Source organism: Caloenas nicobarica, chromosome 7 (genome assembly GCF_036013445.1).
Source record: "Caloenas nicobarica isolate bCalNic1 chromosome 7, bCalNic1.hap1, whole genome shotgun sequence".
In the NCBI taxonomy this organism is placed as follows: Eukaryota; Metazoa; Chordata; class Aves; order Columbiformes; family Columbidae; genus Caloenas; species Caloenas nicobarica.
The window spans coordinates 31,226,392-31,348,287 of NC_088251.1; the positions used below are offsets into that span (position 1 = coordinate 31,226,392).

Genomic DNA, 121,896 nt, shown 5'->3' on the forward strand with positions numbered 1-121,896 from the left:
CCCTACATACAAAAGATATGCAAGCTATAAAATCCACTCAGTCCTTAACACACAGAAAATTCAAGCCACACCAAGGATCAACTATAGGACCAATTTTAGGAGACTAAAACACTTCACCAGACACTGCATTCGTTGAACTGTCTGAGAAAGGCCATACCATGTCTGACAGGTGGGTACATCTAGCAACACAGTACATCTCTAGATAGGGATATTCCCTTGAGAGAGACGGCTTTAAATTCCTTTTCACTTCAGTCCTAAAAGTGAAACCTGGGTCTTTGCTGTCCACAGCAGGTACTCTTGTCACCAGGCTTCTAGCTACTCTCTTCCTACTGTGCCTGTCATTTTCATTTGCTTCTGGATCTGCATAATTAACTGGACACTAATGAATTTCCATGAAAGGTTTCGGTTTCAGTGAATCAGCTTTTTCTAATGAAAAATGACACTGACAGAAATTTCTCTGCCAGCTCTCACATTGGGCAACCTTCAAGCAACTCAATTCACCTCTTCTTTTCTCTGTCTTGAAACAGGGTAATAATGATGGCCTCTTTCTTGTAAGCCTCTCTGAGTTCTATGCACAAAAACATTGTCTAAGAGCAAAGTATCATCATTATTTATTATTCTAAGCATCACAGAGATAGTAAAGGAAAAGCTAAACACTAACTAGGATATTCACTGAAGTAACAAAACGAAGCCATGCCTCTGGCAACACTTTTAACTGTTACAGCTCAGGCTTTTTTTTCCTTTGTGTAGCTATCCAAAAGGTTGGTGTCATTTCCCAATATAAAAAAAATACTTCATTCCTTAAAGTTAAATACACAAAACAAAGAAACAAGCGAACCAACAAAAACAAAACACATTTTTTGAACATACAAACAGCCACTGATACTTCTGTCTCACAGCAAGGTTTTTTGTTTCAAGCATTTTCTTGAGCACACAATCAGTCATGAAAAATATCTCCGTATTGCAAACACCATATCTAGAATCTTACACTTTAGAGGTAAAACTCTGTTGTATCTCAGAATAAAAATTAAATTTAGTAACAAAAGCAAATTAAGTGCTCAGTATCTTGCCCCTCATATCATCAGCAAAAAATCCATACACAACAATGTTTTATGGAATATTCCATATCAATAAAGTGTCTATGTATTTAAATACCATTCAGCAGAGATTACCACCCAAAGTTATTTCTCCTTACATTTCAGTGAGATTGTAAAATTTTACAAGGCATAGAAATGTTCAAGACAAAAAAAAAATTAAAAAATCTGCTCCCTTCTACAGAAAGTCCTGAAGGTACAAAAATGCAACTGAGGCTGGTAGTGAGGACACTTTCTAAACACCAGTCCAAGCAGGGTGAAGGGCCTGTAGTCACAGAGAGACCGAGAGCTTCCCTGTAACACCACTCCATTAGAAAGGGTTAGATTTCTCCATTACTTAAACGGAACTATTTTTCCCATAATTGTTCATCTACTGTGTTAAATTCTCTGGAAGATGAGTTCTGGCAAATCTTGTTGCAGTGGTTTAAGCCAGTCCCTCCTCTTGCTGACTGTACCTGTCTTCACAGCCTATGCTGAGACTGTAGTGTGACCCCAGAGCTGCTCCTTGTGTGGGAAACATCAGCGCCAGCCCTGGCTGCTCCGCTTGAAATCCAAACTGTGACCTGAAGTCACCAAGAAGGGCGGATTTCCATTCAACGCATAGACTGTGAAATGGACTGGAGAAGGTAAAAGTGTGAGTCCCATGCTAGCCGACCTGGCGAAAGGAACTGGGACCTCTGGAAGAACAGAAGTAGCAAAGCCACGAGAGTGTGGTGACATCTGAAGCCCCCACGGTTTGCTGACATCAAAACAGATCAACCAGCTAGGACTGAGGCCAAGTACCAACAAGACCATTAGCTTGAGATACCAAAGCAAGCACACACCATCAAAGCTCAAGAGAAAAGGCTGACTTTACTTGATACAATCCTGACTTCCTCTGGAACAGGACAGAGATTCCACCTTATGTTAGTACTTTATGTCCTTGGTGTTTCATAATGATCAGGACCTGAAAGTAGGAACTGCTTCTTGCTGTAAAACCCCTGCCCAGAGATGGTGCCAAAAAGTCCCCGCATCTTTGCAAAAAGAATAGGAAGCTACCTGTATCAAAATACGCTTTATCAGTGCAAAGTTTCAGTTTAAATGTCAATATACATTTAGAAGCAAGAACACCTAGCAAGTAAGGAAAGAACAGTATTATATTCACTGCTGCAAGCAAGACCTGATCTTCCTCTTCCCCACCATCTTTCAATTAGCCAAGTACTAAAGTATAAAAACCTTTCTAGAATCAAGGGAAATTATGTCTCCTTTGCTACCTACATCTTCCTTTGCTACAACTTCCATTTCCAGAGTCTTTTTCAATTAAGAGGCAATATAGCATGACCATAAAAATTATCACAGGCTCCTAAAGGATCCGCTTGGCTTTGGAAAGAGCCTTTAAAAATTTCAATAATTTTTGTCAATGTTCAAAAGTAATATAAAACCTTTGGAAAAGATTCAAACTCTGTGCCTGGGAGAGAGAATTATTTCTGTAATTGAAAGAAGAACAGCAAAACACAAGTTCTGTAATAGCACCTGGACTCTTGAGAGATTAAAGAATCAGCTACTTTGTCAACTCAAAACATAAATTTGTGCTGTGTTTTTCTACATTTGTTGTTTTCAAGGTGATAACTCATTATTTAATGAAATACAATTAGAGCTGTCTGCATAGGAAGTTCCAGATACTTAAAAAACTGTGTTGTGTGTGGAGCTGGTGAATCTTCACAAAGAGATTAATTCATAGAGAGGGGAGATGAAAATAAACCTTCCTGCCAGCCCATAAGTAGTTTCATACTATCTACAAGCCGAATGCTGTGAGTTACTTGCATACCTCAGGCACAGAGCAGTTCATTTAAAGAGATTTATTTCTATCTACCTGTCCTTTCTCCCTAAGATGGTTAAGTGGCTGCTTCATAGAGTAAAATGGCATGCAAGGAAAGGAAGGTATCTGGATGCAATGACCCTCCTTGCAAAAGGCATCAATCACGCTAACAAAACAGGTCTCTGATGAGTCACAGCACTACGATGACATTATTGGGGCATCTATCTGGTCTTTTAGTACCTTCAGATACTTTATAGAATCTCACTTGTCAGAAAAGCCCTTTGCCTTCCAGTTCTCGAACACAAATACAACTATTTCCTTCTCTCAAAGGGGTTTGTCTGTTTCATCACTTCCACTCCAGTCTGGGCAGACAGCTAAATAAATGTTGAATGAAACACGGAACTTTTCCAAAGTCTAGAAGTAATTCGTGGTCAGTTTCTATCCATTTTAGGCATCTGGGAGGTTGTCTCTTTCCTTGATTTGTTGGGGTTTTTGTGGTGTTTGTTATTGGGCTTTTTTTAGTTGCTGTTTTTCTGTTTGGGTGGTTGGTGGCATGTTTTAAAAACTTGTTTGAGTTGGTTTATCCAGCCCTAAACAAATCACAAAGTTCAGCCTGTCTTTTCTGGGTGTCTCTCTAGTGAATATTCTCACTTTCTTTGGTAACTTGCTGCAGCCTTCAGTCTTTAATTAGGCATGCAATCCGTTTTTTGCATATATAAACAATTTCCACTGACATTAACTGGGCACTTATTTGCAGAAGCAAAGATGAAATGCAACCATTAGTGGCTTGTCTGGTTTTGCTGGTTATGCTCATTCACTGTTCATTGTCTGCAAAGCTGCTCTTGCATGATAGTGCTGATTCAGGGGATCAAAGCACTGCATCTTTCTTTTTTTTTTTTTTTTTAATTCAAAGATTGTCTAGTGCTATTGCACTCTACAGCTTTTTATCCTGCAATATATCCCTGCAAGACAGAGACACAAGTATTAGGAAGGCTTACAGGGCTGTATATGGTTGTTCTTGTATAACCAAATTCATTGGGCTGTGAAGTTTGATGCCTTTTCTTCATTAACCAGAGAAACTGGGGAGACATTAGTTAGTACAAAGAAACAAGCACAGCGGAAGTAATAAATACAAAGTGCCTCATGCTGAATCAAAGCTTATAGCACAGTAAGGATAAACTACCTCAAAGCTGTGAAAATCAGATAGAGGGACGGGGAGAAGAAGAAAAAAAAATACATGGATATGTATCTGAGGTAGCTCTTTAAGAGTGCTGTTGTCAACTACAGAGACTATGACTTGGCTATATGTCTTTTATCGTCACTTTTCACATTGTGTTCTGATTTTTCTCTCTTTCAAACCGGCAAGAAGAACTATTCAAAGCTATCCACTATTTTTTTGTGGGGGGGGAGAGGGGAGTTCCTCCGTGGTTATGCTTTTGAGCATGTACAAATAGCTTCTGCTCAACAAGTCTGAAGGCTGCAGTGACAGAGTATTCTCGGCCTTCGCTTACTTCACTTTAAATCACAGTCAGAGAATATTTAAAGTACTACTCCATGGCCACTGATGCGGTCAAGTACAAGATGCATCTGATTTGTAACAGGAATTTGTTTATCCAGCAGGATTTCTAATCTTTAAGAAAACAGCATCAGCAGGAAGAGTTTCAAGTCTCACAATTTCAATCCCAATGCAGAAGAACCTCAGACTCAACGAAACATTCTGTCAACAATTAGTTAAATTTGAAGAGGCAAGTATACTTAATGCATAAACTCTAATAATATTTTTCTGCCTCTTAATAGCACAGAAGACTTTTCAAAGAGTTTTTTTTCATGGTACTAAATTCAATCAAGTAATTTAATAGCTTAAATTTGACAGGCCCCATAAATGTAGCCTCATGAATGTCCCCTTTCCTTTGCCATTCAAAGCAGCACCAGATTTCACCGGAGAGCTTTACGAAGCATTGAAATGCACAGGCAAAAATATACTCAGCTTAAAAAGATAAATGCTTGTCGAAAGCAATGGCATTTGCTGTCCATTGTTTCCTCCCATTTATTAATCTTATTGCTCTCATTTTATCAAAATAGAAATTCTGCCACTGCAAACATAGTCCTAAAGTCTACAGTTGCCAGACCTGAAAATGTGGCTTGTAAATATATTAAACACCTGTGTACACAACAAGTTAAGAACCTTCAGTCAAGCCACCAGGCTTTGTATGTCTTTACTCATTCCTTCTCCATAAAAAATGTGCTCTAGAAAATTGAAGTGTAAATAAGGATGTGCAACCATCAACACTGGTTGTGATTTACAATAAATAGCAAAAATGAGAGGTTCTCTCCACATTTGCATGCAGCAGACTTAACCATATAAGAAGAAATCCGTGGTACTCCTAACAGATCAGGTGCAATCACAGGGAGGTCTGCTTACAGGTTCTTGCATCATAAAACGATTTTTAAAAGTAACTGGGTTTGGGAGTTTGATTAAAATGTAATGGAAAGTATATTTTTAAACACCTTCTTATTTTTAAATTAAGTCCCATACTTCTGCACTAAAGATGGGGGAATTTTCCAGAAGTCTGTATTGCCTTTCAGGTAATTGCTTATTTACCAGCACAAGAAGCAAAGAAAAAATTGCATACATCTCCATGAAACCAATCATGGAAGTCTCTCCATTGACTTCAGTTAACTTGGGCTTAAAACTTGAACAATGTTAGATGCATTTCTATGTAGAGCACAGGATTCTCTGCCTGGCTTGAAGCCCTGAAGATGGTCATTTCAGCATCAGCTTTGCGTGCTTTGCAATTCAGGACTGCTGAAGCAAGCTAATACACTCACATGGAAATTTTCAAAACCATTTTTAGCTTCAGATTGAAATGTCTTGGTCCCATTTTTTTCTGCTGGAACATAAAAATCAAAAGGTATCTACACAAGTGGCTACCTTTGTTCAAGGGAACAGAAATGAGAAATTATCTGCGCAGCAATTTAAGAGGTGGTAGTGTTACCACAGTTAGGCGGAGGCCTGTGATTTGGCCAGGTTTCAGGCAAGGCTGTAAGTCAGGAAAGGCTACACGGCACCTGTCCCTTACAACAGAGTTGTCAACAGCAGCAGATGTGGTATCACGCTCTTCCAAGTTATAACTTCACCCACGCATTTTTCAAAGTGAGTAAAATCAAGTATAATACTTTCCTGACGTAATACATGAGATAATGGTTTGAGAAATCCAATACCCTATTGAAAAAAGACTATTATTGAAGATCCCAACAGTTCAACTAGACACTTTTCAGAAATGAATCTTGAAACTGCTCATCCCTTGCCCCTTTATTCTGTAAGTGCCCATTGATTGAGAGTCTGATGTGCATCCTCAAGCACAAAGGGTTAATTACTGTGTACCACTATCACTTAAAATAATTCCAGTAGAAAAAGCAGCTGTAATAGCCTATTGTGTACTTACTTTCAAAAAGTCTGAACACATTTTCTTTAGCAATCATAGCAATTTTAATGTTCCTGGCAAACAAAGGAATAATTACCCTTGCAGTTATTGGAATCAATTATATGCACATGATGAAAAAGAAACAAACTAGAAAGTATCCATTTCAACCTACTTCGACAGTAACAAATTCCCCAAAGTTAAGTTATAGTCAGCTTTAGCAACAAAAATTGATTATCCTTTCTCTTGCTCCCTGTCTTTAATTTATAATTCTTTGGTAAAATATAGCTAAAATTTCTGTGGAAAAGCAAGGCCTTATAAGTACATATGGGCACTTTAAAAGCTACCTCTCCGTATACTGTAGGAGTTGGAGGGAGGTAAAGGAAAACACAAAGGGAAGTTATAAAAACAGAGAAAATGGAGCAAAACGTAAAGAGTGAAATCTTCTGAAATAAGTCTCTCCACAGCACTTTCTATATAGCTGTTCATTGCTGGGTAGCTTGGAAAGCATTCCTGCTTGTTCACAGAAACAAGAAACCCCCTTAAACATGGGATTAATGCTAAGGAAATTCAGAAATCTCACTAAGTAGTTCAGAGGAGACAGGGTCAGGCTGTCCCTGTGGTAGGACACATGTTTGCACAGTCTGGATAGCAACGGTAATAACAGCAGTAATAAATAATAATCATTCACAGGGCTTTTTGGTTTTATTCTTTTGCTCTGCAAACTTAGAAATGCTACAGAAAACAAATGTTTAGCTCTTCATTAAGTCATTTGAAGTGATTCTTCCAGCCAAATCACAAAATACAAAGTGAGGAGATACAGAATATAGTTGAAATGCCAACAGCACAGAGTTATGAGCTCAGCAGAGAGAACTTGGCGTGTACTACTGAAATTTAATGGAAAACCAGGTTTCTCTTACCACTGCAAATCTTCTGTTCAGTCAGTGCCTCTCCCTGACTAGTATTTTCCCCAGTTTTACCTCAGATGAACTTTTTGCTGCGGATGAAGAGCAACCATTCTGCCATGTTAGCAAAAAGTGCCCTGCTTAATAATGATACGCAATAAGAAATTGCTCCTTGGTCCCACCAGGACCAGATGGCAGTGAAGGTCAAACATGCTTTGTTCATATACAAGGTCAGTGGTCAAGCGGACTGTTACATGTGAAGCCACTGGTAAGTTCAAATCCAACACATACACCGAGCTTTTAACACAAAGGAGAAATGGACTTGAAGAAGTGTACACCAGCAAGAACAGAAATAATTTCTTTTTGTGGGGAAAGCAATTGTATGTAAATGATCTTCCCTGTACAATTAAAGTTTTTTTTTTTCTTATCATGCTAATGTAAAAGGATGGACAGCCTTACAAAATGGTTAGCAGAGGGAATGGGAAATAATGCAGCTTATTGTATTTCAGACTAGCTGTGCTTTCACAGAAAGAATGCTCTGGCATGCTGAACAAAACACCATTCCCTTGTGGGTTAGAAAGCAGAAATTTCTTTTTCAGGTTTTAATTTTAAACTTAAATTTATGAAACACTAATCCATGCTCCATTAAAGATAGCATTTGCCAGTATAGCCAGCAAAGCAGGAATGCTTATGAGCTTTCAGGAGTGTAGTTTTTAAAAGAGAAAAATCATTGGAGTCAGCCTTTCCCATTGTTCACGCAGTTCTCCATTTGACAACACTCCAAAAAGGAACTGGCATAAGAAACTGTACAATCTGTTATCCTTAAATCAGCCAGAAATTTTACTTTTTTTTCTTATTTTTTGGAATATAGGGATGTTTTGCCAGGGGAAGGGACAAAGTAGAAGTCAGAATGTTTTGCTCCTTTATATATATATATATATATATATATATAAAAATATATACATTCAGAAATAACCATAGATCAGATCAAAGACCTACCATGTCCGGTAGCCCAGCCCAGCTTGTTGGATAGTAGAGTATGTCACAGAAAGACAACTACATGGGCAGGAGAAATGCAGTGTTATTTCCCAAAAATACCCTTTCAGTCTCCAGCAAATTGCAGTTCAGAGATTTCTTGAGCCAGATACATTGTCTTGATACTTACAACTCCTCACTGGAATTATCCCATTGCTTTTCTGAACTCATGTAAACTTTCAGCATTCAGAACATTCTTCATGTCGTGTGATCAACTTCAGCTTTTTATCAGTGCTGAACTGACCGCCTGCTGATTTAATTTGCTCTCTTTCTTCTGTAATAGACCTAACATAATACTTGCTATCCTAAAGGATAGTACTGAGAATTGAGCTAATATTTTTTGCCACACCATCCACTAGGATGCTACAATCTGGTTCCTAATTGGAAACAGACAGCTCAGAAGCCATCCTTTTATATGTACAGATAGGGTTATTTTTTTCTCTTTTATGCATCACTTTACATTTATCTACACAGAGTTTCATGTGCAATTTCTTTCACTCAATGACTTCAGCTCATAAGATTTCTCTGCAATTCTTTGCAGCTGGTCTTTGTCTTTAGTATCTTGACATTCTTTGGGCTGCCAATAAACTGTGACCTGTTTATTCACTCCATTTCAAGATTATTTTGACCATGACCATTTTTCAAGATTATATATTGATCAGCACTGACTCAAATACAAACTTCTCTCTAATGACATCAACACATTTCCACACTTTGAAAACTGATTGTCCATTTCTATGTTCTTTCCACTTTTTAACAGATTACTTTTCCATACAAACACAAGGATATGTAGCTTATGGCGACTCAGTGGTTATGTTCATTCCTTGAAGTCCCTTTAGTGAAGGATGACTGTCAAGTACCTTTTCAATATTAAGGTAAACTGCATCATTGGGATTGTCCTTATCAACTTGCTTTTTGTCTACTCAAAAAAAAAAAAAAAAAAGACAAATTTGTGAGGCATAACTTCCCTTCACAAAAATTATGCTAATACTTCCTCCTTTTCAGCCCATTTGTGCAGAGTGAACTCCTTTAGAAGCTTGTCAGTGCTTCTCCTGTCATAGAGTCAATAGCTGATGTGCTCTGATACAGGTTCAGTTTGCTCATAAGACCCCAACTAAAGAGCCACAAAATGGAAAGAGAAAACAGTGCAAGCATTTAAAGAAGAACAAACAAACAAGCCAAACAAACAACGACAAAAGCACTTAGAGTCTTCCAAATGAAATACAAGGAAGGAAAAAAAAGGTAAATCAATAATGTTTTATCTTTCTACTATAGCTTAAACCCAGCTCCACTTTTGTGCACCATACATTCATTAGTCATGACAAGTCTTTGATCTTAACTAATAGACAAAGGCATAGAAGAACAGCCTTTAAAGAATTTGTTGGCTTCCCTGTAGCAGTGGTGATGACTTTCGTCCCTCTATTACCATAGAATCTGAGTCAGCAATAATAGTACTTGCAAATAGTGTCTCACTCAAATATACTGTATGCTGTCAACAATCAATATTTGCAAAATATCTGACCATGACCATCATGCTGGACAATTTCACAGGAACAAGAGGTTGGGGAAACTTACTCTTCTGAGACTTACACTTTAATGAGCACTGTCAAATTACCTATTTATCTGCAAATGCATGTTTCTTAAACACATCTAGAAATGATCTCTATATTTTTATTACATGATTAAGTAGCCTCAGTTTGCTAGTACTGGCTCATACGTCTTTGATAACAGCTGTTCAAAAAATGTTTACAGAAGTTATTCTTCTCTTGACTATTGTAGCAGCATGGAAGTGAAACTGTGCACATAGTTAATTCTACTTATTTTGTCATTAGCTTTAAATTATTTAACTAGTTAAGGATAATGCACCTTGTTATCTCCCCCAAGCAATACAACCCCAGTTAAAGATTACATAAAAGGAGAAGTATCTACTTCAAGATGCAACAGAGGATGCACAGAACAGATTGTGTGTGTCTACAATTAATTACTGATTAGATTTTTACCTCAACATATAAAATATTCATGCCTGCATATTAAAATTCAGACAATTAGACAGTCCCAGAAAAGATACATGTGTGGGATTTGTGTGGGTTTTTTGTTTGTTTTTCTCTCTCTTTTTTATTCTGGGGGTACAATAGCAGCCAGATAAGGAAGTCTTTTAAAAATTGATTTTTCTTCTTCCCCCAAATGCCAGAGAGACAGTCTGAAGTCCCAGTAAAGCTTTCCAATTTCATTTAAAAGTTGCCTCTCTTACTTTTTTCCACTTCTGAATGTTTAAATGCTTTTTTCCTATTTCTGAATGTTTAAAATGCATCACTCATCTTTTTAATAGCACCAACTGAAAGATTCATATAAGCTGTTGCAGAAGAGTCTTTGCAAAATAGATGCTGGAAAGGAAGCAAGCCACTGATAATGCTCTTATCTCAATGGCGTGGAGTGCAGGCTGAGGTTTCAGCTCACCTTACCAGGTTAGTCAAATCACCCCATCTTACAGTTTGGGCTGCTGGACTGATACGGCTGCAAGGCACTTATCTTCTCTGTACCAGGACACGAACAGTAGCCTTTGGTAACAGCACAACACAGCTGTTTGCTAAACAAACAAGTCTGAGCTACAGTCTTTAGTAAAACTATAGCTTAGCTTAACTGGCTTTAGAAGTTAATCAAGACAAACTGAATTAAAGTTCAGTTAATTATGTGTGAGAGCCTCCACAAAATAATTAATGTGAAGAAACTATTCCACTCCAGAAGGTAATTCAGATTATTCCCTTTTGCTTGTGTCCTCCCCACATGAAGAAGGCATTTATAAATCAAACACCCTATCCTCCACTCAGATGGACTTCAAGAACATGTGGTTTAGAAACAGAAAATATTCCATCAACTACAATAACCTCACCTACGTGCCTAAAGATGTTCCCCTCTAAATGAACTAAATTATAGCTTATGCTTATTTTGTTTACTTTTCTTCTCCCTTTAGCAACAGGAACTTCTACATTAGTATTCAAAGAAACTACAGTAAGGTAGCTGTGCATTTCAGTGTTCCACCCTAGAGAACACTATTTGCAACTTGTATTATTACCAGCATGCTCAAAAACCTGTTCTTTTAAGATAAATGTTCTAGTCAAAATAGAAATTACGGTTTCACGCAGAGATTACTATGAGATATCCTTTGGTCCATGTTGTGAAGCAGCCTGATCAGACCCTCGTGACGTTCCCTTCCAGCCTGGAATATCCAGGAAATTGCTGGAAAGCAGTTACTGTTTTAATCACAAATTTCAGTTTAAATAACCAGCCAAGCTTTTGGCAGCTGTTGTCCAGTGAGGATATAGCCTTCCTTAAACTCTTCAGTTAACAAAAATCTGTAAAAAAACAGAGGAAGCAAGCACATCCATTTTGTGCAACATTTAATTAGAAGTACCAAAATGTCTCCAGATCCTTTTGGTTTTGCTTTTGCAAAGCTAGAGAGCAAAATTTGACAAATATTCATACCTTTAAAATGTGTCTACTCAATGAAGAGTGCAAACCCAGAAAAAATTTCAAATGCTGAAGATCAGTTTTTAATGAGAGATGAATCCATCCAAACACTACTGGAAGACGCTGTTTTTAACAGTCCTGTGGCACATGTTAGTATTCTAAAGAATCTTGCAGTTGCTCCTATGTCCAATCAGCTCAACTTCCTAAGCTTTTAATCATCAGTCCCTCTGACTGGATTGGAGTTCATCCCACACCAACAGCCCACAGACTGCCCCGGAGCCCGAGTGTCTGAAGGCAGAGGCTGAAGTTGCAGCTGTGTACTGTGAAACCATCTGTGCAGTCTCACAGCAACTGTTCATCTAAATGGCTTCAAAACGCAAGACCGATGAGTCTTTTCACTTCTGCTCAGTAGGTGATAAGAGAGCATATTATCCCAAGCTGGGGCCCAAATGTATGGGACACTAAATGCATTATTTTTATTTTTATTTCATCTTGGAGTGAGAATTAATAAAGACTACTGTTTGTAATGGCCCAGCTCACTCATCTGTTCGCTGCCACGGCATTTGCTGTGTGGCCCCTTCTAGTCACTCCCTGACAATAAGCTACTACATGGTAATTCATAATGCTCCAAGGAATTTTTAGGCCAGAGGTCACTTTGCTTACTTTAAGAGTGAATTTTCTGTCTGCATTAGAAAATGCCTGTATTGTTCCCTGCCACCTCCTCTTCCCTCTTTCCCTCTGTCTCTCCCAGCTTCCAATGCTGAACTTATTAATGTACTATCTGGAAAAAGAAAAAAAGAAAGCTTTCACAGGCTATCACCGTTTTACTGATGTCTCTGTTCTCTCCTTACGTTACCTGAACAATTTTATTCTCATGTACATACTTATCTTCCTATTGCATGTAATTGTGTGTCTATCTAAGTGGTTCATGCAAGTGTAATGATGCCAATTTCCAGCCTGTCAGTTATTCCGGTGATACAGGTCAGCGGCTCTCCTATTCCTCCTCTTCATTGAGCTGATTGTCACAAACTCACCCTAAGGACTGTTAAGCTGGAGGACAGCAAAGGTAAAACCAGGCAGCAACTAAACCAGGAACTATGGAGACCATAAAGAGCTGGGAAGGCTGGCAAAGCAGTTCACACCATCACAAGCAGAAGATAGGTTGCACAGTGGGACTCCATTTTATGAAATACTTTATTCATTAATTTTCACTCCACTTACTGTTCCTCCTATCATTGTGAAGCAGAATTCACCGACCATTGGATTGTTCACCCACTAATAGGGAATGTGAGCTGGGATTAGACTGTCATGAGACAGGTTAGTTTTATCCTACTGATGATGTGGTGTTCCGATTTAAGCCTCAGAGTTTGCTCTGCTGCTTTGGTTTTCCTTATAATTGTGGAAGAGAAGGTGAGAAAGCAGTACATTGTACAACTAGAGATAAATGGGTTATCTACCTGAACACTAGAAATTTGCAGTTTAAGCACTAACAATAGGATGCTATGTCTAGCTTCAGACTTCCTTCTTTATCTAGAAAGGCAGTAGAGGTTCCAGAGGAGCATTCTTCAGGAGCTGGCCAGTAACACCAATTAGGCTACAGGGACATGAGGAATAGCGAGTTTGTAGAGTTCAGTGGCATGTGGAAAACCTCCAGGGAGCATTTACCTCATTTACATTATGTTTACCAACACTTCAAAGAGCTTGGAAACAGCCAGTGTCATGGCTCCAAAAACAGAGGTAATTTTCAGTGCAGAGAGGAATGACTATACACCAGTGCACAGGCTGAAAGGTAGATGTGTAAGGTAAGAGCTCAGATTGAGCACTGGCAGCCATGGACAATTCCAACTACTGTTTAATGTTGGAGCAATTTACTCCAACGTTTCTTTCATGCTCTAAACTTTTTGGTAAGTTAAGTAGTCAAGACAAAAAAAAAGTTATCCTCACTACAGCAAATGAGGGCCAGGTGAAGTGACATAATATATTGCCACCACGTCACGCAGAGTCCACGCCAGAGATGTGGAAACTGATTCCAGTTTTCTGGGGGCCCCATTCCAGTGCCCCACAGCACGGGACCCCTTTTCCGTCACAACAAGCTTTGGCCTGTGAATTACAGCAAGTCATAGCAACCCCACACAAGGGGCAGACTATGTGTAACTGATGTATCACTTGGAACAGAACTCAAGACTATATAAACAATGCAGACTCAGATAATTTCCTTCCGCCTAATAAATCTTTCCCACAACAGAGAGCACAAGTGTGTACAGTAAATCAGAATGTGCCGACTAAATTACATTTGTTTTCCTCAGACTAAGAGAGCAGAGGAATATTTAGAGCTGATTGTAGACCCTGGATTAATCTGATGCCTGAGCGCAGTTTTATTGGTCAAGCCACTTTGGTTCTCCTGGATACCAGAAGACCTTTAAGTCTACTTTATTTCCAGTCAAGAATATCTAGAAAGGCATCATGATGCCATTTCACATTTCATGGAAAGAAATGTATTTTCCTTCTCTTGTAATCTTGTAAAATCCAAACAACCAATTGTACCTGAAATCAGAATTTAACTACGGGTGTGACAAAACCTGCTCATTTCAAAGGCAAGAGCACCTTTAGATGACAATCTGCTTGCAATTCCTGTTCAGATTTAACACGTCTTTCATTTCCCCATGTGAAGTGAGATGCTGCAGGAAAGAAAAAGTCTCTCTCACACCCTGATAGAATTTAGAAACTGGAAGCTTGACACATTTTGATTTGCACAGAGAAAACAGCAAGATAACATCTAGCATGTTTGAGAAGTTTGGGAAGATGCAGTAAATACATAGATCTTTGGACTTTGGTCAGACGTGACAATCTGGAACCATAAGTACTGTTCATGTTTTTGAAGCTGAAGGTTTTGACTTTCATGCTCCATTGTTGGTAAAATACTGCTTTACAACAAACAATGTGTTAGAAAAAACAACACTGAGATACACGTAGGGACTACAGGGACACAGAGAGAAGCATAATCAGGCCAAGTGTGAGAACTTCTCTCTCTTTCTGGAGTGATGAATGGGATCGCAGCACTTGTTGCGGGGTAGGCTCAAGGTTCAATGTCAATGTCCCAAAAGTTATCACAACTCAGCCTGAGAAAAAGTTGAGAGACATCACTCAGGTGCTCCTACCCTGGCCCAACAGACAAAGCAGACCAATGTAGTTTCTTCGTCTGCTGCTACCATTTCTAGCACTTTGCAAGAAAAGAACATGTCCCACTGGTGCTCATTTACAGAAACAACAGAAATCACTACCGATGACAGTGACAGGATGACCTAGACTACCAAAGAACATAAATACATAGATAGGTAGAGGGTATTAGGTTTTAGTTAACGCCCACCTTTTGTCAAAACACACATTGCCATATTTTTTCTGAGCTTGCGGCCTCATCCAAGACACTGACTCAGCAAATACAGAACAACACCTAAACTAATAGTTTCCTTCAAAAATCAAAAATCCTATTAACACTCGTGTAAAATGACCAATAGACAACCAAAATCAAAGCATAGTGCATATCATATGTTTCCTTGGATAAGCCTGTAAGAATGAAGGCAACATTACAGACAAGATCATTAAAAGCAAGATGCTTTTAATGGTGAACAGCGCAACTAAGTGACAGGCTACAGCCAAACAATGAGGTTAAGTTTTACACAGGACTGCCCCAGAGAGAAGCCTTGCCCATCCCAAGAAGAGGGATGGAGAATATACAATGGCTACAATAATTCTGGGAAAGGTGACACTGGGCTAATGAGCTTTGTTGAATTCAAATGAAACGGCAGGATAAATTTGCTGGAAGAAGAGTTATTCTACTCTGCACTGATAAGGACTTGGTGATTTAAATGCTTATCAGAAGGACGACCACTGAGGTCTTGAGTTGCCTGTTTGGAAATAAGTTGAGTATGCTGTGATTTACAGAGATCCCAAAATTTGCCTGTTTAAGATTTGTTTTGGTGGTTTGTTATCAGGGGTTTTTTTTAATCTAGTAAGAATTTTGTTTTATTAGTTATGATAAAATAAAGTTTGGGGCTTTTTAAAAATCTGATACTATGTGACTGGGGTTTTTTGTTTGATTATTTCTTTGATTAAGTTTATCTCTTTCCTCCAAAACAACAACAGCCATACCTTATACTTTACACAGCCTTGTCTTGCAACTTAATATTTATAGCATTTATACCTTAACCTTTTATACCAGCAACTGTTGAGCTATCTCTCTACCCTTTACTTGACTGTATAACATGCAGCGAGAACAGACCAGATCCCTGAGGTACTATATGCCCGGGAAAAAACCAAACAAGCAAAAAAACCAACCAAACAAAAACCACAGCCTTTTGGTTAAAGAAGTTTCTTTTCCCTACGTTTCCAGATGCAGAGACTCAGGCATGGATTCCAGAAGTTATTTTTATTTGTCATGGGTCTCATTTCACATCTCATGTTATGTGCAATGATTTGTGCATTTCTTACTTTTTGATTCAAAACTGCCAAAAGTCAATCCACTGATGTTCCTCCCTACCACCATATAATTATAGTTTAATGGCTCTGATACACAGAGCATGTCTGCTGAGCATATTGATATTCTTCACAGGGAGAAAAATGGTTTCTATGAAGTTAGTCCTCTGCCAGTTTAGCTCTTGGAGCAGAACATCACTGCACATTTAGGACAGGATATCCTCTGGGGGCAAGAAGCAGGGGAAGAAGCAGGTAACTATTCTGTAGACCAGGTGTGTCATCAATCTGCTTCTCTCACAACAGCTTTACTAGAGACACAAGGTTTCAGAAGACTACACTGCAACTTCTGAAGGGACCTGGTCACTGACACTTTAACTTTGCACTGTTGAGGCTCAGAATGCCACCTTCTTTCTGCTTGATGTGTCACAGTCATCACATGGAAGACAGCAAAGTCACGAAAGAGACTCCGAAAAGTACAAATACTTTGGTGATATAATCTTGCTTATCAGTAGAACTTAGCAGCCCGACTGTAACTGCCTGATTTCAAATGCCACTTGTACTAGCAGGAATGGGAAATAACTGCAATCTAACAGTCTTGTAAGATTACATTTGCACATAAGGCCAGGCATGAGAGAGAACTCATTCGGGTTTTCTTTCTAAACTACATATGAACTTTGATTAAGCAGATAAGAATCTTAAATTTAAGCTTCTCTAAGAGCATACTAGGAAATGGTTGACACAAGGAGTCACCAACAGAGTCACTGTTGCTAATGCATTAGCAAAGCACCAGTGTCTGAGAGTGTCATCATAAAACATTTCGTAAAGGCATTTGCACAATGAAAGCACTAGATAGTGTTTTAGAGAGTTTGGTTTTCTCCCTGCTCTCAGGAGCTGCTGAATGTCTGCCACTTCCAGAAACCATTCCAAAATAGTTTAGTCTTCCAAAAAAAGCCAGGTTACCACCAGGACAACTTTCTTCTTTCTGTATTTCTCTTTTCTCCTCTTCTTCCTTCTCACTCATCGCTTTACATTTCATATGAAACTCATATTTTATGTTTTATTATTGACATTACCTTGGAAAACTGCTAGATGGTGCTAGAATATATACATATGCAATACTGTGCCACTACGGTGGTTTAGGCTACAATCCTCACCGCTAGATTTAGTCTTCCAATGCAATTGCCTTGTGATTGCTTATTGTGTAAGCCAGAAAGCTGTGTCCCAGGATAGCAGAGTCTTATTTCCTCATACTTGGGACAGGGAGGGGGTGGGGAAGTTCACACAAAGACCCAGCTGTAGTCACATCAGGACCCAGGTCAAGGAGACAAACAGACCCATATGCTACTCAGTGGGAGTGTGCAGGTCACAATTCTACACGCACACAGAGCAAGCATGCAATGGCATGAATACTGTATTCACAAGTGCAAGCCATCCTGCATAAAAAGAGTATCTTCCAGACACCGTTGTGTCATTTATGAATGTAAATATTCTTGGAAGAAAAAAAAAAAGAGGAGGATGTATGACAAGGGTAAAAAACAAACAAGAAAACAAATCGGAAAAATATCTGCTCCAAAGCAGGTCTACAGAAAAAGATAATTTTGTCAACAGATACCAAATTCGTCTGTGACATGTTATCGCTCTAACTGCTGTTAGTGACTTTGGATTGGTTTGTGTGGGGAAGCTTAAACACTATGTATCATAAATATATTTGATTGTAAATGAGAGATGCGGTTAAAAAGAAGGATCATAACATACAGAGGAACACACAGAGTCACTCTGGAGCAATTAGGATTACACAGTACAGACTTTGTTCATAAACTACTAGAACTTTTATATTAAAAACCACCAACAACAACAACAAATAACCCACCAAAAAAAACACAAACCAAAACATTTTAAAATGGTACTAGTATACTTGATTCTTAGCACAAACGGGTAAGCATGTGGCCACTGAGCGAAAAGAAAGTCCAAGCAGACTAAGCCCAGCTTTAATTACTGTTAATCTGCAGAGACATTCACATCAGAAATATCACCCTGGCATTTTCCTGTTTACCAGCTGCAGATCAAGCTCTGTAACATTTAATCTTTGTAAGTACTTGCCCTTTGCAAACCTTGCTTTCCCTCAACAAATCACCTCCTCTGCCCTCACTGCACAGCAGTTTCTGATGACCCCTCCCTGACAGTCCCCCCGCAGAGAGAGCTGGGGAGCTCTTTCTGACCCCTGTTCCCCTTTCCAGCTTTCCCTTCCTGGGGTCCCATACCAGTGTTGGGGACACCAGCTTCACCCTGACAAACCAGAGCCCTGGGAAGCCAGGGCAGCCATGGACATGTTCCTAGTGCTGGGCAAACTTTCTGGAAAAGCAAGAACATGCCCAGCAGAATTCCGTAACTGTCATTAAAGTGTCCAAGGAGCTGCTGAGATCAAAACAACACAGGGACCCACCCAGAAGCACACAAGCCACTTCAGGACATCTAGAGCTACTTTGTTCCTAGATAAAGGCAAAATTAGGCAAAGTTAGCACCACCTCACTTTAATAAACCTACACTCAATCAGAGCACCAATGACCACATGGTAACCACATTTGTCTTTTAGTCTAGCAGCATCTGAGAAGGCTAGTACCTCTTGGCATTCAATTGTGCTAAGCTGCTGTATCCATGAAGTTTTAAGATAAACTGATTTGTTTTCAGCTTCTCGTATATGGGAGAATCACACAAATATAAGATAGACGTTTAACAGAAAATTTCAGAGCATCAGGTGCCCCTGAAATCTTTCAGAATAAAAATAAGAACAAAAAAGATAAAGCTAATTCACTTCTCAGAAATAAGAGTCTTGGTTAGTTGCGCAAGATTAATCCCTTTTCTTCAGGAAAGCCTGCCATCAGACACCCTATCTCTTCTGCTCTTTCAGACCCATAGGTAATTGGACCTACCTCCAGAAGACTGCTAGAAGTTTTAGTTACGCTTCATGCTTCCCAAGACCAAAATTACATGGAACTACTTTCCCTTGATCTCTCCTTTTCCAACATGCTATTTCTCTATTTTTGAAGAAACCATGTACAATCATGATAAAAAATATCTATTAATATCTATTTATAGAGGTATTTCCACTAGAGATTTTTAGTAAGGCTGTGTGACATTTCCAAGGAAGATATTCGCTGGCATTGGATTTATTAACTTTTTTTATACTTTCAACATGAAGTATAAGACAAGATTTTAATTTCCTGGGAAAAACACATAAAAATTATCGTTGCCCTGGTGCTACTTAGACTGAGGTAAGCATTTCTTCTTCACAGTAAACACACAAAAAAACCTGTAAGATTAGTGCATTTTTTTTCAAACACACAACTGCCAACAGAACTTCTAATCAAAAAGCATCTCAAGAGTAGAACACCCTTTTTAGCTTAATTGACACTGTGACAATTATTCTGTGCAAAACACCAAATAAGAAAAATTTTAATGCTTTTTCCTCTGTAAAAAAAGAGAAAAGCAGCTTCCGTTCAAAGAAGTCAAATTGAGGACTCAGGTCTTTATTTAGCAGAGCATTCAAGCACATTTGCAGCTACTGCTCTTTACCTATAATTGGTTTTGCAGGGATGCTGTATCAGCCCATATCAGGCAATGTCTATTTCCCATAGCTACTTTTTAGATAAATGGCTGTACCCTGAGAGAGAAGTTCCTTTTAAGCGTAGCTCAGAGCACTTAAGTACCAATAAAATGTCCAAATTTGGAGAACTACAACCTCTGGATGGTCAACAGAACTTTCCAGAGACGATGAATCCCCAGGTCACACAGCCAATGAAATCAGCACTTTATTGTCTGCTTTTACAAATCAACAACCAAATTGGCAGAGGAAGTTCAGGTGGCAGCAGAATAAAATCAAGTTCAGCTGACACTCAGCAACTGAAGATTTCATTATTCCCAAAACAGTCTTCATATAAGGTTAATTCAGCATTAATGTCAACGCATTCATATTCCACTCTTTTCAGTCAATTCTGCCTGATATATCACAGAATGTTAGGGATTGGAAGCGACCTCGAAAGATCATCTAGTCCTATATATATATATATATATATATATCATTACCTCAACATCAGCTAATCACAACTTTTCTTGCTCCCACACATCTGCACATCCTGTGGCTACGCTTTTTTCCAGGTGATTAAAAATAAAGTGAAAAATTCATCTTGCCACAGCTGAGTCTCTCTGTCCTGCTCCAGTTTACTCCACCTTGCAGTCTCTCTTAGTAAAAGTGTACCATGGGTTAAGCTGCAGTACTGGACTGTAAACGCTATGCTTTGCTAGGCTCTGCCTTTATGCTCAGGCTGTGCTGGCTCAGAAGCTTACTGCCTTACAGAAGACAAGGTACTTGCTTCATTGCACAGAGTAGCTCTCTCCACAAAGCTCTCCAGAACCCCACCACGAGCTGGGAGACGCTGACTTGCAGGGAGCAGAAAACCAGGTATATGATGTGGCACCAGGAGCTGGTACTTAAATGGAGCTGCCTTATCAAGACTGCTTCTCCCAGGAGTTCTGGAGCTCATCAGAGGCTGGCACAGCCCCTGCAAAGCAGTAGTTCCCTTGTCTGAATACACACAGTAAGAGTCCTGCTGAGTTTGGAACCTTCCTCTTCCCCCATCCCCTTTTAAACACTGACTTCCCACTCTCTTTTACAGACCATGCAAAAACTTTTTTTCTCAGGTCACCACCCTCTAAAGCATTAACTTACCACAATGATCCTCTGCCACACACCCTACTACTCCCTCGGACGTGGGAAAGGTAAGGGAACTCATCAAAAGAGAAATTAATTTGACAGTAACCTAGAGAGAGTTGGGGAAATTCTTTGCTTGCCTAATGACTATAGAGGGACTTTTTTGCACTGGGATTTCACATAATCTAGCTGTTTGCTATTTAAACAAAAAATAAGCCTACAGAGCCTGCCACTACCTCAGACTTTGAGACCCCTTGCAATTACACAAGTGATTGTGTTTGAATAGCTGGCTTTCTCCTTCACTGCTCTGCTTCTCTCCACTTGGGCGCCTTCTACAGGAAAATCATCTTTTGGACATCATGGTTAGATGTTCCAGGAATTGCTGGATTCTCAAAAACTCAGTATATCAGCCGTACTGCTACTTATAGTAAGAGGAGAAGAGAAAAGGGATGTTGCAAAAAAGGGCACTTGTTTAGATACCTTTGAGAGCCCTTATGCACACTGTAAAAATCTCACATCAGCACTCATAAGTAGGAGTCAGTTAACCTTTGACTGTTTTAAGGAATCACATTGCATGATTTACTGGGTTGCCACTGTAGCAATAATTAATGAAGACAGTGTAGGAAATAATAATTTACACTTGCATGTCTGCAAATCCAAGTTCTCAACGTGTTCTACAACTGTTAATGAAAAAATATGCAAAAGACAATGGGTTATGTGTTTAAATATGACTAATGTTGAAGTCCTTCCCAGTACAGAAAGGTCATGAAGGGAGGATGACACCATCAAAATTGAACAGAGAAGGGGGAATGTCTGGGGTAACAGAATGCACTCCTCTTGTTTTACAGACATTACCTGCTCAGTTTCACTTTAAACAGGAGCAAAAGGTATCGGGCTGTTATAATTTCATGCAAGCTTGCAAACTTGAGTGTCCTTATAAAAAGAGCAATTATACATACACTTTAAGCACGAAGCAGCACAATAATTAAATGAGTAATTACCTTCTCACTTTTAAGCTGTCATGTAATTAAACTTAATTAAACATTCTCTATACTTCACTAATCTTATACAAACAGAAGGAAAGAAGGGTGTGGTAAAGAAAGGGCATTTGGCATAAGGTTGAGCCTATTATCCTGCCTATGATTAAAAAAATAACACTGAACAGTCAGCACTAGGTTCTCATGTAATTGCCTTGTTCCTAGTCAGAAAATAACCTGGCCTGGGCTAAAGACAAACAACAGACTGAGACAATGCCATTTAATTTTGTGTAGCATTCTCATATGTAACTTGGCAAAATGCTCTTCAGGAGACAATTTCAAGGAAAGGAAAATGCTGGCGCTTTAGAGCAGAGGGAGTGAAGAATTCCATACAGAAAGGCCATTGCAAACATGAGACAAAATCTTTCACGTGAACACAAGTCCAAGGTTTCTTTTTTCCCCAGCAGAATAATATTTGAAGAGACACAACAGAGGAAGGGCCAAACTAAGACACAAGCATTTTGTTGACAGGGAGGCAGGCAGCTGTGGTGCAAGAACAATTGTGAACTTGCTCCTATCCTGGTCTGAAATTCAAATGAGCTTTGCAAGGGTACAGCCCACATACTTCTGCTGATTATTTATTCATTCATCCACAGCCTGTATCACATATACTGTCTCTAGCTGCATGTCATTCTTATGTTAAGTGATAAAATTAAGACAAAAATAAATCCTCTCAACTATCAAGAATTCTCTCTTCCATCACTCCCCAAGGCAAAGGCCAAAAAAAGTACCAAAATAGGTATATCTAGAACAAAAGCTTGACAACACTCAGCCTGCAAATAAAATGTTTGTTAACTCCAGGCATCCTCAGATACTGGCCCATCCTCATAACTACATGTATGCATATGCCTTTTCCCCCTCTTTCTGTTTCCCTACTCTTTTTCTCTTCTACTGTGTCCTGGTTCGAAGTGCAACAGACACAATTTGAGCACATATCAGCGAAGTGTAGCTGGGAACATCAATTTTGCCATTTCCCATGCTCATTTCTTCCACCATCCAGAGCAGTTCCACAGAACTGAAACTTCTAATTAATATTAGCAGAGGGGACTTCAATGTGGTTTAAGCCTACCAGCACAATGATGGGACAAAAGCAGGATGCTCGAAGATAAATACTGTTATCAAACAATGTCAGGTGTCATTATGAAAATGATGGGGGAAAAAAATAACAATATTGAGCAGCATTCCAAAACATTGAGTGTGACTGAGTGCTGAGAAGCCTGAAAAACACATGAAAAATTCTGCATTACACATCAACTCCAGGTCCCTCATACAAAGATAAATTTTTATTTATTTACCATTGCCTGATGATAAATCACAAGTGTGGTTAAAGTGTATCAAGTAAAATTTAAAAGTATTTTTGTTTCTCATTCCACCTCCTAGAGCAAATAAAAATTTAGTTTGATAAAGTCTAAAATACAAATTGTCATCCACATTCAGACAAGAAAAGCTCATGGAGAACACAAAGCAAATGGTATTACAGTGTGTTCCTCCACCATGAAAATCTAAATAAATATGCAATAATGAAAGATTTTCATCTGATCCTTTTAGTAGCAACTTCAGTTCAGAACACAAGTATGGGTATTTTCAAGATATCTGGTAGCCAGAGTCTGTTTGTAGCATCCCAATGCAACACAAATACACAATACCGCAGGCATTGCCTGTGTGTTTCACAGGTACATCACATGGAAAAAGCACTTCTAAACCAGAGAAGTTACATTGGAGCAGCAGAGCCCGGAACATCTTTAAAACATCTCCTAACCACATAGGACATATCCCACTTCCAAAGCACCAAATTATTTCCTAATAACACATCTTAACACTGCCACTAAGAAAACCACAAATTTAAAGCAACTGGTAGAAAATGGTTTCTGATCTACCAACCAATAGAACCTTCTGTGGTGCTTTTTCCTCTGGAAGACAGTACTGTTTCTTATCCACTGTAGGACAAAATAAGTAAATAAACACCCAGAAAATCATTGGGGAGCCCCGTTTAGGAAAAGACTGTTACGGCTAGGCTGCGCTTGCTTGCAAACAAGAATGACAGCCCAGAAAACACTGGTTTTGGCTGCTGTGACCCTGCTGTTGGTCCTCTGTGCCATCAGATGTAGGCAGAGAGCTGACAGGACCATTCCTGCAGCCCCCTCGCTGCACAGCTGATTTAGAGGCTGAGGACGCGGGGTCCAGCCCCAGCTGCTGCACAAGCCTGCAGAACCCGCCAGCCTCTGCAGTTTAACCCAACCTGACAAGTTCCAAAGGATATTTTGTTTCCGGTCTGTGACATTGTATCATTTTTGTTAATGGACCAGCAGGCAATAGTCCTCTGTAGCGGACAACGGTTAAGTACAGTGGGATTTAAATCCAGAATCAGTGACACACAAGTTATGATTTCTGCCTTATGATCCATGGCCCCTTTCATACCAACGTGTTGAAAAAGAAATCCTTGCAGACCAGAACTCGTTCACAACTAATATGCCCTTTGTTTTATATGATTTAGGTTCTAGTTCGGAATTACTGGTTTTCACTTTTTTTCCCCTTGCTTGTTTTGTTTCCACATTTTCTGTTAAATTTGGTAATATTACCTTAACTCCTCCTGCTGCTTTTTGAAACAGATCAGGCACAGCTCCTTCCAGCCCCATGAACATGACTATCACCTGCAACTGAGGAACTTTGTTCAGATGGACAGCTTCCATGGGACATTGTCTGCAGGAGCAAAGGAAACGGTCGTATTAAACTAACTCACAAATAGGAACCCGCAGACCACACACCTCTACTCTGCCTCAAGGCAGCGCTGTGGGAAAGCAGGGTCAGCTAACCCAAGCCATTCCACACTGCTCGTCATACCCAGCCCAACTCATTTAAACTTAGTTTCAGCATATTCAGAAAGGATGTGAGGGAGATGGTTTCCACACCACAATTTCCTTTTTGCATGGTTGCCATGATGGTCCTGACATATTTTACTGCATATCTGCAAATACTAAAAAAAAAAAAAATAATAAATAATAATTAAAAAAAAATGCGTTCTGGACTTACAGTAGGAAATGAGATGCATGCACAGGCAGCACAGGGTTGTGTTTAATGCTCTGGGGGCTGCCACAAGGGATGTGTTTAACTCTGCTGAGGGTGGCTGCCTTTTACTGGTAGGGGCTAAAAGTTATTTGCTGGGGTTCCAGGGGCACTTTAATTTATATCGGCCAACTTTGCACCAACACTGAAATACTTACCCAATGAACAGTTGGAGCCTGCTCACACTAGACTCATCAGCATGCCTCCCTCTCTGCAAGAGCTGTTTCTTCAGGATTGCTCAGAAAGCACAAGCAGGTTTCGTTAAAGAGACCAGTGTTTTTCGTCAACTGAGCTTCTCATACTGGTTCTTCAAAAGGCACAGGAACTATCAATGTGTGGTTAGGTTGAACAGCACAGTCATGGGAAGGCTAGAAGCAAAAAATATAGAAAAATTAAGTTTGGGAGGAATCTAGAGCTCCCCTAGTGCAACCTCAATGCAAGATGCTCTAAAGTCAGGTTAGTGATTATAGCTGAGCTTGTTCTCAGTAACCTATTCTGATACTTCACCACCCTTATGATCAATTTTTCTTTCCTAATATCTAGTGAGAATTTCCCTTGTTGCGATTTGTCACTGATGCCTTTATTTCTGCCATTAAAAGCCTCCAGGAAGATGGTGGCCCTGTCCTTTGTACACTCCCCCTGCCATTAGATTGTAACGCGATCTTCTCACAGCCTGCTCTTCTCCAGGCTGGAAAAACCCAACACTCTCAGCCTCTCCTGCTCCAGCCACCAACCAGCTTGATGGAAAGGGTGCGCAGGTGCTATTTACCTCCAAGGAATACTGAAACCACGAACAGAGCAGGATCTCTGTGAGGCTTTGCTCACTCCTTGCTGAGTATATCTTACAGCCTTTTCATCTGAAAATTTTTCTTAAGACTCTCTAGCTTTCAGATAGCAGGGCCTTAGCTTCTTATGGAAAAACACTGTGCTTCTGGGTTGAGTTTACAGCAAGACAGACTGTAAATGGAACAACCCGCATTGCCACTTCCATCTTTAGGGTGTCACTGCCATTCCACCATAGTCTTGCCTAATGCATCTCTTTTCCATTGCACATGTCAGCAAGCCCTTGGACTGTGATGTCCTCAGCTCAACAGACAACCTCAGCTCTCATCAAAAGCTAAAGAGCTACAATAATACATTATCTACCCTACACCAGAAAACCACTGCAATTTCACAATAAATAACTGCACTAAATATTAAGTTTGCTTGTCACATTAACATATGGAAGAACAGAGTAATAAAAATCCCTTCTGGCTTCACTCTGATGGATTGACATGTGTATAAACTATTCTCACAATCTTTGTTACTGCAATAATAAGTATGAACTTGAAAATGAGAAAGGAAACAAAAATCCACTCAGCTCAGAGACTACTTCTTGGCAATCAATACACTTTGAATGACCTACAAAATTGTGGTATACAAGAGGTGGAGTGTCAAGTCCTACTGTCCATCTTCCTGTAAACACTGATCTCATAACTGCTCTTCATTTAGAATTGTTCACTGTCATCACAGCTGCTGCTCAGCTCCATTCTCCCTCCCCAAAAGGGAAGGAAGAGTGAACAGACTGAGCCAGCCTTTGACTGCACTTTCAAGGCAGTTCTTAACATTGCCTCTCTGAAGTCTCCTCTAAGCTGATTTGAGATGATCCAGGGGCACAGAAGATGAGGCAAAAGCTGCAGAATTACTCAGATAATTGCTAATACAGCTCAGTAAGGAGAGTAAAAGCTTCACAGCTTTTTTTCAGTCGAGGAAAAAGTTCTTTCTTTGCAAGTCAGTTGGGCTGGATCATGAACATTTATTCTTCAAGCCCAGCCTAGGATGTTAGGGCAGAAAAGCACATAAAACAAAATATCTCAAAATAAAACCCAGAGAGATTTGCCTTTTTTAAACAGGCATCCACAACTTTAAAATATTGTTTAGTGTTGTTGGAATCAGTGTTGTTTCTGTAGGGAGGAAACAACCCCTTACTCCAGGAAGTGGCCACTGCTAAAACAAGGAGAATCAAGTGTTTAAACACTGTTAGCACTCTTGGTCCTAGTACCACAGCCTAAGATATATGTGCACAAAACCTTCATGCAAAGCACAAGACAAGGACTATGGATGATTTTCATACTACCCCAAAATAGAGTGCTATCTGTTCTTCTATACTGCACTTTTAATTTCTCCAAAGTGCCTGCCTATATGACCTGTTAGGCTGTAAAATGTTGTTTCAAACCTGTTGAGGATCTCTCTGTGTCACACTGTCTCATATTGCACCTAAACTTCCAGTCCCACAAGCCCATGTTGTACTGGGTGACTCCCTCCAACCCTTCAGATGTAGGTCTAGGTGCAGATTTCTCATCTTTCTTGGCAGTACCTACCACAGGGTCCCATTTCCAAAGCTGTGAAAGTAGCATTAAGTTCTCTCACACGCCCCAGAACAACCGGAGTACCCTTGCAGCAGTTACCCATCGTGATCATCAGCCTACAGCAGGAGACAGAAAGCCAACCTCAGGCATAGAGCAGTGTCACAGTCAAAAGAAACTAAAAGTAAACAGGGGCCATTGCTAAACGCATGTGAAATGCCCATGTGCTTTCACAGCACACACAAGCTAAAAGCCGTTTCAAGAAAGACACAAAGAAATGCTGAAGAGTCAACTCAAAACAAGGAAAAATAATGTTTTGGGAAGCTTCCAACAAAGCTGTAGACAAGCAAGACTCCCTCGTGTCTCCTGTAGCCACTGGGATGTTAAGTGACTGTTCTCTCCACCTGCCGCAGGAGTGTGGGCATCTGTGGACAGTGAGTACTCATTAACATCGATTCATTAACTTAGAATTAAGGACATTGTTCATCACAGCAGCATCAAGAACGAGAGAAATCACGAATTAGGCAGCGTTTGCACTGATCAAAAAGGCAGGTTTGAGCTGCAAAGAACTGTCCATGGATGGATTGACACAGGCCACAGGTCAAAACAGCAGATGGAGCCAGGTCTCACACAGCAAAGCAGATTCATTACTGACCCAGGCTCAGTTCTTAATCACTTAGGAGAGTAATCCAAAGGTGGTAAGTTTAGTGTATCACAGTCCTAATCCTCTAAGGCAGCCACTCCACAGTTAAGATTTAAATTTAAGGGAATGATCCAAAATGCTGCTAAGGCTTTTATTCAGTTGGCAGCTTTTCACAATCTAAAACTAATCAGCAAGCCTGGATCGCTGAACATAATTTGGTCAGTTTAGTTCACAGAAACACAACCCAGGGAAAACAGAGAGCACTAGTTGAGGACTAGTAAAACAACCTCTGGAAAAGGGAAAGCAGACCCATGCATCTGAAACCATTTCAGAGATGTGTCTGACAATGCCCAGATGTGCTGCCAGCCCAGAGACCCAGTTCAGCCACGACAATGGTGGCAGCAGCTAAAAGCATAGTGACGCGTACCTCCTAGACTGGAGAACAGCTAAATTATCCCATAGTCAGTACCTTGCACCACATCCAGGACTAAATAGCAGAGGCAAAGAAGCATATCTATGCAGCCCACATGGAAATCAAGTTATACCTTGTTGTTCCATAGGGTGATGCAGTGATAACAGCTGAATTGTAAAGCCCTGCCCTCGGGTTTGGTTGGATGCTCAGCTCTAAGTCCCTCAACTCCCCCCCATGGAGACTGAATTACAATTTATTCTTGTGAATGGCAGAGCATACATCAGTAGTTTGCTGCTAAGGAGTGATTAGCTGAATACTAAAAATGAACAATTCCTGTTTCAACATTTTAACCTTGTTCAGCCATATTAATTTGACACATTATTTAATCTCTATCATGTTTGATTGTATCCACAGTCAAGCTATGTGAAACCTAAGAACAGTAACACCACATTATTTCTTTTGAGAAATGTGCATGATTGATGGACTGAAAAAAGCCACTATCTCCAGTCTTAGCATTCTTTATAAAAGTCCTCCTCGTGATTTCAGGATGGCAACAAATATACAACGTACTCCACTGGTAATAAATCTGAAAAGGTTTGAGTAGTGGTCCAGAAATACCGCTAGCTTCATATCTGGTAGTAACTAAAGTGCTTCAGCATCTCCTCCTCTAATTGTCCTCATCTTTGAGATGATATAACATCTTAATTCCATTGAGTTCTGTGAAGTCCATGAACAGAATGAAATATATACACAAAAAATATACCATCAAGTAAGCCAGAATAAGCTTCTAGCACTTGTTTTCACTCCAGGACTGAGAACAATAACAAAATCAAATGCAGACGTCACTGGAAGTACCCAAGCATTCAAAATCCACAGAGAAATCAGTGAGTAGGTGTCAGAGATGGGGAGGTCATACAGTGTCAATCACAAGATTTGAACTGCTGAAATGGAACCGACCACTGATGAATCACACACAAATATGAAAAGATTCATAATATCAAACACATTGAAAATCCTGTAAACATTTACTAGCACTTTGCAGACTGCTTTGATTACCTTATGTTGATAAGTACACCTCACACCAGTTTAACTTAGATTGCAATCAAGATGTTGGAAGCAGCCTCTGAAATGGACATCTATTAACTCTTTCAGTAGTCTAATTAGGATTACGAAACAAAGTGTACATCACAATGTAATGTAAGTCTCAGTCAACTAAAAGCAGTAGCTGGCTGAAAATGAGATAGCATTAATTTTTTTTTAACAACTTAGAGAAAAAACCCGTAGGAAGCATTTCAACCTAGAATTTTAAGGTAACTCCTTTAAACGCACTTAGCAAATTAAAATATTTAGAGAGAGAAATTCTTCAGTGAAGTCATCTGTCTTACTTGACCCTTCCACATAAAATCCTAGTAGATCTATTCAAGTGCTGCTGCAATCAAGTTACCCCATTCTAATGAGGAATGGAGTCAGCCTGTAAATGTCCTTCCCCTAGAAACCTTATTTTCCAAGAAACAGTCTCTTTTCCATTCATCCAGTAGCTGGGGTCTCTCTATTTTGTGTTTGGCTAAGACAATTTTCAGTTAGAAAACCAAGCTGAAAGCAAATCCATATTCATTTGTTTTCAAAAGTGGAGATCAAAGCCCAACAAGTAGTTGCTACAACTACACCTACCTGGATAAACTTGTGTCACACTATCTCTTCCCACAGGGGCCGCACTGATGCCGGCCCTTTCAGATTTGCTGCTTTTAGTAGCACGATGACTGATGGCCATGCTAATATGTTAGTACCACAGAGGTGCTTAAGGAAAAGCTCAGCAGACAGGCAGTTTTTATACTAAACACACTGTCACAGTTGCTCCTACTGCACACAGGGACAATCCTGGAACACCACATACCTGGAATTTAACTTCCCTTGACCTTTTCAGGTTTTCAAGTTCAGGATTTAGCTGCTTGGCTCCATTAGGAACAGCAGGAAGTGAGCAGTTAAACTCTCTAAAGAGGCTTTGAAAGCTACTTGTGAAATGTTCCAGCAACTCTACAATTCAGCGACTGGTGGGAGGGGAGGCTGGGGAATGGGGGAGCGCTTGGAGCGGGGAAGGGGACAGGAGGAATACAAGAGTGACGGCTGGCTGATGATACAAATATAGAAGCTCAAAAAAGACCTTGAGAAAGAGTCTGGCAGTTCCCCTTCATGCTTCACTACACAGAGCCCTATTTTTCTGCTCAGCTTTCCAGATGTGGAAAAAGGTACTGAAACTTCCAAAACAGCAGTTTATTCTGTTCTTCAAAGACAGAGTGATTTGAGTTTTCTGCCAGCCTTTTGCCCACTGCATCATGCATTTTTATGCTTGGCCTGTGAAACTGCCTAGGCATCTGCCAAAGCAGGGGGTATCCTCCAAACATCTCTGGCAGCAAACCAGCAGCTGGAAGTCCTGTAACTCATGTCTTGGCTAAGACCATTCTGGGATCTTCCTTCACAGGGTCAGTTAAGAGCAGGGAGGAATGTCTTCCAACACAACACTTCTTAAATCCCAGCGAGGTGACATGCCATTTTAACAAGGTTATTATCTCAGATACAAATCAGTCTGTACACTCCTGGACAATGCCTGCGCTCTTCCTCTCACTGTCTTGGAGCATCATTTGTCTTTGGTCGGTACAGGGCAATTATTTTCTTAACCTATTTATAGATCAATTCCCCTGATTGATGGTGACTTTTGGATGCTGGGAACAAACTTTGAAAATTCACATGGAAGGACAAATTCAGGTCCATTGTTATAGAAGCAGGTTCCCAGAAAGATCCTAACAGAGATCCCACCACAGCCACTCCTGCAGGGATGGTCAGTTACTCCTGCAGTTGTTCAAGGACCTGCTGGCAGGGCCAGTAATGATTTCAAATAACAGAGTAACAATTTGAAAGAGCAAGCTACAGGTCCTACAGACATGGGAATGTGTTTGCCTCTGCAAGAAGGGAAGAAAATCACCAAAATATACAAAATGCGACACAATTTTCACTGTCATTTATAGCAAAAAAAAAAATAAATCTTAAGAGATTTTTTACAGTGATTTCTAGTTCAACCATTAGTGGAAGGAAACAGACATCTCTTTGATGGAAGAAAAGTTCTGGAATAAGGACCCTGCACAGTTTTTCTGTCAAACTTGCCACCAGGACTGTAACAGGTGTTTGAAAGCAAATAAACACTCTGAGGCATGACAGACACTATGGACCTGTAGAGGCAATTTAATCGGGGCAGCAACAGCTTAAAATACATCTGCATTCCTAAATCAAATGGCAAGATTTCTCTCTAAATGAAGGTCAGTGGGACAGCAATCAACACAAACTGCTAATGGCGACAAGTCTGGCCTCCTCTGAATCAACTAGTTCAAAGTACTCCACTCCAGCTGAAGAGGACAGAAGACACTGTCCAGATCGCAGACAGAAAGAGCCCTGATGGAACACATTTTCCAGCCGTGCAACAGAGAATGCCTGTCTGTAAAATACATACGTAGATCATGATTAGTAACCTTAAAAAGTATTTTCACTACAATGCTTTTATCACAAAAAAGAAAACATTTGCGTGTGTGTTTGTTTTTGTTGGTTTGTTGTTATTGTTTTTCGTTTTGTTTGGGTTTTTTTAAAGGGAGGATCTCTGCTTAATGCAATTACTATCCCTGTGAAAGAATAGATTTACCTGAAGTACAGGAAACAAGCTCCCACCTGTTGACATAACAGCTGTGGAACAGAGGAAGAACAGTCCTAGAGCTTTGCTTAGAGTACAGATAAAGGGAATCCAGTCAAAAAGGGGACCTGGAATTTCTGTCCCCAGTGGTGACTGATCACAGCAGTTGTTCCTCCCAGTTCACAGGGGACAACACAATGACTACACAGGCAACAAACTGTGGCAGCTTCCTAATTCTGAGCGCTCTGTATTGCAGTCTTAACAGGGGGAGGAAGTTTCTGGATGTATTTTAATTATTATTTTAGATGGCTTTTCTCATTGCCAAGGAAATATATACGTGTATTTAAATTAAGGATTCCCTCCCCTCCACAAACACATAGGTCCTTGCATCACTAGAGTGGCAACCTCAGATATTTACAGGTAAAATGAAAGATCTAGGATCATTCAACGTACTTAATGAGTTCAGGTTTATCTCCCTCTGGGTTAGACAGGGAGAGTATGTCTAACACAGCTGCAAAGCCTCACTGGTCTTTCCTAGGGTCATGTAAAGCTCTGCCCTACGTAAGATGTAAAAGGAAACTGGCTGCTTCGCTGTGTAAACCTTCACCATCAAAACAGAGCTTAAATTGACAGGTTCCAGTTGACTTCCCCCTCCAGTCTAAATTAATTACAAGGTCTTTTAATTACTACATGTATATGAGGGGTGGAAACAACTTAGCTGCTCCTCCAAGATTTAATTACTGAGCTCACGCCAACAGTGACCCAGCTTGGCCCAGTGCAGCAGGAGCTACTCGATCTCACCTTGTTGATGGGAAGGAAAATCTTTGCAACCTTCTGGATGGGCAATGTCCGTACTGATTCTCTTTGCCTCACTTCTCAGATTCTTTCCTTATAAGTCTCCCAAAAGGTAAGGTACAATTCTCAAAAGACTCTCAAATGACTCATGTACAAGCCTGACTTCCAACAGCACGCTTTTGCCCTCCTGAAATACACCCATGGCTGCTGTCCCAAGTGGACTGGGGCATGAACAGAGACAAGGATGGCAGCTCAGAACCCTCAAACTGGTTCTACGTGGGAGGATGGCACGCAGGAACCCCTGCCGTTTCCACACCACCAGCTGTACGTGATCAGGCCCAGAGCCCTGAGGTAGAATTAGTAGCGCTGGTGGGCTCAGCTGCCCTGACCCAACACACAGCCTGCAGAACTGATGAACAATGGAAGAGGGGCACCAACTCCATCCATATCAAATATAGCAATGCATCCAGAAACAATGCAAATAATTTAATTTTCATCTTTACAACATGTTCTTGCACACCCTGCACTCAGCAAGACCAGCCAGCGGCAACAACCCCCAGACAAATGGCAGAGAATAATAGGGATTGAAAAAGTAAGCCAAGGCTGCTCACCCCCTCTGAACACTGCACCCAGTCCAGCTGCAGTTCTGTTGAGAAATGACTGCTCTGCAAACATTCCAAATGAGCTGCAGGTAGCAGCTTTATGGGTCTCAAACTGCAACGCGATAAACAGCATGTACAGAAGCCACTATAGTCTGTCAGGAAGGATATTAAGACCTTCTCATGGAGGAACTTCAGCAAACAGCCTGAATTTACAATCTGATCCTTCAGTTCTGTGCTCCAGAAGCGACTGGCCCTGGGCTTCTTCATACAAGCTGTGCTCATTCCTGAGGATGGCTTTTGGAAAAGACAGGAGGGAACTCACCTGAGTGCCAGCTCAAAACTCTTGGTTGCTGTTTTTCTTACTGGTTTGTTTTTTTGGGTTTTTTTTTTTTTAAAAAAAAAAAAGTTAGCCTCCTCCATAGGAGAGGTGAAGAACCAGCAATAAAGGTTGCTAAAAGAATAATTTGGAGCTGTGAGCAGAGATCAATAAATAAATTGGAGATCTGTTCAGTCACCATCTCCCAGAGCTGAGGAGAATTAAAAACCAATTAAAAAACACGCATTTGTCTCCCAGTCATTCAAATGGGAAATGAAGGAAAATCATAGGGCAAAATTTATCAAGAGAAAGCAGGTCTTCCTGGACTACCTTTTGTGGCTGATCATACGACAATTACCTGACAAATAAAATAACCCCAAAGTCACTATATTATAAACCATTCGTTCTGGTTTTACAAAGCAAGAGACCCCTCTCCTCATTGATCATCTCAGCACAGTTTAGCATTTGATTCATGAAGCTGTGTCTCTGGTTGCCAAGAACAGAGCTGCTCCTTAATTAATAATAATGAGCACAAGCTCAGGAGCCTCACATTTCTCAGACCCCAAAGGAGCACCAGCTGCAGCAGGAATCTCAGTGGGCAATTTTTATTCAGCCAGAAGCACAAAGAGATTAGTAAGAGATAGTGTTTACAAAAGATGCATTAATCATCTTTGCTGTTCATCCACAATATCACCAGCATTGTCAAAAATATCACCTTTTTGGGTTTTAGCAAAGCATTTGGTACCACAGCCCATGAAACTACCTGAAAATGATTGCATCTGTAAATTTAACAACCACGATTTGGTAATAAATTATCAGACAGTAGTGAGCAAGTTCACTGTAGCTGAGAAATAACACGCATTTGTTTTTCTGCAGCAGAATCTTGTGGAAAGAAGGGGAAAATGAGGCAATTGCATGAGCAAACACCATGATGCAAAAATGTTTACACGAAAATAGAGTGAAAGTCCATTGAACACTCACATTAGGCAGGAATCGTTCCACCTTCTGGTTTAGGACACCCAACACCAGCTATGTTGCATGCACCAGATCACTTGCTTGCAGAATTAAATGCACTAGAGAACTAGTGGCTGATGCCGGGTCAGAATTGTCTCCAGCTCCATGCCCAGAGATAGACCAGCGAAAACTCCAAGTCTGTCACTGGATCTGGCATACAGAAGTCTGCTTGGCTCAAACAGAGTGCTGGCATCCAAGCAGGGACGAGTAGCATCTTTTGATCGGGACACTCATGTTGGTGAGCTGTTCAAGACTCCATAAGGTCCCATATTTAGTTGGTGGTGAAATAAACGTACATGTCACCTGAACAACTGATGCTGTTAAAAGTGAAAGGAAACTGAAGTGGCTTCCATGGAGCATCCGAGGCACCAGGACAAGAAAGTGAGAACCATTTTCTTTTTCAAAACTGAGCATTTTTTTTTTTTTTTAATGGGGAAAGTAACTGCCATTTTAAAGTGCCAAGCAACTTTTTGTACCTTTCAAACCCCACATGAGTGACACCCACGTACAGTAATGTGCACTGCTAATCCCCTCAAGAACTCGGCTGTCCTAGCCTGCTTCCACCCCAGGTGCTTTACTTCAAAAACCTCCGTGCAAAGCGCCACACACCTTGAGACCATGGGCCTGCAGCAGCTCGTCCAGGAATGCTCAGGATCACCAGCAGCCATTTATTTACGGCCCTTTCCAGGTGTATTTTTCCCCTCCCTTCTCCTGAGAGCTCCGAGACCTCTGACTCTTGCCCTCAGAGGTGCCCCAGTGCACTGCCCAGCTGTCTCTCACACAAAATGGCGCCCACACAAAATGGCGCCCACACAAAATGGCGCCCACACAAAATGGCGCCCACACAAAATGGCGCCAGCCCAGCCCAAGGGAAGAAGCACAAGCTCTGCTGACCCACCAGCCCCTCACAGGCAGCCCGGGAGGTAAAACCCCAGGGATCACAGACATCTCTGGATTGCCTCAGGCAAAGCCACCACCTCTGCAAAGCATCAGCCCACACACCACAAAAAAAAACCAAAAACCAAAAAACAAAAAGTCATAGAAGCATAAAATTAAGAGAGACTCATGGGTTGTGGGTGTTCCTGTAATCCCTGGCACAGGTACTGCTGGTCACATTCAGCATCATCAGGTCAGTCATGACAGGTGGTTGTTGCAACCAACAGAAAGCCAAACCACCAGTGTATATCCAACCCGAACTTAACAACTGCTGAAGAGGCAAATAAGAAAGTCTGTAGGACATTCAACACCTCAGCAAATGGCCAGAGATTTCCACATACCTTCCATGGTGGTAGGAAGGCACCTTAGCTTTGTGAAGGAAAAAACCCCACAACAACAAAAGAACCCAATGATACCAACCAACCAACAACAAAAAAAAAAAAAGCAAAATCAAGCCACAGGTCTACACGTAGGTGTCTATCCGCTGCTGTGGGGTTCGGGGCTGTGCGTTTCCAGCCTGGCTCGCCCAGGGTTCCCGCCATGGCAGCAGGTGCAGCTGCTCAGAACACGGGCAAGAGCCAGAGGCGTGAGGAGAGGTCACGCATCTTCTAATGGAGCAAGTTAAAGGAAGAAAACAGAGGTGGAATCCTTAAAAAAAAGCTGCAGCTTTGAAGAGACTTATAAATAGCTGACTTAAAATGAATTCAGACACGGGTTTGTTTTGTTTGTCAACAAAACAACCCAAACCCCAAAGCTGAGGATAATTACTTATTCCCATACCTTCGATAGCACAGAGGCCAGCAATACGGCTTTAGACAGCAAGGAAACATCTCTGAGGAGCAGACTCGGGACTGAAAAGTGATTTCCTTTGTTCCACTAGCAGGAGGTTAATTCCTTGTCAGTCTGCACTCTGCTGCTGAAAGGCTTGTGTCCTCTGTAGTTACATGATGAAAGACAGGTTCAGTAATGCCCATGGGTCACTACGGAAGAGACGAACAAGGAAGCAGTTACCGATAATCAAACAAATAAGTGCCGAGAACAAATGTCATCTAGGACTGACAGGAAAAGCAGGTAAAATGATGTGGAGATCAAAAGTTGTCTGTAGATAGCTTTAAAAAAGAGAGGAAGGGAAAAGATTTAGAATGCTTCGAGTTGCTAGGCTGATACATTTATACATAAGTACAAATAAAAGGAATCCACGTAAGTAAACAGCTAGGGAGACTGTGGAGATGCATGGCAGGCGAGAGCTTGAGTATGTGTATGAAAATATCCTAGAGGAAAAAAAGACAAAGGGTAAAAGGGGTATGGTCACATCCGCAGAGCTACAGAATCCCAACAGTTTCATTGCTCTATTCTCCCAACTTGGACAGGGCAGATCTGGTCTGTAGTGGAACTGGAGATGTCAGAGGAGAAGCAACAACCTTCTGGAAATGGGGTCAAGATACTTCAGTAGCTAGAACCGAATCTTTTCTTCCAGACCCTACACCAGTACCACTTTGAGTATGAGACAGCTGGCAAGAGAGGAAATATTCAAATGCATCTTCCAGTGTTCTATTTTCTCTATTGTTAAAAAATACACATGCATACACATACAGTGACGTTCCATCTTGGCTAGGTACCATCTGCATCCACATACTTCCTTTAGAAGTTCAAAATGAATTGCCATTGCTAGCTCTGCTCTGTTGTCCGTGATTTGTTTTGCAAGGGCAGAAGAGGGAAATAAAGCAAAACAACAGGAACATACATGCTGGAACATCAAGTGGTTAACAGGTGCCTAAACTAGCACCAACCTGAGCTGATTTATTTTTTCAGCCACCATGCATGGCCATTTAGATGGGACAAGCATAGTTATTAACATAATTGTTCTGCTTCTGGTCTCGAAGTTCCTGCAGGCTCAGGCAGGTCTGCGCTGGGTACTGCTGTGTGGCAAACGCGCTGATTGTACGGCCAGTCCTTCCTCCCTGAGATGTTACCAGATGTGACGTTCCAGCTTTCTCACAGCTTCAGTGGTGCAGCTTCCTGCAGCCTGCAACAGCTCCTGCCGCACCTCCTGTAATGGCATCAGCCACCACCACCTGCCTGGTCTTCCTGCTGAGGTGGTGCGTACCAACAATAACTCTTAGCCTCTGTGGAACATAGCAAAAAAAGCCTCCATTACTTAAAAAAAAAAAAAGCAACAAAAAACCAAACACTAAACTCCCTCTGCTGGATTCAGTCGGAAAAAAAAAAAAATTATTCTTCAGTAATGGTGGAAAGCACTACTATTCTGAGATCACACAGATCTAGCAATAGAAACCATGTTTGCTGAGTACCATGTTGTATTTCTGCAGAGTTTACACACGAAGTATAACACCCTGATTGCTTACTGTTAAAATTAATGTAAATTGTCATTTAAGAGTGATCTGTTTAGTGTCAGTCAAAATATGAATACCAGTCCAGGAAAATTTTTCTGAATAAGCACTAAAAAGCAAAAGTTGTATGAGAATGTGGTGACAGGCTAACATAGACTTCATTTATTTGAAGGTTCAAAGGGAAATTTTCACACAGTTGCATTTTAGGAGTCACTAAGAATCTTTTCCTTGTGTGCCAGAACAGAACTGCTAGAAAAAATGGTCGAGTCCAAAGTTTCCCTGAGTTAGAAATCAAACAAGCAAGTCACAACATAAAGCCTCAGTTCTAATACATCACTAATTTAATTACCTGAAAAATTCCTTGCTTGTATCTATCCTAATTCAGGGCAGTAATGTGTAATTCATAAATTCTTCTAACCTTAATTCATACTTATTCTACTTGTAGAAATGTAGAAATTAATGTGATCACAACAGGTCTCATGTTTCATAAAAATAAAATCCGAATAGTGAAGTTTTGTCATCAAGTTTATTCCACATTAAATATACAGGATGTGAGTGCATTCTCAGTGCTAAGCAAATTAAACCAAGTTCTCAAACACATTCAAATATAAAATCCACCTGCTCCCCTGCAGAATGGCAGGTTTACTGCAGCAGGGCTGCTCGCTGCTATAACCTCCACGCATCGAAGTGCGGATCCTAACAAATCAACAGACGAGCAAGGCTGCTGGGAAATGAAATGTGGTACCATAAGCATGTAACACAAGCAATAGCTTCCACTGCTGAAGGTCTGAGGAGGAAATGTTACCTACTGCATATTAAATTCAAGGAACCTTAGGAGTATTTTTTTTTTTTAAGATGTAACAAAAGTATGCTCAAGAAACCAGGCTTATTTAACGTGCACTGAAAACCGAGAACCCAATAGCAATAGTGATTTCTGATTATTTCATCTATGCTACATACTGTAAAGTTTCTGCACAATTGGACAGGAAAAAAATAAATGACACAAAACAAAAACAACACCCCCAAAAACCAAACAAATAAAAAACTCAAACAAACAAAAACTCCACAAACAAAACCAAGACACACAATACACATCTGTTCTCCCCGAGTAGTTTTCCAAGTGACCACCAGCACAGCAAACCCTTGCAGCACGGTGAACACCTCTGCCCAGGCAGGAAACGTTTTCTCTGCAGGATATGTTTGTGCACTGGAAGAGCAGTTAAACATTTCTACAAGGGCCTGGAGTTGCAAACACATTTGCACATTTAGTCTTTATCTCCTGTATCCCTTGTGGATTTTCAACCCGAGCAATCTGTGAGCTGCGTGATAAATACAGCCGGCTGGAACAAGACAAGCCCATCACAGAGACCGAGCAGGGAGAAAGACTACATTATCCCAGTTCGAGCTATACAGATGCTTCGGCTGAGGTTATCAATGTCTGTTTCACTTCCCCCACCCCCAAACAGATGATTACTTTTTCCAATTGAGCGATGTTGCTCCTGCTCACTGAAAAGAATAAATCAGTATTGCTTAATTTGGGGCAGGCCCGCGAAAGCAAACAGGACAGGCTGAGGAGACGAATAGTCCGTGTGCTAGTTGAAAAGACACAGCCCCATCTATGCCCGGGAAGGTGTTTTGACATGTGCAGAAAGGATATACACAGAAAGACGAGCGCGCAGCTTGCGGCTGCTTGCATTGCAGTGCCCTCTGCTGCGCGCACCGCGGCAGCCCGGCCGGCCTGGCCGTGTGCGCTGCCAACGCGAGTTCTCACTATGGAGACAGGGAAAAACGAGTGCTCTTTTAAACTGTTCTGAAAAGGGAAAGGGAGTGGAAGTATTTCCCCGTGGGATCTTCCCCAGAAAAATAATGTCATCTTGCTCGCTCTTATCCACCTGCTTTCTATGCATTTACCATTAAAATAACACTTAATTCTTGTCCTTTTCTGTCAGTAGAGCTCTAAGTGCTTTCCCAAGAAAGCGCATACTATTAGACCTTGTTATTTGCTCTGCAGACACTGACTAAAACGTGTTCCCTAAGGCCTGTGCAACTGGTCCTCAACTTAAAGCAGTAAGCACAATGTAGAGACCCATGTTCTTACAGCAACAGCTGGAAAGCCCACTTATAACATTTATCCTGTGACCACTAGCACAGTTCTAGTGCCCCCCCGCCCAGTTTCTTTATTTAGTTTGTACCTCTACTAGTCACATTCCGGGATAAGGCTCTAGAAAACACGCACACACAGGTGGTGCTGTGTTCCGTGCCAGCAGTGTAAGAGATGCAACACCACACTGTGAAATAACCTCCATGACCCTTTTTCTCCTTTAAAAGAAATACATTTGCATGAAATCAGAGAACATTACATAACGGAATAACAACTATCAACGATAATCCCTTTAGAAAATGAATACCCTCAAAGCAGCTAAAAAATAAGTGTCATTAGAAGTGTTTTTAAAGGATATACGTATTTTGCATATATAAATACAAAATACAAATGCACAGTATTTTTTCAGTACCCTGCATGTCCCAGAAGTGCCACACACAGAGCTTTCAACAGCCAGTAATAAAACGTACACACACAGGTTATAACTAACTCTTTTGTAGTAAGAAATTCAATGCCAGCATAAAATGCACAGGAATATCATTAGCAGAGAGCTTGTGTATCATTAAGCTTCCCCACGTGGTAATATCAAATCTGCAACAGCTTATAAGCATATGGTTTGAACATCATAGACTTTCTAGAAACATAAGTTGAGATCCTGGCAGGATCAACTCAGCTTGACAACCTTCTGCTGCGTGTCTTGCAGCAATAGCTGCTTCAGTGCTCCTCTTTGATGCGACATCTCACGCAAACGGCTCTCGCCTGCGACCAAGGGCTTCCAGGTTGCTACTGAAGTACAAAAAAATAGCACAGCAACAACCCACAGAAACTACAGAGCAGAACTTGAGAGGGTTCATAAACCAGGACTGAACTCAGAGCTGCCTGTAGTGGTGTGAGTAACACAGAAGCTGGTTGCTCAAATCACCTTGCCAAAGATGAGTGGAATTAAAAGAAAGTATCCCACAGACTGCCAACTTTTTTGTGCGAGCATAACGTACACGTCTGGGATCCTCCAGGAAGATGGGGACACAGGTTCCTACTGCACCATGCTACTGTCAGTGTTCTGTTTGGGACACATATTCCCACAAGAACTTCCTCACGTGCCTTCAGAGACCTTGCGTGCTCTGCCACACGTAACTCAGAGGGAACTGTTCCCTCTCATTTGTGCCTAAGGAATTCTTGCAAGTAACTGCTGTGGAATCTGAGGAAGATGGAAATTCACGGAATCTCGTAGTGATAAAATAGTTCCAATAAAGTCTATGAAACCTGCTGGCAAGGAATTACTTTTAGAATTTTTTTTTTTTTTTTTTAAAGCACTGAGCCTTACAGGTAGCTCAGGTTTTTAAAGGCTTCTAAGCAGCCAAATGCAGGGAGATTAATATCATGTTCAAGAAAATAAGAAAAAAAATTGTTTCCACAAGATTTTTTTATCATGCTGTCAGCACAGAATCTTGCAAGTCTTGACTTGGTTAATACTGATATTATTCTAATTTTATATATGAGGAAACTAAGGCACAGACGTTAAAGGTAGCATGGGATAATTAGTAGAGTTTGTCAAACTGAGTAGTAATTAAAATGGAGTAAAGAACTGCAGGAATTACTGGACTTTTATACTACTAAGCACTGTAATCTCTCAGACTAAGTTATCCAAGTCTTTAAATGCTCCTCGGTTTTATGTGCATACACTTCTGACATAGCTAAATTTGTGGTATTTACCATCACCTAGACTTACCACCGGGTGTGCAAAAAAGCCATGATATACTGATGATCGTAAGGAAATTAGGGAAATTTATACAAGCTGATTTTCAAGGGTGCCTCTCTTTCTAGCTGTAGCACCTAAAATAATGACATATGAGGCCATTTCAGAATAAAATCCAAACAAATGTTTTGACTGGAGAGGTATTAAGAGAACCACATTCCATCAGAATGTGAAGCTCCATTGAAACCTGAAAGTTTCTCCCAAATTCCTGCATTTCTGCAGAAAAAAAAATAAAGTAACTGTAGGAGTGTCCCAGCTCCACAACTGCTTTTAAATGCCTGCCAGTCAGGGCTATTCCAGAGGCTTGCTTTATAACAGGCTTTAAAAACCAGCCTCTGTCACAAGACACATTCAGCAACTGAAGTGATTTTTCCAGATGCTATGATGGAGGGAAGCATCTTATTTAAAGAGCTTTGACGTTTTCGGATTTTGCTCTGTTTTGGAATAACCAAATTCGAAATAATTCTTAAAACAGGGTTTCCGGTCTGCTGTGTAAGGCAATTACTTCTGCCTTTAGCTTTATACTAAAAACTCCCACTATATTGAGTGAGGATTTTGAACAAGCACACAGAACCACCCCAGGTTTTATACTAGACCTGAGGACTCTGCCTGCCTGTGGTTTCACAGGAGACAACTCGATCCCAACAGAAATTCCCCCTCTTACCTTTCACACCAACTGATTAGCATTAAATACCTGAATAACTCAGTTTTAGAGCTGTGGCACGTACATTCAACGTCCTCTGCTAAAGCCAATTCTCATTTGAAACAGCAGCTAATACTGATATACTGGGGAAAGCGGCAACTGCACCAATCTGGCTGATGTTATGTGTGCTTCAGTATTAACTGGTCTAACTAGTTCAGCTGCATCCAGTCATGCTCATATAAATCAGCCTTTCCTGTACAAGAAAAGGTGCCAAGGGTGCTGAGTCTGAGTTGCAGAAGGTGGGAAATGTCAGAAATTTCTCATCATCTAAGACTTTCTCCTCACAGGTAATATTCTGCTTGGTGACGGAGAAGCAGATCTCTTCCAGTGTCAGGAGAACATCTCTCTCGGTGCCGTCAGCAGGACATTGCCCATCACTGCCACAGGCCGCTGCCTCTGGAAGGGTGAGGGCAGAGAGGCCAGGAAAGCTGCGAACGGAGCGGTATTTACGTTGTCATTGCAGCAGCTGTGTAATGTCTGATGATGACACTGCCAGGATTAGACATCACTGTAACGTGGTCTCATGCGCCAAGGAACACAGAGCACACTGACCCAGCACAACTACCAGGTGGAGGACTTCTTGGGCCTCAGGTGAGGAAAGCACCTAAAACATGTGTTTGAACTTGGGAACACTACACAGGGGTTTCCCTCACCTCCAAAACCTGTGAAAGTCTTCAAAAACCATGCTGAAGCTCAAAGTAAGACCTTAGGTTAAGGATTACAAGTCTCAGTCTGCAGCATTTTTCAAGTGTTCTTACTTCAAACCACAGGATTCTCCCTTTACCAATCCCCAAATTCTGACGGAAATTTCCAACTTGAACTTCCATCTACTGAAACAGGTCAGATGAAATTAGTGGAGCAGATTTCCTTTTCTCTCAAGAAGAATAAACCACTCAAACTAAGGGTGAAATACTGATATACAACTAGGAGCTTTTAACGAATGTTTACATGTATGCGTACATCGTATTCATTTGGACATCTGTGGGGAAATAACATTGAGAAAGTTCTCTCTTATTACAATAATTTTAACTAGTTAATTACATAAGAAGGCTACAAAATACTTTCCTCTCCTCAACTGTGCACTAGAGGTGAAATAAGATATCTTTGGAAACCAGCCACATCAGTCCTTGTTCATCTAGAAACAACACATTAACGTGTTTAGCTTTTCTATGTATTCTTTTTTCCTTTTTTCTTAAATAACAAAGTCTCATGCTAAAAGCCTGCAGTTCTATTGGAGAAAGATAATTCCATGAGAAAACATTGTAAGCATAAGCATAATCTCCCCCTCGCCCAAAATTTCCGGTCTACAGTCCTATAATTCTGCACAGTCAATGACTTAAAAAAAACCCCCATGCAAGTGAAGAGTCAGGAGAAACAGATACTTATTAGGACTTTTATTTTTATTCACTAGAGCAACATTGAGGAAATTTTTACATACAGGTTTTTAGATCAACTTTACAAGCAAATTCCAATATACAGTATTTACTCTGACCTGGGTAAAAAACAAAACCAACAAAGCAGATAGTAAGGGTACCTCTTGTCTTAGCTAGTATTAAATTTAAGATTTTGCTGACACTGGAATTATATTGTTTTTATTGTGGTGCTTTTACAATTAAGTAGGCAGTGAGCAGCTTTACCACAACAGTGACTGAATTTCCTTGGTAGCATAGTTGTAAGATTACTATACTGAGACCTGCCGCCAGGATCACGTATCAAATCCGCTCTGCTCAGAAAAAGCCACTATAATGAGATAAGGAGTAGCTACGGAAGCCCAGTTCAGGAATGGATTTCCATTGGTATGGCAAGAAAATGTCCACATTAAGAGGATTATGTGCTGTGCAAAACTAGAAATATCTCCCCCCCCCAACATGCAACCTACCCAAGTATGACACTTTAGAATGTGCATATGGTAGTGACATGCAAAGTAAATAACGCTAGTGGTATTCAGTTTTCTAGCATCGTTGCAACAAATCAGCGTTTAGTTCAAGGATGAAACGAATTTCACTGACCTACGATGCGGTCTGGTTGCTATGTCTAGTTTCACTGCTATGAGATTTCAAGTTGAGGAATCCACTTTTTTTTTGGAACTATATGAAAAATTCAGTACCATTTTGGATTTTCAGGGCCTTTGTGATTATTTCGAGAAAGTTTAAGAGATAATCTTGCACTTCATTTCTCATACAAAAGCATATGCCAGGAGCATTATTCTTTAAGGGCTGTGCGAGACCTGGGGAAGTTTTGCCACATGCCTTGATCGGCAGGAAGAAGCGCGAACTTCAGGGAAGAGAATAAATTGGCTGCATCATCAGTGTTAAAATTCCACTGTTAAATTAAAGTCATTGCACAACAAAAACTCAGTACACTATATGAATATTTTAAACGTGCTAGAGTGCATATCGATTCTGTGATAGTGATATGAAGATACCTTGGAAACAGCAACACTAGCACGGAAATTAGTTTCAGACAAAAGCCACACACAGCAGGAGGCATTTAGATTATTTTAGGCACAACTCCAAGCAATAAAGCTCATTTAAAGTGCAATTCTGGTTTTTTTCGTGTTTATTCACTTGTTAAAATGCGTAATTGCCTCTATACACACATACCGAACAGTAGTTTAATACTTTTGTGAATATTGCACAAAAGAACAAGAAATCAAAACAAAAAAAATGGCAATAAACCAGTTCTAGCAACCTAATTAAAAAAAACCCTGAAGATACCAAATATTTTAATTTACGCATTTAGGATAATCTACACCAGTACTTACGTTATATCTGCACCTTCCCTAAGGCAGGTATGTTACCTGAAAATACATGCTTAATCCCATTTGACAAGCTCTACACAGCGCCCTCTTATCCATCTCCCCCCAACCTCTGTCCTGCACTGAAGTGAAGCTTCAAACTTCACCACTTCTCTTCCGGTTGCCCATCTACACCTGACAGGCTTTGCTCGTACTCTGGACTTACTATACATGCAACAGAGCCTTCCCTGGTCAAGTCTGAAGAGTAGCTGTCTTTAGAGGGATGCGAGGTTAGCAGCTGAATGCAAATACGAGTCAGGCTAGCATCTGTCTCACCTGGGATCAAATCCTGCTGTCTCCAGCTTAAAGTCTCACTATTCTGTCAGAACAAAATGTGGGAAATGCTATAACAAAGAATATAATCTACTTATACTCCTCTAACATAGGGAAGAAAAAAAAAAGAGCAAAAGCAAAACAGAAAAGCCCACAGAATAAATATATTTTTGTTCTCCTAGAGAAAAAAAAAGATTAAGAACTCTTATATTTTATGAAAACCCTGATGATCTCTTTGCTTCATTCCTTAATTTTCAGTAAAGGTGCAGATAGATGGATAGATATCTATTCTTTTAAATGTAAACATAAAACATTTAACATCACTAAATGAGGCTGGTGATACCCCCCAGAATAAGAAGCAAAAGAAGTCATGGCGAAATATCTCTGTCAATAGCATTAAGTGAAAACAATCTTTTTACACAAAATCACATACGACTAAAAATAAAACCAGCTTCTCTTCAAGGAAAGTAAACTTAAAAAAACACCACCTTCCACAGAAATCTATATGGACCAGAAAATGAACCAGGAATCTGATCATTCCCTCAGCAGTTTTAAAACTCCTGAGAAACAGCTGCCAGGAGGTAGTTTTGGGGAAACTAAAAAGTAAGGTTTATTTTCTTATCAGAAGTAAGCGCTTACACTGAAGGTCACCTAATTCAACGCTTTCCAAGGAAAGTAATTTTTTTCCTGGAGAGTAATTGTTATGTTACCTTTAGTTGTAGTTATTTTGAACCTGTATCAGCTGTAACAATTAATGCTGCCCTTTTTACTACTCACTTGCATTGTCTTCGCCCCTGTTGACAGGAAGCCCTGCAGGTCTCTTATTTCAGATTGATATAAGCAGTTCTGAAATAGAACCTCCTCCTTACCGATTCCCCCTCCAAGCTTTTCATTTTTCCACTTCCTCGTCAGTTAAAAGAATTTACAGTGTGATAAAGCCAAAAACTTTCTTGGATATTAATGATGTAATGAGAAACTCAGGTGAGATGATAATATTTTTTTTTCTTCTCCCACCCAACTAAGTATCCATCAGGATACCCCTAGTTAAAGAGCTTATACTACAGAGGTTGATTATTAAACTTATTTATGAAATGTCTGTATCTATTCACCTTCATTTTCTCAAAGAAAATACTGTCACATGTCAATGTCCTATAGCCAAAGCCTAGAACAAGCTATTACTGTGTTTCATTTTACTGACATTAGATGCTGTTCAGGAACAGATTTTGAGCAGTTATCGCAACAGCCTTCCGCTGCTGATTTTAAAACCTATTCAATAACAGAAAAAAACCCCACAAACCCCAACTGGTAGCATCCAAGAGACAGTGATGGGAAAGAAGGGAAGAACTGGAGATGGGACGTAACATTAAGTTTCTGGAAAGCTTCACTAACTGTGCATATATTTAACTCACAGCGTGTGTCATGGTCCCATAGCTGCACCATGATGGGCATATATTTCTAGACCACTTTCAGAAAAAATACTTCTCCTAGAGAGCAGAATTTTTTTTTTTTGCTTTATTTCCCCAAAAAGATCCTTCCCAGTTATCATGCACTTCTTTAGAAATTACACGAAAAAAATTTACAAAAAACCCCAAAACAAAATACACATCGCTGAAAAACTCTTAAGAGTACCAGCTCTGGATGAGGATATAATAGGATTGCTCAAAGCAAATATACGGGGTTAGTATTTTTTTTTAAATAGTTGCATTTTTAATACAAGTTTTATTCTGTAAAATAGTTTCAAATCCTTACATGTATGGCAAAGTTTGTGCAAAGTTTCAAGTCAGGTACTTCAGAGTCTTTCAATTTTAAAGAGAAATTAATAAATACAAGTAGTACAATAAAAGTTAAAAAATATTAATTAAAATGCATGTTGTGCAACCTCAACATAGGTGTTATGGACCCCTTATTCCCAGAGGCTCCCTACTTACCAGTTCCTAAGAGCCTGTATTGGAAGGTTTTGCACAAGTATCCTTAGCACTGCGTTTCAAGAATCTACCCGGTAACGTGTCTATTCAACACAATAAAAACATACCACAATCTTTTAACAAATGATGATGCTTAAGCGAGAAGATTCATTTCACCCTGTGAAATCTGCTTATTGTCTGTGAACAGTGAAAATGAGATAAATAAAGAACAGAGCAACCTCAGATTACAGCAAAACAAAACAACACAACCCACCCAACCCACCAGATTAAATAACATTAAATATGTCGGTCTTGAGATTATGATAAATACAAGGATTTTTGCATAGGCCTCTGGAATACAGAGTCAGAATTATGGCCAATAAAGCATCTGCCAGTAAGTCTAATTTTCCATCACTCTAACCTAACAAGTACTCAGAACCAAGAAGTTAAACTTCATAGTAATTTCATTGTCTAATAACTCAAACAAACAGAGGTAAGAAATTATTTCTGCCATCCTGAAATACATAGTGCAGCATTCTGGTATTCGTGGTCACCACAGACTTCAGTATTTGCTTAATTACCAAGACCACCAGGCAATACAATCTTTAATACAGACCTACAATATAATAAAGCACTCTCAAGAGAAGCTGCACAGCTCATAACATAAGCCTCATAACATAACAGGATGGAGTATGCAAACACCAAAGAAAGATGCTACTTTTAATATTCACTCAGGATTTGCAGGCTGCAGATAGAGCAACCTCAAATGCAGTCAGTACATAGGAGCAGTTTAACGTATGGCATCATTCCACGAGATGTAGGTACGTTCTCAATGCGTCTTTGGTTTAGGGAGGCGGGAATGCCGATTCGAGGGCAAACTACCCCCAGAAAGCAAACCGGTACTCTGTGTTTGCACGTTTTCCTTCCTCTGCACTGGTGGCTTTGGGATGTTTGTCTTCAAACAGGTGTTTTGATACTCTGCAGATACTGGTATGGATTTCTGACTGCTCGTTTGCTTGGATTTAACAAAGGACATAGTTGGTGGGCGAAGTTTAGACATTTTCTGACTCTGTTTACCCTTTAGGTTATCCTGACCAGATGTTGGCTGTAGCCGAGTCAAACTACTCGACGGTAGAAGCTCACATTCCTTGGAAGCAGCAGAATGATTTGCAGATCGTGTAAGAACGGCCATTGTCGGAGGCACTAAAGCATTTGGGGGCTTTGCAATTCTTAAAGTCTTTGGCCGAGAAGCCTGGTTTGTGAATGAGGGTTGACCTTTCACAGTTAATTCAGTCTGTACTTCTCCAGCATCAGCTCGCGTAGAGGTCTGGAAACAGAAACGAGATGATAACGTACCTTCTTCATTACCAGCCACCTCTCCAGGGTCTTCGGTATTTTTATTTTTCAAATTTTCCAAATATGATGCATTCTCATCTTTTATGTTTAACTGTATGCTGTTTAAAGAGTTTACATCATTCAGGCTATTTCTCAGAGAGACATCTGCAGCATTCTGATTCTGATGATTGCTATTTTCATGATGACCATGTTTAGGATATTCACTGTGGGCCTCGATATGTGGCGTTTTTATTAGTTTTCCCTGGGCGAGGTCTGTGGAACTGGGAAGGCTGCGGGAAGGCTGTAGTACTTGAGGCTGTTAAAGAGAAAAGAATACAACAATATATTAGGCAAAGAAAACACCAGATGACATTTTGAATCCAATGGGCACTGACTGGATGCTTGATAAGGGCTGTTTATCTGGGTTTTTTAAAATCAAAACTTTGACTTTGGCAAAACAAGATGGTTCATGAGACATGTACAAATGTGACTTGTAACTTAAGTGGAAAAAATTATACCATCACTGAAATACACAACAACATAAAGACAAAAAAGAAATCAATTAGCTTAAAAAATATGAAAAAGGCATGGTTGATGGTTTCACCTAAATCTGCAGGACAGCACCATACATACTGATCAATTCTGACTCAAGTACTTAATAAACAAATGCAATGGCTATCAGACCATATCCATCTTTTAATTTCTACTCGCTGCACACTCAAGTTAACTATCCCAAATCTTCTGTCAGTGCTCTATACTGTATAGGCAGGAATGGAATTTAATGGACCACATGAATTTACAGTGAATTTTCCTTGCCTTACTGAGGTCAGAAAATTCAATACAGGTTTTTTGTATTAAGTGACTGACTAGACTTAGGTAACTGTTTTATCTTGAATGGATTTCAAATGGGCTGATAAAGAAACCACTTTCAAAGCGTTACAGAGTACATGTGAAGCTAGAGATCACATACTACTACACTGATACACAAGGGGTAAAGACAACCTAATGAAGATTTTACATTTTATCAGAAGATACAATCTAATCAGACAGGTATCAGACAAGAGACTTGCCAGTACCTCCTCAGGGTCATTTCTATTTTCTCTTTGCTCTTCCCTGTAAAAAGACTTTAAAGATTAATGTGTGCGCTAGATTCACAAACACATCCTAGACCTGCAACTCGTATACAGATCTTGGAAGAAATATTAAAAATCCTGAAATTCATGGCAAAACCCCAAACCTATTAAAATTTAAACTATAGTTTTCACACGTTTCATGTTTAGATGACTTTGTCATCTTCTTTATGAAAGAGTGGAACAGAAGTACTACAAGCTAGTCTTGTTCCTGAACTACTTGAACTCTTTACCAATTGATTTCACATAGATAGTAAACAGGCTTATAATATTTGTTTACTAGAGAAATACAGTCAGTAAAAATGCAGCAATGACTGCCTTTAAGGGATTTGACTAAAAATGTCACTTCAGTCACTCTTGAATTATTCACACTTCTAAAAGAAAAAGCCAATTACATGTCTGGTCGTCTTCACTCTCCTTAGAATCGGCAGGAAGAAAGTAACAACAGTTAGTGCAAGCCACAGGCCTATTACAGCACGTCGTGGGATTCTGTAAGCTTTTCATCTTTTCCCTGACAGGATTACTACTGAAAACTGAATCCTCAAAATTCCACATCAAGAAAAAAAAAAGGTAATGAGAGAAATCTTTAATGGTTATGAGAAAAAAACCAAGGCTTCTCAATTTAATTTTGATTTACTGGCATTTTTTCCTTTTAGAATATACCAGTTCTACCTGTAAGCAGAGACAACATCTAAGCTGGACCAGTGACATCAGCAAGTAATATAGGGAATGTGCAAATACGTTGAACAGTAGGAATACAACTGCTTTGGAAAGAGGGAGGGGGAGAAGAAAAAAAAAAAGCCTTCAAAATGGTGTCAAATGAGGATCATCAAAACATTATTCCTTACTTGACCAAAACTAGCTTAACTTTGTGAATCCGTCTTAACCAAGCAGTCTTACAAGAAGGAAATACTAGATGTAACAATTTAATATATTAAGAGAGTTACAGCTTAAAAAGTTAATCCTCCAGGTATTTCGGTCATTTTTTCACTGTTTATGCAATAGGTTACAGAAGTCACTAGCCTTCCAGCTTAGGAGCTGACAGACAGGTGTTAGCTAAAGTGATTTATTGATTTCAGACCTCACCTGCAAAAACAAAACTGCTACAAATAAGTGAATCTAGAAAAGCAAGCACTATGTACTTGATTCCCAAACAAATACTTCAACAAATAATTCAAATTTCCTAATCCTACTTGAAGTCAAAAATTAGTACATTTATAGCAAACAACACTGTGTCAAATGCTATATGCAAAAGTAATTGTCAGAAAAATTTCCCCCCTCACCTATAAAGGGTTTCTAAAATGCCAGACTTTAAAAATGCTCAGATATATCTAATCTGAGCATTTATGTTAAATAATCCTGGTTAGATTAATCAGAAAAATGAAAAATTTGTAAGTTACAGAAGAAACTAAGTTTGTATGGGAAGTTGAGTTAAACACAAAACTATCTGAAATACAGCAAAAAAAAGCAAGCTTTGGATAATATTTTAAGTTCTTTTAACGAAAACTAGGTAATATTTGACCTTTTCCATTTAGACAAGTTTGCATTTTTACATATAAAAAATAGCCAAATACCTATTTTCTTCATTATCCTTCACAATCTGAAGAGGTCTAAGCAGCTTAATATCCAGAAAGTTGCCAATTCCAAGGCAGAAAACAGCTACATGCTCAGAATTAGGAGGATACTAAAGCTCTGGTATCATCTTTGCTAAGTCGTTTTAAATACTGTGCTGCTTTCAAACTATTTCTACTTAGTCAAAGTCTGTCCAATTACTGCGACTATAGATTTTAATATCTACAAATTCCTACATGCATTAACATTCAAGATGACACTGAAGGCAAAAAAACACCACTTCCAAAATATGCAAGTAACAGTTCACAAGTTATGTAATACTGAAAACTGCATTATCTTCATCCACAGCTTACATCTTTGCTTTATACAGAAGTATTCCTTTTACTAGGGAAGTCTTAATAAATTATGACCATGTTATTAGTCAAAAAAATCCCACCAACACAACACCAGCCAGTAGAAGGACTTGGTGAATTCCATCATAAGAACAAGGGGGAACAGAAGACAAATAAGGATTCTACCATCTACACATAGTATTTTATTTCATGAAAGTCTTAGAAAAAGAAAATGTCCTCTGCATTGCTTTGAGTGCACTTTTGATAATATTTTCGTGCGGAACAGTCTATAACTTAGTGGGGACTGTCACGCTAACCAGGCTTCTATTTTTGTACCATAAAGAAAACATCCAGGTGAGCAAACACCTGCATTCCTTTGGCATGCTCCTACAATGTAAAGTTCGGCTCTAAAACATTTAGAGTACAATGTAACTAAAGAAAATTAGTTCTCCTCAAATTGAATGTACATTAGACAAAACTGTGCACACACATTTTGCACAAAAAAAGACTTTTCTGTGTCAACAAGAGCTTCAAAGACTTGCATGTACTGATGCACCAATCAAAATTACTAAATTACAGCCCCTACCACACTAGCTTAAGAGATTTTTCTCTTATTTCTCTGAAGTAAAACTGTTACATCATCGAGAGAAAAATGACAACATATCCATGAAGATTATTACCATTACTACACAGTTATTGAACCTCTGGGATTGTATTAGCTTTGTGTCAGAGAACTGAGACAAGTACATTATACTGATAAGTTAAATCAATGTGGTCAGACAGTAATATTCACTGCATTATCACTACTTTAAAATTATCTTCAGTTTTGCTTTGGTATTCCGTATCTCTAATCTCAATTTCCATCTCAATTCCCTATAGAATACCTCTGCAGAATGAAATAAAGGCATTTTCTCCCTGCAGTATTTTGGGGAATGAGGGAGGTGAAGCAATGAGAACTCTGAGAACTGCATGCACATCTCCGGTACACATGCATCATGCATAGGGCAAAAAAACAACACAGAAAATGCGTGAGGAGATGAGAAGAAATCTGAAGTTGTACTGTACCACGCTTTATCACAGAAGTAATGGACTAACTTCTCAACTCCTTGCCAATGGCATAATGGGAAAGCAGAGACAAGAAAAAGACAAGGACAATGATGTCAGAGGACCAAGACAAAACAGTGAGCAATTGCCGTGACAGAACTGCAACTTTTCACCATGTAAATTGCAATTACCATGTCCCCCATTGGTTTTTAATCCGCCTTCCAGAAACAAAAGTAGCAACGGTGTTTAAGTAATGCAGTACCAAAAATATTTATGGCAAGACCTGCACGGAATACCTTTGCTCTTATAACTTCAAGTCTTTCAAAAAAGTTAACATCTTACACTTCAAATACTGTTTAGAGCTGTAACTAGAATTTGTGTGTATTATTAATACAACCATATGCATCAAAAATATTTGCATCCAGGCACACAGATGTTAGATATCTAACAAGGAGCAACAATGTCACATGATACACTGCATTACATATTTTGCCCATACTGTTGAATAACCCATCTTCCCAGCAGCCCGCTCATGAGCTTGAGACGCCAAATGACCACGGTTTCTTTTTGGAGGGGGGTGGGGAGAAGGACACAAACTCTGCCAAGTCAGTTTTTCATTCTCTGATGGGTTCTGACATCCCTTATCTCACTGCCACGGCACAGGATAAGCTGTCATATCACATGCCTGCAATTGAAGACACAGCCTTGCTGAAAGGCTACACTGGAAAGTCCATTTTCTACCTCTGGAAAACACCTGGATTTCACACCTTAAATGTGCAGCATTTGCCAATACCTTAATTTAGGATTTTTCCTCCCCTCCTTTTTAGCTACCTATATTATATTTGAACAGTAGAAAATAGGATTCCACAGTATGAAGTATGACTTCAAATAACAATACAAAACAACCACTTTGTTTTTTTTAACCACCATTCACCACAGCATGAGGGTAGTAAAATAATTGCTAATATGGCATAGTATTTTTTTTCTGCATAGCCTGTAGAGAAACCTCAACTTAAAGAAAAATACTGTCTTTCTCAAGGGAAAATTGTTGAAAGTATGTGTGTATGACTACAACAAGGCAGGCATTTCATCCAGGAATACAGATACATGTTCAAACAGACAAGTATGTCCACATGTAAAATTAAGTTTTGTTTGCTAATATACACTCAGTTAGGTACAAGAGACATTTCTCTTGTAGTCCAATCTGCAACTACCCTGCTTGGGATAAGGGAGTTTTTCTTGAAAGACGTTTCTTCATGTAACTGAATACACATTTCCCAGGGCAAAAATAGATGCATAAAAAGGACAGCAATGTAATGATTCCAGGAGATTTTTAAATAATTTGTCACTCTCTTAACGTGTCATAGAACTTCCAAGACAATATTCTGAAGCAACTTTGTTCTGCTAACACAAACACTTTGTACACCCTACAGAGATCCTGAATAAGTCAATAAAAGTTTGGAAACATTTCACAGCGTTAAGCAACATACTCCTGTTTACAAAAAATGCATGAAAAAGCAACACCTGGACCTGATTTATAGTCAACATGCATATAGTAGCTTTCTTGCTGGTGACAAAAAGCTATGTCACCTGCTGGAATTGCTTACATTACCTTTATTTGTAACGCCTACATTAGGAGTCTAAATACTTTTTTTCATGTAGTGCACAGGAGGCAGAGATGTGAACAACTGCAATGGTTGAGTAACAAAACAGTTCCATGTGCGTATCTCTGTGGAGAAGCACTTAGGGCCTTGAAAAATTGGTGTAATATTCCTGTATTAGAACAAGAGTTCATAACTGCCTTATTGACAATGTGTATCCTAAATGCTGTGTTTCTAGAGCTGCATCATTAAAGCTCCAGAATATAAATGCAAAAATTTTAAAAAAGTTTGATGTGTCAAATTATATCCTATAGCCTAGAGAAAAATAAAGGACCATTACATAAGAGTTGAGTTCAAGACACATATGGGAGTTATAGGAATAAAAGTATTAAAAACTAATTCTCATTAAAAGTGCAAAATATACATCCAATTCTAAAATGTCTTCACAAAGTGCAGTGATATGGTAAGTTCATGGGGCAAATTACACAGTAGGTATGTGACCACTGTAACTGGTGCTGATGGAGAAGAACTCGAAGCATATGATGGTAGTGTAATATTACACAGCAGGGATGTATTATCTGTCCTCTACAGCAGTAGTAAAATTATATTGCAGTAGATAAGCAGTGAAATATGAACAGTTTACAGATTTATATCCTCATAACGTACAGTGCTTGTAATTGATCTCTGTATCCATCAGCTACTAACAACACGGTGAAGAAATCTGCAGTATTCACCAGTGCAGATGATATTTTAGGTTCGGTATCCAGAAGTTAGAGAAGAAATGCTTAAATTCCAAGATCTTGCAGAAAACACAGCCAAACGAAAACTGAGAATACTTCATGTTCCCACCACCTTCTCTGTATTATCATAAAAGAAACCAACATTGACTTTAAGGCTGTTCTCTGTTCTCAGTGGCATTACCCAGCTTACCACTTGCCTCAGACCCCACATTTAGCATTCCATACAAGCTCAAAAACCAGCAGACCTAAAACCACTGAACTGTGGGAAGAGGTAACGTGGGGAAAGGAGGATGCTAGTGATAATTGCACTAATGTTCTACTTTATGGGACTCTTCACACAGTGGTAAGTCATTGATTTTGCAAGAGTGTCAGTGAAAGTGTCCAAGAAACCTCCTAGTTTATACTGCACTTTTACTCTCAGTATATATCTTTTGATCAAACCTGAGAATTAAAGAAAAAGGCTAGGAACACTCAGTTATAGGAAACATTTTTTTCCCTAGGCAGTAGGTTAATTGTAATTAAGGTTAATTACTCAAGTGCCAGGATTAATCTACTTTATTTCCTTTACTAGTAATTCATAAAATTTAATGTATGAGATGTATACTAAAAAATCCAGCCTGCTTTAGTAATGGAAGTTCGCTACAGAATCCCTGCATAAGAAGCTGCTGCCGTTAGTGGAGGAATGAGGTGGAGGCTCAAAAAACTGGTAAGAGATTAGCAAAGTTTTCTTCTCCAGTCAAGTAGTCAGTGTGAATTGTGTGACACCACATCTGGCAGCTCAGACACCATCCTCCCGTTTGGACTGTCTGATCAGTTAGTCTTCAAAAATGTGACCTTTATATGCTCCTCAGGTCTAAAATAGATTTTTTTTTTTTTTTTTTTTAACCTCAGATTCTCTGCTGATAGGACATCAAAATAGCCAGGCTGTGCTACTGCTGGCACTCTCCCCAGAAACAGAAGACAGGATGATCCATCAGCTTTAGGGGTTCTATATTCATTTCACACACACAGAGTCCCACATCAAACATGAGCAGAAAATGAAGCATTGCATAGAGAAAAGCCTATGAAACAGGCTGTGCATTCCTGATGAGTTGTTTAAATGAACATTATCACAGAAATGTCAAGAGAGTATTTGAAACACAATTTAAAAAATACTTTACACAACAATTTTTTTTTCTTGTAATTGAAATAAATTGGGATTACTGCAAACTGAAATATTTGTAAGCTCAGTTTTCCAAGGTGCAGCTTACTTTTCAGATCTCCATTAGCCCTGGAAATCTTACTTTGCTTCCATAATTTTACTTATTCCTTTATTTCTTGTCCAAATACACTCTTGGGCTTTGCTAGGAAAACACACTGTAATTCTGTAATTACAGTACATTTTAAAAATATAACTTTAGCTTTACAAACTAGTTATATTTATTTGAACAATTATCTGTTTATAACGCAATACCGAAGCACAAAATAAGACTTACCATTTCTCTATGTCTATGTAAGCATACAGTTTTAAAAATCAGCAATTGTCTTTTGTTTTGCAGATCCAAGCCAAGAGAACAAATGCAGCTCATATCAGCCCACATTGTAGCTAGCATACAAGGAATGTTAATAAATCATGCAAGTTTTGCAACAGCCACTTCAGTGTATTAGAAGCCTTTTTACAACAAATACTGAGAGGGGAAAAAAATTCGTTTCGGGGAAGCCATTCTGAAAAGTTAAAACTTCTCATGAGAGACAATGAAACCAACACTTTCTGACCAATATTATATATATCCACAACATGTTTATGTAAATACACCCACATATGCATGCATGCAGACTCATGAGCAAACAGAACACATACACAAACAGGACGGTATATTACAGCCACGAAAAAGGAAGGGAAAATGCAGCAAGCAAGATTTATGTTAAGACAAGACTGGACACAAGGGCCTACTCAGGATTGCCTGAAGAACTGCTGAAGTAAATCAGCGTTTAATAACTGTTATAAAGCTGTAAGTTGTAGCTGCCCATACACTGGCTGAAGGAAGCACGTTGGTTAGCCAGACTATTGTGGATGCCTGGAAATCTGCCTGAGGGAGGAGGATACTACGAGATGAAGGGTGCGTGCAAAGGGGAAGCTGCTACGGGAGGACGGTGAGGGAGATGAGTGAGAGGTACAGACTCACTCTGTCTGCGGTGCGGTGGAACAGTCCGAGGGATGCCCTGGAATGAGCCCTGCCAGGGAGAGAAGGAGGGAGCAGAATACCCACCCTGTGCAGAAAGAGAGAGGGGGAGAAGTATAATAAAAAAAGAGAACAGGGAAAAAAAGAAACCCACAACCCAAAAAACAAGACACCAAAAAGCCACAACATTCTTTTTTCCCCCCAGAAAGGTATAATCGTATCTCCCAGTTGTTCTACTTTGTAAAAGCAAACGCTACATGCTACTGAAGCCCAGAGGAAAAATGACATTATGATGCTCTAAACTAGTCAGAAATCTTACAAAATACCTCAATTTTTATTCAGTGCATATATATGCACACATTTCTTTTAAAGATGTTTTTAAGGGAAAAGTATGGTAGCAGAGCTTTTCACGTAAAAATGCCTGCTAAAAATTGTAGCTTTGCAGCTTTCAAAAATGTTTTTTAAATGCCTCACCAAGCAGTGAGTTGCTTAATATTAGTCTACTGGAGAACCAGTCAGCTTCAGTTTACAACAAAAAAAATCTAATGCATAGAAACAGATTTTCTAGCAAACCCTGGTACTTCAGAGTCCACTTCGCTCATATTTGACAGCATTATTAAACGTGAAAGAGAAGAGGTGACATGACCGTTTTCCTTGCACTTTGCTCTGGCAGTGGAGCCTCCAGAGCACAGCGCACACCAGTGCCAGGCAGGGTTCGCCTGTCCCATCTTTCAGATGGCCACAGAAGTGACACATTGTGGTTGCTGCATTCGCAAAACAAGAAACTCATTTTATGCAGGCCATCATTTTCTCTATACCCTTACCTTTAAAAGAAAACTATCCAAGCTGGAACTGCCCTCTTGAATTACATAATCTTGATTTCCTTTTTCAGCAAGACAGGTTTCAGTCTTTCCAACCCCTTCACCATTTAGCAGCTGCAAACTGCTTTTGTAAGTTCTGGAACATTAGTGCTAACAGTAAGGACTGCCGCTGCCTCCTGGTTACTGGCAGATACCAACAGCAACCAGTTGTAGCTACACTTTCAGACAGCAGGCAGAAGATCTCTGAATGAACATCTATATCAAAGGAAGCAGGAACAGTTTGCCCCTCCTGTCCAGTTTCCCTGCTGACATATCTGCTGCAGATCACACTGCCAGGGCTGGACAAACGAAGTAGTATTTTATTTCTATACTTGTTTGAAAAGACCATTAAGCATCACATAAAGATTCTGCTTTTATTTATCCTGGCAGAATTTTAAACCCTTCCCTGACCTTCCAGTTATCCAAATCTGGTTAGATCTCATCCACCACTCTCCCAAGTTTCAGTACTGCTAAGATATAACTTAATAATACTTGCATAGTCAAGTCTTAGAATTTGCTGGCAAGAACATTTTTAAACTGGAACAGGAAACAAAGACAACAATCTGATAAGACTTCTTTATTCTTCTTCAGAAGCTGAGATAGAACAATTACTGGAGCAAAATCCAAGGAAAAAAAATTAAAGTTCTTTAACCCGATTATCCCTAGATGGAGATATTGATTACCTAACATGCTCTTACAGTCCTCTATCAGTAGCCATTAACATCAATACAATTTATAGACTGCTGCATGAAAGAACAGTGCTAGCTTCAGTCAGGCAACATCACAAAATAATATAATACGTTGCATTAGCTGAGTAGGTATTAAATAGAGAAATACTCCTGGGAACAAGATTAATCAATGATTGATGAGACATTGATGAATGCTTTGGATTTTCACAGCACTGTACAAAAGAACACCATTTTTCAGGGTTGTTCACCTTTCATCCTAAATTGTGTCAGGGTGGTGGAGCAAGAATAAAAAATTCTTTCCATTTCCTGCACATAAAGAGTAAAAAGGACAGTATCATCAGGCATGTCTCATCTTATAGAGACTTATTTGAGTTAGCAATGGGCTTTTTCCAGACTTCTTTGAAATTTTTAATGCATTAAATTAAGAAGGGGGGTGTGAATTTTATATCTTCTCCCTCCTTCTCTCTAAAAAGAGAGATTAAGACAAGAACTTGCAGAACAGCAGCAGTCTCGAGAGTTTACACTGCTCCACACAGGCAAATGTCAAATAAGTATCAGATTGCTTATTTAATAAATAAAATCCTAACAAGCATTGTTTAATTGTACATCAAATAAGGTAATTAAAATTAACAAAATTTGAACTAAGCAACAACCAGCAAATACATCGCTGGGAATTTATTAAGATGGGTGTTACGAATTACACTGATTTGACAAATAAAGGTTGCATCTATCCCATAGATACAGCACATTAAGAGAAGTATCTGCAGATATGCCTGGCTTATGAAAAGATGACTTATTTTAATAGCATTTTACAAAACTCCAGTAAATTTACAAAGCCTTTTTTCTTTAAACAACAACTCACATCCATCCCCTTCTATTAGTCAAATGTGTGCTGAAGTTCCCAAGAAATCCAAAGAACAGGAAAAAAAGAAACATGCACTAATAAGCACGTATCCTCAGATTATGGTACATATTCAAAATACACAGAAAATGTGGCAGTTTCCTACTAAATATATGGAAGAAGAAAAACCTCAATCACAATTTATTTTATGCTTGATTATTTAAAGTCTATAAAACCCACTGCTAGAATTTAAAGATGAGAACATTACTTACCTCAGCTTCTATTAAAACAAACAAAACACCCCACCAAAGACAAAGTCAAAAAACCCAACCATACACACACAAAAAAATGATGGGATTCTTCTGGGTTCTCAAGCCTCATCTGATGCAAGTTGTTCCACTTGAACTTTAATGTTACACAGCAGTCAGAAGACAGCTCCTCCATGCACCTGTTATGTGTATCCAGCCACTAAACTTAAATCCCATTCTTCTCATTTCCCAGATACTGGAATTGTGAAGTAGCAAAAGCATCCCAAAAGAGAAGTGATTCAGAATTTTAAACACTAGGCAAAACAGGAGACTCAGGAGCGGAAAAATAACAGCAGCTGAATTAAAGCAGTGTACAAACCGGAACAAACTGGAGAACATTTTTCAGAGATCCTGGCAAATTTTACAATTGCTGCTAAACGCTTTTTGAAGTTCTGACCCTAACTGCACCAGAAAACCTGTTTGTTTTAAAGGCTACTATGAAGATTTTAAGGCCAGAATTTTCCATTGCTATAAAGAGACCTCAACACTACAATAAGCAATCACAGGAACAAAAGCAATTGCTTCTGCCAGAAAACGACAAGAGAAATATTTAAGCTATTGTGGCATAGCAATTTTAGGCCAACAGCCAAATAGTCCAGCTCTTTTCTCAAGAATACACCAATATCCGAAACTGCTACTGCGTTCAGAAAAGTCTTTTCTGCTGCAGAAACACAAATAAAGATCCATTTTTATCCATATAGCTGAAGCCTTTGAGCGCTTCCAAACCCAGAGTTTTTGCTGTGTCTCACCTAGCATTGCCAGGTGTCTCATACAAAATCAGAGCTCCACATCACGAGTAAACCTAGAATGACATTCTTCAAGTATCAATGCAAACAAGATGTTTTTGCAGCAGTGTCCTCTTGCCAGACTAGCACCTGGATAAGAGATTACGAATGAGCAGTTCCAACATGCAATAATCTTTTTGGAAGTGTTCAGGTCAAAAAAGAAAAACCACCTAAACAAAACAAACACAAAACACTCTTATATGCTGGTTTACACTAAACCAACAAGAATTGCCTGCGAAATGTTTAAAGGAACGCTCTTCCATGCACGTGCCCACGTGTTATACACTGTTACTGTAACAGAGCAAGAAACATGCACAACACAACAACCTAGTCCAGATATCGTTCTTGCTCAGCAAGAATCTACATTTCATGGATCAGTAAGTGAACAGCACAGTATTGGACAGCAAGAGAAACCTGGGTTGAACATGAAGATAAACACTAATATAGTGAACTAGACTTCAAAACCTGGGAGTTGAAATTTAAAGTTTCTATATGCTTTGACTATGCAACTATAAGGGTACGGTGGAAGGAGATACTCAAAGACATAGTACAGGAAGACAGCCCAAGTATTAAGAAGGTTCATCAAAATAACTGACACGATAGGCTTTGGAATGACAAACTGGAACAATACTCCATGGAACGCAAAGAATATCTCTCAGTGCAGAAGCAGAGACGTAGCAAAGAACAAGAACAGGCATGCTCCTAGGAAAACTGAGTTTTGTTCGCATTTTGCCAGAGACACGAATGAATTTGTACACACATTTAGGAAGCAAAATTTATTTTCATCACTCTCTACTATTCTGAGACTAAGGAGAAAAATCAGCCTTTACTGTGTACTACCTACTGTTGGAAGGCATGGAAGCACACCCATGAACTCAGAGGAGCTGTGTCATCCTACGGAACTGGACCTCGGGGGCAACAATCCTTCACAGACAACTTCGTCCCTATTCAGACTTTGTAGTTTCCTTGCTTGCCTTTTACTTCTTAGCATCTGCAAACAACCTTTCCAGTTTGAGAAGGCAAATGTCAACATAAACTTGACATCTAACCCCTTTACTCTCAATCTTTAAAAAACACATCGGTATTTAGAATTACAGAAGCACTATTGCAATGCCTGTGAGACCATTGTGGCAACGGATGCTCACATTTTTATTTTTTGTAAGCTTTGTCCATCAATATTAATTTCTTCAGGTAATTTTATGTTCAATACCTTCTTCCAGGTTGGTGTTTTGGGTATTTTTTTTTTCCCCCATGATAGTAAATGATAGGCATAAGTTAACTGGAAGTGAACTCAGTATACAAGATCTACGAGAAATCCTTCTAGAAATGTCATGGACTACTCTGCCAGTGTGTACTTGTACAAGCCTTTATCCTGAGGATGGCTAACCAAAAATAATGTTTTCCTCTAAGTTATTGTTTTCTGTAGATACAGTAGAAATTGTACTGTATAGTACTGTAGTACTGTATAAACAGTCGGAAATTACTTAATGCAGTTTTGAGCACACCGTCACAACGCTGCTTACAACACACGCCATGTAGCATGCATGGCCAGGCAATAGGTTAATTCCTAACAAGCCCAATTTTCAAAACATTCATTTTCAGCCACTAGGTTTTATTACACGGAGTACTATGTTCCAAGGATTAACCTAAAGTTACATAGCTTCCCTTCATGTACACATTTACCTTTAAATAGGAAAAAACTCTAAAAGTACTTTCAGAAACTGTGTGCGGTCCCTAAAGAGAATAACCCCAGACAAGTTTATAATCACACCAGGATGGTAATTTTTCTAGAAATATCTGGTAATAAAGAAACAGACACAAATGTGATTTTCTAAAAAGAGTGTTTAATGATATTCACTGGCCTGTTTACTGGGAGAACCAAGAAGAGATGATAAATACTAGCTGTTTCAAATGGACAGTAGAACTGCAATAAGTCACTGTAGTTCATCTGGTCTTTAATTGGTAACTGAAATCTTTTAATAGCCGATTTCCTCTTTCACTATTTCCTAGTTTATTCTATCATCTGTTCTTTACAAAACACTACATTAACAGTGTTGGTTAAGCACATTTCTGGAAGTCTTTAAAGTATTTCTTGAAACAGTAAATTCCTGTGTGTTCCTAGACTGTTATTTATGTTTCTGGAATCACCACTGTATCGGGTCTGCTAGAATTTGTAAACTGTCAGAATAATCTTGGAAGTTATGACACTCTAAAGTAACTTCCTGATATTCACCATCATTTAAAGTTACAGGTCAAAACTTAAAGGAAAAAAATGAACTAGTTGAAAATTCATCAACTTTGATAACTATTACCAAGCTTAAAGAAGCAAGAAACTTATATGACTCCAAACAGATGTACTCTTACTGCCAAAATTTCAAGTACTATTTGGTTTTTAAAAAGTATAGCCTCCATAAAAATCTTCATTTCATAAACATTAACTACATTTCATAAGTCATACCACATTTCAAGATTAATAAATCTGATTTCTCCCAGCCTACGCTCTCAGTTCAAGATAATTATATCAAACTGAACAGGAACGTTAATAAAGCCCAACATTATTTTCTGTAAGTTTTTTTTTAGTGAGAATATATTTTACTCAGGTGTCTCCTGCTATTTCCATTTATCCTACTCCTGCCTCAAGAAAATAGAGCCAATTGTCTCTCTATTGCAAGTGGCAGTTATGTCATTGGGTTCCAGATCAACAATGATTTCATGCCAAGGCTTTTTGAACATTTATACCTCTGTTAAGCAATGCAAGGAAACATATCAATGCCCTTTAAGAAATCCCACGTTAAGGAGCTCATATCAATTTCTGTTAGGTTACAGAAAGCCTCCATATAACTTACAAGTATGCAAGGGAGAAGACTTAAAAAAAAAAAACACAACTCTGTGCAAAGCTTTTCAGCTATCATTTACGAAGAAAAGTTCCTGAAAAGCAGTGTTTTGTCAATACTTCATGAATTTTCCTAAATCCTTTATCAATTTTCATGAGAAATTTTACATGTAAAGGATACAAATAATGAGATGTTTATAATGCACATGTAACGAGCATACACCTACACACATATGTATGTGTACCATATACATATGTATACGTATATCTACACACATACACACACTCAACCACGAATACAGGAGGGGATACAGCAGGGATACTGTAAAAAAAAAGAAAATTCCCTTAACTCCAATTTCCTCATGACAAAAAAAGTGTCATTTTTAACAAAGCTACTGAATAACTTAGAAGAAATATCCTTCAACCTGACCAAACCAGACAATTGGGCTAAATGACTTTTACCTGAGATATCAACCCCTATTCCCTATCTTCTCCAATGCCTTTGTCCTATCAATTAATACCACAGGTTGCTCAAACTAAAGCTTCTGTAGTTTGCAACCAACTATCAATAGTTACTAATCTGTTTCTGAATTTGTGGAAAATGATATGAAAAAAGGAACATGGAAACAATAGCCACTAACCCAGTAACAGTGTAACGCACAAAAACATCAAATGAAGATCACCAGAATAAGAAATTACAACTTGGAAAACAGAAACACTACAAGAGCTCAAAAGCTACAACGTAACAGGAAAAGAGGAACAAATGAGATAAACATCAAACATCTTACACATACCTTCTGGAACAGAGGTGTCAGAGCAAACTAAAGGTGACTTAGGATTATGGTCTCTTTACATGGGTTTGTATCAGCCAGGAGACAGTCAGAAAGCTTCGTCTCAACAGGACAAGGGTGTTTGCTACCACCCGGTGAACACACAGTGGGGTTGTATTTCTATTCTAGCGCTATATATTTGAAAGAGTAACTTTAGAAGGATAGCAGGAGTGATTTATCTTTACTTACAATCTTACATTAAGTAACTTCAGGCAGGGCAAAAACAAAAACAACCAAACAAAAAATCTAACCCTTTAATGTTTTAAAGAAATCTCTTAAGGCTCTCAAGCTAGAGCACTAGCTTCAAGATCCAAAGACTATTTGCTGATGACTGACAAAAACCTTGCTCGTCAAAGATAATTCCTTAGCATATATGATATAAAACGTTTCTCTGCCTCCACCTTTATTATTCTATTAGTATTCCATGAAGAACGTCAAGTTATATATAATGGAAGCAAATATGATCCATGCAACAACATATGGGAATGACAATGTCCTCTGTCAAAGTGATTTTTCACCCAATAATTTTTTTTAATGAGTCAAGTTATTCAAATAAATGATTAATAAAAATATTAACTTTTGTTTTTACACTTATGGACTGAAACTTGGAATACGCTGTTGCTTTTCCTCAACAAATGTGAGCACAGCAATTATGAGAATTTAACCAGAAAAACAACAACAACAAAATATACCGCTATCTATGACTTTAAAGCCAAGATATAGGAAAATATCTTATATATTATTAAATATACAGATTGGGTTGACTGTAACTTAAATAGTGCAGGGGGTGATAATTTTAATAAGACTTCTAAAGTTTTAATTGCTTATTTTAAAAGAAATGTTTGTAACAAATATTTAAATAAAAGGCTTGCAAAAGAATGCAAGGGATGCAGCAGAGGAAGGACACCGCTCTCATACAGCACAGAACCTCTCACACGATGCCAACTGGTATAACAGCAAACATCATAAGCTTGGGGAATGAAATGCAGAAGGTCACACTCAAGAAGGAATGGCACATATTACTCACAGAACTCCTCCTCCAGGAGGTTTGTGTAAATTTATCAGCATACATGCACGTTGCCCCTCTAGGTTTTTGACTGTCTTTCTGGCAGTTACATCTAGTGGCCTTAATCACCCCAAAAAAGAGAAAGAGAAAGGAGAATTAGTTAGAAAATAACTAAGACGTTCAAAAAGCACAGTCAAGATCCAGTATTCAAACATCACGTATTACTTGGAAATATAGCACAATATGATTAAACTGTAAAAACTAGTCTTTACAGTGATGCACAACTACAAATATACTACAAAGTATATTTAGAAATAATTTAGAACAAATTTTGACTTTTGGAAAGGGCTTTTGAGTCACCCTAATTTCTGAAGCATCACGTTCTTTAAGCCACCTTTCAATAATTATGAATAAAAGTTTTAGCCATCCTTACAGCAGAGCTCCTTAGCTGCAACAAAGTTTTCAGATACTACAGCAATTAGGTATATCACGTACCAGGAAGGAGAGATTTCATTAGAGATTAGTCACACAAGACTGTCTCCAGACATGATAAAAATATGGTGTGCATCCCTTGGCATCTCACCTACCCTACTTTTAATATCTTGCTGTGGCTTGAAAACACAGGGCTCTTTTACAAGAATTGTCACAGCTGGTGACTTTACCAGAACCAAATGCAGAAATAGGCATGGCAAAATCCAAAGTTCACTTAGAACAAGAGCTAAAAGCGAAAAGGCATATGTTATTTTTGTTTGAGAACTTATGTGTCTGCCTCAATGTGATTTATGATAAGAGCGCCCCCATAACTTGTATTTATTTAGCCAATTTCATCTTACTATTCAACACGCTTTGTTTTGTTTTAAAAAAGAATCAACTTCGAATATCACCTCACTTGGCTTTAAAGTCTATGGTGGAAATCTTTATTGAAGTAATGGACAGTAGGGGAAAAGAGAGGGGAGAAAAACACAAAGAACTTCAAGCAGAATGATAGGCCTGACACTTGTTAATTTTGATCATACTTTAAGCGTAAAGTGACTTATCTTTGCTCATTGCTATTTCTGAACAGCTTCTATCATTTTATGTTTAAAGTGTTTGTTTTAGAAATGAAATATATTTAACAATAATTAAATATCCTTGTTTAGTGCCTCACATACAAATCATGAGTCACCTACAGAATTAAAGGTCCCAGGTGTACAACTGAACACACACTAGAACACGTAGAATTGGTCTGCTAACCGAAACGTTACAGACCCATGAGACAGGTGGGTCTAAATGGAACCCAAATCTGCCTTGGCTATAATGAAAGTATAGGAAAAAAATTAGACTTTTATTCCTCCTAAAGCCCTCATAAGAATTACCTGTCGAAGTTACACTCTGCAGCACATACTTTAGATACTATTAAACATTTAGTGTAATGCTTACAAGTTGATGCTCTAATTGGTTGATTGTTTCATCCTTCTTCTTCAGTTCATCTTTAAGCTGCCTGATCTCATTCAGCAGATCATCCATCTGCAATAGGACAGTGGACAATAACAGGTTTCTGTAAGTTCTACACGATCTAAATCAACACTTCTACAGGACATTATATCAGGTGTTCACAGAGGACTGGAAGTAACATCGGTACGTGCTTTCCTCCCCTTATTCACATGGTGAGATGGGCTGTAACTTGACTAGAAGTCTCTTTAAAAGACAGTCGAGCCAACCCACTAAATTTTCAGGCTATGCAAGTAAATCAGCTACAGTTTTGGTGCAGTAATTCATCTGTTATACAAGTGACTGGCATCTTGAAGATGAACATCCCCAGCCAAATACTACCTGTACTCCTCTTTATACAACAACAAAAAATACTGAATGCTAAAGATTAAGTGAACTTATCATTAACATAAAATAATAGAAACAAACAAAAAAATTCATTTAGAAACATAAGCATAACTATGTATACTAAATGCAACAGCACAACTGATTTGAATACATCCTACTAAAAACTGAAGACATTACGCAAAGTTCAGAGACTAAAAAACTTTGGTAAATATCTAAAAATTATTCAAAAAATAGTTTCTTAATCATAAGGTAATTTTAATATATTTTATAACTGTGCCATTATATCCAGATCATAAATTAAGAGGTACACTTCCATTTAGTAGCATACAGCCACTATTTTGGTTTCACTGCAGATGTTATTAGTTGCCACTTTACTGCTTTAGGACAACACCCAGACTGATTTGCTGTGCAGTTTTTCAAACCACATGACAGTATCAGGTAAAGAAGCGACAATTGAAAATGTCAGTTAAACCTAGCACTTTTTTGTTAAGTTGAAAAGCAATACTTTTTCCTCTACGAATTAAGTCTAAGATTTTGAGGGAGGTGATTGATTGCAGAAGGACAAGCACCACAAATGCAGCAGACAGCAATTAAAGAAAAAAGAAGGGCTAAATGTTAATAATGTAGAAAGCAGGGCTGCTAGAGAATGATGCATACGGATCTACAGCTTTGGCAGACCTCGTAAAACCCGAAACCAGGATTTGGACAGACGACTTTCAAACTGGAATAAGACTGTAAGTGTTCTTGCCTTTCAAGAAGTATTTCTAATTTCATTATATCTTCAGCAAGTATTGTTCCCCTACCATCAGTGCAGGATTAGTCATTCTTCTGTATTGATTTTACAATAAGAGCCACAAGCAATGCTATAAAACCTTAGCACTGTAGAAAGCACAACATTACAAGTCTGTGACCATAAAATATGATCCCTTTTGGAATATCCAATGCAATTGCTTCTTCCTTTAATACCCATTCTAAACCAATAAACACATCTTTGACTTTGTGGGGTTCACATTGTTTTCCAGTTAGGTCTGCAATACTTGCATTATCTCAGGGAAAACACACGTTAGATGAAAGAATTTTAAACAAAAGTCAACGATAAATGCAATGAAAGATCAAGTGAATAAGCATGGTATGATTACACTTCAAAGCAAAAATTGTCTTTTCAAATTCTAGCACTTGTCTAGCAGGCAGAGTATTTTTGAAAGAAGTTACTCTTCAGCTGTTAATTCCCACTACTGTTACAAATACCAAAAAAACCAAAGTTATTTTAATTATTTAAACTGTGTTAGCATTTGTAAGTATGTATTTTAACAGCTCAAACACTTCAATTTTAACAAAACTGAGAAGATAAAGTATATAAACACTTGCTAGGTTTATTTAAATAGATCACTTGCTAGGTTGCATTTAAATAGATCAAAGAAGCAAGGAGGACTACTTCACAGTGACACAGAACTCTGTGGTTTTTCTAAACACAAGCAGGTTTGTATCTCTTATTCTGTAGAGTAAACCAGTGTCATTTACCTTAAAAGGTGACTCAGCTTCTTGTGGTTCTGGACTTGACGGAACTGAGAGTGCAATATCTTGGAGTGACACGTTTTCATCGTTCTATTAAAGAACAAAAACAAGAACAAAAGCTCAAACTGCTTGTGAAACAACTCCTTTGCAAACTCGCTTTTAAAGATGGATCATCTCTCTGTGGAACCTGTTACAATGTTTGACCTCTTTCACTGTGAATTTTCCTCTTCCACCCCCCCGCCCCCCCCAACAGGAAAGCCTCCATTGCTGCAGCATGTGTGCAGTGCCCAAACAAGGGCCATGAACAGCCTCCATCTCCTCATAAAGCTGATGGAACAATTGCAGATATGTCATAGTGTGTTGACTTTGCACAAAAATCTGGCAAAAAACCAGCCATTGTGTTCAAATGTATTATATCCTATGATTCTACATCAGGTGATGCTATGTGATTTTAAAAGCTTCATTTCCATCAGTATCCATTCAAATACTATGCCTGAGCAATATCAAAATATAAAGCCAAAATAATTCAGCTAGGAATTCTTAACTAAAAAAAAACCCCCAACATTTGCTACTGGACAGACTAATATAAAATTAATTCACAGTCATCAGAACTTAATATCAATGATAAAAACTGGATCCACACAGTGTTCTTTCTCCTGCCAAGAATTCTGAAATTAAGCACCGCAGGGAGAAACAGAAACAACAAAAGCTGCCAAAAGACGATTGCCTGGTTATGTCCTGAAGCACTTACACGCTTACGACAAAAGCACGGGCAGCTCTGAAGCTGTGGTGCTCAACCCTGAAAAGATTGAGTAGGTTACAGACCCAAGGCGCACACACACACACACAAAAAAGTGATGGTGAATTCTCGTGACATGTTCTCACGTCAGCACCGTCATGTTGTGTCCAACCCCTGCAAGCCACGAAGCTACAGTACAATGACAGTACAGTTATTTTACGGCCATGGAAGGTCATAACCCCCGTTTCTTTGATGTAAAAAGATTTTTCCAACTCTTTTCGGTCCATCTCCTCCATCTGCTACCTTCTTAAATAAATAAATGAATCTTCTATCTTATTCTCCTTCATTTATGAGGGTTCTTAGAGGAGAGTTTCTTTACCTAATGACCTCACTGTCTAAGATTGCATTTGCAGAATATAAGAGCAGCGTATCCCAAAATCTGACCAAAACCACTCTGAGGCTAAGCCAGCAATTCCCTAAAACCACAAGAATAAAACTGCAGCTCAAATGCTCAAAATCAACTAAGGGAAAAACCCGAAATAGACCTATTTATGTTCTTTATGTCTATGAGGTATCTCTTCTGCTTTTTAATCCATATGAAACATTTCTTACAAATTTTTAACTAAACTGCAAAGAAACACCAAGGAGATTGTCCAGATGCAAAAAAAAGAGCAAGAAATTAAAATTGAAGAAATTTTGCCAATTACATTTTTACTTTTTCCTGTAGTCACCATTACCTGGAGGCAAAATAAGCACAACTATCACCAAGCTTAAAAGATAAAAATACTGACAACTATCACACAATTCCAAATTGCTTTTACCATACTACAGACAGCTAAATTGAATTTCCATCACTTAAATGTAATTTTATACCTTGCAGGTTTGGTTTCTTTAAAAACTTCTCTTTTTTTTTTTTTTTAAAGACTATTAATTGTGAGAGCAGTCAAATTTCAAGGCTTCTGACTCCTTACCAAAGCAAACATTTCAGCTTCCACCATGCACCACACAGTTGTATTCAACTAGCTGCTTGTCCTTCTGGGCAAATCACCAGCAAGTAACAGGCTGATGAGGGAACAGCTTATAGTCTGTTATGAACAAGTGCTAATACAGTGTTTTGAAATAATTTGCACAGTAATATCATAAAGAAACCACCACTATTTAATCCAAAATATTTCTAAAATGCTAGAGGAAATAAGCAGCAATTAGAATTATAGAATCATCTACAGATTAACAGATTATATTTTATATTTATCTTATGTTCTACATTTAACAGAGGTCACCAACATTTCTTAAACAACTATTAAAACAAATACATGCGCTCAGAAGAAAAGGTGTTATCAGTCACAGTTATAACTGCAAGAGAGTAATCATGGGAATGGAAAAAACCAACAACACACAAAACAAGACAAACTATTTCAAGCAAAAGTATCTTGCATGACTTTTAAGCTCTGATACCTCTGGTATACCTTCTATTCCCATTAAAATGCATACGAGCAGAGCAATAAAAAAAAAAATCTACAAAAGCAGATTAAGACCTAATTGCAAAGAAAGCCAGTGTGCAACATATTCTCTGGTGCTTTAAATCAAGTACTCCAGCCTGTGCTATACCCAACTAATATGCACTAGCAAAGCAAGAACTAAGGTCACTTGCATCAATTCCCTTACCACTGCCTGAATTATCTTAATAAGTATAATGAACACAGGGCAAATGAAAAAAAATATCAGTTCTAACACTATCAGTGGAAACTTTAGGATCCTATTGCAAAAGTATGCTGGGATTCATCTATAAAACTTCTTGTTTTGTTTTATCTTTCTTGCTCATCATAATGCTAAAATGAGATGCAGGGGTGGGGAATCATCAGTAGAATAAGGCTATCCACACAAAAAAATATTATAATTGGCAAAAAACCAATAGAATTAGCAAAATAAATGCAATTGGTTATACGCACATGCTGGTTTTGGTAGCCTGGAAATTATTTGCTAAGATATCATCAAAATTTGGTAACTGAGAGAACATCTACTTTTACTCTTTAGGTAAAATTACAACAAACTTTTTAAAGGTATCATCATATTGCAATAGGCAATATAAAAAGCTGTTACCTGTTGGTTATCACCTGACTAACATTTTTACAACAGTGGGATACACTATTTATTACACTGCAAGCACGTCTTCAGAGCTGTTGCGCTAGCCTCATTTGTGTCAAATGTAAAAGATGCTTGCAAAAACAAAAACTCTGCATAGTTTTTTAGCCATATCAAACCCAAATGTTTATCAAGTGCATTGAAAAATAAGTTCCACTTGTAAATATAAGCAGCAGTAAAACATTTTGATTTCCTCAGCAGAAGAATGCTTTTTGAAAAAAAGAAACCACAGCATTAGAAGGAAAAAATAGTTGCTAATCTTTGTAACTATTTCCTAAATTTAAAACATTGCAACAAACAAGTCAAACCCCATACATTCTGCAGTTCCTAGAACAGTTATTTTTAAACATTACTGGCAGTTTAGGCATGAAAATAACCTGCCATATGTAAAAGGACAGAGGGCTTATGTGGCAGACATAACATTAGTTATGCAGGGATAGTCTTCAGTTATAGATTATTTTAACCTGATATAAATTCATATATATATTTGCATGCAATGTATAACTAAGAATATGCTCATTTAAGAAACAGTCTAGTAACACAGCAGTGAGTGATCATTTCACAGTTCTTTTCTTGTTGCTCCAAGTATCAGAGACCCATTTGAATCACCACCTGTCTACGGCGATTTTCAACTCAATCATATTTACTGGAAAGTTTTTGCTGGACTTCAGTCAAGAGCATACACTTCATCTTTTGGCCAGTTTGAGGTGGTCCCTCTGCCATAAACTGAGGTACTCACACACCTCAAGATATATTTCAAAGTAGCTTATAAAATTTCAGCAAAGCTGGAGTCCGAAATCATTAGAAAATACCACAGCAAGACTCAGAAAATCATCCTAAATTTACCAATAGCTACATAAAGGGAACAGGTGGTTGCAGGGATGGGGGCAAAGGGAGGGGCCAGAAAAATCAACACAAAAACTCTTCAAACATTTTTAGAATACTCAAAGACTACAAGGTTGCTCTGATAAAAAGCTTTAGACTAACTTTTTGAAGACGCATGTGAAGAGGTACAATTCCCCATCTCTAACATTTCAGTATTTATCAGCATGGTGCCTATACACCAAATCCAGAGGAACGTCTAAAGCTTTACAACTGTCATAAAGTAGCCTGATTTCACGCTGAATACTATTCCAGCTTCATATTGCTTTTCAAAGGGTACCTGCTGAGAAAAGCAATACCAACTTAATATTCTACAAACCAGCTGATTTTTCTGTTTCAGGACAAACTCAATGAGAGTTACAGATCCAAATTTGTAAGTGCACATGTAGGTAAAATATGTAACAACCCTTTCTCCCCGAGTGTTAACGCTGTCAGGCACCTTGTTCCTCTGGATAATTTTCTACATGTCAAGCACTTTTACATACCCATGTTACAGTCTAAATTGAAGCACTGTATTATATTTCTAAGTCTGCACCTGTCATTTTTGGTGTGTCTCAAGAACAGGAGCTGACGGTTATGGGAATAACCCTCCATCATGGCTGTCACAGGTACACCACAATTCACCCAAACAACCGCAAAGTGAAACCTGCATTTTTGAGTGGCTGGACTTAACAGGCTCTCATGCCAATATTTTACAAGCGTGAAATCTTTAGTACAAATGACACACAAATCCTGGTGCTTACTTCACCTTACAAATTCAGCAAAGAATTAAACTTGCTGCTTTTGGTAAACACAATACGAAACGTTGATTTTTATTTAGTGACACCATTTCAAAAATAATCATATGTACCAAATACAAGTATTTAGTGAAGAATGGCCTAATAAAAAAACACCTTTCTAACCTACTGTGCTGATTATTCACAGCAGCAGTTTACCTGCTATAGATTGGCTTCGAGCACTGCAGTATTTCTGCTGATCAACAGTTCAGCAGCTCAAAAACGCCACATCTGTTTGTATTTGCTCCTATCCTCTAAACAGCTACCTGTTCTCATTTTATGTGCCTCTGCTTTAAAAATTTTTAAAAAACACAAACAAAAAAAAACAACAAAAAAACCACCACCACCACACCAAACAACAAAAACCAACCAAAAGAAAAGTCAAGCTCTGTGACTAAATACATCATAATAGTCCCTGGAACATACTTCAACATTATAAACATGCATGTTCTATACAGCACACAGATGGTGCAGTGTTCTCACTGCCTACCCTTTCCATCTTCCCTTTTCCCCTTGCTTTCTCTGGGAGATATTACTTGCAGGCTTCAGTTTAAAACACTTGTAAAATAAAGAAAAATCGTAGAACTTCTAGAATAACAGAAAAGAGAAATGCTATTCTCTCTCAGAAGAAATCTCCCATATTGTCTCAAAGGAAGAAAAAAAAAGCTTAAGGACAATAGTTGTTTTCATTATACTGGCATATTTTAAATTCTTCTGCTACCAAAAAAACCCCAAAAACCAAAAAACCCAACCCATTAGAAGCAAATGTATTTTCAGCAGTTCTCTTGTGGTTCCCAAACAGCATAACCTGCCTTTTAACATGGAGGATTTTAAAATAATATTATATTGTGTACCAATAATTTCATGTCGAGAATTTTTTCAAATTCCAGCACCTATAGTTCATTAAGAAGCTGAAAAATACTAAATGTTTCTGAAGTTTATCAAGGTTTATTAAAGCAGGTGCCACTCATCTGCTGACTACTTGGCATTTTGAGTGTAGTTTCATTCAAATATTGCTACAAACAAGTGTCATACCGCTTCCACTGCCTACAGTCAAACACTGTTACAAAGATATCCCAACAGCTAACTGTTTAAACTTAAAGTTTGCCAATTTTATTTGCTATCATTTGTTGATTTCTTTGTTTCTGTTTCTTCCAAGTACAGTTAAGTCACTAAGAGGAACTATTTTGTGGCTAAGAAAAAAAACAAGTAACAATCGTAGGTGCAATTTACACAACTTCATACATGACACAAAGAAACCTTTCTATTTCCTTAATTAAATCTTTTTCTTCCTTGTCCTCAGGCTTCTTATAAAAGACAAATATCTCTGACAGATCTCATCAGATGCAAAAAGAACAGAACACAATGAATACGTACTTCAAAGGTACGCAAATGACTTACTAATCTAAAGCCTCAGAGAAAAATATATCGGTACATTTAACAATTTTGCACTACAGAAATTTTTTCATTCATACCTCTTCACACAAATAGCCTAGTCATATCTGATAAGTTACAATGAAGATTCGTGCTCGCAAAATAAATATGTTTTCCATTCACAAAAGGTAAGCCAAAAGGAACATTTTTTATAAAGATTGTCTCCCCCAGATAAAAGGGCTTCACAGATCTCAGAGTTCTGTGAACCGCTTCATGTTTCAGTCCTCCTTGAAATATCCGTAAGTGCTTATCTGAGACAAGCCAGGGTGGTTCTGAATCACTGCTGCCATTCTCCAGAGGAAATTACCACAGAGAATGCTCAATCCTTGCCTAGATCAAAGGCTCCAGGGCATCAGAAATAGTACAATTCTTATTTAAATAAGGATATTCTAACATATTAGCCTTGCAGCCTCAACCTAGAGCAGAAAGTTTGAGAAACTGAGGAGAAGAAAGAAATTTTTGAGATCAGAATAGAACTTATTTACTATTAAGCACGAAAATGAAGTACCTTAGTCAGCATTTAAAAGGCATTAGATGTCAATTGTTTAGATGTCAATTGTTACTAGAGTTAGACATCCAAAGCATTTCCTTCTTAAAGTTAGTGCTCCAGTTAGGCATTAAGAACATTCACCAGTAGTTCAACATCTCCCTGTAAATAATTACAACTGCATTTAGTGCAAGAAGAATGTACATTTTGCACTCCATATAACCTAGTATAACATTATTGCAAAAGCAAAGAATGTTATATTTACTACAGTGAACATTCTAAAGAGCTCCACATGAGACGGACTCCTATTCCTGATTTCACGGTTGGAAGACACAGAAAGCTGGCAGTACGTGAGGAACAGCAGACAGCACGGGCACTGTACTTCTGGCAGTGTTATCCTGTTCACACGTTCAGAGAAGGCTACACTACTCAAATAGCTACTTATTTTTCCAAGCAGAACTGGGAACATAACACCCAACCCATGCTGTTGCAGCTATGCTGCTAGTCATATTCAAGATAACTTCTATATGGTTATGTGAGCTACAGTCACAGCAATGACTCCAGTATAGCACATCACGACTCCTTAGGAATCTGCCAGGTATACATTCATTACATGCTATGCTCTACACTAAATCACACTATAGTTGATTAGATAATTGTATAAAATTGAATTTAATTACCATACCTTACTATCCTACTATAACTGTTCCTGTGGGACCTCATGCCTAAAACCTGACTACAGCCTTCTTTCTACCTATTCAAATTAAATAATATTGCTAAAAGTCATAACTAGAAAAAGGTAACACTTAGACATTTAAATATATAATATAGGTGAAGCAAATGTAAGAACTTCTGCTTCCTTTACTAAAGCTACTGTTTGAAACAGAGCTAACTTGCATCTTGCTTTTTAACATTTTTTAAGTGGCCTGATGCAGAATCCAGACTGAGATCAAGTCTTAGTTCAGTGTTCAGACTACTAAAGTTCATGTAATTGTTTTCAAAGTTACATTTCTGTTCTTCACAGTAAGAAAAAAAGAATTCCAATATTTTTATTCACTTCTGTTATTATAAAGCTCAATATTTTCAGGAAAACTTTTAACACTTAAAAATCATGAAAAAAGTTTCATAAAAGTTTTACTCTAATTGTTTAGTAAATAAGGGTAGTAAAAGGTCTGAAGTTTTCCCTTCTGCATCAGGTTAATTTACTTTTACACTACTATTCATGTTGTTCGATTAAAATGGTGGATAACACAGGAGAGTAGAAAATAAACATTCGGAATTCCAGTGACAAGTTTTGGAAGCAGCGAGTCAAAACAGAGCATGGTTAGACCAGGAACATACAGAGCGGTATGTGTGACAGTTTGACGGGAAGAATAATACTTATTACAAAATGCGCTATTACAGGGCGGGAGAAGATCAAGCTTTTAACAAGAGAAGCAGCAGATTTTAAAGAACATACAAGTTAGGAGTAACTGTTTCTTCTGCAAGTTCTTTTCAAAAAACTTAATTAGAGCTACTTGAGGCAAGGATGATGTTCTGTAACACTTTAGAAAAGTCTGTCTAGTATAAACTAGATCTATATTTAAAACAATATTCTGCAGGGCCACACACTATTTGGCTATAACACAGATGCCTTTACACAATGAACTACACATGCACAGAATATCTCTCTAGTAGCTTAATTATCCTTGTGTTAAAGGCATTAAAAGCTCTGGATAAAAAGTTCTCTGCTATCTCATGTACTAATTGCACGCTTGAGGCTGTTGGGAGGCACAGTTTTGCAGTCCACTATTCAGACATTAGGCTCTAGGAGCACATTGTCCCTTTATGACACCACATTATTTTTGATACAATTGTATTGCAGATTTTGTCAGTGCAAAAACGTCTCCAGGATTCTCCGTTACCACAGGAAGCAAGCTATCACATTTCTAAAAGGCACAGTCACACCCTAGAATTAGTCTCAGGGTTCATTTGCTTTTTGTTTTGTTGTATTTTGGTTTAGTGTCTTGTTTTTAGGGCAAACTTATTTGCATTAAGTTATCCTGTTAGAAAAGAACAGCACTAAATCCAGTATTAGAGAGAACATCAAAAAAATACTTTCCAATGCTAATCTGTACATGCCTCCAAAGAAAGTCTGATGGGTTTTTAAGGTAGCAAAGGCATTTTTGTAGCTGAAATACCATACTGCTGCTGAGTCATCCAGCATTTACCAGCTCCCACAATTTGCCAAGTTTTGGGGTGAAATGAAAAAGCTCCTTAAAAGCTTACGGCAATTCAGTGATTTCATACACTAGAAAGGGTAGATTTGAGCACTTCCAATAGACATGACCCAGCAGGATTTGCTAGGCTTCTTGTCAAAACACACAGAAAACATAAAAAGAATGAGGAAAACAAAGCCTTAATAAAAAGCTATTAGCACCGACTTGCTGAATGCAAGTTTGATCGATGGGATTGATTTGAATATTTTTTTAATATTTTGGTTTTTACGCCCAGCTTTTTAGGATCTTAAGTAAAAGCTTGTCTTCACATCCACTGTTTCTTTGTTGGTTTTGGTTTTTAATTTCACATTATTTCCTCGGAGAAGGAGGATAACAATATTTAATATTTTTCCCAGTCAGTAAAATGCCAAAAAAGCAGAACAAGTACTATTTTAAATAGCAATAAAAAGTGCACACTTTCTTGAACACTGTAACTCAATGTATAAAAGAAATGACAATAACCTAATACAGCCAAACAGAACATCAGTCCATCTGGGCTCACTCTCCAACATGCTTTACTGCTTTTGTTCCATTTAAACAGCTCACCTGGTGCAGTAATCTCTTCAGTTTCAACAACTGAGTTTTTACAGCTGTGCAGTCTTGGACCATGTGCCGAAGGGTCATTTCATCAAGCATCACAGTATTCTCCGCTAAGCCCACCAGCTGTCTAGGACCCTGGTAAAAATTTGGTGCTCCATAGCTTTCGAAGTGACCAACAGGAGATTCTAGGTAGTTTGATCCCCTAAAAAACCCAAACAAACAAACCCACCAAAACAAAACAAAATTAAAACCAAATAAACCAAACCAAATACATTGATGATAAACTAGAGCTAGAAGAGCATTTAGTAAGAGAGAAAGTTTTAGGTAACATGGGCTATATGTTGTGGCATAGAGCAGAAAATAAAAGGCAATGCTATTTCACTTAAATGCTGGGCTTTCCTTCCCACTTGCATAAATCTCTCGCGCACTAACTACGGTATCCTAAAACCAGATGCTCATTGGGATTTCTAGAAAATCTGTCATTCAAGCTAGCCTATAAGAACGATAGGATTACATTTAAAAACAAATTAATAAGTAAAAAGCTGTCTAAACTTACGAAGTGCAAGTAATAAGACAGTGTAATGTTTTTCCACGGAACACATATAGTAATTTAGTCGAGCATTTCTAATACCATATAAACACAAGTAACAAATTTTAAAAACTCTGACAGAAACAGGTTTTGAAAGGAAGTTGTTATAAATTTCAGTGATGCTCCCACTCAGACATGCTCTTTATAGATAGACAACTATTCTGAAAACATCTTGTACTCAGTATCACTTGAGACCCTGTTTGGGAGAAGACAGACAAGTCCTTTACCTGTTCAAATCATTTTTACCATGGATGTAGTGATCAGTATGGCCAAGATGATAGTGATCCTGTGTATTCCATCGCTGTTGTGGTGCTCTTTTCCAGAATCCTTCCTGATGTTGCCTAGCATTTCTGTCTTGTCTGTCATAACGGCTCATATTTTCACATTCCTCTACAGAGAGCATAAAGTAAAAATAAAAAAGTCTGTTCCTAAGACCTTGTAAATAAAATATTTACTATGTGCTGGTAACTGATGCAGTGTATAACCTGTGGATTTTTATTTTTTTAAACTGATCCAAACAAGTATGCCTTTTAGAACTGTCGAGCAGACTTCTGTAATGATGTCACATTTTTACCAGCATATAAACTTGTTACAAGAATAAGAGTAACCTGTAGCAGAAACTACAGAATTCAGCCTTAACAGTATTTCTGGTTTAAGTAGAAAATCATTTGGAGGAGATACAGCTACGGGGAAAGCAACACTTCCCTGTCCTTCCCAGTGACAGTGAACTTTAAAAAGTTCAAAACAGACAAACGCAGAAAGACGACATTTTAAAAAAAGGCCAGTACTTTGTTCCAAAACAGAGCAGTTTCATTACTTAAAATACATGTCTATCTCATCCTATTAAACTCGTTTGTTTTTTTTCACGTGAGAAACATTTAATCTTTATTTTCCTGGACAACAAGCATGATTTAAAAACAAGTAAACAAAATCTCTTCAAAACGCTAACCTCTGCAAAGCAAAGCAGATTCCACAAACTTCTTAAGGGAACAAAAGCTATATTTGGCAACAGCTTGTAAACCACTAGAAACAAAGCCAAAACAACTGCTGTCCGTGCAGTCGGACGCAGCAGAAAAAAAAAGTCAGAAACTACTGTTCTGCCGTGGCACTTTCTCCTTCACTTACCCAAGGAGTTTTTCCTCACATTGTCAGTCCTTTGCTAGGATAGGAACTCTACACAGGAGAACATTGTTTGACTCTGCCCGCTCGGCCCTAGCTGCGCACCAGCCGCTTGCACTCGGGCCCTCCTTCCTGCTCAGCCCAGCCTGCGCGGGGCTGGGAACCCAGCCCAGATTTTACCCTGTGGCTTCAAACTGCCGCCCTCACTCCCTGCATACTTGTTGAGCTAGAACTGCTTCTATTCATAGCGTCACAGTGGCACCCCAGACTCCACAGTGAAACCAGGAGAGTTGCTGGAGACCTGGGAAGTCTTCAGAGGCTGACGTCAGTGGAGTCACGTGTAATTACAAATAAAGTGTTGGCAAGAAGTGCTGTTAAATATTATTATAACAAACACTCATATCTCCAATCCAGTTTTTATCACTTAGTTCAGTAACCAAAAAACCAGGCAAAAAAAATAAACTCGTTCATGTAAAGTAACAGAAGATTTATTTTCCTTTGGAAGCATCCTTCCACATAACACATGAAAATTCAAGTGGGTCTATTTAAAATAATCCCTCAATAAGTTTATAAGTAATTTCATTATTACAATTTTCAGTTTTGGAAAATGAAATTGAGACACTGAGTAAAGACAAGTGGATATTAACTAAGAACAAATCTTACTTTTTTAGGTGGTTGTGTTTACTTAAGAGAAAGCCTGGCGGTGGCTTTTGAATTCTTCTGTTTGCTAAAAATTCATTGATTTCCGGATATGATGCAATTACAGCAGAGATACCCAGTTTATGCCACACTTATCTGAGAGGGGAACGCAGCTTTTTAAAAATGCCAAAAATAATATTAGTTAGCTAATATTGATCTCAAATTTTAAGTTCCTCCTCCTGAATCAGCAGTTTACACAGCAGATTGTCATAGTCACAAAACATATTCCAGCTACACAAACATTATTGATACTTAGCTCTGGAAGTGGAAGTAGATTTAAGTTTATTATATTGATGCAATTAAGAAAGCAGTTAATTAAAAACTTGATTCCGTTTGTGTCTTGATTAAATGGTAAACATTAGCTTTTTATATTTCTCTGGCAAACATCATATCATATTTTTAACAGTTTTTAAATTAATAATTTGAAATGGAATTACTGATGCAGATGCAGTACTTGTTTTATAAACACAGAAACTTATGAGAAATTGATCTACCCTTTAAAATTGCTTCTTATATTTTCCCAATAGAATCAGAATTACCCTTATTGAAAAAATATTACCAAGGCTTGGATTATTATCCATTCTGGAAAACTAAAAAAGTAAAAAATAAAATTTGTACAACTATCTGGGCTGAAGAGTTGAATACTAGTACTATTGTCAATAAGTGCTTTTCACAAAAGTATTTTGGAAATCTTATTCTGAGATATAAAAGATTAAGTACTGCACTTCCTATGTGCACACTGTTAAAACACCGCGTGCCACCACTGTGGTAGATAGAAGACTACGTATTTATTTACTGCTAATTTGGCTTTATATTTAACTTACAAGCAGCATTCTTCACCCAAAGAATGCAAAGGTACTCTCAAAAAAAAAAGTGTATTTCCCCAAGCTGGAGCAGGCAGCTGAACAGTACACAAAATAAGGAAAGCCTTTTTCCTTTCAGTGCCTGTTTGTACGGGGCAGGACATCACACTGCTCCACATCCAATGTTTCTGTTCATTTGAAGATATATCAGCCTCCACTGAACTTGGAGGTAAAACTAATACCCATATTCATATGGCAGTGACAGTTCTTATAAATAGGTCAGGAATAACCAAAAGTAAATGCCTTCGAACATTTCCAGGCCGGGATTTGAAAAAGTGTGGCAATTATTTTCCTTGACTAGCTCATTCTAGTCTGGATTCTTGTTATTTTAGTAGCATCTAGATACCACTATCCTGTCTGTGAAAAGCTTGCGAGCATCCTCACTGGCAACAAGAAAAAATACCACTCAAATCTTAAGGCTCCTGTTACCCTGAGTTCTATAAAATACATTAGGAAATATTGTCATTTCGTAGAAGAAAACAATTATCACAAAAATAATTACACCGTCAGTCACCAAAGCTGGAAAAAAAATAAAAATGATGTTCCAACATTTTCAAATTAGCTGAAGCATGAGACTGAAGAGCTAATTTGAAATTTATTCTACTAAAATAATATTAAGAAACTAACAGTGTGCAGCAAGGTTGCATTTTTATAAAAGGCAGCTCATTTCTAAATTTAAAATCCTTCAAATGCAAGATTTGTATTTGGGGGAACAAAAATGTCACACCTCCTACATTTCAGAAAAGAAAGAGTTGTTACTTAAAGGAAAAACAATTTGAAGAGTGCTTTGGCTTATTAAAGCAGAAGTCAGAACAACACAAGTCAAATCTCTGAAGCCCATAATGCAGTTTCACAGTAAGGCTGCTGAGCCAGTTTACTGACCTTTGTCATGAGGCGAGTCCTCAGGCAGGTCCACATCAAGCATGAGATCATCATCCTCAAGATCACATGAATCAAGATTATTCAAGATATCCTGTAAGAAAGAAAAGGGCAGATACATACATTTTCACAACATTTCATTTACCCTACTGCCATAAGTTTATTTCAAAGCTTTGTTCCATTGTACTGTACAGATATCCAAGGTTACCAGCAGCTTCTTCTCTTTAGAGGTTGAGATCATCTTACCCGAGACCATCTATACAACCAATCATAGCACCTCTAGTAATACTATACAATAACAGCGGTAGATGAAACAAAAATGATTTAAAATATTTTTCTGCCTGACACGTCTGGAATACTCTAAAGATTTTTTCCCTTTCATTAGTACCCTGGTTCTCTCCAGTTGGAAGCATTTTAAAACTAAATTACTGTGCTCACTTACTATTCAAAAATGGCTCTGTGAAGAGATTTTAAATGACCTTATTTCAGCTTTCACATCATACCATCACAACATCACTGAAAGGAAGAGGGGCGAACCTACGTTATCTTGACTCTTTCGGCCAACGAACCTTAAAATACGCTATTATCAGCATTAGGCTCTCCTGCCTTTTGTCTTTAAGACCGTGGTACATATAGAGGTGTTTCTAAAGGGACTAACAGACTGTCGTGTTGCATGGGCATGCTAACAGTACAACAAAAATACAATAGTGTTAGTATTAAATGAAATTATACATATTAAATATAGTCAGTCAGGTATACTAAAGAAAAAGGACTGTAGTATGGGAAAGTCAAGTCAGTGTTAAAGACAAAGAAACTGACTCATCTTCATTTAAGATCACCAAGAGTAGGAAAACCTCGAGGTCAAGGCTGTAGAATATTCTGAGCAGTCAGACACCGCTTGCACCACGCTACAGAAAAGCCGCATCAGGCAACAAAGCGCAGTACTTGATCAGAGAACCCAGACTCCGTTTTACTTCATTATTCAAAGTAAGCTAAATGTATTAATACCTCGTGATCATAATACAAAGTAAGCCTAGGGAAACTGTTAATGGTTATACAGCTCTAACTCTTGAGCTCTGTTTTCCCGTTTACCACAAAAAAGCACCACAGCTCTAAGGTCCATGATCAGATTCAAGCACTTCTGCATTTCTACTCTTAGAAAAGAGGCAGATGTGATTTTTCTTAGGTTTGACAGCTAAGCCTAAAGATGATTCTCATGGGACCAATATTGAAAAAATTACCCAATATTAAATAAGTGTTTTACTTATTATTTCTCAATGGATAATAAAGTGATCATTAAATACTTAACTGAACACTTGCACACAGACTACCAATACACTGCAAAACAATATTTATTTGGAAAGCTATTCCTTTGCTGGCTCCCATTTATTATATTTGCTTTGTCAGATGTATAAGTGAAAAGAACATTAATAGGCATTTGTTTAAACTGTTGCTCCAACTGTTTTTCAACAGTCTTCCTATAGTGTTCACAAAGGACCACTGTAATACAAATGGTGGAAAGAGACAAGTATATTTTTTTTGTGTGACAGAACATTACAGATTCTACTTTTCTGCAGGGGAAGTTATTTACTGACTTAGGAGGGAGAGGATGAGGTTAAAATAGTTAATATGCACTTCGTAAAACACAAGCAATATAAAGGAAAGATGAAATACTCGAGACAGAACCACCTGTTTGTTATATTTCCGTCTTACCTGAATTATTTTGTTTGCATATAGAATTCTAAGTATTTACAGAAAAAAAAACCAACAAAAAAAATACATATCAGGGCTCTGTGAATAATAATAAAACCAACAATGGAAAAGCTTCACAGAGAAATAGAAGCCATTTAAAGGAAACGTGGATTCAACATTTAGGAGAACTAACTGCTTGTATCTATTTACTACTTTTTGTTCCCATTAATTCACATTTTTCCAGGAACTAGAAGATTTTTAACTAACATGTATTTTTAAACCTATTTTGCAAAATGTAGGTGTGTTCGAGAGGTAGCTTTGGTTTGTTAATTGATAAATTGTTTCTATGCCACGCTTTGATCTTTCAAATTAGTATAAATAAGCATTATTTTCTTCTATTGCAGGAATCTTAATGAGCGTTACAAAAGTTACAAACAGTGACCACAAACACATAAGAAAGTTGAAAAATGTTTGAAATTGCTGTGCAAAAGCATTAAAAAAAGCACAATATAAAAATGTAGTATGCCAGAGTATTAACAAATAAACTTAGCCAATTTACTATCTTTGTATCAGAACTTCAGAAGTTTAATGATGTCAGAGAAGGTCACCCTTTGAGATGCCAAACATACTTTTCTGTCAGCAGCAGATCTCATTATGCTTCCCTAATTATCCATTCCTGCAGCACTAAGGCAGCTCCATGCTACCAAACACAACTGGGAATATGAAACCTTTGTAATCCCCGGGCCAGGTGGGAATTTGCTTGGAGCACTTCCCAATGCCATCTACTGGGGAAACGTAATACAAAAATACATGTCAGCAGTGTCATCCTGGAACAGCTAAAGCACAGGCTTCATTAATGCATTACTACATATAAAACCTATATTTACAGACTTCCATTGTTATTCTTACTACTATATAATGACCTGAAGTTACCTACATGGCAGTAGCTGTGTTAATAACGTGTGCTTAACAGCACCCATCATCAGGAAGCAATTCTGGGCAAGAAGCTCAAACAGAGCAGGAAATAAATTCCTCAAAAGTACATCAGGTCCAACCTTACACAATATTACATGTTTCAGCAATTATTAAGAGTTACAGTAAGAGACAAATCCTATTTTATTTGTATAGCTGAAAAGAAAAATGCATACTAAAAGGGGCATGGAACTTCACAAGTCTGATTTAGCACTAGATTTTCAAGATGGTGCAACCTAGAAAGAGATTAAATTTGGGACAGTGAAATCCCAAGACAAACTAGAGTTCTGTGTCCAAGCTCTCCCTCCAGAAAGGTTTTCAAGTGAGCACAGGCAGCAGCACTTTGTTCTCCTACTGCAGCGGACCAGGAGAAACATTAGGTGAGAAACAGATGATCTGTGACTACTGGTGTAAGAACTGAGTGAGAACTCCAACGGGGGGAACTCTCATATTGCATAAGGAGATGGGAGACTATTTTAAAGAGAGAGGCAAAGTTAAGGCTGGGGAACAATTACACCACGTTTAGCGAGGTCACATCAATGTTGTGCAAGTTCTTTCTATAGTGATTGTGCTCTGCTGCTATGTCTTACCAGAGGTTCACCAAGCACACACCAACAGCTCATCTACAACAGCTTGGGTTTTCTCCCTAATTTGTAGGAAACGTAGTCCAGAATCTTTATCAAGATGGATAAGAATACTAAGTTCTTAAGACCAATGCTTTGAAAATTGGGGTACTGTAGAGCAATTACTTCTGTTGAAGCTGAACAAGTTTAAAGCTCAGGCTAACTTCATGTCCATCATAATGAACTGCAGTAGCGAAACATTCTTTTTAAAAAGTTCAGTTTCTAAAAATTCCTCATGCTACGTACATCATAAGCTCTCTCTTGCATCGAGGAGCAGTATTTTTCAGTCCACCAAATTAAGATCAGTTTAGCTTCCTATTGAGACACGAGGCCTGATTCTCAGCTTTCCCATTTCTTGAGCTAAGTATATAATGCAACTAAAAATAAATTGCAATGTGCCCAAATTAGAAGAAGGATAGATGCCGACACTTCCTCCCTATTAAAAGTAAAATATGTGGACCAATGAAAGCTTATGACACAATCTATATTACACTGGCATTAAAAAAAGAAAAAAAGGAATAATTTGGGCATTTGAGTTAGTGCAGAAATACAAAGCAACTCCAGATCAGCAAGCCTCAAACAAATAATTTCAAGGAGTGTTGACAGAATTGAGAAAAGCCTAAACTCAAAATACCAATTCAGGACCCTTCTTTTCATGCCAAGGTAAGTTATCTTACTTGAAAAGTAATTACATTGGGGTAGTCATGAACTGTTGGTGAATATTAGGAATAATGTTTTACTTTTTTCCACAATTCAAGATCTCAAACCTCATTAATTTTTTCTACCTTTAGAAAGTAGGTTGGTAAGGGAAAATAACTTTTTTTGTTACCGACTTAGTGAGTTAGGTTTTGCTTCCAATAATAATCGTGTACTTCTGAAGTCAATGGAAAATGGAAGTAAAAGCTCACATGCTATTTAAGTTGTCCATAGTGATTACTTAAATACACATAGAAATTTCTTCAGTTTGATTTGTGCTACATCCTGATTTTTTTAAGCCTATATGCACAGTTTCTTTGATCTTTTACTTTCTTGCTCAAAAGAGCCCACACAAGCAACGCACTTAGATTATTTAATACAAGAAAATTACAACTCCTTAAAAGCCTTCAAACAACAATAATATCATAGGATAGATATTGCCACTTTGGGGACAGAAAAAAACCTACAGAAAGCATGTCTGCAAGCTCAAAATTTGGCAGCAAAAGTTTGTGTCATCTGCAGCATCACTACATAAATATCTTTCTGACATGCCTGCTTTGGATGTTAGCATTCATGTCATGCTTCCCCACGTTACAGACAATGCATTTATAGAAGCTTTATCTGACATTCAGGTGATCTAACTTAGTAAAAACTTTACTGTTTAATCTGGTTGGATATTGTGAAAGGTAAACATGCTAAGCTATTTCCAGTATATATTTTCAAAGTTGTTTACTGTAGTAATTACAGGTCACTTTGTTGAATGACAGCACATTATAGCACATTCTATATATTCAGTTATACTTTACGCTCTTTGTACAAACAAATCATCACTAGGTTAGAATCAGACTTCAGACTTGTAGTTAGTTATTCCTACAGTATCATGATGTATTCCTTTTGATGAAAATGTATTATAGCAAGTGTCAGTAATGACCACTATGAAATCAAGGTTATTTTATAACTTCCTTTAGTTAAAGGTGCTTTACTTATTTTGAATATTGTCAGTCTTTACAGCCAAATTTTAGGCTCAATTTTTCTACGTCTACCTCAAGCTGATTTCTTGTTTTCAGCAAGACAGTAAACAGCTGCTCAGAAACAGTTGAAAGGTGAAGCAAAGTAATTTTTCCACGTAAAACTTCTTATTCAATTTTTATGTTAAAAAGATCTCATGGACACATACAGGAAGAAAGCCTGGCATTTAAATTTCTCTGACAATTCTCTGAAATGGAGATCACAGTTTGGGCCAAATTCAGGCATGGATAACAAAGTTAGAAGCTACTGAAAAACTAATTAACATATGAGAGTAATTTAAATCATGGCTTAAGAGTGACATTTAAATCATCCTAAAAATAAAAAAGTATGCATAAATAAAAAGCCCTCTGAATAGAATTCTATCAGAATCTCCAAAATACTAGAACTAATTTCAAAGGTCTTTTAGAAAATTACTAGAAAAAATATTTTAAAAATAAAGATTTTACATTAAAAACAACCAAAAAAACCCACCAAGTCTTAAAAGAACTAGCATCTCTGTATTAAAACCTACTTCTCTAAACTTAGAAAAGCAGTTGTCAAAGTCATCAAGTCATTTAAAGCAGACAGATGTCCTTGTGACACTCCTTCAAAAGAAAACAAAAAAAAAAAATAGTCAAACATCCTGATCAGATCTAGCCTTCATTCTTTCTCTACTACCAAAAGAGACCCTCTTTAAATAAAATGTTGGATGTCTATGTTAGCATGAAAATGAAGCCACGACACTGTGTTTAACACAAGTCTGATGCTATGGCAATGAATATATTACTACAAATTCAGCAGTACTGATTTCACTTAATAGCACACAGGAGAAAAGTGTAATCATAAAATAAGTCCTCCTGGGGTTAAAAAAAAAAAAAAAGTCTCTTGAAACAGCAGAGGATGTAAGGTTTGACACTGACATAGAAAGCTGAAATGTCGATAAGATAGCTGAACAGACATTGTACCTTTCACTATAAATTTCCTCAGGTCCAATAGTCTTAAGAATTCAGAGTAAGCAGAGCTCCTACTGTTTTATTTCTGAAGTTAAGAAAAACATCAGAATACAGCCTTGATACACATCTCAGCAGCCCAACTGCACAGCAAAGTCCTGTCACCATATGAAGTGGCAAAGACAGAGCCAAACAGGAGGGCAGCTACAAGATACCCAGCTTCTAGGATTTAGTGGGAAAAGTATTAAAAAGAGCATAAAGATTACAAAAAACAAACAGAAATTGAGTCACAGGTTGCTAGTTTTGGACAACAGAAAAACACTACAAAATAACAGACATCTTTCAAGCTAGTTTTGTGAAACCTGGGTATGTCTCCTTAGAACATCAAAAATACCTCCTCTCAAACTGAACCTGTCTTAGACACTTTTGTCTAAACTGGAGAGTTTAGCTGTGATGCATCAGAAAGGCAAGTAGTCCAAAAATCTAACTGAGAACTAAAGCCTTAGCATCATTCCTTCACAATTAGAATTCTTGTTGACAAAAAGCATCACTGGAAAAAGTGAAAAATTCTCTTTTCCTCATACTAACAATATACACTAGACTTCTTTTCTGTTAGTTTAGCTTTTCTTAGATTACATTTTAGATTACATTTCTTAGATTACATTTTCATTACATACAAGAGTGTATCTAAATATTTTTACTTTTAAAAAAATCCATCAATAATCCCGCCAGTATAGCAGAAATGCCAAAGGAACCTTGTATTAATGTAAAAAGCACTACTTTAAACCTTTATATTAGTTATTCATATTGATTCTCTTTGTACGATGTGCAGCTAACACGAAAGAGCCACCAGAGTATCCCAGATGAAACGTACTGCTACTTTTTCATTAGTAGTCACATTTCTACAGCTGTTAAGTCTCCCAGCTGAATGCTTCTGGTGGGATTTTTGTACGCTACAATCAACACATGGTTGTACCTTCAGAACAGAATGTCTTTTTTTGTCTGCAAGAGTTCATTTACCTGAGTGCAGTGAGTTGTCATCATTTTGGAAGAACAGAAATATACTGTGTTTATATGATTTGTTGTGCTTTAATATTTGAAATGAGAAGAAATTGTACTATTTTGCATCTGAAACTGATTCATGTCTATAGTGTCAAAATGCATTACAAGTCTTATGCTGTACTAAAACATACTTTTGCAAATAAATTCTAGATGTGCTTTACGCTCCGAAAACCTAGCAGCTTTAGATGCATGGAACTCCACAGACATTTTCATACTTGTTTTCTATGCAGTTGCATATGTTGCATCTAGTCTGGTGAGATGTTAAAATCTAAAGATTTTAGGGTTTCCATTTAAAAAAAAAAAGACAATGAGAAAAAAAAAGGATGAAAAACAGGCCATAGAAAAAAGGTTGAAGAAGCAGACGATAAGCTTGAGTAAAGGGAGAGAACCATGGAAGAATCACAAGAAGTGAAGAGTTCAGGAGCAGTACAGAAACTAACAAAGTATCATTTCAGGTACTCTAAGAATGAAAAAAGGAATAGCTTTAAAAAAAAAAAAAATTAAAAAACCCACCACCAAACACTAAACAGACTGGGTAAATCAGCCATCTGGAGGGCAGCTAAAGGATAACTGCAAAAGTCAAATACGATTCAAGGCTGACAGCAGAGGGAGACTTCCAGGGCCTTTTTCAATGCTATTTTCAGCATTTGATAACACCCCAGAGAGAGACAGAGAAAAAGAAACAGGAATGCAATATAAGTCTCCAAAAAGGCAACGTTAAGTAAGAACTGAACAGAATTGTTAAGTGAGGCAGAAAACGCAAGACAGGCACCCACTGCACTGTAGGGCTGAACAGAAAACCCCACTGTAAACAAAGGCACACGAACAGAAGAAACCACACAGGGAAGAGAAAGGACAGAATTCTGCAGAATACCGAAAACAGGCCAGGGAGAGAGTTGTTTTAAGTGTTGTACATTGCAAGTCACATTAAAGATAATTAAGCCAAACATCCAAACAAGTACTTCATCATTTTGTTTGTGTTCAGTAACAGAAGGTTGCTGTGACAAAAGCAACAAGAACTTTTTCCTGAAAATCCAAGACATATGTTTAACTATTAGATATAACTATCCTAAATAAAGATTTAGCGTTCTTGAAAACAGTTGTATAGAAGCATTGCACGTTCTACCTAGGTTTACTGAAAGTAGAAAGGAAATAATTGTTAGGTTATTACCCACTATTTCTCAAGAAGCAGCTATGATTGCTGCCTTTTTTTTTTGTCATTATAAAATCAGACATCAGACTGTAAGAAATCTGAAATTAAATAGCAAGATGAAGGGAGAGAAAGAAGAAAATCAGAAATATTAAACATTCTGTTGAGACACCAATTTGTAAGCAACATCACTTTCCAAACAGGTAGCAGAGGTTAAATCCCACAGCCCGCAGCCGCATTCCTTGGCTGCCACCTAGCCCTGGTAACCAACCTGCAAAAAAGAAACTGAACAGGGTGGGGAAGCGTTTTGACCATACTTCTGAAGAATTCCAGCAAAATTTAAGAATGTTTTCTAATTGTTTGTTTGGTTTTTTTTCAATAGGCAGATGCTCTCAAGTAGGAAGTTTTGCTTTCCTGTTGAGCACAATAATGGAAAACCAGCAGCAGCAAGCACAACCAGTACCACAGAAGCAGCAGAGGCTGGGGGAAAGCATTCCTTGCTGCTCACTGCTGCCAGTCGCCCTTCAGAAGTAGTCTACTGATACCAGGAGTTCAGCATTACTTTTACAGTTTACCTTCAAATAATGGAGCACTGCACTCTATAAAGCAATATGGAATTGCTACAGATACTCTTAACTAGCAAAAATAATTCTGAATGATTCTCACGCCACTAACTTGCACTTGCATGAATAGTGTGAGGTGCAGCTTAAAGGCAAATAGGGAGGCTTTGAATACTCCCAGCTGAGAAAGGAACCAAACCATAACCTCAAAATTCAGAGGAATGCCATGGGCAGGGCTGCTACCAGGAGATCAGTTAAGTTTCCTCTGTGCAGTAAGTTCTAATTATACCCTAGCTAGAGTTTTTGGGTAATCTGAATATGACTTATTACACAACATGAATGTGTTCTATTCTTGTACAGTCGGTTTAATATACTTGTTTCTAATTAAAACCAAAACAATCCTCAAATATCCCCTAACTATTTTCAAGGAATTCTATTTTGACCAACCTCTGTATGAACTGCTAACAACACAGGAAACATCCTGTCACTTACTTGCACTGTTGCAAAAGTATATTCACACTACATTATCCTGACATTTCAACAGGTGTGAACCAAGAACACAGAAACACCGAAATGCTGTTTACTCAGAACTGCCTCATATGTGGAAAAATGATGCTTTGTTAAATTTCCAGTCTCAACGAGGACAACAGCTAGAGTTATAAGGTCATATCAGATTGTAGTTGGTATCAATATGGCCTGAGTGCAATGTTAAGTGTTCTTGAAAAGAAATTAAAGTGCATCCATACTTTGAACTGTGGGGACAATAAGACTGAAATTGGGTGTGCACATTTTATCCAGAGAGACTAAAGCTGTGTGTGCTACAAAAACAACACTGCCTCTCCTCTAAATTTCTGATGCTTTGCAACAGAAAATAATTTTGAAAAAGATTCAACACCAATGTTCTATAACTGATTAGGACATAATTTTAGGTAAAAAGGAAAAGTAAAAGGAAACTGTGTGCCAGTCTAGGTGTTTTTAATCACATTACCTGTAAGATGTTCAGAAACCCAGTTAGATAGGTTAGATGTATGTCTCAATTTGGTTTACATATTGTTTTAAATGCTTTTCTTGTTTACACTGATAACTTTGAAAAATACTCCAGCTTTAAGACTATTGTTCTCTTCGGTCACATATTTACCTGCTGATTATGGTTTGAAGATTTCCTATGAGTAAGGAAAACATATGAGACTTCAAAATTCAGCAATACAGTTAAATGAAGTAATTCTGAAGTCCTTTTGTCATTGAAAAGTGACAGTACTTGATAGAATACAGAAAAAAAAAAGGGAGCAGCTATAAACTCACATTGAAATGTAACACTGGATATACAGTTACCAATTCATACAGGAAGTGTCACTTACAAGCTTACAAAATAAAAGTAGTGTTAATTACAGGAAGTGTTAATTTCTACCAGTATTTATTCGCATATTTCACACAACATCACATCGGCTCCTGCTCCCTCTCCACCATACAAATTCCAAGCTGTGATTAACAGCCACCACCAATGAAACACAAAAGCACAAGTGAAGTTGCCTTACTTGATTCTAGCAGCCAAAACAGCATGAGAAGATTTACCGTGTCAGTTCTAAATCAAGCAGCTCTCAAAGGCATATATGCTTTCCCATCCCAAAGGAAAAAAGGTAATTTACCATAAAGGTTTGTTCCCAAAACGTCATGTCTCTCAAACCAACATCACAAGAGGTTTGTGCAATGTAATATAGTCGTATAACCTCTTAACAATATTTGACAGCAGGGATACGGGCATCACACAAGACAAACAGAAACTCCATCTCATTAAGTGATTCAGTTTCTCACTATCTCCCATTGCTCTAACAGTTAAACTCTGAACTAAGACTAGAATGGTGATGGGAGGGTAGACGATGGCCATTTTCACTCTGAAGGCAGCAAGTACCTTCAAAATCACCGTCTCTGCCTTCACGTCGCTGCCTTTCTCTGCCAGGAGCAGAAACCCCTCCTCAACAAACTCTGCCAAAAGAATTGTTGAGGAACCCTGCTAATATACTGAAACTCCTCTTAGTTTGGTATTAAGACAAGTAATAACACATTCTGAGTTATACATAGCAGTTGCACAGTTTTCTACTAAAAGCTTAACTGCAGACATGTTAATCAAGGATGCTTTCCCACTAATTTTATATGTCCACAAATATTATCTGTTCATAACGGATACTAAATGCAAAAAGGTAACACTGACTTTTGACGTTTTGAAATCAGAAAGTAGTCGTCTAATGGTTTTTCTAAAAATATTTTTTAAGCATAACTGAAAGCTTTTTTAGAAAGTTAGTATATGAAAAACAAATGCCAGATCTTTCTATACTTCTAATATTGGAAAAATGAAAACAATTGTATCAACCTAATGAAAACTACGAAGTTAGAACAGTACAAGTCAAGTGAGTTAGCATCATTTTTGTCACGTTCTGGAACATGGCATGAAGATGTCAGGACAAAAGACTGTGGAACATGGATGTGACTGAACTTAAACAGAGGTTACCAGCAACACCAGCTTCAAATGCGTGGCACACTTGCATGCCAACGAAAAACAGCTTTCAAGGCTGACATCTGTATTATACTCTAATCCCAGAATCACTGTATTTCTGAGCAGGAAGTTTGAACCACTTCAAAAATTCTAGCAAATAGAGTAAGACTAAGCCCTTTCACATAGACATCCTAAGCAGAAATAGCAGCTTACCAAGATAATGTTATTTCCAAGAAGTCATTTTATATCACATCTAAAACTCAGACATGATGTTTACCATTTTCTAGAATGCATCAGTAAAAGCTGGAAATCTCCCAGAAGACTTCCTGGGCTACTCTGTTGTTTCTTGCCAAGAAAAATATTGGCCTACAACCCCAAAACTCATGCTTTTAGGTAAAGGAGTGTGAAGGACCAATGAATTATTCAATTTGTCCTGCAGGACAGTATGTCTCTGGTGAAAAATGCAACAAATGAAAACTATCTGGGCAGAAGCAGAAGAGATAGAACTCTGCTGGGCATGGAGGGAAATGTAGGAGGTACGATACAAATTGCAAAATATCTGACACCCTCTGGGTTTGCTCGTTGTCACTTCCCAGGAGGCTCACAGATACCCTTTAGTTTTGTACAGCGTGCCTACACCCGATCAGACAGATATGCCACTGAGAATTTCAAATTATTGCCCATACAGGTCTACGCATCTGCATCAGATGATCTAAGTACCTTTACCATTGGTTTGTTTTAATACTTTCTAGGTAATAGGTAAATAAAGTTACCTCCCTCTACACTGGTACTACATTCTCACAGTTCCATTACTCTGACATCCTCCTCCTTTATGGTTCAGGCGTGTCACAATAGTGGCCAGATAAACTTGGCAGCAGCAGCAAAGACTAAAATGTCTGAGATCTCACAGGCTTGTCAGGCAGCATCTTCAGGTGCCAAAAATGGACCAGCTACTTCAAAATCCAAATTACTTTAACATAGGTACAACGAGATTCCCCAAGACTAGAGCCACTATATTTAAATATTGTTATACCACAAGAATAATGCCATCTCCTTCATTTCCACCTCACTAAAGTACTAGCTATCTAGTCATGTAATTAGTTGTCACTGTACCAAATTTCCTAGCAAAGAACTAAATTTTTGAAAACTATCTAACCACAAAGTAGAAGTGTGTATTTATTAATGTTATAATGAATTCAAGTCAGAAGGGCGCTTACCGAGGTGAAACCATCGTTCGGTTTCAGGCGCAGAACAAATTCAGACCCTTCTCAAGGAAGCGCCCAACTGAAGTACACAAACTACTTTAAGAAAGTATCACAGGAGCACCCAGTGCAATTAATTATCTGTATTAGCTTAGGCTTTTGTTAGCCAAAAGACATGTATTCTAACAAAAGAGGAAAGGCAATTAGTCACAGCTCATCTAAGTACAGACTTTAAAAAAAAAAACCACACACAAAAAAGTGTCTTTTTTTAATGCTGTCCTCTGCTTTGAAAAAGATCTTTATTGTTCTTTGCTGAACCAGAAATATGTAAATAATGTAATATATACTGCTGATAACATCAAGTATTACTACTAATTTTTAATTCACCCGTCGTTCTGTAATAAAAATAGACAAACAAGACAGACTCCATAAGACTCACTCAGGATCACAAAATGTTGCAGAGTGGCAGCTGGGATATCTTTACTCATAGATCATTGAACTATTTAAGTTATTTTCTGTTACACAATTAGAGAATAAAAACATTTTCATCATGACGAGGTCTCAAACCAACACAAATGTCCTGCTTATCTATAAGTCCCCATGGCATTATCTTATGAGAGATTATTTAAATGTGGATAACTTTTAATGTGCAAGCCAGTGCTGGAGGTTTTTCTTCCTAGCTGTTGGCTCAGTTAGAGAAGAACACAAGAAATGCCCTAAAGGAGGCCAAATTTATTTTTTCCTCACTATGTCCTTAAAACCAAACTCTACTTGAGAAAAGCAAAAAGAGAAGGCTCCAGGGGGCAGCAGCCTTTCGGTACTTAAAAGAGGCCTATAAGAAAGATGGGGACAGACTTTTCAGCAGGGTTTGTTTAGACAGGACGAAGGTTTTAAACTAAAATAAGGGAGATTCAGGCTGGACACGAGGAAGACATTTTTCACAAACAGGGTGGTGAAACCCTGGCCCAGGTTGCCCAGAGAGGTGTTGATGCCCCATCCCTAGAGGCATCCCAGGCCAGGCTGGACGGGGCTCTGAGCAACCTGAGCTGGGTGAAGATGTCCCTGCTCATGGCAGGGGAGTTGGACTAGATGAGCTTTGAAGGTCCCTTCCAACCCAAACTATTCAATGATTCTACAATATCTGCTTTTCTTCTCCCAAAAAAGAAACGAAAAGATTGAATAGCCAGTAAGCTCCTTCCATCATCTTCCTATTCTGGTTGCCATTCTGGAAGCCCAGTTGAAATCCCCTCTGCAAAAGTTGCCATTTCAAAGATGGTCAAAACCCTTCTAAGATTACTCAGTAAGAGCTGCACTGCCATCTATAGAAAAAGTTTAGGAAAAGCATTTAATATCTGTTGATCCCAATGATGATAACAGCTTAAAAGACTAAGAATACAAGTTAAAAACAGGTGAGTTTTGCCCTAACACTATCAATTACTCTTCTAATTACCTGAATTGTTATTCAGCTACACTGCTTCTGTTCAGCCCAGCCTGATGCCATGGGAACTCCACAATCAACTGTCTGCTTTGGAGATATCCCCAGAAATATTAATTCCAAGGGGCAGTCAGGATGGTATTAGCTCAAGCACTCAAAATTCTTACATCTCATATCAATTGGATTTTGACACACAGATATTAACTGCTTTTACCCTCATCACACGGGAGAACAGAAACCACATAATTCTATCACATATCTCCCAGCAATCAAAACATCTTATGTGCTGACTAATCACAGTAATTACTCTCAACACCTTCAATTCCATTTTTTTAACCTGTCTTTATACTCAGTCCCTGTAGAGAAAATGAAAAAATATGGAACAAAAGCTTACATTAACTTACCTAAGAACATAATTCTTCAAAAATAATGAAGAATTGTAACAGATTCCTCTGCATCTTTAGATTAAAAATGATCAGTGTTTAATCTTTAGGCTAAAAAAATCAAATATATCATGCTTTCTACCAAAACCAACAAGCACAGTGAAAAAAACAAACATACGTGCACACACATACACCTAAAAACCCTCCACCACAACAACTGAAAAGCACAACACTATATGGCAAAACAAACACTTCGGAGCTACAATTTCCCCTCAAAACCCAAGCTGACTGCAAATACATTTCTGCCTTGTAAAAATAAAATATCTGTTATTGATGTTTCACCCATTTAAGACAAAAATTCACACTACAGTAAGCACTGTAATTCTAGAACAGCACTAACAGGATAAAAAACAAAACGGGTGGAAAAAACACATGACTTTCTAGATTCATCAGTAAGTTATATTTACAGTCTCCTCCTTTCTTTGCTTCATCAAAAAAATGGAAGAATGCACTTTCTAGGTTAAGTCCTCTCTAAAAGCTATTTACTTTCAATAAAGGAAGAAATAAACCAAAATAGTGAACAAAAATATCAAAAGCTTCTAATGTACCTCTGCACCACAAGGCTTACCATAGCATCTGTCAATCAGAACATTGATTATCTATTCATACACATGCACAAATTAATGCATGGAGCTCACATACATCAAAACCCTAAATACACAGTCCAAAAACATTGGTCCATAGTATCTTTCATTTGATAAATTACACTGTATCAAAAATACCTACATTTAAAATTTACCAAGGACAAAGTTTTTAAGCTTCCCTTTTTTCCTGGCGTGTGCATGCGTCTGGGGAAAATGATGTTTTTGCAGTGGCCTATGTTAAAATTTTTTGTCTCCTACAAATATCAATAGAGTCACAAAGCTCATACTGGAAAAGTCTCACTGCTTTTCCAAGCTGGTCACAAGTTACCATGAAAAGTTAATAACCATTTCTAAACTCTTAAGCACTACATCTCAATATCATAATTAAAGGCAGAAAGCAAACCAAACCACAAACAGCTAAAAATATATCAGGAATTGGTATATAGTTTCATATATAATTACATTTTTATCTCTGCTGTTCTACTCTTGGGCTACAGATGACAACCCTACTAGAACTACAAATCACAGTCTCAGTAGGTGCCACAAACCCGTCTAAGTCCAAAACTGGTATCTGCATTACTGAAGTGGCAGTGCTGACAGACACACCTGAAACACATGAAGCATGCCACACGGATGACACCAAATTCTTTTTGTTAGAAGTTCTGATTCCTAGTACCACGTTAATAAAATCTGAGTTGCTTAATTAAGACGTCTGTTCAGATAAAGGAATATGGACAGTGAAAAGCGATGAAGGACAGACAGACAATATTTTCCTCGCACCCACGAAATCCCAAGGTTGGCTCTCGGACCTCAGCCAAGGGTCACAGCACTGCAACAACCCTCCATCTGTTCTTCAGACTGAATGATGTTTCTTGCAGATCAGTTATAAGTTTAACAATAAGAAAAAGGTTGTGACACATCTTGTGTATCACATTCGAGACAAAGCATCTTGGTACAGTGAGCTACAGTCAGGTATCTACCTTGAAGATTCTATAGTTGAATAAACTGTGAAATAAAAATAAATGCCATGTCAAAAGGGTCCGATATCTATACAGCATAGAAATAAGATGATGGAAGAAGTCAGACAGCTGATAGCCATTTTCTTGCTTTTTCCCTCCTAGGTTTAGAGGCTGATAGGGGATATTTAACCTACCATTTGCAGAATTTAGTTATATTGTTCTTTGTGAGCGCTACCATGAGATGGCATAAGGACAGACCCGTTCTGTCCTAACTTGAGAGTAAGGAAAAAAAAGTGTGTAAACAGCCTAATCAGAACACCACCTGTCTAGGCACAGGAGTTCCCAAACAAGAAGTTTCAAAAAGCTGTCAACTACAGAGGAAACGACTATCAAGTAAACAAATATATTCTGTTTTTAAAATATACTTAATAAGCAATAAACTCAAAACATTATAATTATGCAAGTTATACACATAAATACATACTATGCTGTTCATTTCTGAAGATTCATAGCTTCCACATGGATGAACGCTTCCAATAGGTTCCAGCCCTTCTTCATCCCACATGTACGTGCCATCAGAGCTGTCAGATGGAGAAAGCTCAAAAGAGGACCCAGCTCTGTAATTCATCTCTGGAGAAATCACATTCTCGGTAGTATGCTTTGTGCTTTCACTGTTGTCATCCACTGCTTAAAGAAAGTAGGAATAGTTAAGATTCCAAAATCAATCCAATATCCCAAAAATAAATATTAAGATGCGTGTTATTGGTCCATTAACTTCCATGAAATGGTACTGCAACAGAAATATCTGAAAGCATTCTACAGTATTGTTCACTCATACTAGAGGGGAAAAAGGCTTAAGGTGACTTGGTAACTACAACCAAGAAACCTTCCAACCTACATCTCTGCTTGCCTTTTACACTGTACTAATTCAGCCATTACGAAAGCTACTTCCTAAAATTCTGTACCTTCTTAACATATTAGAAGGTGGGTCCAAAAGTATATCCTTTGGATCCAATCTTTCAACTGTACCTTCTCTCCAAACGTGTATACTATGAGAAGCTCAGAGAAAATGTGGCTTTTTAAAACATCTTCTGTCTCTTCCACTAATTTTTAAAAGAATTAATATAGCATGCATCAGGAAAAACAAACAAAATCAGTGACAGTCCTATTTATAATTTGGCTGATTTAATTAGACACCCTACACTTATTTCCACTGCTTAGAAGCAGTTACAGCTGTTCTTTGCCTACAGAGGCAGAGGGGGTGGGGAAGGAGAAATTTTGTTAAAAGATCACCAGTCCAGAGTAATGAATGGCAAAGCAAGGATATAAGGAATCCCACAACCATACCACAAGTGTGGTTAAAGGCAGTACCATTCACTCTTATCCCCAAGAAAAAGAGCTCTTCAGAGTCATGCTAGGGAAAGGTAACTATCAAGCAGAAGCAGCACTGAAAAACAAATAAACAAAGAAAACCAACAACAGGCCAGCATAGAGCTAAGTTCCATTCTGAAACAATTCACAAGCAATGGGCAATTATAAAAGACAACTTAATTACAGTTACAGAATCTTGATTTAGTATGTAAAGTTTCCAACAGAACATAATAAAGTATTTACCAGACACATTTATATCAAGCCAGCCATCAGCATTACAGCACGATCCTCCACTTTCCTTGAGAGAGGTGAACGGCTCGATAGACGTTATACTCCCATGCTCTAGTTCTTGAAGGCAACTCTCCTTTTGCTGTATTTGTATAGTTCTGTTTGGGTCTTCTATATCTATGAAGTCATCACTGAAATCTTCACTCAAATCATTTTTTTCAGAGGATGATAAAGAAGATATAGATATTTCATCTCCATCATCACTCATACACATGGCTTTTGACCCATGTTTTCCCACACATTCATGCAGGCCCTCATCAGATTCTGTTCTGCGAGCATTGCTCTCTATAATACTGTTTTTCTCAATTGCTCTATTAATATTTGTTGAAATTTCAGAGTTCTCCACGATGCATGTGTCAGGAGTTGTACTTTTGCTGCCACCCACAATGATATTTCCAGCAAATCGTTGCCTGGTAGGCTTCAGCAGAGAAGGACGACTTAATCTGTATCCAAAAGAAGGTGCTGACCCAGATGCATTTGACAGTGGGGGCTTCTTTGAAGAAGGAGCTGACATACCAGAGTAGGGCCTGGTAAATCCAAACTTCATAGGTTCATTTCCATTGGGCACATCCAACTGACGTGCACTTCTTGACAACAAAGTCGGCCTCTGAGATGTCCTGGCAGCTACATTTTGACTATGGTAAGGCCTTGTAAGATCCACAGCTTTGTTAAAGGAATGTGACCTGGTTAAAGATGCAGTAGGAACAAAAGAATTCTGAATGGAATGTGAAAAACTTTGTGATCTTACCATTTTTTCACAGGAAAAAGCCTTGCTATTGTCTGTCGATTGTGCCAGGCTTTCTCCTGAACTTGTCCTTGTGGCACTGGAATTAGCTCTAGGTCTCTGCAAACCCACCACCGGCCTATTTCCATAAAATCCATTTAAATGTGATTTTGGAGCACTGAGTCCAGAATATGAGGTCCTTCCTGACAGGGTACCTTTGGCAAATTTTGCTGAACTAGAGAGTCCAGGCAAAGACTTTGGGTTTAATTCCTCTGTAGAAGATACAAACATATTGGTTTGCTTTGCTGCTTTTGATGCAACCGAAGCAGTACTGTTCAAACCCACCCTGAGCACATCGTTACCCAATGCTCCTCGAGATTGCGAATACTTCTCAGAATCATTTAATTTTTCGTTACAGTTATGTTTAGAGTTGGTCTCTCTCCCATTTTGATCATGCAGTTGATATTTATTTGATTTTTTCCAGTTGAAAGAAAAGGAAGACATGCTAACAGTGCCATTGTGCTTGCCAAAATTTTTGCCACCACTATTCCCTGCTAAACTGACAGCCGTCCCATTTGGCATAGGTTGCAAAACACTTCCTAAAGTTTTTGTTCCATATTTCGGTAGCCTGGAAGTCAAGGATGTCCTGATTTGATTTTTTTCTTCCATGAGCTATTGGGTACATTGGTCCTTAAACGGTGCTTGAATCTAAAGTAAAGAAAAAAAAAAGTATTAGACCTGAAGCAACCACACATGAAACAAAATAATTTTCTATACATTCACATGTATGTTTACTACATTTCTAGGCCTAATTATACCACAGTGATATAACAGGTAACCCACACAAATTTTGTAAGCTCTAAAGAAATATCTGTCACCAGCAGTTATCTGGCAGTAATATGTTATTCAGGTCATATCTCCCTCCTGCAACTTTCATTCTCTAGATAAATTGCCTTTTATTTTCTTCTTTTTGAAATCTACAAAATAAGCTTAAAAAGCAGCTGTGTGGGGTTTTTTTTCCCATTAACCTGTTTTGAGCAAGCTGAATTTTTCCACTGCGTTACGGTTATTAAATTACATATTTAAGGCTTTCTATTTTAAAAATCCCACAAATAAAACAGAGCACAAACTCGTGGTCAGCAACGTAAAACTGGAAAAACTATAATGTAAAATCTGACTAAAAGCTAATTTTGCGATTTGTTTGTTTGTTTGTTTCCCCAATGTCTATGTTATGAGATACAAAATAATCACTCGTCATCCACCTTCACCACAGCATTTTTTTTTCTAGATCTTACTGATATCCCCAATTCAAGATAAGCATTCCGAGTAATTTTTTCCTCCATCCTCTTGTTCATGTAGAAGACTTGAGGTACAGGGCAACAGTTGCATAAAGTCAGTGTTAGTAAGTGAATCCAAAAGTTTTACTTTTGTGCAGTGACACATGAACACATAACCCTAGTTACAAAATATCAGATAAAAAGATAATTATAGCCTTCATGCATTCCCTTGTATCTTGAATGTCACTCCCAACCACCTAATTTTGAATACAGGGAGTCCACCACAGTCTTCAGTGAAGATTTGTTGTATCTTGACTTATGTCATTTTGGTCTATTTTATATCATACTTACTTTATTAAGTCATATCTGCTTTACAGACATATCTTTGCCTCAAAATTTTTTACCCTGAGAATTCCAGTCTCCTTCCTTTGATATACTGCTTTTTGTCCCTTCCACGCTCATCTACATACCCATCCTACTATTTGGACAACTATGTCTGTATCACCCTTCCGTACAGCGCTTAGTCTGTTGCTTTGCCTGGCTATACAATATGAACAACTTGTCTAAATGCTATTATTAAAGACTTGCAATTCAGACAATAAGGCCTTCAGAAGTCTTCAAGTTTCAATGTTGCATTGTAAGACAAGTTTCAATTCTTGTGTTAAATTCTGTATTTGCAAGACCCGGTTTCTTATTTTTCAAGACAGTTGTAAAATGACATTTTGCTTTTGCTAGCCTGGATTTTATGTTTTAGTCAGTTCCACCCGCTGGTTTTACGATGGTGTAAAGACACAGAATTTCTGTCGTTCGTATGTTATTCCCTGAAACTATAATCTGTGTTTCTCATTTCACAGACCTACACACAGCTGGCAGGACTGAAAAAAAAAAGAAAGAACATTTTTAAACTGTGGCAATCATGATGAGAATTAACACACAATAAGTAACACTATACTTAATCAAGGTACAGAAAATACCTTGTGTAACCACAGCAAGCACTACCTTAAAGTGAGTCACTCTGCAGGCTGAAAGACCTCACTAAGAAACACTTAAAGATAAAATCAAAGTGCCATTCGTGTTAACTGAACAACCCTTAGGATTTTGTAAATCAATAGGATGCCCCAGAGCTGTACTTCTGAAAGCAGATCTACATTAAAAAGAGAAACATGCTCAGAGACATGGCTCTTAACATAGTGAAAATATCACAATCCACATCCTACAACTGGTAAAGGGCACTTCCATTTAGAAACAGAATCACAGAATCACAGAATGTTAGGGATTGGAAGGGACCTCGAAAGATCATCTAGTCCAATCTGCCTGCCAGAGCAGGAACACCTAGGTGAGGTTACACAGGAAGGCGTCCAGGCGGGTTTTGAATGTCTCCAGAGAAGGAGAATCCACAACCTCCCTGGGCAGCCTGTTCCAGTGTTCCGTCACCCTCACTGAGAAGAAGTTTCTTCTCAAATTTAAGTGGAACCTCTTGTGTTCCAGCTTGAACCCATTACCCCTTGTCTTACTGTTGGTTGTCACCGAGAAGAGCCTGGCTCCATCCTCGTGACACCCACCCTTTATATATTTATAAACATTAATGAGGTCACCCCTCAGTCTCCTCTTCTCCAAGCTAAAGAGACCCAGCTCCCTCAGCCTTTCCTCATAAGGGAGATGCTCCACTCCCTTAATCATCTTTGTGGCCCTGCACTGGACTCTCTCCAGCAGTTCCCTGTCCTTCTGGAACTGAGGGGCCCAGAACTGGACACAATATTCCAGATGAGGTCTCACCAGGGCAGAGTAGAGGGGAAGGAGAACCTCTCTCGACCTACTAACCACCCCCCTTCTTATACACCCCAGGATGCCATTGGCCTTCTTGGCCACAAGGGCACAGTGCTGGCTCATGGTCATCCTGCTGTCCACCAGGACCCCCAGGTCCCTTTCCCCTACACTGCTCTCTAATAGGTCATTCCCCAACCCACACTGGAACCTGGGGTTGTTCCTGCCCAGATGCAAGACTCTACATTTTCCCTTGTTATATTTCATTAAATTTTTCCCCACCCAACTCTCTAGCCTATCCAGATCTCACTGGATGGCAGCACAGCCTTCTGGTGTGTCAGCCACTCCTCCCAGCTTGGTGTCATCAGCAAACTTGCTGATAGTACACTCAATTCCCTCATCCAAGTCGCTGATTAATATATTGATTAATACTGGTCCTGGAACTGACCCTTGAGGCACTCCACTAGATACAGGCCTCCAACCAGACTCTGCCCCATTGATCACGACTCTCTGGCTTCTCTCCTTCAGCCAGTTTGCAGTCCACCTCACTACCCGATCACCCAGTCCACACTTCCTCAGTTTAGCCGTGAGGATGCTGTGGGAGACGGTGTCAAATGCTTTGCTGAAGTCAAGGTAGACCACATCCACTGCTCTGCCATCGTCAATCCACCTTGTTACATCTTCATAAAAGGCTATGAGGTTGGTCAAACACGACTTCCCCTTGGTGAAGCCATGTTGACTGTCCCTGATGACCTTCTTATCCTTGATATGTCTTAAGATGGCACCAAGGATAAGGTGTTCCATCACTTTCCCAGGGATGGAGGTGAGGCTGACCGGTCTATAGTTGCCCGGGTCCTCCTTCTTGCCCTTTTTGAAGACCGGAGTGACATTTGCTTTCCTCCAGTCCTCAGGCACCTCTCCCGTTTCCCAAGACTTGGCAAAGATGATGGAGAGCGGTCCAGCAATGACTTCAGCCAGCTCCCTCAGCACCCGCGGGTGCATCCCATCTGGACCCATGGATTTATGGGTGTCCAGATTGCTTAACTGGTCCCTAACCCAGTCCTCATCAACTAAGGCAAACTCCTCCATTGCCCTGCCTTCCTCTGGGGCCTCAGGGGTACAGGGCTCCTCAGGACAGCCTCCGGCAGAGTAGACAGAGACAAAGAAGGCATTCAGTAATTCTGCCTTCTCTGTATCTTCTGTCACCAGGGCACCCACCCCGTTCATCAGTGGGCCTGAGTTTTGAAATACTGAGTGAATTCTTGGACATAGCCCCTCACCCAGGCATATAACCCCTCACCCAGGCATATAAAGCAGCACACCAGTATTTCTCCCCCTCCCCAGCAACAGCAAAACATTTAACTCATTATGTATAATATGTGTCTGTATGTGGATTTAGGTGTCTCATGTTAGACTTGTCTCAAAAACACCATGACCAACATGATCTACTATGAAAAGCATTCGCAGCACCTCATTCAGGTCTCTGTACCCATATAAAAAAAAAACTTGCCTACAGTGTACCTGTATACTTTGCAAATGAAGAAAATCATTATGCTTTAATATAAATGTCAAACATACATTATGTCAAGTATATACAGCAACAGCAATAAAGTACATCTTTTTTTAACTTCATCCATAACAAATGGCCTTTAATATCATGATGAATTCATCCACAGCAACTATCATAGTGTCCTGAGTTGGAAGGGACTCACAAGGATCATTGAGTCCAGCTCCTGTCCCTGCATATGACAACCCCACAGCTCACACCATGTGTCTGAGGGTGTCGTCCAGTCTCTTCTTGAACACTGCCAGGCTTCAGTATCATACTACAGATCCATCAAAAGATATCCCAACTATAGCAAAATGGCTCAAGTCTCGTAAAGAAATCTTCCAAATTAAAAAAAGTTAAATTAAAAAAGTTAGATTAAGCCGCCAATTTAACTTTCACGCTTTACGGACAATTCCCTTTTCACATCTGTCTACCATCTCTTAGGTGACTGCAAAATTTAAATGAGGCCATTTAATTAGATTACTTTAATCTTCCATGAAGTGCTGCAAATTAAACTTGAAAAGAAGACCTTTCAGTTCTCTAGAAAGGGTGCTCGCTCATTTATCCTTAATTAGGGAAAGACAAAACATTATCCCCAAGAAAACTGTACTGATTGCTTAAAACACTTCAGACAATTAAATTAAAAGATAAGCAATACTTGTCTATGTTTTATGCGCTACATGACTAACTACTGCATCACATTTTTAAATCTAGGTTGCATTTGTTTCATTGAAATATATTTTAAAAACATCCTAAAACTTAACAGTATCATGCCTGGCAGATGTTCCTTTTCCCGGAAAATGGGAAATTTTCTTATTACGTTCTCTTAAACATGCTCATCTTGACATGTATTTACTACAAGAAATTAGACTAACAATGAAATTCCCTTATTAAGAAGCACAGTACTTGCAAATTATGATACGATTTCTGCATCCCACAAAACTCAAGTTCGATACAATTTAAGTCATATTCTGCTGTATTGTGAAGAAATTCAAAGTATTTTTAGACTTCAGCAGCCTATGGACTTTTAAAACAGACATTTGGTCAAACAAGTCTTATATGCTTTGCCTTGGGAAATATATTATCTAGTGCACACAAGCTTAATCGGGAATTAAGCTAATTAAAAAGAGCCTAGTCTTACAAAATGATCCAGGGAAACGGAATTAAAACTTACAGACCCGCTCTGAAGTATAATCTGAACTGAAAAGCTGCTACATCCTTCCCTTCAAGGATATTCAAGATCCTGGTGATAAGCAAAAGGGTATTAATTCTCACTCTCCTTTGTGCTTTCTGTGTGGGATTATTTACACCTCAAGAAGATTCCTCAATGTTAGTTTCAACTAGCAAACACAACATTCACTTTTACTTCATTCACCATCTGTTTCAACAACACCAGGAAGGCATTTTCCTACATATTACCTTCTCAGCACAGTTTAGTTTTGCATTCGAGACTCCATCCTATGTGCTGTGGAATAAATATTATAGCAGCAGACAGCTCGAGGTTCATACATCTCAATGTTTGGGCACTTTAAGACGTTGCAATCCCTATGACCCATGACATCGGAGAGCTAACAGTATTTTAAAGTTCCAAACAGATTACTATGAAAGGGACCAAATTCTCCTCCTGTTGCCACAGCAAAGTGGAATAAACAGCTGCCAGATGAAACATATCTGGTGACAGACGAGCAATTGTGCACAACTATCACTATGCCAACAGCTTCAGATGTATGTTTCACTATTCTAAATTTTAAGACGACCTAAACAGAAATACTAAGTATTTAACTTAAAATGCTTTTCTTAGAGTAACTTCCCAGTGTGAAGAATTTTTGTATTGAGGTAAAGACAAACATATATTTGTGGAAGAGGATTGTGCTGGAAAATGAAGGTCACCACCTCCTTGCTGCTTCTGGATTTCAAAAAAGGTACTTTCCCATAGGTCTGCAAGAAGCTGGCAGCTACAGCGGTACACAAACTTCCTTACCTACCCAGAAACATTACATCCATTACTGTCCATATACCAGGAAACATTATTAATCAGTCAATTTTTTGGTATTTGCTATGGGCAGACTGACAGAACAACTGCTATGAAGCTCTGTGAATAAATGAATTATTCTTATTTCTGCCATCATATGCTGGACGTTACTGAAGCCAATTAAGTTTAATGACCATGTTTGCCAAGCCAGACCTTATACTCTTATTATTTGCCTTCCACAGAGGGTCTAAGAATTAAGATACTATCTAATCTACTTGTTTGGCTCAGTGACAGGTGATCTGAAGCAGCAGTTAACCAACATTCATACATATTTATCTTGCCAGCTCCATGGTACTAGAATTTCCAGGGACCTTCATTCTATTTCCTAGAAAACAAAAGTACATTTCTAGTACACTAGCAGCACGGACAGGAAGGTAAAAACATTCCTCCAATGGTAACCTAAATTATCTCCTCTAACTAAAAGCTTACCTGGCCACAGCATTACATTTGGGCAAAGGACTGTTATAATAACTGCTGTCCAAGCAGCGCAGAGAATGAGTGACGCCTGCCCTTAGGAACTGAAGAGCAAGTGGCAGCGAGCAGACGGCTTCAGGCAGGCACAGTCTACTGCCTTAAGTAACAATTATATCCTGTTTTCTGCACCACTCATATCAGGAGATGCCTGATGAAATCTGAGACTCGAGACCAGCTCTTCAAGGTGCTATGGACATGATTCAAAGTAGCTGCACTTAACTTCCCACTGGTTTTCATAATTAAGATGTCCTCCACACAGAAAAGATACAAACTAGTCAATTTGGAAAAAAATTGTAGTTTACTTCTAATTATCATCTGCTGAATCTAGATAGACCAGATGGCCTTTGTGAATCTAATTGCACATGTATTTCAACTCCATCGACTGTGTGTGGCTCATAAAAACAACCTCTGTACCACTCTGGGTTTTAGCACCACAACTTCTATTTATAGTGTTTCTTTTTCTCTTCAGGACACAGAGTGCAGACCTTTTCTCCACTGATCCATGGTGAAATTTAAACATAAGAACTATTTTTCTTAAAAATGTAATTAAAAATGCATTAGGACAGTTACATGAAAATATCTTATTTCCACGAGCATATGGAGGTATTGAATGACATAAGGGGAGAAAAAAAAAAATCAGGGAGGCCACTGAAACAGATGCATAAAAAGGCTTATTCAGCAAGTAGTAGGAATACTGCAAAATGGGTAGCACACCTGAAAGTCAATTTTAAGCTTTAAGAGGGGCATGGAAGCTTAACAGTGCACACCTGCTCTGAGCAGAACAAGCCCTGAGGTATTAAAGATGATGAATTCTGATAAAACTGTGCATGTTGTATTAATTAAATCGGATCAGAATACAACTAGAAATCCTGATGGCTCTGAGACTGAGTTTCTGGGTATTTACAACTGTCACATATTCTTTTATGTTATTTAGCCTGCACAGACTGGCTACAGTTCAGTCAAAAAAACAAACAAACACACACACCAAACAAAAAAAACCAAAAAAACCACCAAACACACCAAAACCCACTTTCTCTTAACTCCAAAATCCAGTAAGATTTATCAGCTCTGCAGTAAAATCCTCCAAGCCTTCCTTACTTCTGTCTTCAGGGTCTCCGAAACCGTTCTGTTCTTGAATCAATTCTCAATGCTTTATGAAGGCATCCATGAATTTTAGTGTCTCTCCATTTCCTATTCCAAACTGCACAATGATTAACACTGGCATCCTTGACAATCTGCCTTTTGAGGGTACTGTAGTCATAAAGGAATTCCAAGACACTCAGTGATTATTGTTCTGTTTCTCCAAAATAATTCTGTTCTTCTAAGTTGTGAGATTCTGTTCCCATATCTCAGAGAGCTTAGACGTAACTTTTTTTTCTATTCTGCCTCTTTCACACTTAGGTATGCTGATGTTCTACCCACTTGCAAAGTTTGATCAACCACCAAGTAAACCAGTGATCCAAGCTGCTGTTGTGCTGAATTTTACGTACCATCAGTCAGAATGCACTAGGTCAAGGAATATAAGCAGAGCATGATAATGAATAAAGATAAAGAGAGGAGAGAACAAGACAGACATCACTAAGAGATCTGGGCTTCTGTATTTAACATTGAATAGTACCTTTAGTCAATACAGCAAAAAGATGTGACATTCTTTGCAATCTTTAAAAACACTGTTCTTATTCATCAGAATGTTTTCTTAATGCTTCGTAAGACTAGAGGACACAAGCACTTACTGGAGAAAAAGAAATAGGAAAATGCAGCTCTATTTTGCAGAAGAAAGCTACCAGAATAATTCCAGAATCAAAAACTCCATTCACATCCCTTAGGGCCATGTTGCCATTAATGACATTTACATTGACTATCAGGCACCTCAAGGAATAAGAAAAAAAAAGGGGGGGGCGGGGGGAGGGAGCTAAGTGCTATCTGCCCAGAAATGTGTGCTTTCTAACAGTCTGTCCACTTGTGCTTTGCATATTAGTAAAATAAAGACTATATATTTTAAACCCTGATTTTTTACATCAAACCTTACCAAAAGGGTGAAGCAAACCAGGATGTGAGTTATCATAAAACACCTAAGATTTTGTTTAAAAAAATGTCATTCACATTTTAACTACAAGTAAGATCTTTCCTAAGGTTTCTGAAACAGGTAAATTTGCCCTGATTTTTGTCATTCTTACATGACTTATAAGAAGGCAGTCAAGGTTCAGATGCTTAGCCAGCTGCAGAAAGGGAACAGCTTCAGGACAAAGAAAAGAAGACGGAAGAAGATACTTGTGGGTAAGGATATATTACTCCCAGTAGGAGAGAATATCAGGACCTGCAAAAAGGAAGAAATAGACTCGAAACAGTGCACTTTCCCATTCCTCTTACATGTTAATACAGATTATTACAGTTAATTCACAGGTAAGACATGAAATACTATGACACTTACTCTTTTTTGCATTAGAGCCGACCGCCTAACTGTTCTCAGGGACAGAGGTTAGCCAGCCATCAGAATAACGCATTGCAGAGGCACAACTCCTCTCTGAAGCTGCCAATCATCTGCTGCATCCTCTTGGAGGAAGTCATCGATTCCCTTCTTCAAAAGAGAATTGCCTTCTTGCCATAGCAGAGATAAAACATAGGTCTACTCTGACTTTTTCCAAGTTCTGGAAAATGCCTTTAGTAAGAACTAAAGGTGGCTCAGACACTGACCGACATTGGGTTTTCCTTAAGTTTGCTTTCATGCACTGTTCCAATCACTCATCCAAACGTAGCAGTCGTGCCTTGTTAAATCTGACCTAGCGATGTCAAGTCCGTACCTGCAGATATAAACACTGTGCACTGCCTGTATAACCAACTCTACAAAACACAAGATCCAGAACACAGAAAGGCTTTCACTGGAAAGCCAGCAACACAAGGTGCAGCTGACAAACACACTATATCAAACAGTTGAACCCCAAGAACTGCTGCCAGAGCACTGTAAGAGGCAGGCAGGACACACCATAATAAATCAGAAGCAGAAACAATTTACATAATCATGATGGATATACCTAGCTCCAATGCAGGAACACTCCTGATAGAGGGAATTAAATTATGTGGATTACTTCATTTGTTGTATTACACAAGGAACAGCTTTCTGTGAACAGAACCAATTGCACAGATTTAACCTTAGTGCACAAGTCATGCAGACCAAGCTTCTTCACCAGGGTAGCTTAACAGCTCTTAAGCTGCAGAAGATCTGTTGTTCTCAAAATCTTTATTGGTGAAGAGAGAGAGTCTTTATTCGCTTCAATTATTTGATGACATTATTCAGTTTAAATTGTTATCAAATTTTCAAAGATAAAAAATAAAAACAGAAAAACCAAACTAGGAAATGACATAGGCTGTCTGCCTTACAGATCTAATGCTCTGCAGCCTAAAGACAAAATCATATGGCTGCAGAGAAGAAAAGAACTAAGCTACCATATCACTCAAACATTATTTCTCCCCTCACACACAAAAGTACTATGACTATAAAGCACATCTATATCTAGGTTACTCCCTTGTGCTGTCTTAACATGTGCTTGTATTTGGCAAGATTGCTGTCCTGGAAGATAATCCATAATTGTGTATATGTATATATGTATGTACATATATATTCAAAAAAACCTCTGACCTTTCCCATTTGACATAGATAGCTGCCTTTCAGAAAAGTTTTAAAGCTGACACTGTTTATATCATAAAAGCAGATTAAATTTCATGCTGTAGTTAAGATTGACTGAATAATCTCTAACACCACAGTCTAGAATCCAGGCTTTCTAGAAGTGAAATGGTGGATCTCAATCCTTCCTTTCAAAAATTTTGTGATTGTGTCAGCAAAGCAACTGATAGCAGAAACAGGCCACTGCTTTTGCTGATAGTATTATTCCTTCAGCAACAGCATTTCACATAAGTAATTTCAGTATTTCTGAATTTATTCTTACAAAACAGATTAATCTGTCTGTGAGTTCAGACATAAAAGCAATGTCATTCTGCAAACAAGCCAGAATGACCTGCTGTTGTCTGGGAAATATTTCCACTTAGAGGTGCCTCCTTTTTCCCTAAGAACGATTTATTGTCACCAAATGATTCTAGCACACCACTCCTGTCTCTAACTCTATTAGGACAGACTGACTTCACCATTGCTTCAGCAACAAACTAAAGAGTCAGCTTCCAGTTACCGTTTTCTGCTGCTTTAGCAATGCACTCTACCTGGAACGGGATTTTCTTGCCGATACGAACAGGCAGGCTGGAAGCCACATGAGACTTTGAATACAACTGATTACAAATGGAAATATCCCTTTTTAGACTGTCACCTTGTCTATCCTACTCCGCTACTTCGTTTAGTCATCCAGTGCATCTTCCTCATATGAGAACACTGAGCTGTCTTGAGCTAAAACACTCTTACGGTGGTACAAATATGTATTGTTCAATGCATTTTGTATTTATCATATAATAAGTAACAACAGAAACAATACTACCCATATGAACCACTGCTGAACAGTTTATGTAGGTATCTTAAGATTAAGATTTCTCATTAGTTTAAATCTGCAGCAAGGCTGTCCTTACCACAAATAAGATCTTATTTTTTGACCCTTCAGCCACACATGCTCATTCTTTCTACTGCTGCCTGAGTAAAAATTCTAGTTATAGGTTAAGCTGAATGACAAGCAGAGATAATTCAAGGAGACTGCATGTAATTCATAGACTCACTGGTACAGAGATATTTTCAGTAAAGTCTGAGGAGGTTCACAGATGATATCTGAGCAAGACTAGACAAGAATAAGCAGAAGGAAGATAAGAAAATCATTCTAGGAATTTCTTCTCCACATATTGCCAATGGTATTTCAATATAGTTTAGTTTTTTCCAGATGATCATGACCTTGAGACAAGAACATGTCAAACCACTCCTACAGATTAAAAAAAAAAAAAATCCTATTGCTAATTCAGCCACTGCTGGAATTTCAAAAAAAGAAAAAAAGAGACTAGGAAAGGACTGACCAAAAAAAAAAAAAAAAGAAAGAAAAAAAATCTTTAAAACTTCTCTCATGAAAGAGAAAGAGTGAAGTCTGGATAAGCTTGAAATATTATATAAATCATAATATTTCTCTGGGTTTGGATAATTGCAATTCAATGTCTTGATTCAATTCTCCAGCTCAGCCATACAGTTCTAGCAGTCAATCTTATCTTAAAAGCAATGAATAAAAAGTCACATTGTTTCCTGTTGTAGCCTTAAAAAAAAAAAATGCGCCAGGATGAACAGGGCAAGCATAGAATGTGACTTCCTCAACACTGAACTATTTTCAATTCATAGGATTTCTTGAATTTGATGTAGTTGGTCTAGGAACCCTGCACAGACCTCTCTTCCATTATCTTGTCCAACCTGTCCTGGAGCCCTCAAACTTTCTCCATCCATGACTGCCTCAATTAAGGAGTTCCAGGGCCCTACTAATAATTCTTTTAAAGGTTATCCCATTGCCTTGCACAGATTCCTGAGAAAAACTACTTCTAATCTCCCTACATTGCAAGAACTGGCTACTGATTTCTGCTCTCCTTGCTACCAAACACATCAGTTATATCAACCAGCTTGTTTCATATCTGTGTGCTTTGAAGATGATAATGAATTACTTATATTCTCTGAAGTTTAAGTTCTCTTCAACATCCGCCCTTAACCAAAAATACTGCAGCCATATACTGGCATATGAGAGCTTTGAACCACATCAAAGTATCCATTTCTTACTATAGAATTTCATTACATTAGTGCTGGACACCTACAGCTTTTGTCTGTGATTCGATTGCTATAAATCAGTTGCCAAACCTAAAACCAAACTCCCTAAAAATATTCCAGTATCAAAAAACTTTGCAAATACATCACAGCATAACAAACATCAACATGTTTTAGTCACAAACTGGCAGCCTTCTGTAAGCATTTTAAAGCATATTTTCTATTTTCTTACTGATTTTCTGATACATGAACACAAACAGTCACCAAGACCAGTTTTCTACAGTGTAGAAGACACAGATACTGGTTATGTCATCATTCATTTGCAACTGACCAAAAAAACCTCAAAGAAACTGACATGTAACTTCAGCTACTAATGACAGTTTGTCCACAGGATCAGTTTCTCCCACATAAACTTACAGAGTTACATAATTACATCTATGTTTATATTTTACTTAAATTCAAAGGAAGTTGATACATACCATTTGTTTTGTTTACTCAAGATCTCAAATTTCGTCATGGTAAAGTGTTATTTTTATGAACTACCACCTCAGAGAGCTTCCGTGACTGAAAGATTTACAGAGAGGGATTAACTTTTTTTTTTAACTCTGTTGACTGATAGACAAGGCTATGCACAATGAGAGATTCTGCTCCTTTCTGCAAGTCTCCTACTACTAACAGCAGTAGCTTTGGCCTTGCCAAGTTTCCCCCTATGCAAGTTTCCCTTACTGAGATGATGTTCATCAACATGTCTATGTAACAATGTCATCATAAGATCAGAAAAAAATGTATTTAAATAAAACCTATCTTTAATATGATGCACAAAATGAACATGAGTTGAAGAACCATACAAATCACATTGCAGTAAGAATCTCTGTATCAGTCTAGAAGAGATTCTTGAATCTCCAGCTCAAAGTACACATCATATTGTTGAGTCAAGAGAACCCCAGATATTCAGTTCTCCCTTGACACTTCACTTGTGCTGTGTGTGTCACAAGCCATCTGGGCTAATAAGGTTGAAAGCACAGTTCTTTTGCTTCAGGAAATAAATCCACAAATCGTTTGCAATTTAAGGGTTATTCCAGATCTATAACTTGTTTTACCAGCACATAAAAGTAAAGCCTTATCAGCCATTTTCCTCTGGCTAAGAAGGCAAGTCTCCTTGCAGCGAGAACCTTGCCAACATCAACCCTACTTCTGCTTCAATCAAAGCCGTTAAAATGCACTCTGCAGGAGACTACCTCAGCTCATGACGGACTAAGTGCTCATGAAAATCCAAACAATCTGTAGCGAAAAAGGCATTTTACTGAGAACTCGGGACACCAGTTCCCCATGTGACCAAGGATAAGCAGCCCCCACCCTGAAAAGACTTTCTAGCTTCAGTTACTATAGGATATTATCAGCAGAACTGCTCCAGCTGAATCTTCCCTTTAGAATAGGCAATAGCTAGTGAGCAAAGTCTGGGTCTCTGCAAATCAAGCTACTTTTGATCAAGGAGGAAACAATATTCTCAGAATGTCTTCCAAAATGCACCTATTACAGAGAAGTCTAAGCGTGAGCTGGGGTATGCGTCCCAGAGGTATGAAGAAACGCAAAGACCTACACTGACTAGCTAAACTTCAACTTTGGAATAATTATTTTAATGCTGTTGGGATTTTATTGTAACATATATGTGTTCAGGTATCTAGAGATTCACATAAGCTTTTCTTGTTGCTTCAGATGAAACACAATACAGAATTTTAAAACTAATTATCTAAAGCACCATTAGTATTTCCATCTTCTTAGTATCCCTGTTGGCACAGAATTTAACCCTGCCTGAAAGCATCTAATTAAGAAGACGGTGCTGCTGCTTATACTTCCAAATAGTGGCTAAAAGAGATCACCAGAACCACTGCTGCAACTGTTACAGTCGCAGAATCTTTTATTCTTTCATCTCTTTTCAATTTTCAGAGATCTGTACTTTCTAACAATTTTAGGCAAGCAATGTTCATCTGAAGACTGATGGCTTTTTATCTAGAGAGCCAGTACCAACACTTCTTTGTAACTGGTTTATTCCAAATAACCAGTCCCTCTTAAAGGATGATCAGGTCCAAAAGAAATAGGTTTTACTCCAGTGAGCTTTTAAATGAACAGTTCCACTAAACAGGATTACTCATTAGTATAACAAAACATTAAATGAGATCATTACAATTCAATTTTTCCTATATTCATATATGTTATTCCTTCAGTTCAAAAACACACAGTGCTATAGTGGTCAAAAATATTGAATATAGAAACCTTCTAAACCCCAAACATTTCTACTGTTTGAATGTCTTCACAATTTAAGGACAATAGTCGGCAGTTTTTGCCGGCCAAACATAATGATAAGTACTAACCGTGAGCAAAGATTAAACTTGGACTTTATAGCATTTTTTTTCTGCTGAAAGCTGTATATTTATGTAAATCCTTGGTTAACATTTAGGTAGCTGGTTATTACTAATGTTCCATTTGTTACGCATTCACCTCTTCAGCTTGGAGGCATTAAATTCAACATGGGCCCACAGAATTATGTGATCATTATATACGTGAGAAAATATCTGCCAAATTCCACTCAGTTTCACCAAAATGTAAATATTTACTGCCTCGCACTCATGCGATGAAGAGTTTTGTATTTTCAACTAGTCCAAATGAGATATCTTTAAAGTTTCAGAGAATATTCAAAGTGGTTCTCAATCATAAGAACATAACAAAACAAGATCTCAGATCCAACTTCATTTCGCTTTTAACACCTCCATACCAAAAAAATCTATTCTGCATCAAAATGACACTCAAAGCCCACAAACATCAGGAACAAACCTACTACAAACACAAAGCATCAGTCCGACAAGCTGAACCAATTCCCCTGAAAAGTGCTAAACATCTTTATACGATGCACCAGAGAGAGTACCAGATCTAGAATCCTTACCTGAATTTGTTGCCTGGCCTGGCCACTAACGCTCTGCTACAGCATAAAGTTCCCATTCAGTTTTGCTTTCTTTAACTGAAGATAAACAGCTCGGCTTCCTCCAACTCAAAGTTAAAGGCTGAAGTTGCCCACGTTTCATTGTGTGTCAAAGTACATTTGACAGAACACGATGTTAACAGCGGGCTCTGGATGATGAAAGCAAAGTCTTAGTGTCATTAAAGCAAAAACATCATAATGAACGTAACATTCCATTGTTGTTACATGTGAAACCTGAACAGATTATAGGCTGAAGCAGATATTCCACCATTACTATTTGAACTGTTGTCTTTGAACCACGTACTGGGTATTTTTGCTGCTGCTTCTTTGGAGCTACAATGAGATCTCTGTGACCAGGGCCCCCAGCAGCTGTGTCCCAATATACCCAGAGGTGCGTCTCAACAAACCGACAATTAAAAGACGCATAAGCCACCAAAGCGGGGCCGGGCAGAGGCGCAGGCCTGCCGTGCCGGCTTGCCGGTCACTCCCGGAGCAGCGCGGCTGACTCAGCCCAGCGCCAGCCCCGTCGGACCCCGCGGGCCGGGCCGGCCCCGCCACCAGCGCCCGGGCAGCCGCGGAGGCCGCACCTGTGGCTCGGCCCCGCTGACATTCAGGCCGCCGCAGAGGTGAAGGCTGCGCCCGGCAGCGACACACAGGAGGCCGCCCCGCCCGCCCGGCCCTCCCCGGCCCCCCGCGGCCTGCGCGGCAGCTGATGCCGCAGCATCGCCCCCCGGCCGAGGCGGCGACCCCAGCCCCGCCGGCAAGACCGCGCAGGGCAGAGGCAACAGCCGCTTCCCCCCCGCTACCGGCAAGGGGACCCCCAGCAGCGCGGGCCACCGCGAGGGGAAGGGGAGGGAAAGCGAGGGGAAGGCGGCGCGCCCGCCGCCGCACTCACCGCGGTTGAGGCGCAGCCGGCGCGGTCCCCGGCTCGGGCCGCTCTGCGCCCTCAGGTACCGCCCGGCCCCGCCCCGCCCCGCCCCGCCCGCGGTGGGAGGGCCGGCGCGCGCAGCCCCCGCCGCGCATGCCCCGGGAAGGGCGCGTGCCGCCTGCCCACGCCCCTCCGCGCCCCTCGGATCACCCTGACGTCACGCGCGCCCGACCGTTGGGCCCCGCCCCGCCCGTGGCGCGTGGGGGCCGCGCGCGCGCGTTACCGGGCCGGCGGCTCGTCGCGTGGTCGCGGGTTGTGCGGGGGCGGCTGCCGGGCGAGGGGCCCGTTCTCAAGCGGGCGGCCGCCTGCTGCCGGGCCCGGGGCCGCGCCGGCCTCCCCCTTCGCCCGCTCCGCGCCCGTGACGGGGCCCAGGCCGGCACCGGGCTCCGCCGGCGAGATGGCGCCTGCCCGTGCCCGCCGGCCTGGCAGGCTGCAGGGCGGCCTTGGCACTGCATCACACCGGGCTCCCGAAGCCATGAGGCCAGCTGGCCACGTCCTCCAGTCTGCCCTGACAATTAGTGAGCCCGTTGACCGATGCAAATAAAAATTTGGTTCTTAGAAGTGTGAGGGAAATAGGCCTGCGAGTGTCATTAGCTCAGGGACGTGGAGAGTGCTCCCGTGGGAAACAGACCTCACGAGTGTCCTGGCCACGTGGAAGGCCTGGAAGGGCTCCTGCAGTCACCAGTGAGATGCACATCGGCAGCGCACCAGCCTTCCTCCATGCTGCTGCTCACAGCAGGACTTGCAAGTTTAATTTCCTCGAATCTTCTGCCTGCGCCAGGAATCAAAAGGCACTAACAGAGTATCAAAAACTTCTGCAAGGTGCAGGAAATTATTTGCCTGTGGTTTTGTGTGGTGGTTCGGGATTGTTTCACCGCCTCAGTATTTATACCCCAATGCTTCTCCTGACCACCTCCATGCTTCTTCGGGGCTTGTGCTGCTGCATCTTCCGTGGTTCGGGATCCTCACACATCTTGCCATCTCAGCATCCATGCCACTGTGCTTCAGCTTCAGATTTTCAAAGTTTCATTTTTCTCAGAAGTTTTAACTGCCACTATTTCTAAATTTTGGCCTGCCTGCTTCACCAGGCCTCTCAGAGGAAGAAAGCTGTGCAGTAGCTTCAGGCTATGTTCATGTAGAAAGAAAACGCTCTGTAACTGATAAACACCCTGTAATTGATAAGCATCATTTGCCACAGCCTCTTCACTAGAAGCTGGGCGCACTGCCAGGGTGTAATACCTGCTCGCGGGTGTCAGCCCAGGCACTGCAAGCGCCTTCTCACCTTTGTAGACACAGGGCATGAAGACTCCAGTACATTTGCCCCATGACCAGCAGAAATGCCTTTTTTAAAAAATAAGGAACAAGAACTGAAGCTTTTGTATGTATCTTTTTGCCTGAACCTGCCACATTAATGCATTTATTTTAGATCAATCTGAAGCATAATTGCTCCCCTGTGGTACAGGAAGGAAAAAAAAAAAAGCAGACAGAGATTAAATCTCTTGCGCAAAGCTGAAGAGATAGCAAGGCCAGGAAATGAACTCAGATTTCCTGAGTCAGGCGTCATTGCTTTAACCACACAGACATCCTTGCTTTCAGTCATTCTCAGCTTCTGAGCATTACTGTAAACAGCAACTGCATTAGCATAGATTTGATTTTTCCCTGCTTTGTTCATCGGAACAATTTCACTGTTCCCACTGAAATTTCCTCCGACTAACTTTCTTCTCCATTTCTTTCCCAAAATTAAAAGAAATTATATTACATGCTCACTGGAAGGGTGAAATGATATTACAGACTCACTGGGAGAGCCTTAAATTTCCCACTGCCTTTCTGCAGGCACTGGCAAGTATTTCTTCAATCTCAATACTTTAAGCATCAGCTCACAAACCAATTGTGGAGCTTCCACGCTGCATCTCTTAGGCAGGGACTCAAATGCACAGCAAAGGAGGTCAAGGAACAAATAATTCTGTGTCATCAGGCTTTTCAGCTAGATCATAGGAGTACGGACACTTGTACCAACACAAAGGAGGCACATAAGCTGTGTGTACTTACCTGGAAGTGGTGGTATAACCACTTTTTTAACTCCAGCTCATACTTTTATTATCTGAAAATGGTTATGAAACCAAACTCTAAAAGAAAACTACATGCATAAAAGAAGAAAGCAACCTAGAGATGTATTAGGACAGATGTGAGAGCCTCCACTATCTGTTTAGACATTCAACAAATTTCCAGAATGCTTATATAGACCCAGGATTAAGATCCAGTCTTTAAGCAGAATTTGTAGATTTTGAAAAATAACTTCAGAAAAGAGAAGCATACCATACACAATTCCAGTTGCTGACTGCTTAACCCAAAAGTCCTAACCATCCTACTGACAGCCCACAGACTAAGGTCCAGCTATGATTGAGTGCAGTATCTTATCAGCTTGATATTTGATATGTCTTCATCTTGAGGACTTTACTTTCCATTGATTTTGTACTAAATTGATTTATATGGGCTTTATATTACACTGGGAGGTGGACTAGAAGTTTGTTGTATCCAGTTCACTCATTGACCTGGCATTGTGCTGCCTCCAAAAACCAGAGACAGAGCAATGGATAACACTGACCACCCAGAGAAGAGTTTAAGAGCAGGATGAGCAGATAATGATATTCTCACAAATCCTCTCCCAGCCACCAGCAGTTTGCAGGCCAGGGACTTTGAGCCAAGGACAGTCTTTCCCACAAATTTGCTGAAGTTTGAGCAACTTCAGTGCAGGGAGCCTTGGGGGGGCCTAGTTCTCCTAGTAATAGTTGAACAGGTATTTTGAGTATCCAGCTGTAACATTGCTGACTTAGTTTCAACCGACCTGCTCATAGTTAATGAGACAGGTGAAAACAAGTAGCCATGCAGTATTAACCTTGTTGATTATTGTAAATAAGAATATTTTCCAATCAGTATCTGTATCATAGACCAGCTTGAAGGGAAACTGTTCATTTTTTTCACTTCAGATTGGTTTCTCTATGTATTTAAGCATACTGGAAGTGCATGTGTTTCCCTAGCTCTAGTGGAAGCTGAAAGAAGGATTGGTCAAATTTGTCCGTGTGACAGTTCTACACTCTTTACAAAATCTGAATTTCATATTTCCCATCCCCTGCACTACAGTAAAGCTGAGTTAGTCTGCTCAAGTTAAAGCCATCCTCAAAGCACGGACGATCTCATCACATCACTCTGTAAAAATCATCTTTGCCATGACACCCACAAAAAAAAAAAAAATCCTTGCTGGGTAGCTCATGTGCTGTGACTGCTGCTAACTATTCTGTTCACAATAATGTTATTTTTACCTTGTGCATCCACATTCTGTCGATGTTACTGTATTGAAGTACTTTCTACTTACACTGACTTTATATTATCTGCTACATGAGCTGTGTTTTATCTGCTTACATTGTTCCTAGGTCAAAAGGGCTGAGCAGCTAGGTGCCACCATTTTTTCCACATATAAGTAATAATTTATTAATTGCAGGCATTTTATAAAAAACTAGCATGGACTCTCATTATCTTGCAAACATTCAAAAAAATAGAAAGCAGTGTTTACAATTAAAGAGTAAGTGCTGGGCTTTCAATGAAACACATGGCAGAATGCAAGCAGTTGGATGAGTATGGATTGAAATTCTCCATTTCAAAATGTCTCATTCTATAAAATTTCCTCATTGACAGGTATCAAAAAATGAACTGTCCTCTGTTTTCTTAATTTGTGCCTGTACAAATAGTTCTTTCGTTAATGAATACAACTTTCATCTTTTCCAAGTTTTAATTTGGCATTAGAGATTCACCGTCTCCAGAATTACCTGTTTCAATTTCAATTTCTTGTACTTCTGAAACTATACAAGTAACTTTATTTTTGTACTGCTTTAAAAACATGTACTAAAACAAGTATTGAAAGTTGATGGGCTTGGTGCTGAGATAACAAAGAACAAGAACAATGGGCTGATGTCACATACAAAAATACCTACATGCCTGGGCTTATACGCATGTACATTTAATATTTCCATGCCCGGTGTCCACAGGTAAGTAAACTTTGTACCATTCAGCAATCAATAATTGTATAAGAATAAAATAACTAATAGGGAATTCTGCTTGGTGCACGCTGATGTCTTTACAGTGGTTCACCGTCACTGCATCTCCTTTTGTGTGTGTATGGGAAAACACAGAGATGAGCTCAAACTCATTCTGCTGAAATACGTTATAACCTAATCACATTTAAGACTAAGTCCTGTATTTTTCTTAATTGCTTGGAAAATAATCCAAATTAAGTACTTGAGCATTTGATATCTTTTCAGGCATTAGTGATATCTACCACTTTCTAAGTAATATTTAGATAATACTTAAAGAGGATACTATTTGAATGAAGAGCTGTTCATTACCAGTTGGTAGCTGCTTTGTTATTTAATTAATTGGACCAGACGTCTCCCTGAGATGTGCAAAGACACCATTGCCATATTTATGTTTTTGGCGAGTGAGTGATGAACTGACCCTTCTTAACCTTCTC

The 121,896-nt window shown here is 38.8% G+C and overlaps 1 protein-coding gene across 5 annotated transcripts; it reads right to left on the reverse strand.

Annotated features, from left to right (window-relative positions):
* Positions 1-44,047: 44,047 nt before the first annotated feature.
* CCSER2 (coiled-coil serine rich protein 2) lies at positions 44,048-117,412 on the reverse strand. Of its 5 annotated transcripts, none has more exons than XM_065639075.1 (12): positions 117,339-117,412; positions 116,408-116,592; positions 99,877-101,353; positions 98,747-98,946; positions 82,439-82,529; positions 79,103-79,265; positions 78,293-78,488; positions 69,035-69,118; positions 67,115-67,201; positions 65,717-65,815; positions 57,547-57,631; positions 49,092-49,278 (listed from the first exon to the last, which is right to left on the reverse strand). In XM_065639075.1, the coding sequence occupies exons 3-12, from the start codon at positions 101,312-101,314 to the stop codon at positions 49,184-49,186; spliced, it is 2,538 nt and encodes an 845-aa protein (XP_065495147.1). In that variant the 5' UTR covers positions 101,315-101,353; positions 116,408-116,592; positions 117,339-117,412; the 3' UTR covers positions 49,092-49,183. The 5 variants fall into 5 exon arrangements, with proteins under 5 accessions (XP_065495145.1, XP_065495143.1, XP_065495144.1 ...); XM_065639074.1 differs by having other exon boundaries at positions 98,747-98,949; XM_065639073.1 differs by lacking the exon at positions 57,547-57,631 and having other exon boundaries at positions 44,048-49,278.
* Between the last annotated feature and the right edge of the window lie 4,484 nt (positions 117,413-121,896).

What these genes read in the sequence shown, in the direction of transcription:
- CCSER2 (XM_065639071.1), bottom strand. Translation starts at nt 101,314, where the DNA reads ATGGAAGAAAAAAATCAAATCAGGACATCCTTGACTTCCAGGCTACCG. An exon ending in CTTCAGAAATGAACAGCATA is followed by an intron (nt 82,530 to 98,746) that starts GTATGTATTTAT and finishes TCTTTCTTACAG; the next exon opens with GATATCTTGAATAATCTTGA. An exon ending in GGACTCGCCTCATGACAAAG is followed by an intron (nt 79,266 to 82,438) that starts GTCAGTAAACTG and finishes TGCTCTCTGTAG; the next exon opens with AGGAATGTGAAAATATGAGC.